General features: G+C 28.1%; 3 protein-coding genes across 4 annotated transcripts; 2 read left to right on the top strand and 1 right to left on the bottom strand.

Annotated features, from left to right (window-relative positions):
- The first annotated feature begins 22,385 nt into the window (after window positions 1–22,385).
- LOC113553100 (inhibin beta chain-like) lies at window positions 22,386–92,355 on the top strand. Of its 2 annotated transcripts, XM_026956251.1 has the most exons (5): window positions 22,386–23,071; window positions 23,135–23,383; window positions 45,071–45,556; window positions 83,809–84,038; window positions 86,925–92,355. In XM_026956251.1, exons 2-5 carry the CDS (start codon window positions 23,158–23,160, stop codon window positions 87,534–87,536), a joined length of 1,554 nt encoding a protein of 517 aa, XP_026812052.1. In that variant the 5' UTR covers window positions 22,386–23,071; window positions 23,135–23,157; the 3' UTR covers window positions 87,537–92,355. The 2 variants fall into 2 exon arrangements, with proteins under 2 accessions (XP_026812052.1, XP_026812051.1); XM_026956250.1 differs by having other exon boundaries at window positions 22,386–23,383.
- A 13,614-nt stretch (window positions 92,356–105,969) lies between these two features.
- LOC113551485 (tubulin gamma-1 chain-like) lies at window positions 105,970–108,974 on the top strand. The gene is made up of 9 exons (XM_026953751.1): window positions 105,970–106,160; window positions 106,251–106,456; window positions 106,521–106,804; window positions 106,882–107,076; window positions 107,152–107,263; window positions 107,364–107,498; window positions 107,571–107,753; window positions 107,832–108,017; window positions 108,663–108,974. Exons 1-9 carry the CDS (start codon window positions 106,112–106,114, stop codon window positions 108,681–108,683), a joined length of 1,371 nt encoding a protein of 456 aa, XP_026809552.1. The 5' UTR covers window positions 105,970–106,111; the 3' UTR covers window positions 108,684–108,974.
- Window positions 108,975–130,748: 21,774 nt separating this feature from the next.
- On the bottom strand, window positions 130,749–132,888 carry LOC113552251 (cytochrome P450 307a1-like). Its single transcript, XM_026955031.1, has 3 exons — window positions 132,419–132,888; window positions 131,506–132,303; window positions 130,749–131,439 (listed from the first exon to the last, which is right to left on the bottom strand). The coding sequence occupies exons 1-3, from the start codon at window positions 132,795–132,797 to the stop codon at window positions 131,102–131,104; spliced, it is 1,515 nt and encodes a 504-aa protein (XP_026810832.1). The 5' UTR covers window positions 132,798–132,888; the 3' UTR covers window positions 130,749–131,101.
- Window positions 132,889–142,561: the final 9,673 nt, after the last annotated feature.

Here is a 142,561-nt window from a genome sequence, read left to right as displayed (position 1 = left end):
ATTTATTATGAATTAAACAATTACGTATTAAATTTGTGAATAAATAATAATAATTACTTATAAAATATATTATATTATGATAATATAATGAAAAACTAATATAAGAAATGTAGCTGTAATTAATATACTTATATCATGTAATAATTTACCGAGAAAGGTGTTTATTTGAATTTTAAATTCATTTATTATTTTTATTATTATTTAATTAATTATTACTTTTAAGTATATAAGGTACTACCAACTTAAAATAATTTATCAAATTATAATTGACAATATTGTATGAATAATATTTAAATTTAGTATTAATATCGAATTGTTTTATGTTATGATCAATATTTTAATAAAATATCAGGACGAGCATCTTTAATTGTTACTAAATGTACGTTACTATAAAATTATAGCCATAATAATTAAATTTAAAACACATACATAATTTATTGTTTTGTGGTTTTGTACAACTATTGTAGTTAATTGTGTATGCAATTGATTTATGTCGTAAAATAAAACACTGCAAGATTGTATCAACTGCAAGTCTGCAACTAATTAAAATACATTGCGACATTGTAAATAACAATACCGAAATTAAACAATAAGGAAATAAATTATCGAAATTAAATTCCAAATTACATGGCTATATTTTTCAGTCTTTTACGATTTAAGTAAATTGGAATGAAAAAATAGTTTTAAATGTTGATTCTACTTTATACAATGGAATTTATTTATATTTAATTTTTTACATTTTGTTGTTTTCATACATAAATTTCTTTAGTTGTCAAGCAAATAATAATAATAATGAAAAAAAAATCAACTAAAATATTCTTTAATAAACGTAAGAGGTATACATGCGTGAGTTGAAAAAATACTTGTAACACTAATATTATAAAACAATTTTATTATTTTTTTATATGTAAAAAAAAAAATATAATCCGTGTATGTAGTCATTAAAATAAAATAAAACATAATACATATTTTTAGTAACGAATTTTTTAATACATAAAAAATTAAATATTTGAAAAATGCAATAGTTATGTATTGTATAATTTATTAATATGCTAGGTTGGTTAAAGCTTGAAATGTATTTCCAGAACATTTAAAACGACATATTATTTTATTGTGTCGTTAATCGTAAGTCTTCAAGTATTTTTCTCTCAACTTAATATCCTTGCGTGTATTTATGTCACCTATAGTAAACTCCTTGTATTTGAATACTGTATTAAACATAATATTATATACACTTTAATGACCAACATTTTTTTTATTTCCATTGGCTATAAATTTAAATATAAATTTAAAGACTTGAAGTAGATACTAACTATAGTATATTATAGGTTTACTTATTTAAAATATAATAATAATTGTTATTTTAAAATTTACATCTATGGTTTTATTAAAAAAATATGTATTGGTCAAGTGATAATTTACTATAGATTGAGTACAAAAATGATTCAAATAACTATTATTATAAATAAAATAATGATAAGTAGTACATATCGTTAGCATTTTTTTTAATAGTGTTACAATTTTTTCAAGATCTACAACACTTGTAGTTTGTAGGTTTTATTTTTTGTTGATAATTTATCTTATTTTTAAATTATTTTAATCATTTTTGCTAAGTAGTCTGCAACACTTTTTATTCAGCTTTATAAAAACACCAGATGTATTAAATGATGTACAACTTATTCTTTTATTAAATTTTCTAAATATCCAAAAATATGACTAATTACTTACAAAACAAGTATATTTTTACTTAAACTGTTTATAAATTATTTATTTTTATAATGTACATTAAAATGTGTCATAAAATTGTATAATAAAAATATTTTTAAATAATAGCTCGGCTTATTGGGATGTTGTACAATTTTGGATAATAATATACAAACATTGTAACGTTATAATTTAGATATCAACACACATTTTTTGTAAAGATGCTGTGTAAAAACGAAATTGGTGAGATTGTGCGAGAGTTTAGAAACTGTCTTTCAATTTCGAATTGACATAAATGCAGATTTATCTAAATTTCTAATTCAATACATAAATATTTCATATAAAGTTGTATGGTATCAACTACTGTTTAAATTATACTTATTGATTTGTAACAAAAGATTTATAAACAATAAAATTAAAAAAAAAAATTATTTCAAAAATCTGTCAAACTAATACAATTTTGTTTATCATAATATATTATGTGTAATTATACTTATTATTAATATTATTAAAATATGATTGAAGTTTGGTTATAGTATAATTATTTTATGAGATTATAAGTTTATAATGAAGTGAAAATATTAATTTCAAAAATAACGATATTATATTTTATGCATTTCAAAATAAGTCCCCTCGATGACAACTGCGTGTATAGTGTATGCTTGAAAATATTTCACCAATTAATTTCACTATCATAATAATAATCAATTTTTCATAAAGCTTTGATCAGTCATCCTTTTATAATCTTGATGAATTTATTAATGGTGATGCACTTAAAAATCACAATTAATATTTGAATGTTTATGTTTTCATATGGAGTGTCGTAGTGAATAGGTAGTTTTAAAGCTGGCAACCTTAGAGGTTTTTGGTTTGTTTTACAACTCAATGTAAATTGTCAATGTATAGTCGTTTTAAGGACGAGAGAGGTGATTTAGGGGAGTAATAACTGGTTATTGAATACAAATTTCACGACTCTGAAAATTGTTGAGTTCGGCACTTCATAGCATTTTTGAACTTCATGCTTATGAAGAAAAAGTAAGTACCTACCTAAATAAAATAATGTGTATGGAAATTTAAATTTTAAAATTATTGATAGTAGCTACTAACAATGTTTGGTATTTTATAAATTGTAATTATATTTTAATGTAACAATATTTTCAAGCTATAACACTATATCATAATATAATAGATAACGTTCACTAAGTATTCTATTTTTTATTGGCCATTGATAAATAATTTAATCATGTTCTTTTATTACTATCGAATACCATATTTAAATTATCACGATGATTTTGCTTTTACTTATTTCATATATACGCTCGCCCTATAGTACCTATGTTTTAGTATTTATCGTAATTATTACAGTTTAAATGTGTTGTTAATGGGAAAAGTTGCTTAATAATTGATAGTTTGAAGTCAAACCTTATATAGAATTTAAATTTTGACTGGTGGAGATAAATTAAGTTTAATTAGTTTGATTTTAATATCAAGAAAATATTATGTCTTAAAGGCAAATTGAAATTAAAAGTTTACACTCCTTATTAGTTGTCTTTAAAGTCATAATTAATCTGTAAATAATTCAAAAATTTAAATTCTGATAGGATATATATGCATAATAAGATTTAAGAACTAAATACAAACCTATCATACATAACTAAACGACAAACATAAAATGTACCTACATATATTTAATAACTTGTTGCCTAGTATAAGACTAGAGATCAAATTAAATTAATAAAGTTTATTTATTACATAGCATCTTAAATATTATTTTAATAATTGTATAAGATTATTCCAAGAGATGTTAACTATATAATATTAAAATATATGCCATAACTGGTACTAATAAACATGTATATCAAATCTCTGTTTACTAGTTTACTGTAAACTAAAATAAAATAGGGACAACATTAAAATATTTTTGTACTTGTTCATTATTTTTTTTTAAACAAATTAATCGATATTTATATGCGTGGGGTTATACTGTCTGTATCTAGTGCTTACATAGATAACAACAATTTATTTGGATTTATGATTATACATATACATTAAGAATCAACATTGCATTCGTATATACTAGGTTTCTATATTCAGATTTATTCAAGGTTCGCGTAATTTTGAACATTTAAAAAAAAATAACGGCCTCGAGTGTCTGGCAATTTTAAAAAAAAGAAAAATAATAATAATAAAAGGAAAAAATATAAATGATTTAAACGATTGCGGCATATATATGCGGCTATCCTTTAGTACGTATACACCTCAAAAGTGGTTCGCCCACGACTCAAAATGAGATCGGGTTGCCTTAAATACAATTCCATCGTAAATCAAACCACGGAGGCGCCAACATTCTGGTTCGCATAAATTAGAACCATAATACACCACAGGCGAGAGACACAACGTAAATAAATTCTTCTTTTCACTCTTATTATCCCATGTATTTTACATACATTTGGCCATATGGCAATAGTATCATAGGTTTTAAATAGAATAGACAAATGTCAAATGTTTAACTACTACAAAGGTCCATTTCAAATCAAAGAGGAATTACACGATTGTTTTAATTTTTTTTTTAATTTTGAGTTTTTTTAAATCTGTAAATAATAATACCTATTGTTTCCGCAGTATCTAAATTAAATTATAAAGATTCGTCATGTGCTGTTGTAATGTAAGCTCTAAGAATACAGTCAGAAGTCGTAATATTATATTGTCATAAAGAATTTTGTTTTGCGCTTTTTGTCAATTTTATAAATTAAAGGGCACATTAAGCCCTTAATTTCTTTTTCTTAAGGATTTTAGGATTAAAAATTAAAATTCAATAAAAATGTATTATAAAAAACCAGTTACAGTTATTATAGTTTAAAGTTATTAACATATTGGTATCTTAAAATAATACTATTTAAAAAAATATTTTATAAAATATTATAAACACGAAAAAGCAAAACAATAAAAATAATTCTGATTTTTGATTTTCAATCATAATTTAAAATAAAAATAAATACGATACAAGAATATCTCTCAATATTAATATATTTATTTTTTTATTTACAAACTTTCATAGTAAATTTTCATAAATCATAAAATATGCTTTAAAAAATTGTAAAATTAAGAAATATGCAAAAATATGCATTATAAACTTTTGATATGTTTTTCGTAGTGTCTTAAAACGAATTTTTAGCCCACTTAGCAATAAATATAACAGTTCAAAAAAAACATGCAAATGCAACAACTTCCGAGCCCTAATAATAACATACTGATTACTGAGAATTGAGGGATTTCAATACCTGCCTATGCCGCATTACAGAGTTAACAAATCTCACCACGTTATGACGTCGTAAGTCATGTCGCTTACGCAGTATAGTACAATACCCCGCACGTGAAAATATGTACTCTGCAGGTATATATTGAAATATTATCCAGAATAACTGGACATGTTTCGTACGATACGCTTACGCGGGATTCTTTTCCCGTCTGCAGGCTCGTTGAAGAATGTTCATTGGTAATATTATTGTCATAACAATAATTCATCGATTTCCACGTTTAGATAACCTTTTATTTTACTATTATTTTATGTTTATTCTCATTATTATTACATACTATAATATTATACGGTTCGCGTGATCGTCACGCTGTTTATTCTTTGGTAGAGGATATGTGCGGTACTGCGGTTCGAGTTCAAAAATAAACTGTGTACACCGATACTGATCAGGTGCCCGCCTGTTGGGATGTCCGACCGTACTATCATAATAATAATATTATTATAATTATACGCATAAAATATCGTACATGACATATGACATGTAGCGTGTAGACTATAATATACACGTTATACACACAAACACACACACACATATTATTACACAATTGTGCGTATTCAAATTTATCTCAATTTATTACATCAGAAATAGTGAAACTTGCGTCTGTCTGACTAAGCAGATGAATATATAGGTAAGACAGAAAACTATCTATCTATAATCATATAGGTAAGTATCATAATAAACTTCAAATTCATTACGTCAATTTAGTGCAAAAAAAAAACACTTTCAATGCCTTTTCAAATTTTTTTTTGTACACTGTACTGCAAGCCACGGTCGATTATATACTTATATATTATATGAGCTTTATATTGAGGTCACCAACCCCTTTCACAGTTTCAAGTTTTCAGTAGAAGACCATGTTTCGTATAATACCGGAAACAGCGCGTGAGGGATTTATAACACGTATGGCGGTAAATCTTTTTAGAAAAAAAAAATAAAAACAGTAGGCAAGTTTAGGTACAATGACCGGAATTTTTTTCCTACATAGATCAAATGTGAAATATATAGACATATATAGATATGTGAGATATATAGATGTGTAATAAAATTCGAATAAATAATTTATAGGTGCAAATAGATATACCGCAATGTAAATTTTATATCATAGTACAATAATAATTGGTACGCCGGTACACGTATAATATATAGGTGTATATTAGTTACGCGGTTAGAGTAGAATAATACATATAATTTTTTATTTTTTTTATTTCCTTATAAAAAATACCGGGTCTCATATATATATATATATATCAGAATATTAATTCAACAATTAATACGTAGGTATGTTTATATGTTTTTAGACGTTGATGCAGATATTATATAATATCCTGTATTTTCAAGCCATACGCGGAAACTACATTTTTAGTTCCTGGTGTCTATGGCATGAATGACTTTGCTTTGTATTACTGTTGTTTTTTTTTGTACAGGAGGTGCATCCTGTTTTTACTATATGCTGCTTGTTTCCAAGATATACTTCGCAAAGTGCTTTTTCCGATAAGCATCACATTGTGATGTTTACGTTTCCGTAGTTTATTCTGTGAAATGTAACAATTTATTCTTCCTACAATTGAAATGCATATAAAACTTATACATGAGCGCAATGAAGTAAATTCAATTTTAGTAAATTACTGATGTATTAATTGATGCGTGCATTTAAACGATACTAGTCACTGTGAATTAAACCATTTTTTATAAATACTTACGAATAAAATAAGTATTAAATATTTAAATATTACAAATGTATAGCTAAATAAAAATAATAGTGTTAAATAGTTAAATGATTAGTGGTATATATATTCCTATAAAAGCATATTAATTATCATAATAAAAATTGTTACTTGATAACCATAATAAATATTACGAAGATAGAAAATATTATTAAATATTAACATATATTTATACATTTTATTTCTAATAACATATTAACATAAAATTAATAGACAACTCATAAATTAACGTTTTAATTTTAAAATTTTGGGCTGTAATAATATTAAAGTGAGTTAATAATGTTCAATCTTACCTATGATAAACAGGAAGTAGCTATAACTCATCAAGACTATTATATTTTTGTAACTAACAAGGCCAAGGTAATGATTTCGAACACCTTGGATTACTCTAATCACCCACCTATTTTATTTGAAGAAAAAACACTAAAAATTTTAATAAGTAAACATGTTTATAATTAAATAATTTAACAGTTTTAAGAAAAAAAATCTTGAACGATGAACAGAATTTATTGATAATTGAATATTAAATTATTACTTATTTAATATTTTTTTTATAACTGTTGAAATTGTTCATGATTTTAAGTGTTTTTCTAACTAAAATATCAACACAATGTAATTATATTCATGTAAAAAAATATAAAAAATAATTAAAAAAAAATGTAGACTAATTGCTGCGGTGCTTGTATTTTCTACTGGCGACCGTTGCGTACCGTGTCATACTCCACCACCACACAGGGTGTACTTGTACCGGTGTCATGGCATTGCGAGGGGTAGGTCTGCTTGCACCACCGCTTGCGGTAGGCTCGCGTTCCTATTTCCCCGTTATGCCCTTGGGTGACGTGGCCGGAGTGAAAAACGGGTTGTCGACTATCATCTTCGATAGCACATCCAGCGACAGATCAGGCTCGAGTTTTACTCTCTTGAGCGCAGGTTGGTCAACCTCCATCGCCATCACCGGTGATGTTGGTTGAGACGGAGGTCCGCTGGCGGCTTCCAGATCCGAAGTCGCTGGCTTCGGGTGCTTCGTAAGCCGTGCTTGATGGCAAACCCCTTAGCCTTCCTCTTTTCTTTCAGTAGCTGAAACTTACGCTTGTTCCGCGCTCGCTGCGCCTCTGTTTTCAACCTCACCTCCGGCGTGGGGGCTTCCCGTGACGTTCCGGGTACCCTTGTCGGCTCGCTCGACGGGGGTGGCCACAATAGACCGGTTGCTGATTGACTCAACGTCCGCTGGATGTCAGCCGTCTTATCCTCCCATCTTCGGTAGTAGATTATGGCTGCTCTCACTGGGTCCTGGAGGATTTGGTTAGTGGACATCTTCGCCACTTGTGCGGCCGTTCGCAGGGCGTCGGTGTCCTCGGTCACCAGCCTGAGTTGAACAATCAGGTCCGCCACCATTTGCCATTTTCCGGCATCGCCCTGTCTGTTCATTTTATCTTTACGATGTTTTGACTTTTCCTCTGCGGGGAGTCAATCAAAAAATAAAACAGAAGCAATAACAAGAACAAAATTTCTACCAACAACTACAGTTTCTCAAAGTTTATGATTGAAGCTTTTTATTGTTTCTAAGGAGGTAACAAAAAAATTAATATTTTTTTTAAAACATACTTTATTGTTAAATCAATATTCATAACAATTACAGTATTGCACCGCTCATAGTCCAAAACATAAATTAAAATTTTTAGTAATAATTATAATTCTACGATTGAAATTCTAATTTATTTTTATATAAATGTTTACAGTGGTAAAATTAAAAAGGTGGGCAAGTAGCTCTGCTGTATTGAGATGGAGAGTAGGTCACTGGTCACTATAATGGATGTGTTAAATTTGAATGCAATGACAGGTAACATTGTATACGAAAAACGATTCTGAACGGAGATAATTTGTCAGTCAATGATAATTAGTAGGATATATTATATTATTACCTATATTTAAATTATAATATATTGTTATTTTACGCGATTTCGTAAAAAATTAAAAAATTTCATACGTTCGTAAAATTTTTTCTATATTGACGCTGGAATTTTTTTTTACACTTACTTGAAGGAAAACTAATGGATAACCTTGTATTGAGTTTTTTAACCTTAGATATAAATCACAAAAGTTTTAAGTGAAAATTGCAAGTATTTACAATGATTCGTTTTTGAGTAATAGCAAGATCAAAAAATCGATTTTGTCGAAAAGTGGTTATGTATAAAAATTTCCGTTTTTCTGTTAGATTAACCTTTTTTAGGGTTTTTCCTGACGCTTTTGAAAACTACTGGAAATTTTTTACTTTTGATCCTCCAAAGTATCAACTAAATGAATTTTCCTTTTCAAAGAGGGGCTGAAGTCAAAAATCAAAGCATTATTACTACTCCAAAACGTGATCACAGACACAAAAATAAAAAAACACACATCATTGTAGAATCAATACATTCATCACTCCGTTCAGAATCTAAAATAGTATTGAAATATTTGGAAAAATAAACAAAAATTAAACCAAATGCGTGTAACATGAAAAATACTATACGGGTACAAGGCAAATAAAATAGATGTTTAAGTCTAAACTCTAAATTATATCTATAATAGTTAAAAATATTAAAAATCCTTTTTATTTTACTTAAATGTTATATTATTGAAAGTTTAAAATTTTTTTTTTTTAAATGTATTAAATTATGTTGAGAAACAACTGATGCGTGCTGTAAAAAAAAACATGGTCTACAGATTAAAGAAACATCCCATTTAAGGAACTTTGATAAATTATTGAAATTTAATCATTGAATTTTGACATATGATTATACTGTTATAGTCGTATAATCTATATTTATTATCTGAGATAAAAATAAAATATATTTGCTACGATAATTTTTTAAATGTATTTAAAATTTAAATTAAATCTGAAAAAAATATATATTGGTATGTAGATGTAGTTTAATAATGTATCTTCTAATTTTTATTTTGTATAATTTGTACAGTAGGCATATTATTATCAGCCGTATGAGTTTTATCGATACTGCTGCAGATGTAGGTTGGTTACAGGTAAAGCTGTGTTTCCTAATACATTTTGAGTTAATTCTATATCGATAAACATTGGCAAACATTGTAAGCGCCATAATCTAGCGTTTTGTCAGTTCAGTACAAATAACCAATACCGTGGTAGCGGTTGAGTTGGTTCATACCTGGTTATTTCTATCATGATCGCTGTCATGGTTACTATATGGACTTATCGGGGAGTATGATTATTTATGAATTATACCACGGTTAGTTTACATACCGTACTAAGTGCTTACAGATTTCAACCTTGCAAACGTATCAAACGTTGGCGTTGGTATTGTAAAACGTTTCCGCTTTTTCTTGTCCGGTACTTTTTAAATCTATTTTTATTTTTGTGAAATTCAAATTATTTGAATTAAACAAACGTTCTAAGTTGGATGATCATGTGGCCGCGAATGGACTTAGATGTTAGGTGATGGTTTTAATGTACATCGTCGCCGGCTCGAAGACGCAGAGATTAGAAGAGACTTATCTCATTTTTTGATCAAGTAGCCAACTGTTCTGGGAAAAAGACTTCCCAAACAAAGCATTGAAGAAATGCACAGTGAACAGTACAATAAAAGGAGAGCAATCAATGTATTAACAAGTAGGTACTAGTTTTGTTTTCGACTATCTTGAGCGAGCTCGTAAACTGAGGCACTTAGTCTTTATGAATTATTTTTCATAAGAAACTATATAATTTCTTTTGAATCTAAAAACAGTAAAAACTACGTTGGATTTTTCTATACAAACTATCTGTTTGCAATTTTATATATGTACCTACTTAACTAATTTTTACATGGATTACATATTATTTATTTTTTATCTGATTTTACAATTTAAAAACATATACGATTGCCGATCACTGATTAATTAAATCTGTAATATGAAACATTAGATATTTTTATTGGTAATCAAAATATCTAAAAATTTATATTGAAATGAATATATTAACTACCTACTACAAATAAATAAAAGATAATCAAAGAGTATTATAGTTTAAGTTTTTTAGTTAACAAAATCAATTTAATACTCAAAAATACATAAATTAATAACAATGAGTATTAACAAAGATGACACAAACCACCTGATGTTGATTATAATATTATAATGTACCTGGTACATATAGGAGTCATGTTTATCAAAAGATTTATGATAGATAATCAAAGCGTTGCGTAGTTTAATTTTTATAGTTGAGAAAATAAATTTAATATTTGAAAATATACAAATTACTACCAATAACTAATAGGTATTAATATCGAAGACACAAACCACCTGCTGTTGATTATATTAATATAATGTACCTACAGGAGTCACATTTATTATCTACTTACAGTACATATACCAGCTATACCTTGAATGGGTACCTGTGTATCGCTATGGCACCCTACAGAAACAACTGTAGTATATTGTATATATATTGTGTGAATTAGATAAATTTACCAAAATATAAGTTTTAAATTTAATACCACATCTTAACAATTATTTATTCACGAGTGCTAACATTTCTCATACAGATCCTAATCATATTTTATACAGTTATTTGAATACGCAATCAATTTACTTGGTTGTCAAAAAATGTCTATGTAACATGATATATTAATGTTTTATTATTTTATTTTATCTATTGAATGATTGAAATGTTTAATTTGTCAATTACGATTGCATAACGTAAAATAAATATTATATTATATACGATATACCTTATCGTTGTTACATTACTTACATTCACTATATGGTTGAAGGCCCGTGTTTAAGAATATAACAGATAGTCTTCAACCAACTGCCACCAAGTCGTTATAGTTTATAAATTAACTTATTAACTATATTAACATCATAATATACAGTACTGAAATTAATTATTTATTTAAAAATTCATAACTTCATAAGTATGAATATACAATTTTATCATTTGTGTACTTTTATTTCTTAGAAAATCTCAGCTGTCATCTTCAGTCAACAACTATTATTAATTATTATGGTTTAGGATATTTCTTTCTCTGATTAATAAAAACACAGTAAATTGACAATATGTACCTTAAAGTAAGTTAAAAAGTACAACATTTAAAAGACAGGAGGTCCTTTAAAACTAGGGGGTTCGCGTGTAGTTCACATTTTACACACCGGGTAGTTGTAGCGGGGGTTTCTGTTTTCCTCTAAAATGACTTTCACCCGTTATCATTATGACCGTTTTCCGTCAAAGGTTATATTTCGATTTCCACTAAAAAAATTGATAAATTATTTAAGATATTTTTTGAGAACCTCTGAAGTAAATCCGTTAATAATAATAATTACGATGTATGCACCTCACCTTGTTTCACAGATATTGATCATAAACTATTATCTATATACTATATCTTATCTTATTCCTAATTATTTTTTGTATACATTTTAGCAACGCGCAGTTTATTGGAGCACCTCTACCGAGTAATGCCGTTTTTATATGTTTACGCGTGTATACATTTAAAACTGTTGTGATTAGCATATGTCCACGGTTATTTCTTGATATCACTTCAATATTTTCCGAGATTATAGAACATTTTTTTAAATTTTTCGTTTACGTTGTTACAGACCATGGTTTAAACTGATAAATCATGGTTCAGACTGATATAATATAGTGAACAATAACCCATCAATTATCTACGGGTAACGTTGCGATGAAATAATAATAACTACTTAGTAGTAATCAGAATAGTTAATAATTTTCTATTTCCACCACAAGAGCTGCATAAGATATACAGGAGGTAGGTTAATCAAATCTGTAACTAATCATAATATCTAATTTGTAATAATTATTAATTTATGTATGATTTTTTCAATAAAAAATAAATAAATAAAAGACGTGGGGTCGCGGAATATAATCAATAGAAGAAGTTCTCAAAAAATATCTTAAATAATTTATTAATTTTTTTGGTGGAAATCGGAATATAATCTTTGGCGGAGTACGGCCATGGTGACAACGCGCGAGATTCATTTTGGCGGAAAATGGTTACGCCTGGTGTAGAACCACTCCTATGACTACAAACAGTGATGTGGTGAATATTTATTATAAGCTATAATACTTATTCAGTACTTATCCAGTATCCACCTCACCTCTTTTACGAAAATATCATTCAAGAATTTCTTCATAAACACAAATTTAAGAAAACTAAAAATTGATTAGTTATAATAATTTCTTACATTATTGCTTACTATTATTTATCCACTCAAAAAATTTCACCAGCATGTCAAAGCGTCATTTTAAAAGTAAAAACCTTTTTACTATAACTCTGGTCGTACACCGTCGATCTACTTTCTATCACCCTACGGCTACAATTTAAAATGCCACTCACTCCTGTGTTAATAAATTAATAATTCCAAGAATTAAAAAATACCAAACATAAAATTGTTCACTCTTTAAATATGCTACCACAGGGAAATAAATAACTAAATTGTGCCATATAACATTAAATGTCCACCAACATAAAAGTGGTATTTGTGTATTGCGCGCATTATACTATTTTTAGTCTCAAATCGACAAATTAATGTGCATTTGGTTTTATAAAAAATACTCACTAATACCTGCAGTTAAATAACTGTGTACGCGCGCCGATTTATTAGGTATGTAGTTTCTTAGAACTTAGAACTATAGTAATTAGCTAGTAAGTACTCGTTTTTTATTATACTTATATTATTACAACAATATTACTTCAGTGAATATTGTTCCGAGCGTGCGAATCTTCGTATTGTAGTAGTCGAATTATATTTTATTAGTATTTACCGACTGTCAACAACGACAAGCGACAATAAAGATTATAATAATACGAGAAATTATGTGCTTACTTGAGATAGACTAAAAAGAAAAACACGTTGGCGGTCATGTGTAATGCCCGAGGTTTAGAGGCTTTCTCACTGGATCACTATACATTGTCTACGCTCTACACCATAATATTAATATTTAATATATTATATTATTATATTATATATCGCTTATTATGTTAGTAATAAAATTACACACGTCTATAATAATAATAATAATAAATGGAGAGACTCGTTCAGCAGGCGGCCGATTGGAAACCGTTAAAAAATAGACGATGCTGCACACGTAGTCTGTTAAGTGGTATTGACGAGCGCGGCGCGGCGTCCGTTGTTAAAATGTATCGTGTTATTACACACAGGTGTCTATATTTCAGGTAGGTTATAATATTGTACAATGAAATTGTAATTGTCTTCGGTGTTCGATTATAATTTTACGAACATCGCACATGTGCGGTGCGTGAGTGGTATACTCATATATTATTATTAATCTTTATAAGCGCTTGCAGTTCTCGGAAATACAGTACGTAGTCGTGACGGACTGCTAACGTTAGAAACACACGAAAACGGAATAATTAAAAAAAAACATTATAATAGATATATATATAGGTATTATTATAATAAGAATTCCTGCCGCCTTCGAGTGTATAACAATATCGTTATATAGGCATAATACCGTATACGTCTTGTACAAAGTTGTGTTAAGCAGTTTTTTTTTTGACCGGCACGCCAATCGGCAAAATAAATTTTAGCCAGTCGTATCCCAATCATTAATAAATAGGCGGATTTCGATTGTATATTACCTACTCGATAGTTTATGGGTTACAGGTATCACAACTATATAGATATTAATATATATATGGTCTTGATCGTCAGCTGTCTATCATAATATTATTGCTATAAGAGTATATGTAAATATATTTTAAAATTTTTTCTAGAGGTTAGGTTGAATCGTTTCTAGGAATTACTTTGTCGGGCATATTTATCATTTTATTATGACGCTTTTGTATCACTGTCACTCGCATATAATTAATTGTATGTAGCTGGTGCTGTATCGTATAAATATATATATAATCATTTAAAATGTTGGATCTCTATATCTGTGTATACCCAATGTTTAAATTAAAAAAATAAAAGTCTATATATTATTATGCATAGTGATATTAAGTGTAAAACATTTCAACTAATCAAATTTTGAAGAGCCTCTCTATCCTTATCATTTATGGCCGACGAAAAAATGCTCTACCCGTTTTTCGAGAATTTCGAGTCAGTAGTTCATAAAATTAGAATGCGCCATTAGTTAATTATAGTTAAGTTATATAATATGTATATGCCTATTTATATCTTCGAATTGTAAATAGTGAAAATTGCATACGACTATACGACTCATATTTAGAATTTATTTTATTTATTGTATAGGTATTGTATAAGTTTGGAAAAATTTAGTTCACAACAGAGTTTACCAACTGGTTTAAACGTGCTTTATTGTAATTTTTATTATCTATTATTAGTATTATTTTTATACAATTAAAAAGATTATGGTTCAAGATACATATTATAGGTGTTGATTGGTTCATTGTAACGGATGTGTTAATTTTTAATTTTATAATAAATCATTGAATACGAAAAAAGTTTTTGAGCTATATCACTAAGTATATTTCATGATATGTTTTTTGATATTGCTATTAAACTAATTAATTTAACTATTATTAGTATTATGGTTGATTATTTAATTTTTGTAGAGAAAGTTGTATTTAATTTATTAATATTTCATTTTTATAATAATATATATACTTATATTATTATATAAATAGGTAATAATACCTATAATAAATACATTTTTTTTTGAAAATGTCATTGCATATAATAATATACGTTAAGTTTTAAGTCCCCACGAGTAATGTAACAATCAGTGTCCAAATTTTAATTTCAAACTTCTATGAATATATCCATATATTATCTTTAATATTTTTAAATATTATTTATAATATTATTATTAAATATTTGTTACTTTTTTAAGCGTTTTAACTTAGCAAACATTTTTTATCAATAATAATAATTATTGTATTTTTAATTATTAAAAAAATAAAATTGAAAATTTCTTGTACCTATAAGACAGAAAATAGCTAAAAAAAAAATATTGTCGAAAAACTGATTATACGTAAATTTTCTTGGTCATATTTTTTTATTTTTATTTCAGATTATTTTAACAAATACAGGTTATTTTTAATTTTTAAAAGTACTTAATTTTCTATCAAAAATCACTCTAAAAGTTGTAGTTCGAAGCTTATTTTAACCTAATTATCGTCAATACAAGCACATATACAATTATATTTTTAAAAATCCAATGTATTCATCTTTCCGCTTAGAATAGCTAACAGAATATTATGGACAGAAATATAAATTATTATTATTAATAAAGCTCCCTTCATTATAAATGAACTCCCAATATTATTGTACCTTTGTTATATTATATGCTCAAACGTTTGACCACCAGATAATGTTTATCCTCTTTCGTTTCAGAACAAATTTTTCATGACGCTACTGCAATTATGGACGTCCATTAGGTTAGGTGTACAATACTATTTTAATACCCTATATAAGATATAACATTATTTGAACTTCGTTTGCATGTTAAAATATCGAACTATAGTCGTAATGTGTGGACTCGAACGTATATAATATGTTATATTTTAAACGATTCCTCGAGTCTATAATTTGTTATTGCATTTTTATTGAATTTTCTAATCGTTTCGTTATTTTCCGTGGATAATAAAAATGAGTATAACCCATGATTTATGGTTATACCAATCACGTTATTTTGGTCTGTGGTATATTACCTATATAATATAATATATAATAGAGTTTAAATATAGTATAAAAGTTTAAGTATGTGTATTTTGATTTAATTGCCATTAAAGTAGTAGGTACTTGATAATTGGAATGGTATTTTATTATATATATATATAATGTATTTATTGTGCAATTTATTGTCATTAAAAATACCACGCGTACGTGGGTACCAGCTATATTATTATTTTGGATTCAGGCTACATTATTTATATTGACGAAGTTTACTTTTAATTAATATTAAACTGCATGCTATGAAAAGTTATTTATCTGATTATAAATTATAAATAATAATAGTTCAAAAACTTTTACTATAAAACAATTAATTTATAAGTTAAATTAATCTTATATACTGAATGTAAATAATTTCTTCAACAAACTTCATATCGATAATTTAAATTAGTATTTACATAATCGTTTTTATGTTAATCTATTATGCCTAATATAATTTATAATATTATGTATCATAGTTCTTACTATTTTATATAACGCATAAGAAAAAACCTGTGATAAACTCAGGAATTATTCATTACTTGCATTTTTCCTAAAATATATTATATCTTGTTATATTTTAAAAATGTATATTGCCAGAAACTAATAAATCTTACCAGATACTAATTACTAATTATATATTTATATCGGCGAAAATAATATTATCGTAGTTCCTGTTTCAGTTGTGATACCATTTGAACAATTGAGTATTTTTATGTTTCAATGGGTGTTTTAAATAATTTGAAATATTACAATTCTTGCTTTTTATCTACACTTACGAATATTATAATGCTGAAGAGTTTGTATGTTTGAACACCTAATTTCAGAAATTATTGATTTCAATAAAAGCTATATCAATGGATTTCTTGAGACTAGGTTACTAGAATTATGCTTTACGGTGATTCTTTCAACCCTTATAAGTTAGAATAGATTTGCTCACATATGAATTTTGATTTAGGATACGAAAAACAAAAATCTTTTTGTTTATATTATTTATGAGTGGGGCATTGGTAATTGTATATGTGTTTATAGCTTATACATAAATTTAAAAATTACTTGACCAATATTGACGAAAATGTTAGATATTGTTCTTAAATAGGTATATCAGAAAAATTTAAAATTTAGTATGATTCGAGTACAAAAATATATAAAGTATTATATCCTTACGGCACAAGTGGATTTACTGGATTTCCCATTTCGGTCAAATTAGTTCACAGAGCGAGATAAGCTGACGCCGATTTTCTTGTGATCTGAAGTACACTAAAATGAATAAATACCGATAAAGCATTAAAACGTTGTATTTTCCCTGACAAAGTGGTTATACAGCTAATTATTTTATAAAATAATAAATACATATTATTGAATTTTGCTCAGTTATATTACTGATAGAATAACGACTAAAAACAAAAAGTTATATACTAAAATATGTACTGAAATCAGAAATCTTCTGTAGATAATCAAAAACTATAATACTAACATCACCAATAACCATTAACCATATGTATATTCAGTGGCGTAGACATGATTTCTGAAAGGGGGGGATCGAAAAAAAAGCTAAATGGGAGGGGGAAATTTAAAAATCCCCCGCCCTCCCAAAACATTTTACTTTGGTAGTAAAATATAAAAACAAATTATGAACAATGAAATTTGAATTGATTCAAAATTCACATTAAACACAATATGGAAAATTATTCACACCAATACTCCATAAAGCCAAAATTTCTGTATTATAAAATGCTACAACATTAAATGTATAAATAAAATAAATAATAATTAAATTAACAAATCTAGTTTTCTATTTTTTTTTTTTGCTAGTTAGTCTAAAACTTCTGCTGTAATTAAATATTTCTATAAACTGGCATAAGTTTAGGCCATTTAGCCGTCCCTGTAACAAATACATTTTCACACATTTTCAACAATCCCGTGAGTATCTTTTTTTAGATTTCAGATAAATAAATCGTAGGTACGTTGTACGTACTATGTACTAGTGTACTACGTATAGGCGGTGAACTAAATCCATAGCGATAATGATCTCATTAGTTATTTCTCATAATGTAATAACAACGATAATATCTGTTATTATATTATATATATATTGTTGTAGATATATATACACATATATATATATATATTTACTTATATATATATAGTTATATTTTGATAACACCATAAAAATAATATTTAAGATCATAATACTATTTTGTCATTGATACACAATTAGTTTTGAGTGTTTAAATAGTTATCACTTATCAATTAGTTGTATATGTACCTATTTTCTAATATTACTAAAAATTGAATTAAAAAAATTCGTGGATAAATTATTTAAAAGATGGAATACTGTATATAAAAAAAACCATTAGAATTATATTATCACATATTTAAAATTTTATATATTGATCTATGATAGAATATTTAGTATATTTATTTAATAAGAAAATTTTTCAAAAAGCAATTTAAACACAATACTCACTTTCACTTTGGTTTTATATTATTTTATATAAGTATTTTAATAGTTTTCAGCAATTTACAAAACATTTAAATATATTAAAAACGTGAAATAGACATCGTATCGTAGCTATTTATTTTTCATTTTTTTTCCAAAGTAATTTTAGCAATTTGTTTTGGTTTATTTTTTATGTTTTTGAGCTTTAGTTATAAAAAAAAAATTGTTTATTAAACTTGCCATGCAATCACTAATAATTAGTATTTCCATACAAATTTGTAATATTATACAAAACCCTGACTATTAAGTGCACACCAAATTTAAATTATCATAATAATATAAATTTTAATATGTACAATTATTGCGCATGAATGCTAATATTCACGTCCGCAAATTTTCGTCACCTAATATGTAATGTATCGACTTCTACATCTGATTAGAACTGGTCACTACCTTATAATAATATGTCACGAACGAATAACGATAAGATAACGAAAATAAAACCAGTAATGCAAAACTAGCCATTTTATTATAACCGTTGTACGGAGCGAAAGCGAATATATTAATCGACACACGTTTATCGTATACTGAAATCGAATATTATAATACCGAATGGTTAGCAATAAAAATTCGACAACGTTGATATGATGAAATGTCCTGTCGCACTTAACGGATCGAATCTAAAAGTCCTTCTGGCGATGGGCTATGTAGGTAGTAGATACGTAGTATACGTGTTTTTGCATACTTACGTATAATATTTTATTACAATTTTATTATTTATTAAAAAGTGCTTCTACTATTTATTTTATATGTCTATAGTTTAAATAAGATTTAAGAACTAATTGGATGACGATAATAGCCTACAATAACCTATGTACTATAAGGTACTTAAATATTTATATATGATACGTTATTAATTTATCGATTGCGCATATTATGCCAAAATAAGTGGAAATACTCGTGACATATACGTCTATAATAATGTATATCAATATATTGTAAATAATATTATATAATGTATTATAATATTATAATACATATATTATAGTATATACTTATACTAAATTAATATCGATTAAATTTATTTTTTCTATGCAAAAAATGTCTTAAAAAAAAAAAAAAAATGCTAATTGCTAGTTTGTGAAAATATTAATACGATTTATATAACATATAATATAAACTACACCGATTCAATAAGTTCAATTGTAATGTGAATGATGCTTATTGAAGTTGTTCAATAGTATCGACCGCGGAATGACATTTTATTATAGTATAGGTAGGTAATAGGTATATATATATATATTATATAAGCCTAATGAGTCAGAAATGTACTAATCAATATCCGGCATATTATAGTATTCAATATGCACTATGCTCGTATATTTGTAAGTTCTTATACTTATATCATACATTCATACACTTATATTATTATTATAGAATATGTATGTTAATAATGTCACCGAACTATTTTTCTAGGTTCTTTGGAAAATATTAAATATATTTTCTACATTGATATATAATATATGATATATGGGTTAAAGGTGCCCACTCATTATAAAAGTATTGTGTTCACTAGTCAGTGGGTTATACATATTATCGGTACCATAATTATAATACGTGTTTTTCTAAAACACACTCGCCCGCCTCATTTCTGGAGTCCTTACTTGATATGCGTAATTGGCGTTATTTATCGTTGGAACTTATATAAAATGCTTTGGAGATCAAAATTATAAGTATTTATAAATATATTATGATATTATTTACACTCATAAAGTAGCATATTTAACATGCCTAACTTAACCTAGTTATGGCTAAGGGGGCTAAGGGAGCTTTAGATCATTGACCATAATAAAATATGAACTATTTTGCACTCAAATAACACACAAAAAAAAAAATGTTAATTGTTTTAGAAATAATGATTATATAATAAGTAATTTTTTATATAATTTTTTTTTATTATAAATAGATTATTTCTCAAAAGTACCTAGAAAAAATAGACAAAAATTATATGATTGAACAAATTAATATAAAACGTTTTTATATAGTGGTATAAAAATTCAAAATTATTTATAAATATTTAACCCATTACATATTTATGTAGCACAATACGATAGGTACATATCAATTTATATATGTGATATTAAATATATCTATACTTAAATAGTATGTACTTACTATGGCAACTTATAATAAAAATAACTTTGTAACAGTTTCTAATTTTTATTTAGTATGTTTAGCCTACTTAAAAAAAAAACGGAATCATCCTGGGTACGACGTTATTACATACATATTAGATACTGGGGAATTGCAGACCTTTTAATTATTTGACATTACAATCAAATTTATAATCGTCCTTTTTTAAATAGTTTAAAGATTAAAGCATTTTTACTTTTTTGTTTTCATAGTTTAGATTACGGTTTTTTAACTAGATATATTTTGATGTGTAATGTGTATAGTATAGGTACTAATATTTTAGATGCTCGCTTTTTCGTAATAATGTCGATACCTTTTTCCTCTAAAAATTGATATCGCTTTCCTACATTGTCCATTTTCACCAACAACAAAAAAAGTAAGTTTCCATTTTCATGTGATAAAATTTGAGCGACAATGGTCAATGTTAAATACAAGATGATGTCTTTGTTTTGGAATTAAAAATCACCGCTATTGATAAGTATTCCAAAAGGTACATGTTCCTTCGGTTGCGTGTCAAAGTCAATGCGCCCAACTGATCAAGTACACCAACGAAATGCGTTAGTGCAGTAGGTTTTTTTTCGTGAGTTGAGAGTGGGATATTTAAGACGACATTTTAGGCTGTTTTATAGGTGTATACATATAAACGAGTTTATTTTGCAGTGACAATGACGGCGGTGGCGTTGATGAAACAAAAAACAAAAAAAAAACGACTTTTCTAACGCATAACGACTGTTATAGCAATGATGATGGTTGATAAACGTTATAATAATAATAATATTTTAATGACCGGTGCACAAGTACGTATAAAATACGACAAACGCGGCGGCGTTGGTGGCGTGTGCCGTCGACGAAGAAGTCGACGCCGCCGCCGCCGTCTTCGTCGCATACGAGAAACCCACGGGCCGGCTGGGGGACCACCGGCAGCGCTAAAAATTGAACCTTGTCTGCATAGGTGTCGGACACGTGGTGCGCGCCGGTTACGCATGCGCGGCACACCGGCCACACAACGGCGGCGGCGACGGCAGCGACCGGCCGGCACACTGGTGTGTTGCGGTGCGCGCGTGTGTTTTATACAGTGTCCGCCGACCGTCGGACGTCTTACACGCGTTCGCATACGATATCTGCCGGGCGTGTTCCCCCCCGACGACGCGGGCGACGTACACGATAATTAATAACAATATCATATTATTGTTGATCCGTTTTTTTTTACGGACGGAACGCGAATAGTTTTTGTTTCATCGAACGTAATTTTTTTTTTTTAATATTTATATAATTAATTTGTTTACCGGCAAAAGTTCTATAATATAGTAGTAATACCGCCAAGACTACTAATACTTAAACTATTTCTACTACTACTACTATTATTAATACTACTACTTCTACTTCTACTACTACTACCACTACTATTGCTACAGCTATTACTATACTTTTACTGTAAATTGTAATATTACGTTTGTACCACTATTAATATCATATTAACCGCGGCAAAAGTGTACCGAGGTAGTTTATCGAACGCGACGAGCGTGTAATAATAATATAAAGTCGTACGGCTATATTATATTATCGTAGTAATAGACAACCGCGACACCGGTGACGGGGAAAAAAAAAACGTCGCCGGTGGCGACGACGGCGGCGGCGGCGGCGGCAGTGGCGTCCGTGGCGATGTCGCGATCACTGTCCGCGGCAAACGACCCGTTTACCACCCGGCACATTAGCTGGACGATTAGCTGGTACGCCGTATAGTAGTATCATACGCGACAAAATAACAACAAAAATAATAAAAAATATTCAGCGTCACACTCGTACAAACGTCAAGCGTGCACCACCAGACGACTACGACAACGAAAACGACAATATTACCGTAAAGACAACTGCAACTGCAACTGCGGCGACACAATCGTCTGCTGCAGGCTTCCCGTATAATCTCGTATATGATGCCGGTGAAATTACCGCCGTTGACGCTATCGGCCGCCCGATGAGTTGTTGTTGGCCGCCAGTCGCGTGTGTAACGACGCCGCCGCCGACCTGAGCGTTTGTGGGAAGTATGTGGAAGACACGTAACCGATACAATTGGTCGTGGTCTATACGTATTGTCGTTGTTGTAGCCGCCGCAGCCGTAACGCTCGCGATGTCCGCCGCCGAACCACGCGAATCCGCCGTCTCCTCGTCCTCTTCCCTGCGTTCTTCTTCTTTGTCGTCACCATCGTCGTCATCGCAATTTTCTTCCTCCTCATCCTCCTCGTTCTCCTCTTCATCCTCGGCCGCCGCTACTAGTGCGGTAACCATCGTCACGTCACAACTGGAAAGAGCGCCGTTCGGCCGCGACGGAACCGAACAACAGACTAACACTCCAGGTAAGTTTGTTACCTAAGTCCTGTTAGAATTTAGTTATAATACATAATAATATTGTGTATAGTTACGCTGGGTACTGGGTAGGAAAAATATTGTTTTCTGTTCGGTAAATAGTTTCACGTGAATGTTACAGTAGGCTCGTTCGGATAGAAGAGACGGAGTAGCAAAGACTTTTTCCGCATTACAGATGATCATTTATAATTTATAAGTTTACTACTTTTACGACTGATAACGCGACATATCAATAGTGTTCAATGATTGCGGTTTATGATCCTATTCAAATACAACACCTGTTGACTGTATTGGTTTGTCATGTCTTCTTTCTTTTACAAAAAATGTATATATCACACATGACACATACATTCGTACGTGTTATACGCAACTTTTTTTTCCAATTTAAATAAAACCGGTATTTGTATTGAATCTTTAATAAATCGTAGGTAGGTACATATTTATAATAATAAAAAAATAATTTTATGAGTACTTATAATTCTAATGGATTTCCGATAAAAGCCGCGTATTTGATAATTCGACTTCTTATTATTTTATTGACAATCATTTACGTGATTATTTAAGTTGGATTATTTTACCTTCCCTATCAGGCACTTTCCCTTTTAGATGGTTTAAATATAAATTTATTTTATAATTCTAATAATGTAATATGCGCAGAAATGATTTATGATTAAAAACTCGTTTTATTTACGTTCTCTTTCTATTGGTTCCTTGATTTTTTTATAAGCTTATGTGGATAAAATTGTATATACTATACTCCCAATTTATAAGTTATAATTATAAAAAAATGTAATTCGGTATGTAAACGTATTGAAATTAATACGTGGGTTGTTGTATTATACTATGGTATAATAATATTGATATAATACCTATCGTTTATTCGTTTATGAACTGAAACTGTTCATAATATCTATCATTGAATGACCCATCTAATGAACGCACAAAATACAAGTGCACACCCAAATGTAAAGCTATATTAAATTATATATATATATATATAAATATATAATTAAATATTATACGTGATAGATTTTATATTTTGACGTCTGCGGGAATCAATTGGGTACCTATAAAATGTATATTTTGAGAATGTAATTCATAACTTCATAAGTAAGTGGACACTGAATTCTGAAAAAATATATGTATAATGAAATTGAAGAATACATTGAGTTGTATAAATCATTGGTATATTACCTATAATATAACAAAAAATTGATTGCGCTATGTATAATAAATAATATATTTTTGATTAAAAACAGGTTTGAATGTTTAATAAAATATAGATCTCCTCTATTACCCTTACCCGCATTAAAATTCTAAAAGATTTTGATACTTCGATTTATTAACTTACTATATATTATAAATTCTATATTGTGTAATAGTTTTAAGTCCATCAAAATTACGAGTGGGTCTGTTCCAAAAACAATTCTCTATCATCAGCATGACGTGTATTACACGTGAAATTGTTACCTTCTGCCACTATATTATATTATAGACTTCCATTTGAAGTAGGAATAAAACAAGTATATGTAATTCAATGATCTATATTAGATAAAACATTTTAATTACATGTGCAAATAAAGAGTTTCGTTCTAAAATATCCTATTCATCGTCTTTGTCTATCAACCATATGAGTATAGGTTGTCAATGCATGCAATAATATTAAAAATTATGTTCTATTAATTTTTCCTGCATTATCGAAATAAACATGATTATAATAATAATATGGATATATAGTATATATTATAAATTATAATTTTCCCATGATGAATTTTTCGCATATAATAATACATTATTTTGTGAATAAATTGATCGCCTTTAGATTATCATAAATCGTCTATCTATAGAATTAAGGCAACTTAAATTTCGTTTAATAATTCTACGTTTACTATTTTATATACGGTGCTAAGGATTTTTAATTGTTTGAATTTGAGCAAATAGTAAGATAATGCATTATTATCTTATGTTGAGCCAGTACCAAAACTATAAAATTAAACGAATTTGATTTTTTGTAGAAAATCATTTTTTTTATACATTGAAAGATTGAAGTATGTTTGATTTTTCTTTATTATCGAAAGAAATTGATGTTATATTTTTGTAATATGTTATGTTATTTTTTCAGTAAATCATTACTGAAATCACTACGTGCATAAATACAGTATAATACAGTGTGTGTTTTTTTATACAAGTATAGGTTTATATAGTATTCATAGAGTGAGTAAATAAAATATTATATTTGTCTGAGATGAAAATCGCATGTTCTAAATTATTATGCATGGTATACACATTATTATTAATTGTACGGGGAAGGTGAAAAAAAAATCATCAAAAAGCATTTTAGCCGTGACGGCTGTCAACGTGTTTTCGTCGGACAGCCCGTGGCGGCGGCGGCATTCGCTTATACAGTTATAATATTATAATAGTATACGGCGGAATGATTGTTAATTTCTTTCGTTTCGGCCCCATAAGGACGATATAACGACGCGAATGAATGCGCCTCGGCTGTCGGGAGAGGCGGGTATAACCCTCTCGGGCTCGCGGTGCACCATTATAATAATAATAATATTATAACAACGTCGGTACATTGGCCGCCGTATGCTGCAGGTTTAAATGTCACTTGTGAAAGGTGACCGTCCTAAAAGGACTTGAACGGGTAAACTGGTATGCGCCACACAATTAGCATGCATTCTCCGCGACGACGCGATGTGGAATGAAAAACATGTACGTCTGTTTATTTAGTATAGACATATATATATTAATATATTATAAGTACTCTGACACGCGTGTCCGTGACGTGACGGTCGGATTGAAACAGTCTTTTGAATCGATGGGATATGTGTGACTGTAATTTATTATACGATTTATTAGAATAATTAATAATAATATTTTTATAACTATCGTTAAATCTCAAAATTACTCATTATTTATTAAGGTTGCTGTGTCTAAAAACTAAAAATTGTTTAATTATTTAAAAATTTATATATTTTTAAATGTAAAATATTATATTTATTTAGATAAAAGAAATTACTGTTACCTAAGTGCTCATCATAATAAACAAGTAAATTAGAATTCTATATTTTTTTTATATGGTAAAAACATAATAATTTAGTGCTTCTACCAAAACCTTTTATTAAACTTGGTAAACATTTTCGACGTTTGGAATATATTTAGTCTGTAGAATAAAATTAGAGTTTGGTATTTGGCTATAAAAAGTGTAGTAACTTTGTTTTGTATCGAGCTTTTAGGAGTCTAAATCTGCACGTCATAAGATAATATTATTATTATTAACTATTTTTGTACATTTATAAATTATAATGCATTAGGTACATCTAAAGTGTTATATAATGTATACACAAATAATATTATATATATTAGGTTGTATATTGATTGAAAATTCAATTGTAAATAATTTATCATGTACATTTTAATGACGTGATTTTTATGAATAATAATTTTTTTTATCTGTGCAAATAATATAAATTTCTATAGGTATGTATAAAATATTTATTAAATATCAACGGATTATACATTACATAATCTGAGTAATCTAAGTACCTATATAGTATATAGGTATAATACATTTCTAGTGAGGATTAATATTTTTTTGTATTGCAATATATATTTGGCAATTGTATTGAAGAATCCAATTCCATCCTATTTGAAAATATTTAATGAGTATCTAAGCTTTTAGTTTATTGTACGTTTTTAAAAATTTAAGACAATTATTTAAATTGTGAAAATATATTTATGCTAATCATATTTTTTTTTAACTATTTAATCTTAGGCGATATGCGATTAAATATTATAGTTTTTATTTTACATAATATGATATATCTATTAAAAAATGTGACTGAAAAATATTTAATTTAGTGTTCAAAAATATCTATAATTTGTAGAATAAATCATAATTAAGAGATAGGGCAGAATTGTATTTTTAACTTTTAATTACAATTAACCTTTTAAATTTAAAAATATATTTTTTTTAATTTGATCATATTTGAAATATTTTAAGCTACCTTATTGTATATTATGCAAAAATAATTATCTTCTCTAAAACCTTATCATATGTTTTCTCAAATAAATTAGTACATTATAAGGGAAGTATTGATCTTAAAAAAATGTATTTTTTTGAACTTGTTGAAACTTGAAATTGATTGCTAAGAAAATATAATATTATGAAAACGTGTTAAAATTAGGAAACTAAAGAAGGCTTTGAATTGTTATATTTTAATTGAATTATTTGAAGTAAAACTATTTTATCATCATCTAATTAAATAATTATTTGAATTTTAAATTTACAAATCAACATTTCAAGAGAACAACATTATTATTGATCATGTCTGTATTATTTATACCTATATTAATTGATGACTGATGAGTGATGAGTGATGACCAATAAATCTATGGCTGAACGATATCGCATTATGTTGAGTACCATGATTTAGGTAACACTAGTTGAGTGTTGGTTCCTAGAATGCGTCGATGTAATTTGAGTACTTATCATGTTATCAACATATGAATTATTAGTAATTATTATTAAAACTGATTTAATTTTAGTTTTTGCAATTGTTAAATCAAATATTTTCTATAAGAAATAAATAATTATTACCAATTTAATATGCGAAATATAATGTTAATTTTTATAAATACATGAAGTGTATTAGTTCTACAAAAAACTAAGGGGGAAGTCGATAACTGATCTGCTGTGCAGTATATGTAAAATGTACCTCGTCATTGATGATAAGTAATTGTAAAGTATATGTGTAATATGTGTTAAATTTGAATTTGATAAATCATTTTATACAGAAAATAACTAAGAGAAGACAGTTTCTTATAATATAGGTTAACCCATATCAATTAATATAAAAGGAATATTAAATTTATTTATTCTATAATTGATATTACAGTCGGAGGTTGAATTAATTTTTGTCAAAAATATTGCATTTGAAAAAATAGACATTTTTTATTTTTGATCTCACAAAGTATCAATTAGATCTAATTTTCTACTAAAAAATCGAAGCTATTTTACTACTACCTTTTATTTAAAAGGCGATGAAAAATATACAAATAAAAATACTCATCATTTAATTATTATAGAATGAATATATTTATCGCTTCGTTTAGAATCCAAAATTAAAAAATATATTTTTAAAAGTTTGATTTTGTAATACAGTGAACTACTTAAAAGAAAATTCTTCTTTATATTCGAAATCAATGGTAAATATTTTTATTTTTAAAAGTTTGGAGTTTGATAATAGTAAACATTTTAGTAAAACCGTGTTTATTAAATACTATGTAATGGGCTTTATGTATATTTAGATAAGTATGTATGTCCGATAAATTTTGTTATAACTAAATATAATAACAGTTTTACATAAAATATTAAATTTATATTGCATTCATAATCATACATTTTAGTAATAGTGGTATTGGTTCTTAATAAGATCATTATTTTATTATATATTTATTGTTTACGAACAATTTTTATTTACGTTAAAGTATGGATAAAACGATTTTGTCTATTGGTTATCTATTCGCGTTACCGTGACTGATCCCGGACGGACAAGTGTGTGACGACTGTGACGACTATGGCCGACTGGTGGTGGTTGCGTGATTACGATGGACGTTTATAGCGACCTATACGATGTCGTACACTTGGATGGCAGCAACAACGGGCGATGGTGGAGACTCAGGCGAGTGCAAGTAATGCACTTTCAATAATTTTCAACGGTGGCGGCCGGCCGCTCGTGAATGCCAAAAATTGGTGAATCACCGCTGTGGGTCGTGTCCGATACGTCGTTTTTGCCCCGGTACCCCGCCAGTCAAGTTCGAACGCTAACGAGCCCGCGTAAACAAGACGCGCTTGCCACATGCCGCAACGTCATTGGTGCTATACGGTGTTGCGGACATTCTTTTTGTCGCCACTTACCGACTTACCCGAATCTGTGGCACTGCTGCCATCACCATAGTCGTTCATCCGCGGATATCTGAAGGTTGCGTCTATATTCAACGCCTGGTATCGGTGAAGGCCACTGTCCGAGTCTCGTGTCCGTCGCGTGACCGAAACCGACCAGTTGGTCGAACGATCTCGATAACTGTCGTCCTGCGCCACAATCGATGTCTCGTCACAACACGTTTGCTTAGAATATCTGCCGCATAAAACGTGGTATATAATATAACCGCCTTATACAATTGTGCAATCACGGTTTTCATTTCATTTTTTGTCTATTCGTATTTATCCGAACGTCCACCAAGTTTTGTTACTTTTGGGCTATTAGCTCCAATCTCTAGTTGCTTTTTCATGGCGTCGCTAACCGCAACGTATGATTCTGAAGATCACCCTCCCTAACCACGGAAACCACTCCGGAGAATCTATGGAAGCCGGGCGTCAGTTCTGTTGCAATTATGCATGCGTAGAGATACTTGGAGACGCAGAAACAAAAACGCGGACGATTCAGTGACGATATAATATTATATATGTTATGACTTTGAGATATCCTCGTTTATTATTTAAGTGAATTTCAAGGAGATGTTAAGGATAAAAACATATTGTGTGCGGTGAAAAAAACTTATAATACGATATGTTAATATGATCCATACACAAAACAAACCGATCGTGGTGATGTAGTAGCAAGGGTACGACCAAATATTTCTATGAAAGCGTTAATAAAAAGACAACACATTCAATAAGATATATAAACATTTTTGAAGAAAAGTGGGTAGGACTAAATCCACCACGCCTCTTGGTTGTATGTTACGGACTGGCAAGACGTATACAAAGATAACAAAGATCGTGAAAGTGAGGCCAATGTTCCTCATTTTGGAATTAGGTAGCTGTATTTGATTAATGTTGGTTGGTTATACCCCCTTAATCGTTGTGCCATACTGCCATTGGACATTCACAGATTCTGTGTTTAGACTTGGGTGCGTATTCACAGTATTTGCACTTAATTATTATAACAGTTCTGATTGTTCTGAAGTTATTATAAATCAAATTAATGATGGAATGTGCCAAATATTTATCATAATATCTATCATAGTTAATTTTATACTTCTTAGAATGTAAGCTATAACTTCATTATTAAGTTTGGACCTGATTAGTTGTATGCCGGGTTTCATAAATAATCATTATAACATTTTATATTTAATGAATCAATAGTTAACTGCTAATGGTATTTTTGACATGACTTAGTGGCTCATTATTGGTCCATTAAATTTTAGTAAACCATTAAATTAATACATTTTGGCATTCGTGCAATATGCGATTTACTACATAACTTAGAATGTAATATATTATGTTCTATAGTGTACCTACCTACAATTTAACACATTAAATAAACCGATATATGATTAATTTAAAAATTAAAATTTTGCAAAAATATATGGAACGTATTGTCAAGTGATACATAGTCATTTAATTTAAGCCTGATGCAGATAAATATATAAAAATTATAATGTTTTTATTGATTTAATACAGGATATTCGTATAGTATACGGTTAGATTAAAGTAAAAATAATTGCAATGCTATTTAAAAAATGTAATTAATAATATTATATTATACTTCTTTATTTTATAAACATTTTAATGATTTGCTGATAAGCTATATTTAAAAATAATGCATATTTGTGTTATGTAAAAACTGTTTTATATAGTTTGTAAAGTATAAAATATAATATTATATGATAGATCACAAGTCAATTGTGGTAAATGTTTATCGTATAGTAGATCGCATATTGCACGAAAACCTATATTTTTTATGTAACTTGTCATCAATGTTTAAGAATTGTGATAAATCATTCGAAAAATGATTCTGAGTTAAGCTAAGTTCTAGCTGTTAATACTTCATTTTACAAGTCATGTTTTAGAGATAATCACTTGGGCAATAGAATATATTTTGAAGTTTATATAATAAACATATGTGAATTCGAAATTCAAAATTTTAAATGTGCTCAAGTCAACAATTTAAATATATAGTTGTAAGGATAACCTATTATTAAAGATTTCGAAAATTATATAAATAATATTAATGATTTTAGAGAATTTACCAGGTGTTAATCTCATGTATAAGTTAGGAGTTAACTAGAACTATAATCAATAAGGAATAGTTTAAACGAAAAGAAAAAAAAGATTTAGTTGTAGTATAATAATCGAATTATTATTATTTATTGTAGAACTGCTATAATTAAGAGTAGCTGGACGAGAACAATGGCTCTTTCAGTTCTAGATAATGTCTAACGTGCAACTACCTCAATAACGTTTGGCATGAGGTTTATCTATTTCATCATTTTTTTTGATAGTATTTCCATGTTTAAGCAGGTTTGGCATCAAGCATCTGGCGACGTAAACAGTTTTATAGAGATAACTCTAGTGATTTTTGTCATCCGAGTGAAAGTTGCTACGACGTTCTCATTGTATCTATATAGGTTGGTGTATTATTTAAATTCATATTTTGGAAAATCATATTTAGACTGCAAAGTTATCGAATTGAAATAAAAAAAAATAAAAATAAAAAATAAAAGTATGTAACCGATCTGCAGTAGGTGCAGTAGGTAAGGAAGTGTCGAATATGCTCGCCATTGAGTAAGTCTATATTAGACTATCTGTAGACTTGATTATTAAGTATATTTTATGTAGTACCTATTGTTCAATTAGTTATGTTGTAAGTTGTTGAATTCAATTTAATAAAAACATTACATATTTTATTATATTGTTAATTCCTATTTAATTATTTATAATATATAGTATACTATAGTATACTCGTATATTTATTCATATCATATATTATTGTTATTAACTTTTGAGTCAATACCAAATTTTTGTAGAACGGTGTGTAAACTGTGAATTATACTTATATTGTATTATATAGCATAAAACTTTTAAATGTGTTGAAAATGTTATTGTGAAATTTTTTATGTAAAATATAATAATCTATATAAAAGCTCTAAGTTCCCACTAATAATATTTTTCGATTAAAAAAAAACAACTTAAATCATTAATCTTATTTGTTTAAATTTATAATTTCGTCAAAGTTTGAATTTCAGATGTAGTACGCATATATTGTTTTTATCGACAATAATTTAATTTTTTTTTTTTTAAATGATTATTTTGTATGCCTATAAATAGCTAAAAAAGAATTGCAATATTTTAAAATTTTATCGTGTATTTAGAGCGCATGGTTATTTGTTTAGTTTTTGAGTTAAGCCAAGTAAACAATATTGATTTTGTTAAAAACTTTTATTAATGAAAATTCCAGTTTTTTCCATTATTGCGTCCAGTTACATTTTACAATTACCGTCTCAGTAATGATAATATAAATATATTGATGGATGATGTGAATTTTTTTTGTCAGATTATCAGGAAATTGTTTAAATATCATGATTATTTTATTGTAGTGTGTAACTGGAGATTATAGGATGAGGATGTCAAAGGTGAAATTAGGGCCACATTTATGGATGGGAAGGATACTCATATTTTTGTTTTATTAATTTACATACGATTTCGTCCTACATTTCTGTACTAAGTTTGTAATTTGTAAATTATGGCTTATATTAAATATAAATTTACATTTAAGTCTTTTAGATTAAGATTTTATGATTCCAATGTATTGTTATTATATTTAATAATTAACAACATTATTTAATATTAATGATAACTGAATTTGAGAAAATCTTATTACAGCATTATCGTTCTTGGTTAATTTTTCCTCATAGACGAAAACATTTTTATGATATAGTGTTTAATATATATTTAATCAATTTTATAATTAAACTCGGCTCATTATAATATCGAGTAATAATTTTCTAAAAAACTTATTTAAAATCTATTATGCTGAAAATATATGTGTAAGTAAATAAATTTTGAATAAATATTATATTGTGTGTACCCACGGCCCTCACAAGGGGGGATTGATGGACCTCGAGTACAGGGGCCCGGCTATTTTAAAGGCCCATGGGCCCATTGTAATTTATTTGTAGAGTTGTATAAAGGGTTCGGGTAGACATTTAGTACAGGGGCCCGAGATTGTATGTGGAGACCCTGTGTGTGAACATTATTGTTTGCAATGACTAGTTATTATAAAAAATGTTAAATAGAATATAATTCATATAAAATTATCTTTAAACAAATCATAGATGAAATGTTAAATTTTTTTATTGATTTACTATGGCATTTGTTCAAATTGCATATTTGTGTTATGTGAAACTTTAAATTGTTTTTAGCTAAATTTTTTTTTTATTTCTATAAATCTATTCACTGAATAGTTTTGTTTTGTTCGTATCGTAGTTTTGGTTTATATTGTATAATATATTAATATATTATATATAATTTTTATGTGGTATTCGTTTATGTGTTTAGTATAAATTCTGAATAATTTTATTATATCACTGTTAAACTTTTAATTAAATTCTATTCTATACATCAATTTTGATATAGGTACATCTCTTTTCGTTTTGAAGTTTAAATCTAAACATATAAATTGGTTGTTTGACATATCTCGTTTGAATAACAGTGATATACCTAGTTATTTCTTTGATAACTGGCAATTAAATGTTTTGACATTCTATGAAATACCGAGAAAATAAATGTTAGTTTAATTAGATCGATTTTTTCTTATTTCACAGACAAAACTCTATGAAACAATGCTGGTTAAATTGCAATGATTATGACATAAAAGTGGTTTTATTAAAAAACGTTATACAAACTTAATTTGCCCTCGTCTAATAATTTTAACCAGAAATATTCAACTTTTTAATAAATTAAAATGTATTTTACCTCCACGTCTCTATTTTGCTTTAATAATATTCTCTTAAGGTTTTCCCTTGGGCATACACCTACACGTTATTAAATTAATTTAAAAAATCTAAATTTGGCTGATTCAAGTATAATAAATTTAACAATAAAAATTTATAGACAGAAGTATTGTGGTCTTCATTGAATATTTTAGCTTATTAACTAATAACATAAGATACATCATATAATATAGATAATTATTTTTTATTGTGTAACATGTTTAATACAAGTAGATGAATATATGACTATATAAAGGAATAATTTAAATGATTTGTTTATAATAATTAAATGTTATATCTACTTAAAAGATTAATTATACATTTTTATTTTTTTTGTGATACAATGACTCATTACATATAGTTTTAGATTATTAGCTATTTATTTTTGATTAATTACATGCAAATAAAAAATGTATTCGGTATTCCATATAACTTTTTGTCATTATTAACATTTGACTTCACTCATCGTATGTAGGTACATACACAAATATTTAATTTGGTCTTGAATGTAATTATTTTATTTAAAACATTTTTATTATATTTATTCACTGGAAGTTGATAAAAAAAATTCAGGAGTTGATCTGTTTAGTATTTTAATACGTAAAGTGTACAAAGAATTATAAATTTGTTTTATTCCTATACAAAATTGAATTATTTCTTTTAAACAATTATTATGCAGAAATGATTTTATTTTTTTTTATAAATATATACCTATATCATCTTATGCTGAATAGTAAAATATGTTTGAGCAATTCAGAACTTGGAATTATACTTTTTGGTGTACTGGCTCCGATTCAATTCTATATAATTATTATACCTTTTTTAACCGTGTAACTTTCAACTAATGAATAATACAAAAATGATTTACAAACTGCAATCTTTAAAATTAAAGTTATGTAGGTATTTTTAATTTTCAAACTTATTCAATGAAAACAGTAATTAGAAATTATATAGTAATATGAGAACGGATTATTTATTTAATAAAACATATGTACAATTAAAATATAATATTTCTACAAAAGTAAAAAAGACTATGTAAAGTGTACAATCATTATAAATTTGTTTCATTGTGTAATCATTATTTATTATGCAGAAATGTTTTTTTTTAAATATATATAAGTACCTATAATATCTTATGCTAAATAATAAAAATATATGCTATTAATTACTTTTGGTGGGAATATTTTTAACATATTACTTATAATATGTTATTAGGAAAATGTTTATAAATATAATTTGTATTTATATTTAATCAGTGTATTTTAACTTTGCTTAAAAATTTTTAATGATTGAAAATTTAAATAACTTAGTACTTAGCTTAGCTTCAGTAAAAAGAAAACTTTAGGTACAATATATAATTACGGAATATAGTTATGTTTTTTTTGTACTTCTTAGAGTTGTTAAACAATTATATTTTACATGAATGTGATTTTAGTAAAATAATATAAACGGTTGTTTATTGTATGCGGTATGCTTACTTACTTACTAATATAAGTATTTCTATGTTTTTATACTAAATTCTTAAAATTTTCTTCTAAATTATATTTAAATGTTAAATTTATCTTTGAATGTTAACTTCTTCAATTATTGAAAACATTCAAAGAAAAAACGCAATGAAAATTAATTTACGATGTTCTTATTTAAATTAAATAACTTTAAACTATTATACTGGGCTTATTGTATACTATATAATAGATACCTACACAAACATGATTTAATAGTGTAATATAAAGTGCTTTTTTCGTATAATGATAAGTTTATACTTGAAATAAAATGAAAAACAATATCCAAAAGTTATAAATATATTTTCTGGTTGTTATGTATAATTTCATATCAAATAGACGATGAACATACTCATGTTCAAACATATTCAAATTTAAATTTAAATTTGTCTACCAATCACTCTATCAAAAATGTTTAAATATCATCATTTTTAGTGTTAAAATTATGAATTATGACGAACTGTATTAATATGCATAGATTTTTACATCTTCATTTGATTAATACACAGAATAGATACACGCGTATATTATGTTATACCTATTAGAGAAGGCACAGTAGCCAAAAATATAATTTGAAATTGTATATGTATGACACCCTATAAGTGGCATGATGTAAATACTGTAAATTCACAATTCAGTTATTACGAAGTGCTAATAATGTCTTAGGTATTGGTATCCGACTATGTAACATTTCATATCGTGTACGATTTAACTTTTACTTCGTACGTAAAAAACCTTCCAATTATCCGAGTAATTATATAATATATTATCATATATATTACTTAGTTAATGAAAATGGCGTGCGCATAATATATGCACGTATAATATAATATCGTTGTTGTTTTTCATACGCGCGTATGCAGAATATTATAATAATGTATTGTATGTTATACGTCGAGCAAGACGCGCGTGTACACAACAGCAGCAATAATAACGTAATAAACAAAAGGAAAACGTAAAAGTCGTAAAATTTAAACGCGCCTTCAATAATTTACGCGCGCGCGTGTGTATACGACCATCGGGGAGCGGGTACGTCGGCGATGACTAAAGCATTTCGCTTTTTCTCTGTAAGGGTAGCTCTCCGGTTACGCAGGTCAGTGTCCGTCTGGGCCGACGATGGTCGTTACGCGAGGTCAGTCGTGTCACGCACCCACTTACGCATCGCAACTACCGCCTGCACCCGTCGCGTACAACCCTCGACCCCTCGCCGACAGACGGCAACACCACGCCACTACCGACCGACTGCTATCAGCGTTTATAACACTATATATCTACACCGAGTATACCGTAATGCACATAATATAATATGTATATGTATATTGTATATATATATATATATATATATATATTTAAATGTTAATAGTTTACATATATTTACTTTAATAGCCCCTCTACCGTCGTTCACGGCGTCCTCGTGGGGAATCGTTTTATTACCAGAACTGTATATAATATTATATTATACGCACAAACACGAGCACACGCAAATCCAAACGGGTTAATGTTGATGTGTATAGATATTATTATTATATTTGTGTGCAAGTGTATTGCGAACGTTATAATATAATATATAGTGCGATTACGTGTGAAATGTGCATACTTTGCATCGACCCTTCCATGGTATTTGTGTGTGTATAGATTGCATTTATACTATATATATTATATTTATAGCACAGGGTGCATAAAGCATTACCTAATAAGCGTAAGCGCGAACTAGTGGATTTATACATAAAATATATACATCACACACATAGGTAGTAGGTAGTAGGTATAAAACTCGACGAGTGCATTGTGCATGTGTTTTCGTGATAAGAATGTATAGTTGTATGAGTGTGTGCATAGTGCACACATGCGTTGTATATGCATTGATCGTTCTGTTATATACACGCAATAAAAATGCAATGACCTATTGATGTCAGAATCAATAACCAGCCGGCAGTTCCTATAATACTTAATACATATAGTATGCAAATTATATAGGTAATATGCCACGTATGTATGTGTTTATTATGTACCTGTAATATTATTATAGTAAACGTATCTCCGTGCGTGTATGGTTTTGTGCAACCACCGTGTTATTTGTAAGCTTCTGTATACAATATATGTAATGTATAGGTACATGTATAGATCGTCTGCAGTTATTTAGTGTGTAAACACATTGTTCGCAGATTTTAGATATCATCTAAATTACATTATCTAATAATAAAGCTGATGAGTATACTAGTATACACTACAACCATGGCCAATTTATAGTCACACAAAACCATACCACGGTTTGCACGGTACCATTTTCCCCCTATTATATACACATCCAATTATAATATTAGTCGTAATCAATTCAATATGCCATTTTCGATACATATTGTGTACGATTATGTTTGAATTTACAGAATTGTATCAGCTGTCGATTAGCGTGGTTCACACTTTCACAGCTGTAGATGTTTCTGTCGTATCTAAAAGTTTAACTCTACATAAATTAAAAAATTAGATAATCGCACTTTAAGTATCTTCTACCTATGCACCTACGCATGCATATTGTGAATATATATGTTATAAATCGACATAATATGATTAATATGTACATGACTGATTTGTTTTTTAGTTAAAGGACAGGATGATTATTTCATCGATCATCACTCATTATTTTAAAATCTATTAATGTTTTTAAAAATATTTTTTTAATTAAAATTTTTATAGTGGGATCCGATATAGCCATCGAAGACCGACGACAGGTATGTGCATAGACGTATATAGGTACTTTAAATGCAATTATCTAATTTCTTATATTATCTGGCAGAACTCAACTTTTGAAGGCGACATGACAAACAACATGTGAGCTTAGAGGTACTGTCTTGAGTTTTTTGAAAATTCTTTTACACTTTTGATGCAAAGGTTTAGGTATATTATTGTTGATTTCATAAAGATTTTTGTAAACATATTTTTATTCATACATAGAGTATAATATATAGTTGTTTTATTACCTATTTAATTTAATGAAGTACTATAATATATTTTTCCATGTGCAATTATTCGTTAGCATTTATCGTGTTTTGTTTCGTTGTATTTGTTTGATCATAAACCATCATCAGGTTAATATAGGTAACACCCGGTATAGACCACGTACGGACACATTACTCTAGATAATGCATCAACCCTCTCTCATCCACAAAACATTTAACTTAATATTCACAATGTTCACATAGACATTTTAATAATACACTTTCTAGGCACGTTGTTTTTGATTAGGAAATAAAAAGTTAATGTTGGTTATACTTTATTTTAAATTCATTTTATACGTACACGAACAAGAGGGGTAACATTCTTAAAAATTACAGACTTATCTTTAAATCTCGTTATAATAATACCTCTATACATGACATGCGATAGTTTTATTGATTTTATGAGTTTATTTGAAGAGTTGTTTTTAAACATACATTCGTATAGATAGATAGTTAGTAAATATAAAAATAAACTGAAAAGTTGAACATGATGCTTTATATGGTTATATTATAATATAATGTATTGATTTTATTTTCATGAAATGCCGAAAGTTTCTTTTAAACTAGATTTATATTTATATTTTATATGTTTAAAATAAATTATTATTAATGCTAACATTTTTACTTTTATTATAATTGTACAATCTATAAATCAATTTTCATAATAAGCATAAATTATATTTGTAAAGTTAATATATTAAAATATAAAAATATAATAAATATAGTAAAATAAATTAGCTGAATTTGAGCAGTGGGAATTAGACAATTAGCAAGTAACATACATAGACAAAGATAAAGTTTGATATAAAATAAGTTTTTACTAGATGAAATTTTTGATTTTTATGAAGCTTGAGAAAACAGTAGTGAGGAGAAATAGCTATAAGAGGATTTAAAATGAATTTAAATTTATCGAAGAAGTTAAGAAGTGTGACTTCATTCCTGTTAGGAGTAAAATTTAGTTTAGACGGTTAGTTACGTTTGCATACGAACGGTAGTTTTATCACATTTTCAGTGGTTCGTTGTTGATGATGATATTAATAATAAGTGGTAGAGTTTGATGGCGATTATTGTTGACATTTTTGGTATGAGATTTTTGTATTTGTGGCTTAGTTATTTGTAAATTGTACATCTTTTGAAGTTGGCAGTGTGCGCTTCTTACAGGGATTTTGAAGAAAAATTTGGTGTTTTTGAGTGGAAAAATAATAGATGATTTTTCTCTCATTTGATACTCATGAGTCATAGAAGGATATTATATAGAATAGGTTTGAGTATAGCTATAGATTTGGACATTTTGACAATATGGTTATTTTCGATTATTACGACAATAATAATTTTTTTAAATAGATACACTGTTGACTGTTGTTGTTTAACAAATAATTAAATTTTCTTGTACATAAATTGATCATTGTTTAAATTGTTTTTAGAACATTAGTTTTGAATATGATACAAATTTAATTCATGAACACAAATCAGAAAATATAAATTCGAAATTAATGTGATAACATTCGCATAATCGTATACATATCAAATTTTTAAAATAGGATGTATAATATTATTTTGATTATATGATTTAAAATGAGACTATAAGTATATATATATATATAATTATTTTATAAGCAATTTTCAGTAATTACATACTAATGTATGTAATATATGTAGATAAAAATAGAATGCGTAATAAAACCAAAGTTATAAATTTTGTGATAGGAGTTTAATGACACATCTTACCAATGAAGTACCTTATAATATATAGTAATACTAATCATGTAATAATAACGATTCGTCTAAAGCCGGTTTACCGAAAATACGATGTGACTCACTAGCAACAATAGGTATCACATCAATAAAAAAAAATATCACCGTGAGAAATATATATACTAGTTGATTGAATTAGTCACCATATTATGCATGTACGTTTTTCTTTAGAAATGTTACTTAATGACAAAATTTCTCAAAGTGTGTTAACTATAAGTCATAAACAAATGGATTTTGTTTGTTTATGACCAAAATACACACTCGTACACACATATATAATGCTAGTGCGTCGTATGTAAATAATATATTATCCATTACATTTTATTATGATTTTGCTATATCACTGTTAAATTTTAAATTCATTATATAATGTTAAAGGACACAACATACAACGGTTATATTATTACTTACGCAAAGCTCTATCAATACTTCATATTTTGAACAAAATATTAATATTATATCAGGATTCACAGTGTTTAATATATACTATAGTCTATATTATGTAGGACGTAGGTATAAGGTATTATATTATATACCTTCATTCCAAACATAGATAAATACAATATTTTAGTGCAGGGAATTAAACCGTTGATGTAATGCACAAAATAAAGTTATAAACTTGCAGTTAAATTATAATTTAAACCTGAAAATGCATACACTTTACTAGTACCTCTATCTAAATGTATTTGTTTTTATAATTATATTAAAAATTGAACCTTTAAAAATATTTTACTTCATTAATCTTTTATTCTTATTTTTTATGGTTATAGAAAATAACAACTTGATTAAAAAATTGTTCGAGTGGTTGAATTTAATTAATGTATGATTAACTGATTTGCAATTACTTTATCTTCGTGTATAGAAGATGTATATTATATAATATATTATGTGTAAACCAAAACTTAATTTAACAACTTATTATGGATCATACAAACTTTCTTCTTATAATTACTTATATTTTAATGATATTCAAAGTTCATATTTCATAACATCAAGCCTCATTTTAATAATTAATAATTATTTTAGATGTATAAAAAGTTTTTATTTATATCGAAAGTTTATTTATTGGCTAAAATAAATTATCAATTATAGTTTTAATTTAAAGTACTTAACAGTTGAAAAATATTATCTTATATGATATGATAGTTATAATAAGTATAAGCACAATAAGATTAAGAATAGGTTTTTATATTTTTAATTAAATATTATTATCATTTAAGTGTATTAATTGAGTACGTCACTTTCATATGATTTCTTCACATTTTGTATACTTATACGTACATTAAAATAAATTCAAAAATATTTTCTACGATTTTTGTCTTATAAAGGTTGATTACAGATAGATACCCATATCCCGTTGTTCAACAAAAATATCGAATAAAAAAACTCTCTGTTTTAAAAAAATTAATAAATAATAAAATAGACCATCCAGAAATAATAGAAAAACTTAACTTTAAAATTAAACAAAAATATATAGAAGAAATGACGATATTTTTAGAATTATAAGCTATTGTAGTTCTTAATCTGATTGTATTCTACATTCATCAACTAATGCTTTAAACGGTAAGTACTAGGTAATCCTATTAATATCGATATATTTAATTGTAACGCTAATGATATTAATATTGTATGTATTCTTTATTATAATTATATATTATATTATTTGATTTTGAATGTTTTATATTATTATGTATTAAAATATATACGTATATACGTAATATATCTTATATACCATTTTTTAATGCTATTGCGTTATTTGCGTAAATGGTTTTTATATCATGACTAAAAAAATTGTGTATTAAACAAAGATTAAATAAAATTGATTAAATTATTGTTATTTTAATTCTAAATATTTACAATTATTATTAAATTAAGAAATGCACTATATTAAATAAAAAGGTATATAATATTTATATGATTAAACAATAACCAAGTAGAGCATAATTAAATTCTCATTTGCTAGAATTTCTTATATTTTTGATAATTGTTCATAATTTATAAAATGTTTTGAATTTTATTGAGAAAATCGATCTTCAAAGTATCAGTTAAACTCGATTTATTTAAGTATTACACAAAATTCACCCTTCACAAAAAAATATTTAAAGTTTAAAAAATAAATATATAATTGTAAATTTAGAAAGGTTGTACCTGCTGTTAATTTATTATTTTTTTGCTCGAAGGAAGTGTAGGACTGTAGGAGTATATATATATTTATTTAATACGTTTTAACAGTTATTAAAAAATAAAAATAAATTGCTCAAAGATACTATCTTTAAATGTTTTTGTGATGTTTTAATATTTAACTTTTGGAATAACCAATTTTCCATGTTCAAAGTTTTGGACTCAGTAAATGTCTTTAATACTTACAAAACTTAATTGGTATAGTATTATAAGTATTATGTTCATTAGTAATATCAAATATAATTTTTGAAATAGAAACATCTAATTTTGATTGCATGTTAAAATAAAGCATATAGATTATTTGTATAAACCATTTAAAATATCCCAATTGGTATACAGCTAACAAACAATATCAATACAAAGTTTCCGAGTGGAGGATATTAAGATGTAAAACTAAAAATTAATGTCCAGACAAACGAATAGTTTTACTTTCCTACCCTATAAGATCACTTTCCATCTTATACGAATATATATTTTACAAGACATTTATTAAAAACTGAGTTTAATTTTAAATTTTTTCATCAGTTGTTATGGTACTTTTTTTTATGATTATTTTATATATTAAGTATGATTACAATTTAAAATAACTTAATAAACTTTGTTAAAACGGTTATAACATTTTAATTAAATTACAGCTTGTATTATTGTTAACGGGTTTAATAGATTTTTTAAGCAGGTATTTAATTTTAAATTAAGCTATAGCAGTTTTTTAATTATCATCTGTTAATAATTTTCAATGATTTGCCCAATCTGACTTCAAAGTTTTAAGTTCATTATTATTTGTACATGAGTGGTTCACTAAAACGTCTAAAACACAATATCATCTAAACAATCTGAATAGTAGTAAGTATTTAATCTATTATACATTTGACTTTCATAAATGGATGATCATTTTTAGTTTGTGTGTATTCATATTTCATATTCATAGGTATTCTTGATATGTTGTACTAATTTTACCATTTTAGAAATAGATTGCGTTTGTTTGTGAATTTATGGACGATGGTCTGATCTACAGTAAATAAAACTTTATAGTTTTAAAATAATTTATAGCTTATGATTTTTACAGAGTTACTACTTTGGTCTTTTTCAGTGTTTCAAAGCTATATTTTTGCTATAATATACAGAGATTGAGTATTTTTTTTAGAATGTCTAATTCAATTTTTTATATATTTCAATTGATTTAGTTACTCTTTAAATTAAAATTATTTTGTATACATTTATTATACACTATATTTATATTACGTATATTTACGTACATTTTGCTGTTTTAGATTTTTAAAAATAATTTTTATTAATTTTTATCTAATAAAATCTAATACATTATTATAAATCTTCTCTATACTCATGTATTCTAGTCATTTAACTTAACAAACGGATCGTGTTTCATAAATTGACAATTAAGTAGTATTGAAATGACTATGCTTTTATTTATTTTTGATTCCTTTTGTTAGTATAGTTTAAAGTTACAAGTATTACTATTAAGTTTTAAGATATTTAATGACCAAATAATTAAGTGGGTATAGGGTTTTTGTAACGCAGTTTATAATATTAATTTTCCAGAATAATTCTTGAAATCATGGTCTGTATATAACTAGTATGTTAGTGTGTTTACTCACACTTTACAGCATTACATTACATTTATGATTTTAAAATTACTAGTTATATATTATTTATTATATATTGAATTAAATCTAATTTAAATTATTATAATACATTTTGCATTAGCTATTAATTTTAAGTTTTTTTTTCAAAATCTTAATGTTACAATAAGTTATGTAGTAGCCTGTATTCTATAATGTATATTTACTTTTATGAGTTCTATGATAAATATAATTATATGTATAATAATAGCTAATAAACAATAGAGAATATTGTGTGTTCATTAGATTATCTAAAATTAATAATATAAAGCTATTTAGTCAACGAATTAATAAAAAAAAGCATTGCATTATTCCACAAAACTTATCTAAATAAATAATTAAAAAAAAAAAACTAATTATTATAAATAAATGATTAGAACATTTCTACAAGAAATAATTTGTCATAATAATAAAATAAATTATAAAACATTATTTATAATAAAAACCGAAAATTTGTTTAATACATTTTCATTTCATAAGATATCTTATCAGTTATCATATATTTCTTATTTTAATACTTAATTATATATATGTTTTTCTATTTATTTTTCATTCCTCACTACTAGTCACCATTTAGCGAACCGCGAAGATAGAGGTCTAAATACATTTTGGCCAAGTATTCAAGTACCTATATACTTGGTAGGATTTGGATATGAAAATAGTAATTCATTTTATTTAATGGCGATCATTATCGCAAAAAGTATTTCATTTAAGAATATATTAGGCGCACCGTTTAAAAAATATTACAGGAACGTTTTTTATTATGATTATTGTCATATACGTATATAATAATATAATACTGGATTTTATTTTAGGTACATCAGGTGGCAGACGACAACATTGTCCATGGTGCAAACGAGTGTCTGGCGCACTCCCGTTACCGTCGTCTTCGTCATCGTCAGCCTCGTCTTCGTCGTCGTCATCGTCGTCGTCGGCAACTTCCGGTATCAACCGGCACCACCATCGGCGAAAGCACCGTCCACGCGGCCGACGACATTACGACAGCGCCACTAGGTCTAGTCTGGACAAACAGCGGATAGAGGCGATCAAAGAACAGATACTCTCCAAGCTGGGCATGACCGCAAAACCGAACATCACCAAGGCGCGGTCAACGAGGTTCCTGGTAGAGGCGCTGGCCGTCGAACCGTTGTCCGGACTCACCGCCGCCGACCCGGATGCCGCCGCCGTAGCTGGCAATACACTGCCGCCGAGTACACGGTTACCGACCACTAGAGACGCCGATTCGGAGCCAGACGATTTTTACGGCCGCACCAGAGAGATCATAGGATTCGCAGAACCAGGTGAGTGTCTCGAAACGTGTGCGCACAATATTATAATATTATATTACATATATCATTATTGGGCATTTATCATTCCTGTGCCTTTATACGGCCTGCACATAAAATATTATTAACGTCAAACCTAATCTCATCGCATAATAATGTGGCCCACCCGAGTCGTGCAAGCATAGTGTTGCAGCACATTTCTTCTGAACTACTATATTTAAGAGATGTGGCTATGATGGCTCCACTATACTAAGTATACGTCATTATACATTATACGCGTGTAATAGTTGCATGTATATAGTTAACATCTACTCGTTCTTAAATCACGTCGTTTAGATGTCTTCGAACTCGTTAATATGTCAGTAGACGCATAAAAATTGTAAATATTTTCTTAATAAAAAAATAATAATAATAAAACAACAATATCAAATAAAAAGATAATTACACGTTCAGCTAGTTCACACGGTAAATGTATATGCACACCGTTTTCTGTTTGTCGCGCTTGTATATAATAATAATTACACCATGTTTTACATTATAAGCGCCTGCTTAGTAGCGTAATAATAATAATAGTTTATTTTTATTGTATTTTCTTAAATTTGATTTATTTGAAACACCGTGTAATAGCATAGCCCCCCGGCTATACAAGTCATTGGCTTCTGGCCTGCGACCTGTCTATAGTAATATTATAATGTATAGGTAGCAGGTACGTATGTCGAAGAGTAAAAAATTACCTAATCGAAAAAAAATATGAAAATAAATGAACACCTATTAGGTGCAACGCATTAGCTAGATATCACGAACCAATGACTTTAGGGAAAATATAACAATTGTTTCAATAGCATTTTGAAATATCACTATTTTACGTCAAGAGGATAACTCATATAATTCCACTATGCATTCTGTGTATTAACTAATATTCATTTAACTTTGACTTTAGTAAAAATATTTCTAAGCGAGTTTTGATTTTATTTAAAAATGGGTCAGGTTTGTCGAAACAAGTTTGAGAAGAATAACAGTATTTTATGTTTAATAGTGTTACACATTGTTATAGACAAATTACTCAACACATGTCTTTCGTTTCATTTAATTCTCAATTTCATATATTTATAAAATTATAACAAAGGATAGTATAGTACTTTTCACTTACATTATATATTTAATCTATAAATATTATAATATGTACAATATTTGTCTAACAATACGCTCTGTAAAATGTATAGTTTATATAACTAATCAATATTTACTTTACAAGCATTTTTTGTTTAGAGCACTATTTAAAGAAAAATTATGGAAATAATCAATTCATTTATTATGCAAATAATGTATCTAAACTATGTATGTTAAAATAAAGCATATCTCTATATCAGTCACATTAATAAATTATAGACTTGAGAATTTTATTGAAAAAGTCAAATACTAACAATAACGCATATATTATGGTTTTATTCTATATTTATGCATTTATTCGTTTATAAACATAAATCACAATAAATGGGTACGCTGTGAAGAAGACAATTTGAGAATTCCTGGGTGAAAGTCAAAATTGGCCTCAACTTTTACGACGTTATAAATTATACAATTGTTAACACTTTTGGATTAAATTTAAAAAAAGGAGAACTTTTTTGTATAATTTTACATTTTGTAGACATAGTAGTTGTTTAAACTTTTTAAATAAAAATCAATTTTTAAATTGAAACGTTGAAGTTCTCAGAACTTTTTGTATAAAAATTGAATTTGTGATTTTTTTCATATTTGTAGAAAATAAAAAACAAACATTGAAGGATATTAAATAGATAACAATATTATTTGCAAATGTCACGAATAACGTCATCTTGCATATTATTATATTGACGAAAAAATATTATATAGAAATGCGTGTTTAGGCATTTTTCCATCTACACAAAATGATTCTGAGAATATTATCATGACTCGTGAGTCGCGAGCATTCTAAAGATGTTTATGGTACGTAATAAACATCAAAATGGAAAAGTTTTCATTGAATAAATAGTAAAAACAATCGGAGCGTATATATATATATATATGTGTGTATGTATAAATTATATTTTGCCTTTCTGTACGATTTGCGTTTTATCGTTAACTCGTGCGAGTTGTACGGCCTGCCCAAGGTACGTGATAAAACAATGTATATAATATAATATAGAGTAATGATGGATCGATGTGCGGCTGCTTGCAGTACACAATGACACGATGAATAGGGAACAATTATTGTTTAGTACATAATATAATGAATCTATACAATTTAAACGAACACAGTTTGCTTAGCAATTTTTTACAAACGACTTATGCAAATATTCAGCTTATAATAATTTGTCTGCAATCACTAATTTAAATTTGATGATATATGATTATAATTATTATAATATAATATATATATATATAGGTATCTTGTTATGATATTAATATATGGTCGGCTTGCTGATAATATTATGTAAAATTAATAATGATTTATATGCACTATAATGACGGTTTTAAAAATAATATATAATTGCAATCTGTTTACAAGATAATTATTAACAAGGATTGAAATGGAGTGGGTATTTTAATTTGAAATTTATCGCGTGAATAATTTTACACATACATATCCAATTACCATCCTGCTATCACCGCGATCGGTAAATACAATATAATCCACTTATATAATTGATTGAAAACTAATAAACACACTAGTGTAAATTGATTATTATCATAAAAAACACTTTTGTAAAATGACATTAAAGCACTAATGTATAAATATTTATGTTTTAGTCGTAATATACAATACCTATTTCTATTAATCAAAAAATACAACAGGCACTATATTAAGTCTTATATACAGTCAGCGAGATTACATGTATATTTTACACGGCGTATAGAATATACCTAAACCAGTGAACTTGAGCTATTTTTGAAACAAAAATATACCTTTTTTTAATTAACGTTTCAGTGAGTATCCATAATCGTCCATCGCGTGCTGTGTAATATATCTACCTCTATTTACCGACGGTTTAAACTCCGTTAGTTGTTAGACGCGTGATATAAATTTATGTGATAAAACAAACAGACGTATTATGCAAGATTAAAGTGTGGATAAATCGTTTTTCTAAACTAACAAAAAAATTTAACGGTGAGGAGTAAAAATGTATAGGAAAAACGTGACATAGGCATTTATAACATAATATTTGCACATATAAATAGGTAAGTAATTATGGATATAGTACATTAACAGTTATCGTGAAATGTATAGTACTCTCGTATCTAAATATTTAATATTTTGCATTGATCATTATTTATTATGTACGTTGTAACAACAATAATATCAGGAATATTATACATTTAAATTGATAAACGCTTTTCAAATTTTAAATACAAATAATATTATGATAGTCTTAGACATTTTCAATGATAAAAGTGATTGTTTTTGAATTATCTGAGCTTTCTGTATAATAATATGTATTATTGTGTTATATATATACATATATATTATGTATCGAAGATTTTATAAGTATCAGATATAATATTCAATACCTATCTTAAATTGTCTTCCACATTTTATGATGCTTAGTTATTTTTAATTAAAAAAATACCTATCCATTTTCATTTGTATTCAAAAAGCGATTAATTATTACAATTATTTCGTGATGTTTAATAAAGGTTATTAAATCTGAAAATTCTTATTTTTAAAGCGACTCAGAACTGTTTAAGAGTTTGATTGTGATCTGATTATTGGTAAATTTGTTTGCATTCCATGTGTAAGATTCTAAAATGATGTTACCAAATTATAAGTAAATGCACATAGGAATAAAATAGATTGTATAGGTGATAAGTATATTATAGGAATATTACAGATATTAATTCAACATGTTGTAGTTGTATACTTTACTTTCAAATATAGTTTTGGATACATAAACTAAAATTTTTGTTTCGATATTTTATCTAACAACAACAATTTAATTTTGAAGTCAAAAATAAATTAACAGAGAATCATGTACTTGATTTTTTTCCTATTCTGAAATGTAGGCATTCATTTATTGTTTATTTGTACAACAGACCGAAGCAGCCCAAAGTATAAGTGATAATTATAAATAGATAATTTAATCTATCACTTCAATAACATTTATACGACTCATAAGTCATAATAATAACAATGAGTATTTAATTAGAGCACTGATGTATCTTGTTGAAACTACTATTTAATTTTAATTATCAAAAATATTTATTGTTTCAAATTTATTTATTTATTTTTTTAATGTAAATATGTTTTTTTTACTAACTTAATTTACTTAACTTTAATTATTTCTTCTTCTTATTATTATTATTTTAAGCACAATATACTTCAAAATATATTTTTACATATAATTTATCTGAGCCTATCATATTCACAACTTCAAGCTCAAGCTAAACTCTTATTTTTGTATCTTTAAATACTTTCTTAACGCAAAATCAAAACTTCTACTTCGCGACTAAGTATTTACACTTTTTAAAAATAAATTTGGGGCTTCGCATAAAAACTCAAACCAAAACAAAATACAAATAACATAATACTTTATAAAGTTGTAGTAGATTGTGAGATATTACTAACTACCATGGTGGTATGGATAAAATATCGAACCCAGCAATAAACAGTGATAGATATAATGCATTTACGCATGTATATAACTACCAATCAAAATATTATGAAGTTTATACGAGTATGAAACGAATGAACTATGTACAACGTTATAAAAGTTATACAATATTACTGTATACTTATCGACAGCCAATATTATGAGATTTTATATAGCATTGCAATTAATATACGATATATTCGACGCGCGTGAATAATTTCGACACAGCTTCGTCCAAAATCATATTGTAAGAGTCAAATTTTTTTTTCTTTAAAATTTCCTAAAATATATTTAATTAAAAACAATTTTCCTTTGGTAGCCGCTAGTTGAATTTAACGTTGGCAAACGATATACGTTGCGTTTTGCCAGGTGCGCGAGTGAAGTGAAAACGTCGCCGTCACCGCGCCACCGGGTTCGAACAAGCATCTAAATAATAAAATGTTAGTATGAAATATTATTCTTGCAAACGATATTTATATTCTTTATTGCTTAGGGGCCCGTGATTGTCGGCAGCTTTTGGTACACGTATACCTGGTATGTATCAACTAACTAGTCTCTATATCGTAGGTATTTACCTATACTATAATGGTCAGTCAGCGAAATTATTTACAAATTGGTTTCTAGTCGCGGCGTCGTCAATGATAATAAATATCTACACACGAATAGTATATTAATCATTTGTTTATTTTTCATCTTATATTGATTGATTTCATCTCAGCTATAACTTTATTTTTATCTATGAACTATGAATAAAAGTTAATTTATCTAAGTTTGTAAGTAATAGTAAATATAAAATTGATCAATGCCTATCTAGGTATATTAAGACGCGTTCTTATAGTTTAAAAAAAAAAAAAACTATGGAAAGTGTAATAATTTGAAATGTTGCAATTTAAAAAAAAAATGTTAAACGATTTTTAAGTTATGACCAGTTTAGTTCTGCATATTATGTCATGACTCATGAGTGTCAAGTGTGAATTATCTTTTATAATATCAGGTTCATTTTGTTTTACGTTTTATTTACAAGAGAAATTTTTTCAACCTGGTTGATTTCTTTCTTTTTTAATTGGGGGAGGTAATTTCTTTGCAATATTCCAGTGATAATATTATGCGCTGTTACAAATTATTTATTAGGAACATCGCGACGGCACGCAGGAACGGTGGCGCGCGACTGCCGCAGCCGCCGAGAATATTATAATATTAATATCTATTAATAATAATACAGTACTATCTTGTCAGTCTGTTGATTTAAAATGATTTTATTTAAATGTATTCGCGTCACAAGGTCCACGGTCCGGTACGCGTAGTAGCGGTGACGGCACGCGCGGAGGGGGCAACTGCTTGGGGGCAAAAATACCTATATTATGCCGCTGCAGCCTCCTTTGAACTCGTTTATATTATATATTTTATTATATTAGTAGAGAAACCCTAGATCCAGATCGTTATGTCGGTAATTTATAGATACTGGTTCACGCCCATGTATTTATTATTGCATAATATTATCTATAACGCCGCCTCATAAATGTGGTTATTATTATTATTATTATTATTTTTTAGTCTTCTTTTCAATATAATATTATATCTAAGTATGTAACTAATTGGTACATTATATTGTAAATATATTTGCTAATGCAAGTATATATTCGTTGTGTATAGTGTTTGTACATCTAAATATGTATATGTGTGGTATAGCCATGTAGGTATATATAATATTATGACCGTCTATCTATTTATGGTGACCGTGAGAGTTTTCAACGCGCACCACTCACGCCAAAGAGGTATAGGTATATTAATGTCGTTATAAAAACCGCGGTCCCCAGCGCTCAGCAGTGCACCGGCACTTGGCAGCCAAACCAACACATATTATAATAAATAATATTATGGTATACTTCATTATCATAATAATATATATTAATATCCACCGGCGCCCTATAATGTATAATACGGAATTTCGATACGGCTATTACACACGTGTAGCAGTTCTACGATACACAGTACGGACGCCAGACCTAGTGGGAGAGAAAAATAGACATACACACATACCACTGACCAGACCATATGTTGGAAATTATTATGTATCCGTGTATATTTAAAATGTATATGTATTAATTTTTAATATTAGATAATTAAGGTAATAAAGTCACTAATTTTCTCAGCCGGCTGATGCGTTTGCGAAAACAATGTTTTTATATAGGTTATTTTAAAATACGAGTATAAAATATGTATAATAATAAAATATAAAATAAAATAAATAATTAATAATTATTAATAGTTGTTATTTTGATTTTATATATTAAAATAATTCAACTATATAATATATTAATATATATTTTATATGATATGATTTTAATCATGTAAAGCAGAACACTCGACTGGAACGTCTATGCATTGAGTATAACTATAATCTATAGTTTATAATTTATACGCATTTATAGAGAGTTAATATTAAGGTGAGTGGGATTTCTCTAGAGATTTTTTCGACACTTTTCCATTCATAAAACTTAAAATGTTCGTATAGTTTTATATATTTTTTATAATAATAAAAAGGGTCCGATGCAATAACCAGGTATCTCCACTTTTTAGAATTTTCAAGGAGACATAAAAAACTGTTTTACTAACCACTCTTTGATGAAATTACTGTTTCAAAAATAGATTTTTATGCTTTAGATGTATACTGTACTGTAACAGTACATGAACTCTTATTACTTTTGAATAAATTTTAATAATTTTAATTAATTAATATAAGTATAATTTAGTGGAGATATATGAGCTTTTGCCTAAAATTAAAATCCATATTTTATATTTCAAAAATACTTGAAATATTGCATAAAATAATCTCAAAAAACATTAATCCTGTGTGATCATATCTATGATACTAATAAAGCCTAAACTATTCATTGAAAATGTAATATTAATATCTAACCTAACATCCATACAAATTACATTATGTTTCAGAATAATATTATATTACTTTAAAAATTATGAATGATCGTTAAAGACAATCTAAACTTAAGATATTTTTATGTCAATCAAGTAATGCCAGTAATGGTATACATATAACTATATTAAAACTGTTAAGTATATAGTGGTTCAAAATTATTTAAAAAAAAAAAAAAAAATCGAAAATTAGTTTTTTGTATATTATATTAAAGATTATGTTTAAGTATGTGCACTGTGCACTGTATAGTATACGTAAATTATGTTTTGAGCTTAGTGAAAATATTTAATCAGTTTGATATTTATAATGTACTTAACATCTTACACAGATTTACGAAAGTCGTTAATTATTCACGGTGAGTGTTGCAGGTGCGCATTATTAATAATATCATATAGGTGAACTCGAGACATAAAGCCGTAAAGGTGTATATAAAATTTACGTCTCAAGATGTCGTATTGTTATAATAGTATAATAACGATATTATTACCCGCTGTCGGTTTTTTCACCGTTTATAATCATCATCCCGTAGTTCTTGATAATAATAATAAAGTATAATAACAATATGCAGGCACAGTTGTTCGACAGACGGAGAAGTTTTCGTCACGATGATGAAGATTCTTATGAGTATAATGTATACACGTAGAAAGCGTGGGTTGACTGCCGCCACGCGTCGTTTTCGTTATTACTTATTATTATAATATAATATATATTATATTATGTAACCCGTGCACGGAGCACAGTATGTTATTCCATAGTGTACTAAATAATATGGTAGCTTTTGTCGAATCGACCGCAACGGATACATATTTTATTATATGTATTTTATTTTATGTTCTAATAATAATATTTTGATTGCATATGCTATACGGTTTTGAAATAATTATGTATATTAGGTGGCTGAATAAAACACGCCGGGTTTTTGATATGATTTTTATGCTGTGACATACAAATCTACAATTCATGTAAAGGTTATTCCTTTATCCTCGTTGGGTAAATTCTAAAAAGTCACTATATTATCTGTAAATCAAGGACGCGCATATATATAATATATTATTATATCATATACATGTATTTTATGTATAAAAATAACTGCAACTGAGAAATACGATTTTTTAGAGTTTTGTTCCCGAAAACTGAAATCAGAAATTCGTACAAATAGTAATGTTTGTATAACTTTACGAACATGACGAGTTCGATAATCAATCAATATTTAAACATGTAAATATGTATGATTATATTAAATTATTTTTATCTATTTTGAGCTTTAACATTATTTTTGAACAAACAGTATTTTTCTTTCGATCTTATTAAATTATTAAATGCATAATGTAAATTATTTTTTATATAGGTACTTACAACAAAATAAAAGGTATATGTAACAATCACAGTCCTCAATTCGGCAAGGTATTCATTACATTATACTAGACAAGTTTTCAGATCTATTATCATAATAATAAATTATGATTTTTTATCGTCATTTAAATTTAAATTAAATTAAATTTTTTTTAGTAATAAATTCAAACTTTAAATGAAATATTACGACCTATATTCTTATATTATATATTTTTGCATAACGCCCAATAGCTTTAAATAGTTTTAAAACGGTTGTGTTTTCTCATAAATGTAAATCATATATATATAGGAAAAAGTAGATACTCAAAATCATATATTTGTACAAAATGGTTTTACGTACATTTAATATTCATTTCATTGCGATGGGTGTATTGATTTTACAATGATGCGTGTTTTTTGCATATTTCATCACCTTTTGGGGTAGTAAAAAATGCTTTAGAGGTAGTTGCAAATCGAATCTAGTTAGCACTTTTTTGGGTTAAGAGGGGTGTGGAGGGGTCAAAAATAAAAATGCCCAGTACTTTTCTTAATCATCTTAATAATTATATATAGATTACGAAAAAAAAAACGATATTTTAAACAAAAATTAATGGAACTATCGTTATACTAATTGTAAAATAAATTACTTTAATAGCAACATCACAAAATGTATTATCATAAAATATACTTTAGTGATATAGGTTAACAGACTATCTCTGCTTAGAACCGTTTTTTGTATACAATAATATATCATTAAATTCAAATTTAACACATCCTTTACAGTGATCCACTCAACACTTACTGTATTTTCTTGTACTGTAGAACGGTACACACTTACCCACATTTTTATAAAATTAAAATATGATTCATATTTTATAAATCTTGTACTCACAATTTATTCTATTACTTTAGTAAAGGGTTTTTTTCTGACCCGTTAAATTATAAAAGTTCGTTTCCTTGAGATTTTCCAGTTATGTTTAAATACTTAATGTATGGAAATATACAACATACGCGACGATATAGATTTAGAACAAATATAAGTAATGTTACTATAGTATACTTGATAATCTTGTACCTTTAATAATATAGAAAATATATAGAAAACTAATTCCAATCATGTTAATGCTACGATACGAATGCTTACGATTAAAAAAAAATAAATTTAGAATACTGGTAAATAAATGATTGTATTTATAACGGGATATGAATAGAGTGGAGGGGATAATCGGAAATTGCAATAAAAATTGTAATTATTTTGTATTTTCGTCGCAGTTTCCTAACTGTTAACAATTCTTGGCTATTTTGTTCTCCATCAATTTCTTACACCATGTAAAATAATAAGTCGAATTGTACACATTTCAGATTTTAATGTTATTTAAAAACTTTTATGTATTATAATATATCATATATATGTTTTCATCTATACATTATATTAAAGCATCAATCTAATGTTTCTCTTCCTACAATTGGCCCAGGTTCTTACTATTTTTATCTGTTCATATTTAATGTATAAAATAAATTTCGTTCTTTTTTAATATTATTAAAATATATTAAAATAATAAAATGTATAAACTTATATTACCCAAATTATAATATTTTATGTCCTTACATGAGTTGATGAAGTATAGAATAAGTATACAAGAAATGCTAATTAATTTGATTTTCCTTCAAAAAGGGTTCAATTTTGAAAAATAAACAAAATATCTCAAAATTATTTTTAGTGCCATAATCATATTTAACTAGATAAATGCACTTAAATAGTTTATTCTTGTGAAACATATATAATATTATTTTAAGCAATAAATAATGTGCTATATTGTTCACTGTGCTGTTTTATTACGTACAGCACTTAGGCATATATATATTCTATAAACAATATTACATATCATACTGTTAATTCAACTCAAAAAGTTGAATCTCGGATCGTTTATTATTATGGAACTTTGTTATTATTATTGTTTATTATTATGAAACTATTTTTTTTTTGTTAAATATTCACCGCATAAATTATTATTAGTTTTTGTAAGTATAGAAATGTTTTAACTTCTGAATTTTTCTTATTTTATTTGTAAGTAGTTACTTTTTTTTTTTTAAAAGATAAATCAAACAATGATATAATTGTTATAATAAAACAATGTACTTACTTATGTATTCTCATGTTATAATAATATATAACAATGATTTATATAAAGTATATTATAATTCTATAATATAAATACAATAGTAAAAAATAAAGACATTAATTGAATATTAATTTTATTTAAATGTAATTCTAATAACAAGTTAATAAAATTCATAATTTTAAAATAATGATATACAAGCATATTACAACTTACAATATATAAAAGCACTATTTGTAAAATATATTTAACGGTTGGTCCCATTTTATTGTAACACCTTTTGTGTTAATCCATATAGTTGGCATAAATACATCAGTTTATTAGTCGTAACGAAGTATAGCTTTAATTCTTAAGGTTAGTTATTTGTATAATTTAATTATAAAGATTGTATTAAGTTTAAAAATTTGAATACAATTTAAGTGAACAATAAACATTGTATTCTTAAAACCTTCCACTGCCTGCATAGCTATCTATAATAAGTTAACAATTTAATATAAAAGATTAACTAATTTACATAATTTTATCATTATCCTAAGTGATGTTACGCTTTGCTGTCTCAGTTATGTTTTAGTAAGACAAAACGTAAGCATATTTACATTTTAAAAATAACAAAATCTTAAATTTGTATTACATATACATTCAAAAACATTTCATAATGAGTAATGTCAAATACTATTAAGCTTAGATACAAATTGTTAATCTAATTTAATATTTATTCGTAGCTATTAAATTGTTGTATTAATATAATTTTTAAAAAATCATAAGTATTTATCGATATAGTTTTATTTTATCTTGGACATGAATGTACACTTTTATAAATGTTTCATTGTTTCTTTTTTTTTTCATACAGTGGAGTTACTTCATCTTGAATCGATTTTTCTTACAGCGTTCAAGAATACATTTTAATTTCATAGTAATCGCATCTCGTTCTTTTCTATTAAAATTTAACTACATAATTAAGGTTATTGTCTTAAACAAAAACTCCCAACTTACTAAAATCAATTTTAATTTAGTTCTATTCAATCTCACATTTTTGATAATTTTTATTAATTATTAGCGTAGAAGATATTGTATTGATGATATATTATATATTTTAATTACACATTTTTAAGACTAAAAACGTTCTCAAATATTGTATGATATCTTAAATAGACCTATGATATATTTATTGTTGAAAAACATTTCATTGTTCTTAATTAGTTGTTTTTCAGTATTATTAAAAATAATGATAAAGCTAAATTTTATGTGTAATGTTTGACTAAAAAAATACTTTAAATTTATCTCCCATTTATAATTACTACGAATTCAACTATTATAGTTTAAAACGTACAACGTAGTTATGTAATTAGTAGTTTCCGCCAAAAATTTTGATTTTTGTTTCCGCTATGTATCTTCACCAAATCTATTGCTTCCTACTTTGTACCTAATTATATTTTCAGAACTATTTAGATTTAGTCAGGGGCAACCACGAGGAAACTGTTATCATTGACCCAAAAAATTGTTTAACTTAATTTTCTGATTGAAGCTCAAAAATTTGAATTAAATTTTAACCCATCAATTAGAATCATTTTTTATACTTCCTACACGAGATATAAGTCAGTTCAATTTATATTTATTTATAATACGTAGGAATAACTACGCATAAAATCATTTATCTCCTATATATTTTTATATTCCTATAAAAATCGATAGCACTGCAGATTGACTAGGGGTTCTCAAACTCTATATCTCAATAATATAGATAGAAATAGATTTGGCGGAAACGATGACTGTCTAACGTTATAATTACATATATTATACATATAATATATAGTTTATTTGTTAAAACGAATACTTTTAAGTCTCAATTAATATAAAATTATATAAAATTAAATTACCCATATACTCGTAATAGTGAAATAGTTTCCTTGTTATACAAATTAAACGCATTTCAGGTTATAAAAAATTAATAATTAATATCATTTTTTTATTTTGGTTACTATGATTACTGATAAGTAATCACCTACTATACCACTGTCGTTGTTGTGCCAAAACTACTGAAATTCACTACACACATGGATGACCAGTTGTATCTATGCTCAACGATATTTAGTGCACAAATCATTAAACGAGTACAGACCCATGTGCAGACATATTACGATGTTTTATTAAAATACGCGTTGTCATCTCATGTATTATATTATTATATATAAATACAAATATATATTTGTGTCAAGCATTATATTATAGTGCATATTGCATATAAACGGCATATTTAAAAAAAAAAAAGAAACGTCAAGCATAGACATGTGCGTACCTACATACATGTAAATATATATATAATATACATATAATGAGTCATTCTCCATAAAGTCCGTCTAGCCTCTCATGCAATATGAACGGTATTATAGAACCTGTTTTCGTTTTATATATTACAATTTATTATTATTATTTTTTTTCCATATTTTTATTGTACATAAAATGACGCCACTGTAGTGTATAAGTATATTGTTTGTCTGCAAGCGACTTAAAAGGTATACCATCTACTCACACACAAATACATATAATATAACATACAGTAAGACGCGTGTGTATAGTACTCCTCTTTCGACGGCGCGCGGCGGCGCCCACGCAGCCATAATGCAGTATACTGTAGTATACTATAGTATGACACGAGGAATTTTAACGGCCGTGTATGAAGCTAAAGATTTTTTTCGTCTCGCACGCGCACACCACGCGGTTTGCGGTTTCCATTGGGCTGTTCACGCTGAACGCATTCTGTCGAGTCCATTATGTTTTATTATTTCATTTTTAACACAAATGCTGCAGTCGGCAACAGCAATAACAATAATAATAATAATAATAATAATAATAATCGTCACACGTCGGCTGATTGTTGTTATAACCACACTCATATTTTGAAGGGCACTTAGATTTAACTATACTAAAACTTACTTAGATTTTGATGAAACGTTGTGGACAAGAGCAATGATATAGGTTTTTACTATCAGAGTAAATTGTTAATTTGACTTTATTGAGCTCATGCACACAACTGTAGACTTAAAAGTTAAAGTTATACCGATTTCGTAACTATTGTACCCAACTCTTTAAAATCAATTCAAAAATTTTGCAAGATTGAAATTAGATTTTTAAATAAGTTGATGATTATAATTTGTGGAAATTGTGGAAATAAATAATAAGCTTCCAGGTTACACAGTAAATTCTTTATAATCAGTTAATAATTATTATTAAGTAATGTAAGTTAATAATGTTTACTGACCAATCAATAGTCTTAACTAATATTATATGTATCAGTATTTTATCAATTGTCTATATAATTACACAAATAATATTGCTGTAAGCTTGTAAAATATTTAAAATATTAAATTTATTGAATTTAATATAGATAATTTATAAGTATGATTTTAAATTTCCCCGATATTGTTTAGCCTAAAATTATTTATACGTATTGATAAATAATCATGAATGTATAATAATAATTACGATAATAATTATTTCGTATATTATATTTTATATAAAAGTACACACTTTTTGTTGTTTAACGTTTAGTTGTAATACATATACGAGATTATAAGATCTAAAATACTCACTAACATATCGCTATCAATTTCCACTAACGAATCAAATTAATTTTCTCAATCATACATGATAATTATTTAGTACATAATTTAAAATTCCTTGAAAACTTAACACATTTGTATCATATTTTATAAGATACCTTACGCAGTTACGCTTTAAACTAAAAAATAAATTATTTACTTTGTTTTTATTATATATTATAAGCGAAAGATTCATTTCTTTACTCACTCATTTACTAAAAACGAAATCTCGCCAACTGCTTTGAAGCCGACGTTTCTCAGATATGTAGTTTATAGGCAAGATACGTCAGTTATAAGAACGGATTTTGCGACAGAGTCGAATTAAGGGTGGGTGGGTCTAAACGTTATTGTAAAATTATATTTAAGTCCTATATTTTTTCTGCTAGAGACATAAGGATGAGTTATTCTGGTTAATATTATTAAGGTACCTTTAATCGATTTTTATCAAAAAACTAATGATAGCTTATAAACCACATAATTAGAATACAAAATTAATAATATTTTATCAATTTACTTAATTAACGATCTGCGCCTCTGCGCACCATCGTGTGTTTTAATTCAAGACACATTTCATTTTTAGTCACTGAGTAAATGAATGACGATTTTTTCATCACGGAAAATGTCGGGCAATTCAGCTAGTAATAATGTAAGTGAGTATTTGATTGATTCCAATTTTTTTCTGGATCTAATTATCTTTATGTCTTTTAAATTATAATTTACAATATGATATTGCATATGTATGAATATTTTTCTTATTATCTATTCAACAAAAGTTGTCATAAATTATTTACAAAAATTATAATAATAGTACATTTTTTATTGAAAATAATTTATTTTACATTTCACAACAGATATGTATTATCGTATCAAAAATATCTTATATTTATAATAAAGTTCCCATTATACTATTATTGTATTATTTTGTTTAATGGTCGTCGAAAAAAAAAGAAGTGAAGTAGACCAACTATATATAGATAATTGATAAATTAAGTATAAAACATCATTTTTTCAGGATGCGAATAATATTATTTTTTTAATGTTTCGTGCGAAAAAAATATTGTTTATTTATGCCAACCACGACTAGCCACGTGGCGTCACAGTTGTGTTGTGAATATTATTTTATTACGTATATAGTATAAGTATGTTTAGCGACACTGCCGTTGACGTCTCATTTAAAACGCGTAATGTGTGCTGGACCGGTCTTCGCGCCGCTGACTGAACAGCTGTCTCACCCGCCGTCGCGGCAGCCGTAGTGCGTAGCTCATTTGAATATAATAATATAGTCTGCCACGCATCTATATAAATTTATATATATTAAAGTACACTTATAGTGTCGTAGTCTACTGCAAGCACCGCCGCAATGACGTCGTAATGTCGTATGTAATCGAATAGAACCGTCCTCCCGACATATAAATAATGTGTGATGTTCCTATTGTATTTATAATACGGGGTTATTCAAAGTATTTTATCGGATTTCAAATTCAAATGCTTATAATTTTTAGTTTTAAGGTTAGGTAGGCTTAAGTAGGCATTTACCTATAAGTGTTCTATGTGACTTTCACGAACAAATCAAATTCATTCTATACATATCCGTTGTATCTAATCAACTCTGCTAATTTTTTAACTCCTCTGTGATTAATAATAATGATGGTACGAATACAGTGCCTTTGGACTTTGATACAACCAGATAATCCAAAAAGAATAATAGTTTCATGATGTAAGTTCAGGTTATCTATGAAGCTAGGTGAAAAGTATGGGATAATTCATATTACATTTTTAATAACATGGTATTTATATATATGATCTTATACCTATAATATATTCTATATAAATAATTCGTTATATGATATACATATATATATATATATATATACTAAAATATGGCAAAGGACAGCAGATTGATGTGAATACATAGGTATTATAAAAATAATTTTATCATATTGTTTGAATGTGTAGTATGCGTGATATTGCATTAACTACTTATGTAATTTTACAATAATTTTCTAGTTATTATTATTCGTATAACGTTATAATAATATCGTGTTGTCCAAGTATGTCTGCAAAAATTGTTCGCAATCACTGCATTCCTAAATGGACTACGAAAATGTCGCGACTAAACATTTATGTTAGTGTTAGACGTTAGAATAATAGTATTAAGAAAGTTGTATAGAAAATATAGACATTATGCTACAATATTACTAGCGAAAGAGAGAGAGGGACATACACAACGGTGGCGATAATGAAGACGAGTCTGACGATGTGGTCCCCACACATGCACAACTGAACTGCGTACACGATATAAGTATATATTTATGTAATAACATGTATACGGTATATATTGATTAACTCGAAGAACACATAAAATACGCGAATCCAAACGATTTAATGGATTCACATTAGTTTTATACGGCAAACCTATATTTATATATGTTTCACTCGCGCCCTCGACATAGTCACCGCCGTTGATGCCTCCTCTCGTCGTTCGCAGTACAATTAATGGCCTATATAATATATTTTTCACGTTTTCTAGTGTGCATAAAATAATACATCCAAAACATAATCGATGATTATTAGTTTTATGATAAATCCAGACACGTTTTTCAACGCACAACGTCGAGTCGTCAAATGTCATATTAATAACAACAACGATAATGATTTATACATGACTATGTCATTAAAATATTATGTGTGATATTACATTTAGAAATTGTCATCGTCCATATCGCTGCAGTCATAATTACTATGAAAATTAAATTTAATACCAACATAATAATATAATATGACTTTATAGCCTAAGTCAATATACAACAAATACTGCAGAAGAACCGTAGCCAAGCTACATTGTCAAAGGGGAAGCAATAAGCATTTTAAAGGTGAAGACATTATAGAAATTGAAAAAAAAATTTGAAGAACCTAATATTTTAGATATATTTATTATTGTTGATAATATTATATAAAATGTGCTTTAATCATGGGTGCAATTAGGGGGAGCTTGGAAGTGCTTAGCACTCCCAATGTCAAAATTAGCTCTCCCAAATTTTCTATACTCATTTTTTACAATGTTTGTAAAATTTTTGTTTTGATAATTAATAATTTACGAGTATTGACCAGTAAAATTGATAATTTATCAAAATATTATAAATGGAATCAGGGGGTTTTAATTTTAAGAGGACGTAGTACCCGTATGTGATGTCCCCGGCTAACACACGTACGACATGGCAAATTATCGTTCATCAGTTTCAGTATTGTACTGTTAGTTTTGATATTAGAGTGAATTGACCTTATTATAAAATTTAAAGGTAAGATTATTATACAAGGCCTGACGTAATCTTTTAATGATATTATTATTTTTAAGTAAGTTATGATCTTTTTGAAACTGTACATTTTAAAATGATTATAACTGTTAGATCCTTGCAGTTAACGATTACTTGTGAAAGATCTTTTGTGTATAATAATTTTGCTTATCATAAATAATGGGAGGTGGGCTCTCATGTTGTACTACCTATAGGTTTCAGCACTCCCATACATTTTATCTTAGTTGCGCCCATGGCTTTGATGATACTTGGTGTTATAATTATCTATGGATTTTTTTTTAAATCTATTAAAGCAGGTAAAATTATGAAAATTAGGTAATTATAGATAATAATATCATAATATATAAGCTTAATACAGTTGTAATTTCCTACTTGGACCTTACAAAAATTTTTTAATATTAACATTTGTCTCCGTTTTGAATCAAATACCAATATTGTTAGGCTAAATCGATCATTAATTGACTTTGTAGATGTTTGATTCGTGTTAAGCAGGAAAATGTCGATTTACAAACCGCTGAGCTGCATTCAAATACTTCAAACGATGCTATCATTATGTAGGTAAATGTATAATTTACGTTGTTTATAAAGTTCTATCAAAATATCGTTAATGAAAATTCCATCGAATAATTTTGGTGTATAGGGAATCTGTACTTGGGCTATTATGTGGGAATAGGACGAATAGGTGTAATACTTATAGCCCCTTGGTTATACGGTCCTGTAGTGCTGCAAGAGCACTTATCATCTCGTGTTTTTCGAAAATAAACAAACACGCGTGGTGACCTTCGGTTTGGAATTGGTGAGGGTATATCACTCAGTGCTGTACTCGTCAAGTTAACGTGACAAAAAAAAAAAAATCTTTTTATGTGTATGTTATAATAAGTTTTTTTTCGACAGTGCGATGATATAGGGAAGAACGAGGATGTATCCGCGAACGAAGGATGAAACGATATAATATGAGCACACGAGACGGGAGAGACGCGCGTATAGGGATGGTAGTATATAATATGTATATTGCATATATATTTATATATGTGTGTGTGTGTGTGTATGTAGGAGCAGCGTATAATGTAGTAGTGACGGCGGTGGACGAAGTCGGCCGTCGTTGAGCACAGAAAGGCGGGAAAGATAAGCGATTGGAATGAAAATGTTTTGCGTGCCTTGGCGGGGTGTTACGGTGTTGTAGTGGAGGGTGAGTGACGGGGAACGGGACGTCGGCGGCTACGGTGGCGGCGCGGCCAAGCAGATGGGTCGCGGGAGGGTGGCGGGGCCGCGATGACTGGGAAAGTGGGGCACTCGGCGGAAAGGGATTTTCACTGGAGCCACTTGCCATCGATCGTGTCTGAGACCTCGCAGACGCACGCACACTGCAGACACACTCGCACGACTTAGGCCACTTGTCCGACGTCCTTTTTATAGCGCTCTCACATACACACGCACATATACCCACACACCCACACTGCACATACACTCGCACACACTGCGCAATGCATATTATGTATATTGTATATACATATACACGCGCGTCGTGTATAACGATATCCGTGTAGGGTGGCCGTGGGGTGTTCGGTCTGAAAATGTTCTCCATAGGGCTGTAAACGGTCACAGCGGTGTAATGTGACGTGTCTGCGCAGTGACGGAAGTATCGCGAAAAAGTAACCTAAACCGATAAGCCTGCCTGTAATATCGTATTATGTGTATGCACACCATTATACTATGCAGTGTTCTTGTGTACATTGTACATGTAATGTTATATATTATTATACTTTGTGCTGAGACGTCGTGTCGACGTACCTATTATACGCGTCTCCACACGTACTCGCGAAGTCGCAACTATTGATAAAACAATATTAAAAGCAGTCTAATAATAATCATTGCCATCCGATTAAATTATTACACGATCATTACGACCTTATATAAACTATGAGGTACGATTTCTTTCTTTCTCTCTCACTCTCTTTTTTTATTCAATTCCCGCTAATATCGTGTTACATTTTCGATTGCCACACACACACACACACACACACACACATATATATATATATGTTCTCTTGGTATATTTATTTTACCTTTCACGTGACTTTCCAGAAGAATAATTGTCAAACGAATATATAGTAAAATAACAACCGTCACACATATTTAATTTTAATAAACACAAAATATTACATTATAACATTAGATGCTTGCAGCAAATTCCGAAGTATAATTAAATGGCGTTTTTATATTTTACATAGGTACAATATTATATTTATGTATTGTAATATATTATATACATAGTATATTTGTTGGACATTTTGAACAGAATGTAACGTTTGGACCACTTTATTAAATCAGAAATTTAATGAAATGAAATCGATTTGTTTAAATATGATTTTCCTTTTCGCTTCGATATCCATTTAAGTTTATTTTCTTACATTTTAGACTTAAGAATTCAGTTAATTTTGATGTTAAATATGTTTTTTACTTTTCATCTATGTAATTTTTTATTTCATCAGATATAATAAAATATTAATTAGCTAATAACAAACAAAAATATTTTATTGAACTATATAATTACAACGGTATGATTCAATATTAGTTTAAAAGTGAAATTATTTATATTGCGCATTAGAATATTTAGACTATTCTTATCGATCAATTTTGTAAAAAAAATTAAATTTTTATTTAAATAAATTTCTATTTATTTTATAATTTGTAAATGCTTTTAATAATGTTTTTAATTAACTTCAGTTTTATTGTAATTTAAGTTTTATTCTTTATAATGTTGAATTCGTTTTCTTTTTTTCAATTTTAGTTTTAACTTTTAAATACACGATTTTAAATTTGTCATAAATTATTATATTGTTAAAATATAAATGCCTATAAATACCTATAAATGAAAAAATAATTGTAATTTTAATATTGAGCTTATTATTTGTTTTTCTCTAGATGAATACAATGTATACTATAAATCACAGTATTGTATTACTTTCATAATGATGGAATTGTTTAATACATTAAAATATTCAAGTTAATATTGTATCAAATCGTTTCAATTTATTTTTAAAGGAAAGTAATTGAAATGCAATAATACAATAATGTATTTTATACATTCCTTAAATGTGGACATTTCTATGTACAATAGAAAATCTGAGAAAATAAAATTGAATTTTACACGCAAGACTTCTTGATAATTTATTAACATTGTATAAATTGTTTAAATTGTATAATATGCACTGCCCACATATTTTAATTAAAAGTACAAATCTTACCTTGTATATATAACTATCATTTTAATCTTAAAAATAATATTATTCTCGCATATTATATTATAATCGTATTTTACACATTTAAAAGTAAAAAAAAAATATCACAGCTACGTTGTATTACCTACTTTATAAAAGTTGTTTGCACAAAAAAATATAAATGCGTGTGCGTAAAATCAATATAATGAGTATTATTACAGTACAGTTTGTTAAACAATATATAAAAATCAAAATAGTCTTGCATGTTAGCGATTTATGTTCATTTTTTTGTTTTTATGTAAATTAAATAATGATATATTATGATGGTCATTTTTGAAAATAATTGGTGCCTTTAAAAAAACATTATTTTTAAAGTTCTTTTAAGTCTTGATATTTAAATATTTTTTAATTAATATTTGAAATTTTTAGACATTAGAAAATATTTTTCTAGAATTTTATTTTATTCTAACATAATAAATACAATGCACACATTTATTTCATTGTAATATGATATTACTGTGGGAATAATATCGGACACGGTGACGTCAAAGATGGCCAAATAATTTTTCATCCTACTTACTTATTTTCTGTATACTATTCGAGGGATTGGATTTACAAAATTAATATTTAATACGTAAACTTATATATGTATTTGGAGTAAAAATTTAAAGGCTACATTGTCCAATGTCGATGCACTGTTTATACATGTACATCTCGCGTTGAATTTAAAATACTGATTTATTATAAAGCTCAACAACTTTTCTTTGTGGTAGGTATTATAATATGTTTAAAGTGTAAAGAGACGTGAAAATTTTAATTTATTAGATAATTTATTTTCTTAAATTTATTTGTATACAACCAACACCTATTTGTTGTCTATTATATATTTAAATATACATACATATTAATAGGTATGGTTATACAATTGTGTTTAATTTATAAAATGGAAGATGAATGGTCATAAACTACCTCTATACACTATACAGTTTGTACAAATGTTAAAAGTTATTCAATTAATTTCGATATTTCCCTTATACATACATGCTGAGTTCGATTTTGCCTGAACAAGACTTAATAATAAGAACAAAAGTTTTTTGAAAACTAAAACAATTGGTGTCCTAAAGGTTTTATTCACAAATTCTATGTTTCATGTTAACTAGAATGACATTTTTTTAAATCCTGAAGTTTCAATTCACAATATTTTAACATAAACCATGGTTGCTATTTTTCTGCGATAATGACATAACTATATTTTTCAGATTTTATTTGAAATCGTATGAAAAAAAAGATAATGTTGAAAATGCTCGATTTAAAAATTGTAATTATTGGTACTTTAGATTTTTAGATTACACATTCTGTAATAAATATTATCCTAGAAAACAATACAATAATTTAAGACTAATAAAAAATATCGATTTTAAATTATTTTACGTTTTAATATCCAATTCTGTTAAAATAGAATTTAATAAGAAAAATTAATTTTTAATATTTTTAAATTTCTATAAAACTAGTATTTTGAAAAATAATGAATTAATTTTTCAAGCATTTTGATTGAAAATTAATATTTTATCAACATGAGGTCCGTTAAAAAATATAAAAGTAGGACATTTAAATATTTATATATAGCTCTTAAAAACATAAATAATTTTAAAATTATATCATATCTAGAAAATGTTAACAGAGATAAATTTTAAAAATGTTAAGTCTCTATACTTATTTCTTTCTGAATTATAATAAAAAAAACAAAATCGATTTTGTCGAAATTTGTGTTCCCGTTTGCCTGCTATTTTTCGTTAGAAAATTCATATCAATTAAACAAACTCTAAGGTTTTCCTATTTATTAAAATTAAAGTTGAGTGTTGGAGCAAATTTATAAATCGTAATGAAAGATAAATAAAAACACACATCATTGCAAAACCAATACGCATATTTACTTTGCTCAGAATCTAAAATAAAATGTAATAACTTTAAAATCATATTTATATTTTATCAAAATTCAAAACTATTAAACCGTTGTGCCTTTTTAATTTTAGCAAAAGTATTATTTATCGTGTTTAAAAAAAAATATTATATAAATATTAAATGGATTTGTAAAAGTTCAAAATGCTGTATTTTCATATTTTGCAAACTGAAGATAAATTCTAAAATATCATCAAATAGTTTCCAATGAAATCGCTATAAACTAAACAAATAAATATAAATATAAAAAGTAAGCAATCATTCGTTTGCAACCTTGAACTTTTTGACTTACCTAAGATCTCAGCTCAGAATCGTTTTTATTGAATGCTCTTATGTATGATAAAATTTAGTTATTAAAACAACCGATTTAGTTCTTCATCCAAATCGTGTATCCCACTGGTTTTTCTTATGTGGTATTTCGTCTAAACTAAAAATTATAAGTATCAAAAAATTCGTTAGGACAAGATTCAATATTAAAATAGAAAATTAATAAGCTCTAAAATACACAACTTTTAAAATTTAAACTGATTTTATCGTAATCTCATAATACTCGGATACCCAAATACCTCAGTTGTGTTGATAAATTAAAAAACATTACCTAAAAATATGGGACAAAATGTATTACGCCCGAAAAACAACAGCAGGATAGCGCATCGCAATTTTCAAAAGTTTTAGCCAGGCAAAAATAATAAATATGAAATATCACCGAAACATTTATGGGTAGATTCTTTCCAAGCTAAAATTACTTCTAAACCACACTTAAGCTTATTTTACAAAAACTAGATTCTAATCACTAAAAAAGTACATATATGGCTAGTTAAAATTGAAATCATCTGTAGTTTAATGAATTAACACGGCTGCCTAGCTATCGATTTACTCGTATAACACATTATAATATAATTTTGTCACCGATTGTCGAGAAAATTTTTCAAGTTAGATGTGTGCGTTCGTATACATATATTATATCCAAAAATATACATATATATCGTTTTGTTTTTCCGAATATTAAGTTTAGGTTTTTTTTTCATTCATCGCTATTCACTGACTGTAACCATGACTACTATAACGTATCAGCGGAACTTATAAAATAAAAGTTATCCTTTTTGAGTTTGCAAAAAAAAAAAAAATATCAAATAAAATAACCGAAAAATAAAAGGAAACTATTTGATGTACAGCATAGTCAGATAACGGTAGTGGCGGTCCCGGCGTACACAGAGGAGGACCTTATAAACTTTTTCGGAAAGCAGCTTTCAATGTCATTTTTCCCAGCCACTACGATTCTCTCATCGATTGCCCGGCGTCGTCGTCGTCGTCGGAGGCGGCGACGACGACGACGCCGCCGCCGCCGCCGCAGATTTTTACAGCGAGACACGTAAACTGCCCTCGGGTCGCATAAACGTTGCTTATTATATACGTCGTTGACGACCGCAATGCGTGTGTGTACGTGTATTTATAAAACCAGAGAATGACTGTGAAGATGATGATAATAATAATAATAATAATAATAATATACTCGAGGGAGAGGTGCGAGGGAGATGCTCGCAGTGAGGACTGTTATGTGTCGTGTGTATCGCGGCGTCCGAGAGTATAAGGGTAACCCCTACTCCCGACACTTATGGTCCGTAGTAAAATGTATATATGATGTATAAGAGTTATCGAACGTTTGTCTGGCTAGGCGCGTCTGCCGGAGACCGAAATATCTGGCTCACATAATAATGTACGTAAACCACAGCTGATAATAAATAAACACCGTTTCCAAAAAAGTGGGTCAACTCTTGGACCGCGAAACAGAAATGTTTTTTTTTTTTAATATTTATGAGAAATTTGTTAGTAAAAAAAAAAAGAATAAAACAATCGATTTTCTCTAGGAGATCGTATTATAATGTTCTTTTGCGCAGTGAAAACGGGAAGCCCGAAGATTTCGCGCAAACGGATACCGGAAGGATTTGTTTGCGACTCCCTGCCGCCGCATCAGTAAATTTTCTAACGATCCTCGCGTCGACCACGAATACTGTTATTAGCGTGGTATTCACGTGCCACGTGCGTATTATTATTATACACGCGGTATCCATCTTTAAACGCCACGCTTTAATTAAAAAAAATAAAAACCAAACCAAAGCCATTTACTATTTTGATTTATCGTTTTTACCTCGGGCTTTTCACGATAATATATATAAATTGTATATAATATGTATAGTGTAAACTCTTATACACAGCATATGTTTTGTATGTTTATGTAAAAGTACCTGCGTGGTATGTACACGATATATGTAGAACACACACACTAGCTGCTTACACGTCGATAATGGTCTAGTAAAATCATACACGACCATGCATTAATAATCGTGGCTCTAAGCATTTTTGGACTAAATTAAAAATATAAACTTTGAACGCAATTTAAATATAATCTACGATGTGAATTAAAAAAGTTTTTGTCCTTGAAATATGTTGTTTAATCTCCATTTACATGAAAAGGGTTTAAACACTTGGTTTGTGTACTATGTCTTGAAAAGCTTAAGTATAACACATTAGTGAAAGTTCATAACTTGCAGTGGTTTTCAAAAAAACATGAGATGGTTATGCGCCTGTGTATAGATAACATTTACAATAGCGATATAGCATAATATATTTATTACACTATAAATTACGTTTTTCCGTTCGTAAAAATATTAATACTATTTTAACTTTGACATAAAACTATGATTTATTAATGTATGAAACAATACGGTGTAAATAAATTACATACTTTTGAAATTTAATTATTCAGATAGTACGAGAATATTAATAAGCAAAAATATCCATTTGTATATGAATATTAACAAACATGCCTTGCCTATGTGTACCTTTGTATAATTTATGCATATATAGTGATAATAAGTAATAACGATATTGGATTTATTTACGGAATTATAAAATGATTTGTATCAAATAAGAAATATGGAAACAAAATATTCAATATTCTATTAAGAACATAATTATAATATATAATAGTATTTTTCAAGGATTAGTATTTATATAATTTCTTATAAAAATTAATTTTACCATCATATAGGCGTAAATTAGGCAGCTTACGAAGGCTCAGTCCTTCTAAATATTTTCCACCTTAATCTCGTTAGTATAAATTATGTTAATATCAATTAATAATTTAATATTGATATTTCTAGTCCAACAGTTTTGTAGTATTATATTTATACATTATTATCCATTTAATTTTAATAGGGGTATTTTTAAGATGTCGATAAAAAATATACGTATTTTAATATTGAGGTTGGCTCAAAGGTTTAAAAAAGTAACAAACATTTGACCGTTTAAACATAAATCATAAGCTAAAGATTTCAGTTTAGAAATAAAATGCATCAAACATGTCGGTGGGCTAAAGATAAATCAGAAAAATTGTTGAAATTGCTTACGATAAATTAATATAACGTTTAAATGACAAGAATAACACAACAGTTAAAATTTCCCCGGAAAATTAAAAGTATAAACAAAAGTAGATCATTCCCTTTTAAATGATTTATTACGATTTCCCTTTAATACTGATAATTTATTATTAGTAGGAAGGAGATGTTGCATTCCATTATTATAATAGTTCACAAGTCAACAGCTCGCTCATGTTATTTGTTCTTTGGCTACGGTTTATACATAGTATAATATATATTAAATTGTCATATTAAAGCATCTAAATGTAGTAGCTGCTAACGAATAAAATGTAATTCGTTTAATTTAAGTCTTCGCACAAGGATGACAAACGGATGGTTACGGCCGTTGGTCGCGCGTACCTACTTTCCCAGTTCTCGATACTTACCGTACTACAGGCAAGAAAAATGTTAGTCTGTATAGTATTACGATAAAAATGACATAAACTATATAGAATAATTTCGGATGAAAATCGTTTGATATTTAATACCGGGTAAGGTAAAATTGCTCTATTTTTATCATTGTCATGTTTAAATTGCAATAGTCTGTATTGTTATACATAATAGATAAACCCGATTTATTAACGAATATCGGTCGACGTGATCTGACTAATAATCTGTACTTGTATTTATAATATTTAAAATTTATCATTTTTATTTAATAATTACATTAAACTAAAACTGACATTAAAAAAAAAATAATACGAAAATATATATTGAACGTATATTATTAAATCAATTAAGTCGTTGTAATGTGCTAAATCAACATACATACGCATACCATCGTAAACTTAAATTGATAAAAATTCTATTCTCTATAGAATGATTTGACAGAGTACAATTATTATTCAAATATTTACACTTTTTAGCCCGATTGCAATTCGAAAATTTTGGTTTAAGTAAGGAGTATACTCCGACAATCCCCATAAGACGTGCGGTATGATAAATAAGTAAAATTCGATTTCAAAAAGTGTTTCTCATCAATATACTGACCGACTCTGATTGGTGATACCTATTATAAATATATGTGTATATGTAATGTATTATAATTTTATACGTTAAAGAGATTGGTGTATACGGTGGTGGGTTACAGTGAAAAAATAGTAAACTTCGTAATTGTGCAAACGTACATTTTTCCGTCTGTCCACACATTCAATATTAATAATTATTGGCATATTATTTTTAACCGTTCATTGAATGTTAATTCACAATGAGTAAACGTGATACTAGATAATGACGCTGCAGATATGGTTTGATGGCCGCGAGTAGAGAAACAGTTCATCAACAGCACCTTCTATTATTTAAATATGTTTTTATTTATTTATAATAAAAATATATGTTATACTTTTTTTATGGGAATTTTTTATCGTTATTTTTAGGATATTTTTTTTTCTTTTTGGCAGTTGCGCCACACGTTCTGGTAGGGAAAGAGGCGTATATATACAAGTATCGGTTGGGTTCAATACAGGATCAATTAAAAAGCTCTTCGTCAAAGGTCGCGTATATTTATATATACACGTGTATATATTATGTGTATGTAATGAATACATATATACGTCATATTACATAATAAACGGTCCCCCAAAGGAAGAGGTATAGTGATGGGACGACGAAGGGGTGGCGTCATACGGCTCACGGCGTGTCCGTAATAAAACGCGTATACATAACGTCCGCGACGACCGGCGCTGACCGCCGCCGCCGCGGCCGATATTATACGACTATACGGACTAACGTACACATATATTATTATGAGCGTAAGTCACAATACGTGTACCGCGCGCTAACCGTCCGCCACCGCCTTTGCTAGCGCGCTCGTTATATAATATATACACACGCAAACACACACACACACACGCACACAATATAATAATATTATAGTCCCGCGTGGGGCTTTTTTTTTTTTTTTTTTTTTTTGTCTCTATTCGGTATCCTTTTTTTTGTTTTTATTGCCGGCGTGAGGACATCGTTACCGCACCGTCGCGCGCCGCCGTCGAACGTATTTTATTATCGCCGCGCAAGACCCCAACGCATCGGTGCTGGTCCGTCGTCCGGTCGCCGCAGCACGGACAGTCGCATAATAATATTATATTACATACATATGTTATGCACATGTATGTATGTATGTTTGTTATGTATATGAAACCACCAAAAATCCAGCACAAGAAATCCATAGATAATAATAATATTACATACATTTGGATTGAATAACATAATATTATGATGATGTATCAGTGTGTGTGATCGAAGAGTGATCGCGCATTACACTGTACTATAGTTACCAAAGTGGTTACACACAAATTCAAGGTTGCAGTGGTATCTCCATCACTTATAATTAAAATTATATAGAATAATAATTTTAAAATACTGCTATATATGACGAATATTTTTATTATTGTTATTTCAATAATAGGTATCTAACAAAAAAATAAATAATATTGAAATAAGTAGAATTAAAATTTATTGAAAAACCACACTCATAACATCGCAATATAGCCTCAATGTGGTAACAACTAACAAGTATGTACGCTCTTCGATTTAAGTATATTGTAGGTATATAATATTAAGTATAAGGGTGTCTTAACCTTTTATATTATATGAAATATGAGTAAACATGACACAACAAAGTCGTTGATTATACTTTGATAAATTTTCGTCAGCAGTGTCCCACGTCATATTTCATATAGTACCCGTACCCGTTAAATTTATCTGGGCCTACACGATGTTATATGATACAGTTTTTGTATGTATATAATAAACAGGGCGCAGTGCGAAAGAAAAAAGTTCTTTTTAGTTGTATTAGGTACCTATCTAAAATCCGGTTATGTTTACGATTTAGCATAGGTATGAAATTACAATTTAAAATTTACGAAGATTTAAATTATTAAAATAATTAGATAGCTGAACTGAACTTCGTTGTATCGATTCTTACTACGCTTGTACCTTAAAAAAATATCGAAAATTTTAGATTAATCGGCAGTACCCATTTAACATTATTCGTTATCGTGATAACATGATAAGATAGTAATAATTTTTTTTCGTTTTATTGTCGACTATCATCATACTCATACATATACCGCGTTTAAATGGAGTACATATTGAAACTAGGTAGGTACTTAGTTATTAAGGATTAAGATCTAATAGACTGGCATTACCAATATCTTAATCTAGAATAATTATGTTTATTTAGTATTCATTGATCCTGATAGAGTAATGTGAATATGTGATTTATAAAAACTTGAAATACCTATTTTTTTTTTATTAATGTACAATTTGTAATTTGTACATATATTACCTTATTAACTATGTACCTTTATTATAATAAATTACGAGTATAACATTCATATACTATATACCTATATAGGTATATAAGTATAATTTAAAAATAAAAATACGAAATTAAACATTTTTCACGCATAATATGTTGATTGTTCAAAAACGCGACAAATGTTGCAGCAAGAAAATTATAACATATGGAAATTTATTTCATTAATATAAATATTATTGTATTAAAAAAATGATTTATCGGTGGAATACTTCTGCAGTTTCTACTACGAATTTTTTTTCATTTTAACCGCGGGATAACACGGTTATGCGTGTACATAAAGTAAAACGATTTTTCAGAACGAAACAACTATACATGCAATAATTATTATGCATTCAGGTACGTGCGATCCATATAGCATCTGTACGATGTAGTCGAAAGAGAAAACGACGACGGTTCCGAAACATGTAAAATATAATATTTATGTCGCGTCGCGGGCGCGCAGATTCCCGTTAAAATCTCCGTTTTTATTGCCCGGTCCGGATCGCATAAAATATATATTATTATATGTCGCGAGTTACACAACATTACAACAACAGCCGTACACCACCCCTAACCGTGTACGGGGTATACAAGGACCGTAACGGTCGTGGGGACATGAGTTTACTGCACCGATGATGTGTGTATATAGGCCGCGTGCCCGCGTATATATTATATCGTTTTTATTATCGTGATTGCACACACCGCGTAGTCGTGTACGTATATTACGTATATTATATTATGTTCGTATAATAATAATAATATTATATAAAGGGTGCAGCGACGCGCGAGTTTTTGACCAAAGTGCGTTTCTGAGAAGTCGCCGCCGCCAGTCGGTAAACAGCCGTTAGCGTCGATGGCGCAGACGGGTCGGCGGAGCTGGGGCAGGGGGAGGGTGCAATAACCCGGGAAACGCGACGCAATAACCGCGGGCGCGAGAAACCGTCACGATGTATGTACATATACATACAGAGTGTTTCCTTTTATTGTGTCCCGACTGTGTTTTCTACCGAAATAGGCCTATATATTATGCCAATTATATAATACTATTCAAGCGATTGAATACGATTTCTGAAAACACGCCTGGATTCGTTATGAAGTTCGTTTTTTAAGTAAACTTCATAGACTTCATTTTTCCTCTCATTTAAAATAGGACTTGCTCATAGGTTTTTAAATTTTGAGTGTTGAGAATTTTTAAATATGTTAATAATATTTAATTAAACAATATTAGAAAGTTGATTTTAAGTAAATTTCAAATATATTTTTAGAAATTAGATTGGTTATCTATGAGAAAGTTTACACTTAGCAAGATATTGATAATCTTACATAAAAAAAATAAATACAATATAACAACTAATTTCCAAGTAGCGTGTTAATATTAACATGTGCGGGAGCTCTCCGCTCTTCTTGAATATAATCATAAACAATTATTTTCAATTTTTCTGAAACTGTTTTTATTTTTTAAGCATGACTAAACCCAAAATTGACTGATTTACAATGAACTTAAGTTTCGATTTAAATAAGCAAATTATTGAATTTTTTTATTATCATCCTTCGACGATTTTTCAAATCCAAATGTCCACGTGATTTCACGTATTAAAAACCTGACTTAAACTCATCAGATTAATTTTGGTTTTATAGCCATGGCTTAAAGATCAATATTACTTTCAAAAATTAAGTCTATCCAAATCTGATGTTTGAAATACCTATTTTTATCAAAAAATTTCAAATTGCATATGCACACAATGAAAAGCCTAAACAATTCAATTTTGTCAAAAAATGTATACTTCTGTATTCCACGTAGATTTCTCCCAAAAAATCCTTTTCAATTCAATGTCATTGGACAGAAATATTTCGTATGACTTATAGAAAACACACTGTATACCTACGGTACGCATTCACGGATCATATAATATATCCTGTAATCATTTATACATATATAACAACATAAAGTTTAGAAATATATTATTATACGGTAGCGATTGACTCAAACGCGCGCGGTTGTCCTATTTCATGCAGGTTTTTTAGGGGGGGAGGAGAAGACTTTATCGGCATAATAACGACGCGACCGTAAAGCTGTTTTTATTATGTATAATATTCGCTTTGACAGCCATTCCTGGAAAACCCGTCGCAACGCCGCTGTTCGTGTTGGTCGTGGCCGTCGGGTTGCACCCGATTAACCTGCAACTTTACGATGACGGTTGCATGTTATGTAGGTAATAATATGATATTTTATATTTTGCATTATTATTTATTATTATAGGTATCCATCTAGCACACGTCTCTCGTTATTGGTATATTTAATTTAATTTTTCTTTTTTTTTTTTACTTTAAGAATTTTAACAATCTGTAGTACAAGATAATAAAAAGAAAAATATATTTACATTTTATTTATTTTGTAATTCGTTTAAATTTAGGTATTCTCTAATCTCTTACCAGTTTTCTTGGGTGGATTATAATGTATACAATTATATCTATAAATGGCATAAATGTAAGGCAAAATAGTTGGACAAGTTTGATGATTATTTTCATTTTTATATCTCTATATAGGCTGTAAACAAATGTTTTAATCTCATTTAAAGTACTTAAATTGTTCGTAAATTGTCTGGTTTAATTACACTTTTGTCATGTATGGTTATATCCATATAAAATTAGACATCAGATCTATAAATCAATAAGAATTTGTACGTAACGTTAATTTGAAATTTTTAATAATGTTATATTATTAGTATTATCGATATACCGCGCAGTTATTACATAGTAGAACCTAGATAGCTTAATATAATATTTATATTTTGCAAACGAGAACCCCACTTTTCTATAGTAAATCATTTAGCAAATTAATTTTTTTTAAGTTTTGATATACCTGATTCAAAATCCGAACGAGTAGTCAGTTATGAAAATATTTATAATACAGATAACAGTCCTTAAAAATAATTTTATAAGAATATAAGTTAGATCTTAGATGAATATAATATTTATTATCATTATTAAAAATAATTTATAGTTTTTGAATAAACGCGTGCTTAGTGAATCACCTTGTATACTGGACCCGAGATACACTTTAGATCCAATCAGATCCGATTGAATTAAAATAGAGACGTTACCCGGTAATGGGTTTGTAGTATTTATAGTTTCGCCATCGACGCCGTATTGCGTGGGACGACGAGAATTATTATTATTGTGATTATACATGTTTGGGGCTTCTACGCGAATGCGATGCGCGTTTGCATACTCGTAACGCCGTGTAACTAACATATGAAACTGGATATTTTTATTTAACATCTATATTTACTAGTATTTCGTTGGGCATTGAAGTAATAATCAGCTAACTATAAGAAAAGTCTTTCAATTTTTTTATCGTTCTTTGATCATACAATAATAAAATTATTGCTATTTTTATCGGTCGAACAAATCCTAACCTGCCGTTTACATTGTCGGCTTTAAAGTAGTTGTAATGCGATTTAGTTTTTTGTACCTACCTATGGTTTTATTTTTTTTTAATTTAGTACAATATAACAGATACGTATGTATGTGTATTTTAGTGTAATTCGCATTGAATTTTTATTTAAAATATAAAGTAAATACATTTATTAATTTTTTACTCACATGATATTGCGATATAGGTAAACAATTTCTGATTTTATCACAATAAAATGTCAAATTGTATCAATATTTATTCAAAAATTTTTACTTACAACCAATGTATTGAATATTGATTTTATATTAGCCATATAGCTAGTAATTGTTATATTTAATTTACAATCATTAACTCGACATAGAACATCACTAAGCTTGTAGTAGTCCAACTCTGCTGTGATTATTTAGCTATAAAAATATAATATATCAAATTTAAAAACTAAATGGAGTAATATATAATATCAATGTTAACATATTTTATTTTAATTATTGTTGTAATATTGTAACACTACATTAACAAGTTTGATGATAGAATTAAATGAATGAAGTTAATAATAAAAAAAAATGTATTTTAGTTAAAATTATAAAATATATTATTCAACATTATGGATGTGTTGTACACGTTTTTCGTAATTTCCGTTGATGTCAGATGATGAAAATCGTGGAGTTTTATAACAAATTATTTGCCTCTATACAGACGGGACCATCATGTTTAAGACGCTATCATAAAAAATTCACGGCCGCACGGTGTTATGTTTTAAGAAAATGTTATCCTTCAGGTTTTTTTTTCGTAGGGCATTCCCCGTGATCTATAAGTAAATATTTTTCATTGGTCTACATTATTGTTACATAAACTAGTAAAAGATACAATTCACTAATAGAGATACTGCAGTATTGGTATTTTGAATACGTATTTGTTAAAATTAAAACACGTATAATTGAAGGTCAATAGTAACCGTACGTCTGGTCTTTCAATTTGGCAATTAGGTCAATAAACTCTGTTGTATTGACCCAAAGCCTAAACGGTGTCGGTCGTAAGAAAAATAAATTTTTTATATTGCGTGCATATGATACCTACGTATTATAAATAATTGACACGTGTCGTTGTCATCTTACAATAATAATAATAATAATACTAATTACTATTAATACTATTTCTAACTGCCGTATGCACGAATAAATAAATAAAATAATTTGTAATTAATATCATGAAAATTATGATATTAACCCAATATTCTATAATTATGTAATGATATGATAACGCATAATAAATATATGAAGACGAGTGACCCGTTTTTGACGAAACAATTTTTTATACAACGTATAAATATGTAATATTGTATATTATACGATACGTTCGCAGCATTCGATTTTCTTCTCGCAAACGTGAAGTAGAAACCGTTTCCGACTCGTTGAATTATTTGCGTTCGATTTAAATAGACGTCGACAGTTTTATCTGTGTAATGTGTATATTATCTGGCGTAACGAAAAATATTCCAAATGTCCCCATATCGAAGACGGCAAAATAATTGCGCAGCGTAGTATTTACGACGAATATTCATAAAGGTCGCGTTGTGTTATACAGTTTAGTTTAAATGTCCCTCGGACCTCTTTATAGGACGAACATTAAAACCAACATTGCCAAGCCATTAGTTAGACAATGTCTAGACGCGCGTGGACAAAGATGGTGCTTCTAAAAGTAAACCGTTGAAACAGGACAATCGACGCTATTTCGTTTGTTCGAATTACGATATCGGACTTAAATAATATTGGTTAGGTTTATCTAGGGCTGCTATAGAAAATAAAACGTCCCTGTACAGACGCGGTCAGCGGTATAGACAATATTTGCGCAGTCGTCTCGATGAGTGTGCCACATAATATATTATTATGTGTTTATCATATACTGAAATACATATTAGTGCATTACGCGTTTATGTCTGTTATTGCATACCGGATGTCCTATATCAGCTATTTCGTGCACATCTATTTGACCAATTTTAAATTAAGTTTGTATCTCTATAAGGCAAAGTGATAAATTAAAAAAAAAATACTTTAATAATTTGAAAATTTGGTCTTTAGGTATATTTAATATTTGTAAATTTTTCTAGCACTTTCAGATGTGTTAAATTGTTATAGCATTAATTAAGTATGTCGTTAATTGCAGATCACTTACTGTTAATTGTCTTATTGTCTAAAACAACGAAGTAAAATTATGTAATCTGATAAAAAAAAAATGGTGATGCTTATTTATTTTTATGATAAAAATTAAACGTTCTGGCGGCTCACGTGTCATTAAGTATTGTTTACCTCGCATTTGCCTCTGACAAGACATCGATCCGGCTAGTGTTAGTTGTTGTTGATTATGCTGTTTCTCTCTCAATATAATAATATATAAATGCAGATGTATTCGATGTTGTTTTAATATTTAAGGCCCTATTTTATGAAATATATACAATATTCTACCCTTACGACAAAAGTTTAAAGTTTAATTAAGTTTAGAACTATGTATATGGATAACAATTTACAACAGAACATTTAGAATTACACATTTACACATAAAATCCCCAACCCTTTTTTGCAAATATTTTTTTTTTGTAAAACACTCTATCACGAAGGTTTTAACCTTCTCTCAAAGAATTTATAACCGGTTAGAGGACATCTGCAGAGAGCAATAGGTAGTTGTTGTTTTAACAAAACTTGAAGTTGAAGCTAGGCGTAAAAACGAACGTAAAATTATTACTGTCGTATTCTGGGTTTCATTTCCAAAAACTGAATTTTATATTTATTTTCGTGTTGCACCGTGTCAAAACCATTTTGACTTTCTGGATTAAAGTGTGGACGGTATAGTGTATTATTAAACATCCGCCCAACACACTCCGCGAACGTTGGCAATCGCTGGGTTACAGCGGACGGCGGTTAACATTTACACAATATCTACGTGAATATTCGCCTGCGAACACTTCGACGTTCCGCCACGTCTGTGACGTTTACAGTGTACGAAATTTCGAAATCTCAGCAACGCGGCGCTACGACTATAGTCGCGGTATTTAAATCTGTGCGCCTGCATAACACTAACGCAGCAGCTATATAAATAATAATGATAACAATATAATCGTATGCAACCGCGATTGCGGGCCGCTTGTTATAGTGCCCATATAATGTGCCGCACGTGTCTGCCGAGTAATACAATCATATAATAATATAAATATATAATATATATATATATATAGATGTATGGTCTCGTGCGTATTTTATTGTATGCGGTCCGTAACACCGTCAGGCGGGGCCGCAGCGGGAGCGAATTTCATTTCGTTTGTGTACCGTCGTCATCGTCATCATAATGTTATTAATATTATTACTGCACTTTGTATATTATTGTATTAATAATGGCACGCGTGTCTGAGTAACGACCGTCGCCACATGCACACACGCGCGCGTCGTCTTAATACAACGCGATAAACATTTTATCGACGCGACGCATTTAAAACCGCCACACGATACATGATGAAGATGGTATGGCGTGGAATACAATCGTTGTAATACAATCAGTAGTGTACACTTGAAACGACGGCGACGTCGACGGGAAAGGCGACGGTATTCATATAATAATAACAATGATAATAATAATAATAAACACGAAACGACGTTTATGTTATCCGGAAAACAAACGTTGCAGGGTAGTCGCGACTTTCCGAGAACCTAACGCGAGCATTGCGACACCGCGAATAAAAATGATTCTTCGAAACGCCGTGAATTCTCAGCGATGATACGCTCTAATGTCTGCACCGAACATCGTCGTCAAATCAAGTTTCGGATAATGCAATGGAACTGTATACTGTGTTCCTGTAAGACAAAACGGAATTTCGTTTATTGCAATCGTAGAGAACGACGAACGCGCTGTGTGTGTGTGTGTGTGTGTGATTTTTTTTCTTCTCCGAAGTCATGACGATATTATTGTTATATTATGAAATCCTACGCGGCCGACGACAAAGTCGGGCTGTACAGTATCACATAATATTTTACACTTTTATTGCCGTGCATAACGTTTGAACGATCTAACCTAAATGATTGTAATACACTTTGAGTTTCGAGACTAATAATTATATTGCACCGTACTGAACAAGATGAAATCAAAACGGCCGGTACTGTAAATAATACGTGCGCACGAAACGCGTAAAAACAACGGAGACGAATAATACGGATTCCAAAATATAATATACTGCACGGTCCGTTGTAATGGAAACCGTGCGCGATAATACACGCGAAGTCAAAACCGTAGAATATAGTTTCCATTACTTATTTGAACAAGTGACACGTTTTGACAGAATCGAGAACAAATTCATTTCGGACTAACTCGACTCTTTTTTTATTATACATAAGCCATAATGATTGGCACGGTGTCTGCAGTTCGTTCAGACACTGATACGACTCTCGTTAAATCATATGGTATAATTAGTATGGGTAACCCTATGGCGTCAACGGTAGTAACGATTTTCCTTAACTAAGAATTATTGTTATAAAAATAATTATTTCGTTATGAAATTTCGTTTCTCGCGTACCTGAAGACTTAATTGTTTAGCGTTTAAAATTCAATTTTTAATTTTTTTAAATATTATAAATCTGAATATATATATATATATATATAATAAAAGCCACGAATATTCGACTCGAGCGTCGTTAACAGCTGTTAGATCACGATTTACGGATTGGGTACAACGCACAACTGAACAAACCGTGTTCTTTCCTAACCCTTTTGGTTTGTACATGTTTAGAATGTCATCGCTATTACAAAGCAGATATTAATGTTTCGACATTTCTCCAACAATCTTGTTGTTATAACGTTAATCAATATGAACTATAGCGCAACGGGCTGTGATTGATATGCCGTTCGAAACGGTTGCAAATAATACCGTCTATTTTGGATTGCATAAAGCTTTTTCGGATATGAAAGACGAAAATTTGTTTGTAAAGATGATTTTTCGACATTATTTCACTATTATTTAACATGATAAATAATTTACGTTTTAATTTGTATTGTTCCAGGATCGACGTTAAACGGACAAACGTTGTTAGAATTTCCGTGGTCACAGGATATGGGAAGCACTGATTCTGTAAAAGTCAAGTCTGCAAAGCTGTGGTTTAGGTTAGAATACAGGCCGGACGTTCCCCCGGCCGCGCGTAGGACCCATCACAGTCACAATGTAACTCTGTGGCTGTTCAAAATAAACTTCCGTACGAACCCAATGCGGAATACCACGTTCCTAAGTGGTAAGGTATGTTTCACAAAAAATACACAACATTTATTACAATTAGAGTAGTCGTAGTATTTTAATAAACATATTAAGTATATTATTCTACCATTTAGGTTTGTATTTTATTTCATATCAAACAATTTGATAAAGAATTATGTTCATATTTTTATAAAATATTATAAACTATTCATATGTTTTTATTATTATTATTATCATTTTTTTGAATGTTGGAAACTTAAAGCAAGATTATATGGGTCTTAAGATTCCTTTTACTTAAAAACCATTTCAAGTTTTGAAATTATTTTTTATTTCATCTCGTAATTTTATTGTATAATCAGTTCTAGTTTAGAAAAATATATTATTCTAAATCAAATATACAATATTATTTTTATATTCTATGTTAAATGATGGCACCCCGAGAATAAATGCTATTGCATTTTTCAAATACATTTTATAAAACTTTTTAATATTATAATAATTATACTTAAACAATGATCGATTGCGGATGTACGTAATAATCAATTATTTGACTTACATATTATTAATATAAATAATATCATATCGTTCAATGCATATTATATAATTCACAATAGTTGGAAATGGTTCAAATAGGTCACTAAAATCTAGTCTAACCCCAAACAAACGTATAGTGTATATAATATAATAACTATTAATAAATCTTTTGCCATACAATTTAATGCGATCGCTAAAATAATGCTATAATGTTTCCTAAAACAATAAAATGTGTACGCAATTACACAGTACTTCTACGGGTGTTCAGAGTGCGTATGGTAACGTTGAGTTCGGAATGATATATCGGGGATAACATATTATTATGATTATATTATGTATTTGAGCGCAAGATTTTAGTACCGCAAACATAATATTGTATGGTTGAAAATGACTTACAAGTTACAATTGAAAATATGTGTACTTATATTTTATACCAGAGGTTTGATAATCAAAATTAATTTTTTTTTTATCAATCACAAAAACGCCTCATGGCTCATTATATACATTGTCATCCGAATATAGCATAGAACATAATATTGAATTGTACTCGTAATTTACACATGTCTTGGTTTTTTTCTCTTCCACTCTAGCTAGCTGTAATAATGCAACGGACCAAGTCCTTAGACTCTTACGGGCCAGACAGCCTCCACGCACGTCTACTGTGTAATGCATAAGCTCGCACGTTCCCTTATTACTACGTGATTTCTCAACGGGCGCGTTCCTCGCATCATTCTCGTCTATAATATAATTTTTCTTGGTCGTCGCGTCTAATCCCCGCCTAACATCCCTATACTAACACGTCGCATTGCGTAAACGCACAGTCACACTACATACGACTTACAAAAGGTTGTGATGATGGGGTTATGGGTGCCAGTATACTTTAGGCTTAACATATTTTCAAAAGTCTTAATCCAATATAAAACGAGAAGGTGGAGCAAAGACAATGTTGCGTCGTCACTCATCGTATAACGATATGTGACATATAATTTAATGATACATCTGTTACCGGGCAAGACATTATTTGCAATCGCAGAAGAAATTAGATTCTAACAAAAGGGCTTTGGTTCTTTGGTTCTCGTGGGTGAGTTTGAATACAATTTAGAGGTACTGGTTAAACATATCCACAAAATCTATTGTAATTATTACTGTTGGCGTCAACTTCCAAGCTCATTGCAAGTTCGATTATACGATATGATACGTAACGGAAACTCATTTGTGATTCTGTTTGTTTTTGTAAATTCGATTTTAAATTCACGACTTTCAAATGTTTTGTGATAGAGACGGTAAAATATATAATCCATAATCCAAATACATGATATTTGGTATGATTACTTGGTTATAACGTATTAAGTATAATATAACCATAATTATCACGCAGTCGTAGGGGATTTAATTTTTGGCGAAGATTTTTAAATTTTGAACATAGTATAATGGCTCATTTATCAGAATAGACTTATCGTGTGTGTATAACGTACAGATTCGTTTTTTTTTTTAGTCTCCTAATCCAGCCCGATTACCCTTAAGTCTGTCCGTGTGTACGCACTGCAGTATATACTGCAGCGGTGGCCGGTTGGTACGCGTACACAATTGTTTGTATTTCAGCCTGCAGTAGTGTGAGGTGGAGCATATACAGCATATGACGAAATAAAAATATTAATACATCATAACGTGATATTACTATGGTGCTCTGACTCCGGTTTTCTTCGTTTGAAAACTTCGTTGAGGAGGGGAATAAAGATCCTCGTAGGTTTGTCTCGAACCTCCGGGGGACTTAACTTTCGCGACTTAGTATTCGCACCTTGAACTTTAATATCTGTAATTTTAAATATTTAACATTAAGTATGTGAAAGATAAAATGTACAAAACTTTTTGATGTGTAAACATCTATACTACTAGAAAATGTATCACTGTAATAATTTCGTGCAAACGATCGTGAACGCTTTACCGTAATGAACGCAAGTTGCCAATGGCGGTCAATCTCAGAAACCACTCGATCTATTTCAATAAAAGTTTTATCAATAGATTCCTTGAAACTCGGAGGGTGCATTTAATTCGTTTTCAACCTATATAATATTATGCTGCCGTTGGTTATAGGTTTTATATTATGATGCTATTAAAAATTATCAAAAATACGATACATTTTTAATTATTTTTTTTATACACTAACCCGTACCTGTTTCAACCAAAATTAATTTTGATGGTCATAAATAAAAACAAATAACACGAGGTAATTATACTCGCTAGCCCACAAGTTAACATTTAAAAAACATAGAGAGATCATAATATTATGATTTATATTATATAATATTATACAATATACTAATATACATTATGTTATACATTTATACATTTTTATCGCATATTCATTGTATTGTATATTGTATACACAAACAGGAATTCGACGAACATGCCACGCTGGCGTCATCGCTGTCGCTGTCTCTGAACAACCTGGGTTGGATATCGGTGGACGTAACGAACACCGTGCGCGAGTGGTACGGGTCCAGTGGCAAGCACCGGTTGCGGTTCCACATCGACTGTTCCGGATGCGGTGGCCTGGTGTCGCCGGTACTGTTCCACGACACCAGGCAGGCCAACGAGTGGGAGAACCCTTTCCTGATGGTGTACACTGACCCGACGGTGGCGAGGCGCGTGCGCCGCCGGGCGCTGGACTGTTCGCTGGCGGTGCGCGGCCAGTGCTGCAAGCAGCGGTTCTACATCAAGTTCCAGGACATCGGCTGGGACTCGTGGATAATCGCGCCCGGTGGCTACTACGCAAACTACTGCCGCGGCGATTGTGGTGGCGTGCACAGGACACCGGACACGTACCTCAACTTCTACACGCAGGCCATCGAGGACTACCGGAAGGCCAAACACTCGTCCATATTCCAGCCGTGCTGCGCGCCCGTCAAATTCTCGTCCATGTCGCTCATCTACTTCACCGACGACGGTAACATCATCAAGCGGGACCTGCCCAAAATGGTCATCGACGAGTGCGGTTGTCCCTAATGACCACGACGGTGATCAGACAAGTGTGCGCAGTAGTGCTACTATAATATTATTATAGTAGACGCGCCCAATTATTATTATTATTATTATTATTATTATTATTATTATTATTATTATTGACGACATATTACGCGTATAATACCATTATCGTCTTAATATTTATATTTGAATCGCGCACGCACTACGTATACAAATTATATTATTATTATTATTATTATTATTATTTACTTGTAAATTGTAATGCGATTACGTCGCATGATATGTCACATCGACGTAAGACGTATAAACGTATCATATAATCATATGTCCCTCGCTCGACGGTTTTTTCTATCACTATTACTCTTGTCCTTCCTCTCGTTCTTCTTGTTCTTCGTATTCTTCTTCTCTCATTATTATTACTATTCTCATACTTCTTGTTAAATTATCGTTTACGCGTCTTTTCCACCGCTCTCCCGGACGTCGTTATCGTATTTATTCACGCTCCTCGTCCACCCACAAATCATCGAGTCGCGCGACCCTCGCCTGTCACCGAACGATTTAAAATGATACCTACTCGGAAAACGTTCCGAGGGTTCATAGGAAAATCACTTGATTTTTACTCTTCCCAAACCAAAAATTATTTTTATAATACAAAACCCGTGTACATTACAAAGAGGTGAACCGGATTACACACCCCAACAATTTGCTTTAACCATTTTTTATATCAAATGGTATTATTTTCAATATTGTTGAAAATGTAACATGATGTTAATAATATTCTTCTTTTTTTTTTTTATCGATCATCGTTATTACATCGTACATTTTTATTTAATTGGTTATTAAAAACCATTTTTTTCGCGAAATCTAAATCTAATGTAATTTACTATTTTTCGAATTTTCTGATATTATCTTCAATACTTTAGGGATTTTTTTTTACAAAATCAAAATTAAATAGAAATTTTCTATAATTTTAAACGTTTTTTCAATGTATCTAAAAATGAGTTTAATACGTCTGCGGTCGAGGTTAATGAAATGACGAATTACAATAAATTAACGATATAATAACGGAAACAATCGGGTTCTACCAGAAATATTAGCGATGACACACGTGAACGCACTCGATCTATTAAAAAGGTACAATTTTTAAAACTGAACACATTCGGGTAATTACCGTTTTGTTCACGCATTATTTTATTTTCATAATTCATTAATGTGACTGTTATATCCTATAAGACATTGCATATTTGTGTAACGGGCAACGATGCCGGTGATGGACGAACGTGGGTCGACAACGATTACACGCTTATACACGCGAGGTTCACGTCGGATTAGTTTTCAAATTGTGATTAAGAGAAAAAAAATACCGAATTTTAACTACCCCGCGGGGACTCGGCCACGCCATAGTATGACTATATGATGTAATATTTTCACAAAAGCGTTCGTCGTAAACGGTGCAGACGTATGTGGCGGATCGGTAAGACCTAAAATAACGCTAGTCGACGGTTCTCTCGAGTTTTTCGTCAAACATTTTATACTCCACAGCGATTTACCAAAGAAACTCAACGGCTTTACGAGTTCCGTAGACCTGCAAGACGTGCATTTCCGTGTGTATTCATAATATTATGTACGTGCGAGGTTTAATACATTATACTAAACGGTAATAGTAGCCACCGCTGCCGATCTGCCGTTCGAGTATAATAATATCATGGTGTCAAGTCAGTTCAGTTGTTTTTACGACACGATTTTTATAATAATATTATTATTACAATAGAATACAAAATATGTACGTCCCGTGGTGTGGTCTGAAATAAAATAATAAGCGATATCGCATTACAGTTCCTTGACTTCGTAACTATTTTGTACTACTGCATAAAAATATAATTATAATATATATTATCAATTATAATTTATGTATACATAATATATGTGATGTACTTCGGTGGTAAATAAAACTATATTTATTGATATTGCATCGCACAGCTCTATACAGGTAATTTATATAATAACTATATAAATGTATATACTAAGAACAACAAACACGACCGACTAGTGATTAGCGACACAGTGGTCAGCAACATAATGACCATAGTTGCCGCTGGTTTCTTTTCGGATTTTCGCCGGTGAATAATAATTTAAACTCTGTACCGCTACAATAATAATAATAATAATAATAATAATAATAATATTAAATTGTAACTTTAGCACGTCCGTTGAATTCGTAACTACAGCAACGGCGACACGTCTTTAGTATTTTTCATTCTCATTTTCGCAGCTACCTAAGTAACGAATTTCGTTCGATTTCCGCGTCAAAACGACGTATGAATAATAAGCAATATTATATTGAAAATAAGCCCAGGATTACTGTAGAAATGATCGTATGAATCGCGAAAACTGTGTAATAATATGTATGACGATCGACCACTGATGCGGGGAAAATATTCAAACGTCCGGCGTGCGCCAACGACGAACGCATAACACGCTCTGCTGTTATAGGCAATGGCCGTTAGATAAATAATATTATTATTCATCTCGTCGAGAAAGATATAGGGTAAACGGGTGTGACGTTATATTGCCCGATTATATGCATTATATAATTCGTGGTGAACCGAAAACATTTCGGGGCGGGAGGGGCTCCGTAATCCTTGTAACGTTGTAAGTTAATGCAATTTTAATTTTGGTTTTCCTGATATTTCGGGCGGAGAGGGACGAGAAGGCGGCAAGGAGTTTGAACCCCCCCAAACCCCGCTGCATTCACCTCTGACATTCGTAATTGAACGCACTATCGCCACTAAACTATAATATTAAACTATATATACACATAATAGTATGAACCCAATATATAATACCTATCGCTATTAGCTCGTAGCTAATTTTATATTTCGTGTGCACATACTTATAAGTACGTATGTTTTATTACATAGCGTGTGCATGCGTATATATTGTATACTGTCGCGTATAACCTAATTTTATCCCGTAAATAAATAATAAATATATACATATTATGTATATTTTAATATTTATCGTTGTAATTGTGTAGGAAAGTGTTATAATATTCTCATTTGAACGCTTCGGAAATAATAATAATAATATTAATTAATACATAGTAAAATTGAATTAGTAGCAATTCGTCTTACGAAAAATATATAATTTAATATATATAGATACATTATGTACCCACTCCATTAGCACATTCCATTTTATTGTTGGTTTTAAATTAATGTTTATGACGCGAAAAACTTAACTTACGATACTTTAATATTCCATATTATATACATATAGTTACATATTAAGTAATGATAGAGTATATAGATTCTAAATTATTATAATAACAATAAATTGTAATTATTATTATTTTAGAAAAATGTTCTGTGATCTCTTATAAAACGTTTGTATGTAATAATTGTTATCGGACAGAAATCGTTTATTATAAATTAAACTCCCAATCACCGAAGTGTTATTATATGTACAGTGCACGCACATAGAAAAATATATAATGCATTTCCTCGGTTATCAACAAAATTAATTATTTGAATAAAAAATGATTAGGGCATTTTTTTTTTAAGTTTTTGAAAAACCTACCACCGCATATTATAACCGATCTCAATTGAATAAGGGAGGTCCCACGTCGTCGAATTTATTAAAAACTACGACGGTGGAGTCAACTCCGAAAAATAAGATAGTGTAAAGGTTTCAATTAATCAACAATCTTTTGCAGCGTTTTGACGTTTCAATGGATTAATGTGCTTCACCGAAGTGAAAACCCAAGGCCTAATCTCCCCCTGTTTTCTACCAGCATTGTATTATATTTTAAAGTGTAGTAAAAACGCTTACTGATTAAACAGACTATACGGTAATTTTTCATTTTTAGCAAAAACCGACAAATGCGTTTCATCAGCCACTGGCAGCTCTTTAACCAACTTTACTCCATAATACCTATGTGAAAAAAACCAATTTTGGAGTTTCACTTTTAATTGTGTTCTTCTGAATTATACCATAGAAGTTGCAAGTCGTAATTATGATTTATTATATTAATACTAAATAATATGTTCCATTGGCCCAAACTATAATAATATTTAATGATATTATTAAATAATTTTGTAAAAGCCCCCCCCCCAAAAAAAAAAAAAAATAATGTATAGGAAATCTATCAATAGCGTTTAAGAAGAAATATTTAAATTAAATTTATATAAACAATTATTATCATACGTATCGAAATAATTAATTTAATGAAATCGAATATTTAGATAACATTTTTTTATATAATAGTATAATATTGAATAGCAAAAACCAACAAACCATAGTATTTTATTACGATTTTAGATCTATATATATTGACAAAATATCTAATGGACTAGAATATCCAATTAATAATTATAGGAAAAGTTTCGTTCGATGAACGTGACACTCGTTCTACATAATTTTTTCGAGTAGGTATATGTAACAGCTGGACGTATTCTTTTTGAAAATTACCTACACCATCAGACTGAATTAGTAAGAATCAGTACGAAACACCGACCACGACGCTATAAGTTTATTTGACATTGTAGTATCGTACTATCGTTAAATATATTATGTACGGACATCATTGTAATAATGAATTAATATTAATTACCCGCATTAATAGAAATGTCCCCGTGACCTTTACGCGCAGCTCGCATTTTATGTCATTTAGATTAATTTGAAATGCCTTAGATGAGTTTGTTCAGAGACTGATTCCGAACATTAGAATTGTGTTAGAAACGTTTTTTTTGTTTATTCTCATTCTTATTTTTATCCGTCGATTGGACTAATAATAATATGATTGATAAATCAAATGAATAGAAACACTAAACAAATTTTAAAAAAGATCATAAATTAATTATTAAAAAAAATATGTAAAATTAAATAATAATAACTAGATAAATGTCGATGAATAAACTTTTCATTTCCCTTTATGTATTTATTTATTTATTTATTAATTTTTTTTTTTTTTTGTACAATAAATATGTTTATAATAAACGATATTTCTATATACATATATATATTACTATAGCCTGATGTATTGTGTACATTTTGTTTTCTAAAAAATATTTTGCCCACATTGTGATACTACAAGCTTTGGTTACTTGTATTTCTTGTAACTACTATTTTTAACTACTATGTAATATAATATATATTATATTATATAGAATACTAAATTATTATATTTGCACGACGTATAAGAATTAATGATACAATTTTAGTTTTTAGTTTTTTAGTGTTGTTACCTTGCTATAATACGTGCTTTTATAAATATTGTAGAATTTATATTGTTGTATGATAAATAATTACTGATCTTATTATTATTATTATGTATAGGGAAAAAAACATCTGTTAGCAATAAATTTGAAATACGATTATTGTAAAATATTATTTATTGACCTTTTATCATTTTTGTTTACTTATTTTTCTGCATTACTCACCTAATAAAATTATCCAATTCTTCGACTTCCTATATAATACAACTTGTTATTAATGACAGTAATATCATTGTTATGATTTAAAAAGGAAGTACTCAATTTAAATTGAAGGGGTTTAAAAACATTGCTCCGCAGAATATTGAACTATTGTTGATAAAAAAGACAACATATATTGGAACTTTGGAAGTTCTAAAATTTCATAAGCCTTGCATACTCCGTTGTCTAATCGATTATGCTGACGCAACTATGGCAAAAACCTTCTATTTTATTATACATAAAATATTATCATCTTTCAAATTAATGATTATGAATGCTAATAAAAATATATTGCACAGATGAATAATATTATTACAAAACCAATATACATTTTGCTTCAACTCGCAATTTAAAATTTGTATAATCAAAAAATATTCAAAATTGTATTTATATAAGAGTTGATTCATAATATCTACTATATTTAATCACAAAAAAATACTTTTACAATGTACATGTAGGTACAAAGTATGCAGTCACTTTGAAATACATCGTATAAATGTATAAGCATTAAGTACCTAAAAAGGTATCTATTATTATATTATTCTATAGTCAATGGTAAAACTGTTTATAATTGATTTCAATTCGTTTTAATTATATATTATAGAAATAAACTTATGAATTACAATCAACTAAAATAGTAAAATATAAATATGAAATATTTTCTATTTAAATAAATACAATTGGCTGGGAATTAATATAGTAATGAATACACGTATATTGGTGAATTTATGCGTTATTGTTTAAAAATTCATTTTGGTATTATAGAAAACTTATTGTTTAAAATGCATTTTTTTTGAGTTAAATACAGGTAATTAAAGGTATTATTAATAAATAATTTAGATTTAAAAAAAGTTAAGACAACCTCACGATTTCGTGATTTTTATTCAAATATTCAGGGCCGGCGTTAAAAGAAGGCGAAGCGTGGCATTTTTCCAGGGCCTCGCGTATTCAAGAGCCTCGCGCTTTTAATTACACCTATGGCTAGAAGTGACTATATGGTTATTGGTTGAATAAGTTTTAACCAGAGCCTCGCAAAAGGTAGCGCCAGCTCTGCAAATACCTTAACTTATTTACTACTTTAAATAATTTAAAGCTAGAATTACGTAAGTATTCTTTTCGTTTTTTTTATTTATAACCCACCGTATGTAATAACTGAAAAAATCCATTTGAAACTGATTATTTTATTCGATAAACAGGAATATTGTTTGAAACTTACCAGATAAATGAAGAATAATATAAAGTAGAATTTATTTAGAATTTAACCACGATCGTGTGATTATTTTAACAAAAAACTTGAAGTAAGTTCGAATATTGAAAGAATATGTAAATAATATGTAATAAATGTATATATATATATATTTAGATACCTATATAATTTTTAATATCATATGATATTTTATCCATGATCATCGCCGAGTTTATAAATGTTTATAATTTTATTGGCTATTAATTATTACTTAATACTCATTACATTTTTAAATATTTTATTTTAAAGTATCAATAATTAAAAAAAATAGGAAATAGCGTTCTCAAAGAACACTCGAGAAGAGATGATCACATAAAATGTTTTAATTTGAAATAGATTTAATAAAAATAAGGCAAAGTACAAAAGTAAAGGGTTTTTAAAATAAATGTTTACTCAATATATATATTATTTTATAAATTATTAAATACTTTATTAATGTTTGCATTTGGTAAACTGTATTGATTTGAGCATCGGCATCGCATAAGTACTTCAAGTAATTAAAGTTAGTTGAAATAATGGATTCCACCGACTCATTTCTTAGTCCTTAATGACAAATAGAACACTGCGTGCAACGTAAATTAGATTAATGTTTAATTAAAGGTTGGTAAAGATCTATAAATATATAATAAACCTTCTAACACTTTTTGTATTCAAATGGTCCATTGTTTTCAAATTTAAAGATTCAGAGGAAATAGCTGAATGAGTACTAAATAAATTATAAATGCAATGTTACTGAACACAATAAGAAAATATTCTCCTTTATTTTTCTAATGCTTTATAAAAATATAATTTCTTTTTTGATAAATTAATTATCAGTTATACTATATTATAGATATAAAAACATTATTCGCATTTTTAAATCTTATTATCCTAAACTATATAGATGTCCGACTCGGTTTAACGACTGTAACAATAATTATCACCTATAGGCCATAACCATTATTTTATTTGTTTGTTTTATACACCTATATATACATATATAATATATATTCATAAAATTAAATTTATGTTTGCAATTTTACCGAAAATATAGGCAATACATAATGTGAGACGTGAGTACCATCATTACATGTATATTATATATATTACACATAACCGGGTAATGGAGTCCAAGTGAAATATAACAATGGCTTTGGCAGACGCGCAAACGATTCCTAGGACGATAATTTTATTTTTTTTTTTATTTTTTTTTCTTAATTTATATCTTCTAAGAACATTAAATAAATGTTCAAAGTACTCAGAGTTCCGATACATTATTGTTGAGAAAATCCCATCTGTATATTATTTTGTAACACAATCGCACTCAATATAAGCACTAATTTTTATATACATTAAAAATGGTGTTTATTATAATTATAAATTTAGCCACGACACATCGACTTACAAAATAAAACATGGTATATTATTACAATATTTTAACATCAAACTCAAACACGCGTTGTCATGAACTTATTGCATTTATCTATATTATTATATTTAGGGTTATGAAAAAAAGGGAAATGAATAAAATGCAAGTAAAAAAAGCCAAGTCCGTAGTTATATTGACTTCAAAAAATCAGCTATAAATGTAGTAACACCTATATTCGTTGAATATCCAAGTATAAAAGATTGTTTTTTTATTTAACGCAAAGGTTAAGTTATATGTAGGTACCTAAAAAAAAATGTATTTATATGAAACGTATATTATGATAAGCTACTGCATTTAAGACATTTTGATATTTACGATATTATTATTATCGGTATTATATTATATCTTGTACACAGTAAAAATCAATTTTTATTGCATATTATCTTGATATATATATATGTATATATATTTATTTTTTTTTGGTTATAAATTGTCTAAAATAAATTGAGCTATTTTACTGTTATCAGAGTCTATCTCTAATCTATTTTTTTTATCAGTGTCCAAATAGAAGGATGATTATAGATTATTATGAGTTTAGAAAATCGATAATTAAATTCTTCTGTTCGATTGTTAATACGTTCTACATTTTTAAGAGTTGTTTTGTATACATTCTCATAAAAAACAACCTTTTATATTTATATGTTTGATTAATAGATGTGACTGCATTTATAGCTGCTCTTGCTTTTTTTTTGCTTACATTTTAGTCATTTGTTTTTTTTTCCACTGACTTTTTTATACTTGCCTTTTTTCACTTGCTTTATTTTCCAAAAAATCAATATATTTACTTATTAATAATAACAACGCATTTGATTTCACCTATTATTTTTAATCATTAAAAATACACTGTTTATATTATTTGAGATAAAATCGTATAACATCGTTATTATTTCAAAAAATTTGAAATATGTTAAAACAATGCAGCGTAATATAATTAAATACAAGAAAAGTTAACAATTTTTAAACAAAAACCCCAAGCTAGAGATCATTATGAGTTATAATTAGAGCGCGGATTTTTATGCACTTAAAAGTATCGAAATATGCCATATAATATGCAGTAAAAATCATGAAAATATACAGTTAAAATTATGAAATTATATAAAAAATATGCAAGAATATTTTATTTATTTAAAATTTACAATAAAACTTATAATAATTAATTACTTTAATACTTAATAAAAAAAAATTTAGAGAATTTTCTGAACTTAATTTATTTTTAAAATTTTATTTGTTATTAAAATGAATAATCATATGCATTTCTATTTTTTCTTTTGTGAAGCTGTGTCGTTTATCGATTAACATATTTTTAAAGATTGAGAACGAACGTTCGACGTCAACCGAAGTTATTTGGGCATATTTGAAGTTTACGTCGTAATCGATTATTTATCTTATAACTAAATATATAATTATATAAATTATTATTTAGTGACTATGAAATTTAGTTTTAATTTTTCTACTTGACATAATATTATTTTATACTTTTTTTTTTAAATTTTCGCTTCAATATATGCAAATTCAAAATATGCAAAAATATACAATAACCTTTAAGTATGCAGAAATATGCAAAAAAAAATTTCACCATTAGCTTCAAATTATGATGATTCGTGGAGTTAACTGACAAAAATCCAAAAATATTAAAAGGAAAAAAATATGCAATTGCATAGAAATCCGCGTTCTACTTATAATAAATTATTGTTAAAAGAATATAATCAAAATATTATAATTATTGTATTGTATACTTATCTTATATAATACATACTATACAGTGTATACCAGGGGTTTCCAATTAATATTTTTGAAGGACAACATTAGGGATCTAAAAGTTTTTAACCTAGTAGTCCTAAAAATATAGTAGTTACCGCTTATTATTGAAACCAAACACACTGTTTTTAATTTTCACGTAGTATACTAACACATAAAAGAAAATTTATCTACTAGACTTGCTTCACTGACTAATAGGGTAATTCATAATTATGTATATTATGGGTGTATTTACAACATTTTTTGGTTCGTTTCTTTTTAATTTTAGTTAAGTAGTTTTTAAATAAGTGAAATTATTTTTTTACGTGATTTATAGTTATTGACAAACAACTTGTAACATATATTTTCTATTCTTAACGTTATAAATGATCATGTTTATTTTTTCTTTATCAATGACAACATATACATATTTGTAATAAATATTTAACATTGCAGTAAAAAAATTGTATGATTACAATGTATAGGTTTCTTATTTTTGGATCTTTTAACTTATTGATTCATTCGATTTATGTACTAAAATACAATACTTAAGTCTCAAAACGAGTTTAATAAGCAGAAAATGTAATATGTAACTGCAGCAGTGGTATTGGCATAGGTAAGTAGATAATATTTTGTATATAATAGTGCAAGGGCATGTATATAATTTTCACAAGAGAATATAGAAAATTAAATTCTTGGTCTCTCACATTACTTAATAATAAAAAGACAATACTAGTGTAATTGCAATTTTTTTTTAATGAATATGTAAAACCTGATATTTTTTATAAAATGCATAATAATTGTTCAATAATCTAATCTGTACTTATTTCTACTACTGTCTAACATGATAACAAGACCCATCTAGTAATTACTGACATTATGCGAATTATGATAGTACACTTAATATTAGTTAATATATTATTAAATTTATAAATTCTAGTTACAAAAAAAAAAGGTCAAGTGTGTATATGTAAATATGTTCCGCATATCACCCCGTAAATACGCCCCTGGTTTATTGACGTCAATCGTGTAATTTAATACTCTTATTAGAACACCAGCTTGAGCTTATTGATACAACTATAATAAAGTTCGATTAAAATGTTAACTCTGATTATTCTATTGAAATAATTACAGATGGATATCGTATTTTCGCAATAGTCGCATAAACAGTTAAATCATAATCCGAATAATTTTCTTTTTTACCTTATTTGATCTGTTATTGTACACATCTGAACTAGCATAAATAGTATATAAACATTATATAAGCTGAATCAAATTAAACTACCTACATATATATATATATATATATTACCAGTTTACAATATTATGATATATATATTCTTAATCGTTTGGTATTTTATGTTTATTGTTTAACGACTTAGGATATAAAATATCGTATGTGAAAACACATATATTTTTTTCTACATACGCGTGTGTGTGCGAATGCGTGTCTGAAGACTGGAGCGGAAACAATGCGAAATGCATATCCGAAATAAATAATCGGGAATAATAAATAGAAAGAACAACGGCCGGTCCAAGTTAGCACTTCCGACCGGGCTCATAAAATAGACTGGCCAAAAAAAAAAAAAAAAATTCCGATGGCACTACTAGCCAACCTCTCTTTTGCCGCTATATCTGCTTCAATATATACATAATACATTACATGCACCAGATGAGCGAAAAAAGAAACAAATATATTTATATACCTAAATGTATAATATAAATGTGTGCTGTGTGCGTATATGAAAAAAACTGAAATAATAATAACGCTATTTATGATCTTTCATGAAATATAAAATAATGTAATCATTTGTTCGGTTTTAAATATGCAAATATTTATATTATATCTGGTCTCCTCATTAAAGTTCCATCTCCACTCAAAAAAATGTGTTACCCGCTATTATGTTTTTGCTTTTTATACATGTGAATAAATATCGATTGACAAATAAACCTACAGCAGTGTATAATGGTTTTTAACTGGTGTTCCGTGAGTATTATCTAGGTATTCCGTGAGTTTTCTTAAAATAGTTATATTTAATAAAAATATAATTTAATAACATGCAAATTAATTAATATATGAAAGTAAAACAAAGTACAATTTTGTTTATTTAGTTTTGTCTAAAAATTAAAAAAATATCCTAAAAATTTACCATTAAATTTTGGTAAAGAGCATAGTGTGCTGTGTTGTAAAAAAACCAAAAGGTTAGATAACTACTGACTTATAGGTATGCGCAACTGTGAAAGTTTCTTTCAATTTTAAAATTCCATCAAAAACTTTTTACATTAGAAATATTCAGTTTAAATCATACAATAGCAATGTAATATAAATTTACCATATTAAACAATACTTAGTGTATATGTGTATAGCACTATCATAGCTTTATATAATTATATCTCTGTCTAGTATACGATGTAATATACTGCATTGTGGCTAAACAATAATAATTAATAAAGTAATTTTGATAAAGAAGATTCAAAAACCCAACGGTCATTGTATAAGCTTAATTAATTACGTTTTAACTTTTAATTTAATATTATAAATTACTATAGCTCGTGTGATCTTACCTTTAACTTTATAACTATAATTAATAATATAATGTATCTTAGGCGTTCAATTTGTAATATATCCCCCTCGAAAATAATATTTTGTACAATATTGTCAATATTATAAAATAATTTGTTTAAGAAAAAGTGTTTATAATCTAAGTTTTTATCGTGATTTGTTTTATTGTATTATTATTCTATCTTTTAGTACTCTCGATTTATACGTGTAATATTAATAACAATTCTTACGATTACCAAGTTTTAATTTAATTTTTTATAATTTTCCAAGATTTAATAATATTTAACATATACGTATCATTGCGGTGAGCGATTTCTGTACTTTAAATGATTCACATATAATATAAATATATATATATAGGGCGATTTTTTATCAAACAGTAATTGTTATCTTAAAATATATTAAGGTTTTTAAAACATATTTTCACTTAATTTCCAGCCAAAATGAAACATTTTCTTAATGTTTTTTATTGTTATATTTTTTTTAATGAAAACATACATTTTTAATTTCATATTCTGAAATAGAATATTTCTAGAAGTATTTTGATACATAAAAATCGAAATTTGGACAAATATTTTATAAGTTATAATATCATTTGAAGTTCTTATGTGCAATGATACACTGTAAAATGTTGGTCACTACTTCGCTTACCAAATTTTTAAATGATTACAATTGGGAAATTACTTTTTCGAATTTAGATTTTATGTATCAAAATACCTTTAAAAATATTCTGCTTCAGAAGATAAAAATAAAAATGTACGTTTTCATTCAAAAAAGTAAAATTAAAAAAAATAATATTTAAAAAAATGTTACTTTATTTTGACTGGAAATTAAGTAAAACATTTTTTTTTCAAATACGTCAATAGATTTTGAAATAATGTCTAATGAGTGTTGTTTGATTATTTATCAACGACGCAGTATATATTATAATAATTATCACATACGTATATAATATTATGTAGCATGATATGAGCATTGATTATAAATACTATACTGATTGTAGACAAAAATAACTTTATCGCGCTCTATTGGAAATAATTTTTGCGCAGCGTATTTTGTATTGCAGTGAGCATGAGTATAGTATCTATAATCAATGGTAATAGCCAATAGGTAAACTTATAGCAGTTTTATAAAAAATAAAGCATTCCACACTCTACAGATTTTATACTAATATTTTTTTAATTAATGTTTTATATTATCAGTATGTATATATTTATAATATATCTATGGGTATAATTACTTAGTGTTTTGAAATGAAAACCAAGTTGTCTAAATAATAATTAATAACTACAAATATCGTCCTAACTATATTATATAATATTATATAATATGTACAATACGGGCGTAAGAATACCAAAAACCAACGTAGAAATGATGAAAAAAAAAACACCAGAGCCCTTATTCTCGAAACAATATTAATGTTTAATATAAAGATAGTATAGTACTTCCCACGCGGTCCACACTTTGAAACAAATATTATATAATGAACTATATGGAAATATAATATTTAATTTAATTTTGTGTTCTTATTCTGACGTAACGTATTTCCAGTAAATAAAACTTGCGAAACACATACACCCACACACCCACTGTATAAATTTTGATATTGTGCAAACAAAAATAGTGTATACAACTTATACGATTTCGGATTTTTCACCCACGCGCCAGCTGGAATTAAATTGTATATAGGGGGGTAAATTTTGGTCATTTTCCCATTATTAAACAACACCTCAGAACCAGATTAAATGGGTAACCAAAAAATAGTTCCGTTTATAGACTATATTATACATCACATAATTACGGTTTAAATAAGCGAATAAAAACATATTATATAGTATAAATAAAATGCGAAAGTATTATAAATATATATAACATTTTACCAAAATTATCTAAGAATTACGTAAGAACTAAGAATATATCTACTTTTAATATATAACTAAAATGATCGAAGTAGGAAATTCAAAGGTTTATATTTTGGGTGAATATCTTACGCATTACAGACTACAGACGTGTTACTTATAAAAAAGTACAACAACTAACATACCTATTGTTATAATATTGTATAATGCATACTTTACATTCATATACCATTTATACTGATTAGTGATTATACTTTTGTTTCTTATAACCTAAGTACCCGTATATTTTTTAAATATTCATTTAGTTCAGGAAATGTTTAAATTTTGTGCTGGTAAAATATGTTAATTATGATTTCGTAACAATTCTTAAAACATTTTATAAAACTATAACTAATTTTTTTTGTATTCATCTCTAAATATAAAATGTAGATAGGTACAAAAGAATAGTTACTAAATAGCTACTATACTATAGAACTTATACTATAAAGTGTAATTATTAGTTTATATTTTACATTACTAATTAGTTATTAATCAAAAAATATAAATTAATAAATTATGAATTTATACACTATAATATTATTACAACGATATCGTGATCCATGTATGGCTATAATATAGTATAATATACTATATATAACAATATAATAAAGATTATTAATCAATAGCTTACGGTGGTGGCTTGCGGGATTTATAAATCTACAATTCTATATGGGTTCTAATGTTTGTTTAAAGCAAATACATTTATCACAGATTATCGTATAATACAACTACTTACAACTGTGGAAACTGATTTAAAAACATTTATGTTATTTAGGAGTTTGAACTGTAAAATGTTTCAACATAATAAATGTTTCATTTATTCATAAAACATAATAATAATAATATGTAATAACATAAAATATAATTGTAACTATAACTATTATGATACCATCTTTAAATTTAAACTTTTAACAAAATAAAAAGAAGCATTTATAAAGAAAATATATTAGCTATATAGCTTTAACTAACCTAACCTATAGCTATATTCGTATACCACAAACTTTGATGTAGAAGTCAATAGAGAATATATTATATATTAGTTTTATAATTTGTAATCCTATAATCATCACTACAGCAGTTGTTGCAAAAAGGTTATAAAGGTTCCATTAGGTATTCGAAATTGTGCGTTTGGGCCATAATTAACGAATCTATATAGTTATTATTCACTATTTGTGTGTCATAATGTGCACGCAGTACCTATTATTATCGATTTAAATTTTGGTTAAGAATGACTATAACTATTTGGGGAAAAAGCACCCTTCATATGCGTATTGATCTATTTAATTTATAATTTCACTATTTCAGTACCCGCTGACTGATATAATACAGCTATAATATGTATAGCTAATATTACTATAAGTAATATACCTACATTGTCACATTAGTTATAGTAATCATGCACACAATAAATGTCGTGTTAGTAATGTCATTAATTTATATTAACGTTTTGTTTTAGGTGGGTGTTTATTAAACACTGCGTATATAATATTTATAATGTTCGCTGTACAGCATTTTGAGATACTCAAGACTTGTTTAATATTAGTTTATTATAAACATCTGTATCATAATTAAAAAAAATATATCATATGCATTGTTATAGATATGTTAAATACAAAGTGTGTAAAATATATAGTTGAAAGAATTAAGTATAGATATAGTGTACCGTATAGTATACTCCGAATAAACTATCTTAACTTTAACTATATCAAAAAATATATATGAACCAAATTGTGTGCAGATACAGGTTAATGTGTTGATTCATCTAATCTAATCCTAAGTTTAAGGACATTTTGTATTATACTACATCATATTATTTTTTATTTTATACAATTTTGTAAAATTTCCCAAACCCTCCGAAATTTTTTTTTTAATTGGACATAGTGATAACGGTACTCGAGAAGTTGTGACCGGGCACAGGAATTAATTTCGTATCACTCACCTCGGGGTAAACCAATAGTAGACACTTTAGGTATACTTAGTAGGTACTTAAGTACTTGCTAATAAAGTAATATTTATAATAATATAATGCATTAACTTTTAACTATTAATTAAAAGTATCAATTAAATGAAGACTTGTTAACTCATTACATTCCAAAAAGTGATAATGATCGAAACACATTTTAGTATTTTACTATGTAAATTACAGACTATAATATATAATATAGACTATAGAGTAAACATTACATATTATAGGTATCTAATATAATATAACTCAGTCACGTGTACAGGGGGGTTGAGGTTCAACTATACAGGCAATAAATTACAAATAATAGGCTTAAACTTAAGTTTGATAATAGGTCAACTCACATTTATATTGAAGCTAACATCACAAGATTGGTATTTGGTTCATGTACGTAGGTACATTTAATTTTTAATATATTTCATTTTTTTTTGGTCATAGTATATAATATAATAGTTTATTCTTAGTATATAATTATAATATTGTGTTTCAATTCGGAGTTTCATCCATTAGTGGTTATTTTATTTTCGTTACTTATTTGGTATTGTAATTTATACTGTTGTAAATGGGTGGCGCGTTAACAACCACCCTAATGCCCACCCTCATTGGAACAGGCCTGAATAATAATGACAATGTATTAATAAAACGCGTCGTAAAAATCTTGTAAGATGTAAAAAATGTATTAAAGCCGTTAATGGTAAGCTAACGTGGTGGGTCTGTTTGACCGTTGGTCATAAATTTGTTTAGCTTTCCCGAAAAAAAAAAAACGCTAGTCAAATCAGAGATCGACATGTAAATTTTCTTGATTTTCAATTTTTAGAAATGTATTAATTTTATGCAATATGTATGTATAATGTATTTTATTTTCATTTTCAATTAGTGAGATAGATCTCTGAAATCGGAGAGCGGATTTTGTTGTTTGGAGTCTTGTTAGATTCACATTGGCTAGAAGAAGCGCAATGAAGATTTTCAGGACTTTATATTTTATAGTTAATTCACTAAAGAGCTTCAAAAAAAATTAAAACATATTTTATTGGGCGTTTTTTTTTTTATGTTTTCAGCTTTATAGCTTTGTAGTGAGTTAATGATTGAAGATAAAGTTCTGAAAATTTTCATAGCACTTATACAAGACAATGTGAATTTAACAAGACCCCAAATAACAAAATCCGTTCTCCAGTTTCGGTAATCTACCACGCTAAATGAAAATCTAGCAAAAAATAACTATTTTTCAACTGTGAATAATTAAATAATTTTTTTTGAAAATTTTGTATCTGCTTGATAATCACTTTTCAATGAGCTATCAACCAACTTTTTAGGTATAATAGTTTTGCAGAAAAGTTAAAAAATATAAATTTTGGGACTGTTCACGCCGACGTTTTGGTGGATTCAAATCGTTATACCGCTTGAGTGTGATATCGGATCTCTCTCATTAATATTTTGTGTTGAAGCTAGCTTAATTATCCACCTACTTATTACAACTGAGTTACATTTTTATCATTTTCCTATTTAACAATAATTCTTTAATAGTTTTAAAAATTCAGACTTTTTTTTATTTCAATTACTATACTTACTTGATTAAAAATTAAGAAAGTAAAACTTTAGTTGCTCCTATGCTATTTTACACATACAATCGTTACTTTTTATTATACCGGTTTATTGGTTTATGTCTGTACAAGGCCGTACCTTGTACGGTTAACCCCCCCAGAAATTTTTTCGTGTTATATTATGTGGTAGTAAATAACTATTTCAATCTCTGTTTTAATCAAAACACAATTTTTTTAGCTTAAAACTTCCCCCGAAATTAATTTCCAGTTACGGCCTTGTGTCTGTATATATATATTTATAAATAATAAATCGGTTATCCGGGTTAAGAACAATAAAAGGTAATACTAACTTACATGTTTTCATTCCAACATTACCTAAATTCTTACAAAACATTTTAGTATGACCTTGGTCCTTTGATCATTTACTATATTATTATGATCTAAGTCTTAGATTCTAAGAGTATGCTAACGATATTATTTTTGAAATATTTTAAATTATCGTCACGTGTACAACACTGTATATTGATCATTATCAATATTTAGAACTTCGCGCCATTTCTTTAGTTTAGGTTTTCTTATCACTAAATACAATTTAATATTGATTATAAATTTCGCTTATTTTTTTTATTATTTTTGTTGAAATTTGAAACTTTCATTATTCAATATTTGTTTAAATAAATTATACTTTTTTTTTGTTTTTTTTTCGAACTGTTATTTAAGTTGTTGAATTTGATGTATTAAAATAATAAATAATCTTAGTTTTAAAATGCCGTGTGAAATGATAACGGTCCAATTAGGCCAATGTGGAAATCAAAGTAAGTAATTTTTAGATTAAGGTAATCGACAAATGTAATTTAGGTTTATTTTGACATACGATGATTTAATACCTTTTACTTTGTTTTAAGTTGGATTTGAATTTTGGAAAAAACTATGCGCCGAACATGGTATCAATCCAGAAGGAGTACTGGAGCCGTTTGCTACAGAAGGTGTTGGCGACCGAAAAGATGTATTTTTTTATCAAGCTGATGACAACCATTATGTGCCAAGAGCTGTTTTGTTAGATTTGGAACCACGTGTCATACATTCAATCATGTCATCCAATTACTCAAAAGTAAGCTTGAAAAAGATATATAAATAAGATTTTCATTGATATAATAATGATTTATTGGTTTTAGCTATACAACCCTGAAAATGTATATCTATCTAAACATGGTGGTGGTGCTGGAAACAATTGGGCATCAGGTTTTAGTCAAGGTGAAAGACTACAAGAAGAAGTGTTTGACATATTAGATCGTGAAGCAGAAGGAGGTGATAGTCTTCAAGGATTTGTATTGTGCCATTCAATTGCTGGGGGTACAGGTTCAGGAATGGGTTCGTTTATACTTGAACACTTAACTGATCGTTATCCAAAAAAAATAATCGAAACATATAGTGTATTTCCAAATCAAGATGAAATTAGGTAAGGGTTTAACTATTTCATATTTATGTTCAAATCAAAATAATGAAACTGTTGTTTCTATCAAATTATATTCACAGTGATGTAGTCGTACAACCTTACAATTCGTTATTGACTTTAAAACGACTTGCACAGAGTGCAGATTGCGTTGTAGTCTTAGATAATACAGCATTAAATCGAATTGCAACCGATCGATTACACATAGAAAATCCGTCATTTGCTCAAATAAATTCATTAGTATCTACAATTATGTCTGTTTCAACTGCTACTCTAAGGTAATGTTTTAAGTTTTATTTATTTTTATTACTTGTATATAGTTAAACTTATTCTATAGTTTTGATCTTATTTAGATACCCATCATACATGAACAATGATTTAGTTGGTCTCATTGGACCTTTGATACCGTCACCACGTTTACACTTTCTTATGACAGGTTACACACCATTAACTACTGATCATGAGGTACTTCAATATTTTGTTATATATATATATATATATTTAGCATCTATAGATATTATATAGTAATATTTAGTTTACATTAACATAATCATTTTGTAAATAGGATGCTAATATTCGTAAAACTACAGTTTTTGATGTAATGAGACGGTTATTGCAGCCAAAAAACATGATGGTGTCCACAGCACAAGAAAGATCTACCATACCACATTGCTACTTATCTATATTAAATATAATACAAGTATTTTTTTTATATATTTGGTTAATAAAAGTACGTAAATGAAAATAATCAATGATAATAATTAAATTAAAGGGTGATGTTGATCCTACACAAGTATACAAATCACTCCAAAGAATTAGAGAAAGAAAAACTGTAAATTTCATTAATTGGGGTCCATCCAGTATTCAAGTTGCTCTTTCAAAAAAGTCACCCTATGTTCCCACTGCGCACCGTGTATCTGGTCTTATGTTAGCCAACCATACAAGCATATCTCAAGTATATTATATTTTATATCTGAATAATTAAAATATAATAATTCAAGAAGGAATAATTATTATTAATTTTTTTTTTCAGCTTTTCCAAAGAGTTCTGGATCAGTACGATAAACTGCGACACAGAGAAGCGTTTTTAGATCAATTTCGTAAACAAAATATGTTCAAAGATGATCTATGTGAGATGGATGATTCTAGAGCTGTAGTTCAAAATCTTGTAGATGAGTATTTGGAAGCCACTAAGGACACATATCTTCAATGGCAACCTGTATGTATAAAAAGTAAAAATGTTTTAATTGTAGTGTTGTGTATAATTTATAGCAATAAGATTATTGGCATTATTTATTCCTTTAATACAATAAAATGATTGTTAACAATCATATTAGCTAAGTATGATATAGTTAAATGAAGTTTAAGAAAACTAAAAACAGATATTGAATGAAAATTTTTGGATCTTTATTTAGTTAGCATTTTACTATGAATACATTTCTGCTTTACTAAATCTATTTTGTATAATAACCTAGTCTATTTTTCTTATAAACATATTTAACATAACGCAATGTTAATTTTTGATTTTTTTTTACAAAATCTTTAAATTAAATTTTTTAAATTGATTTTAACATTTCAACTTTGATTAAATACTAATATTAAAAACTAAGTTTGGTTTATAACTTTTTTTTTTAATTTTTTTTAATACTTTACTGAAAAATAGATGCATGTTAACAACTAGATAATATATGTTAACCACATCAACATGAATAACTTATTTTTTTTAAACATTTTATTATGTTTTTGATATTGGCCAGCTAAATTCCATTAGAATATTAGGTGTTAATTGCTATTTACATATTATGTACTATGTTACAATTTATATTTAAAAATTATTTTGAAAGATTATTTTTTTTATTTTCAGAAAAATGTTGTCAATAATTAAGGAAGTCGGAAAGTTCATTATTTTCACCTACTAACATTCATCACAATTTTGTTAAATTATATAATTTACTATAATTATATCTATTTAACTATTTTTACATTTTGTTAAAAAATAACTTATTATTTATAGTTACTAACATCTAACATACTGATCTGAATTCTCTGTTTATTGATTATTTTTTTGTGTTTGTTACTAAATAATGTAAAGATTCAGTAATTACCACATTATTATAGTAAAAATTATTATATTTCATAAAACAAGTTTAAATTCCCATTTTTATATTTTTTCTCATACTTTTTCAATGAACTAGATTAAATTGCAATTGAGTTTAATGATATGTATAAAAATGTATTTAGGGTAACTAAAATACAGAAAAAAATAAGAGTTAAAAAAAATTCTTTTATAGTGTCATTTTATGCACAATATTGACTGATTGTTTTTTTAAATTTTTTTTTACTTTTGTCTTGTAAACAAATTATTTAATAAAAATATTCTATAGTTTTATTTATAATTTAAATAATATATATTTGTCATAAAAAAATAGTTGTTTTATTTTTTTAAAACTAAAATAATTGACAATACAGTAGAACCTCGATTAACCGTCAGTCTCGGGAACAGAGATTTGATGGATAATCAAAAAAACAGTTAAGCGAGCAACAACATTTTTTCTAAACATACATACATATTATTTATTATTATTTTTTAGTAATTATGATACACTTAAAATATTTGCACACAAAGAGACTAAAAATGCGAACGGTCAAGTGAACAAACACACGTGTAATATATAACTAACTGACTTTTCAAAAACAAAATGCAATCATTATCACAATTAACTGTTTTTATCTCACCCATAATGTATATATATATATATATCCATATGTACCTATCGAGTATCTAGTAAATATTGTCGGAAAGTTTCGGATTATATATATATTATTATTATTATTTATTGCAACGTATAAGTAGTCTGTGCAAGTGTGGCCTGACAGTTAACTGAGAAAACCGGTTAATCAGAGGACGAATAATCAAGGTTCTACTGTACTTTATTAAATTTATAATATTATAAGTTATGAAAATTTCATATTATAAGCTCCAAATTTCAATCATTTATAATAATTAATTGTTAATAATGAGGTTTTTAAAAAATAAAATAAATTTTAAATGTTGTTTTACCAAATTTTCCAATTATTGAATTATAGTTTATAAATAACAATATAATTTTAAAGTTATGGTTATCGTAGCTAAAGGTTATAACTATAGTTTTATTAATATACAAATAAAAATATCAACTATGATAAAAACGTTATGTATTATTTATTTAGTTGTTTGTTTAAATTTAAAAACAAAATCATACGTTTAAGAGTACTATGAAAATGTTAAACATTTAAATAATGTCAGATACTTTTTATAGATAGATTATCTTTCTGACATATTATTGTTATTTTATTAATTAATATTATAAAATATATAATATGGGTTTATTTTCATTATGACAAATTACATTAAATTAAAAGTTAATTTTACTTTATTAAATAAGCCATGCTAAAATTTGAGTTCAACCTAATTGTGTTCACTGTTTAAGCCGAGTTAAATTAAAACCAAAATTAAAAGAGCAGTGAGGATTGTGACTAATCTGCTGTCAACGGATTGACTTTATCCAATTTGGAGGGTGGCTGATAATTAATAACTAAACACTCAAATTAGCTTTAAATAGTTTTTCTATAAACTAATCAGGTTGCCAAATCATTTGGAATCTGTCAACATTAAAAATCCTATTTAATCCTTAGAAGAATTTTAACTGGGTGCTCTCAAATTAAATAACAACCTAGGTAGACATATTCATGACTTCGATTATTCCCAACATAGCCAGTTTCACTTATGCCGAGATACACCAGTAACTAGCTAACTTATAAAATAATTTTTTATTTAACACATTAAAAGATTTAAGTATATTAAAATTAATAATAATAAATCATTGTATTTGTAATTGATGAATGTATTATGTATTGATTTTACAATGATACAAATATGTGTGTTTTTATTTTTAGTTTTGTTTCTATTATCATTTTTTTTTTTTTTTTTTTGGGCACATGACGTATCAAATTGCACACTTCAAAATAACTTAAATAACTTCAACCTAACCTAACGCTGATATGCTCGACAACACCGTCTTAATTACCTTCTTTCCTCTCCATACTCCACTCCGTCCTTATAATCATGTAACTATTATAATATGATTGTTATCTATTCTCTTTGTACATATATATATATAATTTTCTGTCGAATAATTATTGGTCGGTCTTTTGCCGTGTATGTTTATTATCATTTCGCTTTTTCATATCACTTGTTAATTATTTTATTATTTATTATTATTTTGCGGCCAACGCCCTTTTTTTATATTATTATATTCAATGCTCGATTTTTTTTGGGGGGGACGCAGGGGGCGGAGTACCCCAACTAATTTTTCAGAAATGTTAGCGTACCCCTACTTTTATTTTTAAGGGTAACGCAGGGGACACTGCATTGTCTGCATCATTCTTAATTTTTATCAAAATGCACGTGATAACATCAAAATAATTTTTCTTACCATAGATTTAATAATTATTAAGATATTTATTATTATTATTTAACTAATTATCTTAAATCATCACTATAAATTGTGCCACAAAATATTTGTTCCACATTATATTTGTTCTAACTACTATTGCATCCTAGAATATACGTCTAATGATAAATTATGGGACTATTTAAATAAATAGTTAAAATGAATTGTTTTTTATTTAGTTAGTTTTGATTTTGTTAATATTAGTTATTACTAAAATATACAATATAATATTTACAGTAAATTTTTTTTAGTTTAATTATTTATAAATATTTTTCATATTATTTAAAGAAAGGTGTGGGGGATGGCCCCCATGGCTTAGTAACGTTTAACAAGTGATGGGGACGTTCTTTTATTAAAAGTTAACAGAGTCCCCCTACTTTAATTTTGCTAAGTCGAGCACTGATTATATTATATCTATTTTTCATGCGGTCGCTCTCATAGCACTCCTTTTTTTCTTCTTATCGTAAAACTTTACGTAAATAACGCTCATCGTTACACATCTTTATATATGATTGCTATATCATATTATTATTCCCAATCTGTTTGTTGTGTCTCGACGTTATTGCGACGCGAACACGTCCCTAGTCTATTTGTAATACGATATTAAATAAAACAACGATGTCTGCAACAGTTGAGTGAGTTTTTATTTCTTTTTATTATTATTCTGGTCACAAATGTGTGACTGAGAGCCGTGTATTCGCTGCTCATCAACTCACTTGACCGTAATTGACCATCCCGAGACACCGTCGATTTTGGGTCTACACGCTGATGGGGAACTCACTAGTCACTCCTAGTCCATGGTCGCTGGTCTATTCCGCGTAAGTCCGCCAGCACTCATCGTGGGTTGTGTGAGAGGCCGCCCCGGTCGTCCAGTCGTGCCAGTCACCAGCAAGCTGATCACCTGCCTAAGTTATTAAGGTAAAATATTTAGAATTAATCTTAAGTACAGCCCCATCTATTATATTTGTACCATGTGGTTATTACACCAAACTGGATCGATCACAGCGCCCCCGTCCCCATAAATAACTTGTATTATCCTGCTTTCCTCATAGATCTCAATATCTCATATACGCTCCCGCTCCTCTGTGTCGTCGTAATGCATGACAGGTCCATTTTTAATCACCAAAATAAAACTAAAATATTGGTCGGTGACCGCTGCAATGCTACTGGTCGCAGTCGTATACTCTCATAATATTTATTAGATAAAAATATTATTGTTCAATTATTTAAATTACATATTGTAAAATAAACTTTAATATTTAATGCTTATACAATTAAAGTACTTTTGAATAATGCTGTTACAATAATTATTACGACATATTGCATAAGATGTATCTCATTACTGCTTTATGCTTAAATTATTATTAAATCTTAAATAATCAAAACAAAATGGGAGAGAGCTAAAATACATTTTGAGGGGGCTAATTCTCCCCTAATTGCGCCAATGAAAAAGTCTGTAAATAAATAGCTCAAAAAAATTTTGAAAATTATTACAAGTATAATGTATATGGAAAATACTAATATTAAAATTTGGTAAAAAATCCAATTATCTATCTACGATCGTTTTTAGGTATCAACAAGAAACTGATTTTATGTAATATTCCCGTAATATTAATTTCCAAATATTAAAGAAGAAAGTACTGGGAATTTTTGATTTTAACCTCTCTCCGCAAAATACCATCTAAATTCACTTCCTACAAGAAAATTTTAAAAATGTTCTCTTTTTCTAGATTCTGAACGGAGCGATATATTGATTTTATAATGATGAGTGTTTTTTTTCTATCTGTTACTGTTATCACCTTTTGGGACAGCAAAATATTTTCATAATTTTTGGGTTGGTTTCTGGTAACAAATTGGATCTAGTAAGTACTATGGAGGTAAAAAACAACGGATTCTAGAAGTTACTTTAAAAAAAAAACTAAGAAACCAAAAAATTAAAGAGGAACGGGAATTTTTACGCACAACTACCAATATCCGAAAAAACCAATTATATTTTTTGGGTGTAACTACTGTAAGTCAAACACGAATAACGTTATACACTTAAAATGTTCACAAATTGTTTATATTATCATATCTTACTAATAATATTCTTTTTTAATATTTTTACATTGTGTAGTAATAAGTAGAAAGTATTTCATATTGTAACTAAATAAATCTAAAAATATATTATTACTTTTATTTTTATTTTTATTTTTTAGACGTTTTTAGTTTAGATGTTCAAAAACGTACAAAATTAGATAAATAAACAAAGAATATTGATTTTAGTTATTTTGCTGTAATTTAAAATTGTTGAGTACTCAAATCTTTATTATTTATTTTATCATTAAAATTTTATGAAAAATAAGAAACTAAAAAATTGTCATATGTTTTTGTTTTATTTTGAGACTGAAGTCATGACTATTATGTAAAGAGTAAAGTTCTTTGTAAACAATAAAGATAAACATTATGAGTTATTTGCTATAAATATTTATTCTGTTCGTGAATTTTATGGTAAAGACGATGGTTTTTCTTTTTTGCTGTTTATATTATACCTTACAGTCTACATAGAATATTATGCCACATTATGCTGAGCATTTGAAATCATTTCTACACGCCACACCACCGCGAGGATGCCGGAAACGAAGTTATACGAGAGGAGCAGGACAACGTCGCATATATCGTTACGTTCAAATCACTGTAGCATCTGATTTGGAAGTAATCAATTATTTAACTATACAATACAATATCTGTATATTTTATATGGTAATTAGGCATTTTGTTTTTGTTGCTAAAAATTCATAAAAGTTTTAGTATTTATTTTTATGGTTTAAAAATATGTTAACGACATAGGATATTCAAACGAAAAAAATTATTTGTCCACAAAGATTTTTGATACTTTTGTTATAATTCAATAAGGACAAAAAACATTAATAGTAAATCTTGAAAAATTGTCCTGTCACTTGGATTATAATTTCCTATACTTAATTAAATTTTCAAAATATTTAGACAAATTTAAAGCTATTTATATTTTCAATTTTCAATTTTTCGAAGTGTTAATAAAATTATGACATAGCAATGACCCTTTTATCTTAATTAAATTATAACTAAATCAATATTAACATGTACCAGTTAAGTATTAATGAATAATTTTTGAAAAAAATCTATCGTATAATATAAATAATATAATATAAAATTATAAATTTATAATATACAGTATATATCATGTCACGACTCGCGAACAGCGTGACATTTTCATGAACGGCGAACGACATTCACGGTTAACGTATATGTGAACAGTAAACACAATGCTTCGTGTAGGTACATTCAAATACTATAAATGATTAAAATGTATAGTATTTGGTACATAAAATAATATTAGTTTTAATTTTATTTTCGACAATATTAATATACTATAAAAATCGATTTTATAAAATACGATATTATATTATTATATTTTAACTTATTACTAACAGTAGACTGTAGACACTTGCATCGTCGGGCGTGCTGTGGAATACTGACAAATTGACGACGAATTGCTATTGTCAATCTGTATCTGTTCCGCCTGCTGTTCGATTGTTTGAACTGTTTCCGCTTCATTGTCTGGGCCCACGGAAACCATTAATGGCTTATCCGCCGTTTCCTTGGATCTAACAACCATACATATTATCAATGCGTTACTTAACAATTCGTGGTTAGAAGTGTTAGAACACGTAAAGAGGGCGCGTTTATATTATATATTATGTATTTATGTTACAAATATTGAAAAATATACTAACGAGAACATCTGTTACTCATATGTGTTTGTACTTCCATTAGTTCTATATTTGACTTCTGCTTCAGTTATACCGTGTCCATCTTCGTTGTCAGGACTAGCATGACAATCTAATATAGCCACCACTGAATAGAGTAATACTGTTTTTCTTCAGCTGTGACTGGTCTACAGATTTCTTCGTCTTTGGTGATGAATGTTCATCTCCAATTATTATACACTATACAGTGATATTTTTTCTATATAGGCATATTACAGTGACTATGTTTAATTAAATCAACGATTACGAGGTCTATATCATCCATGCCCGTTGGCTATGAATATTTCTATGAATATTATTGGATTGGTTATAACCTAAAGGTATTAAAGATAAAGATACATTATTTCTCAAAAACGTGTCTATATTGATTGATTAAAAATATAATAAATACTAGATTTAATATAGCAGAATATAATATTTATTATATAAAATTTAATAAATAATTTCAAATTTTGAGTTAGATATATTAACATTTTCAATTAAATCATCCAGCTAATAATAATTTACACTTCATATTAATAAAATGAGTTCTAATTTGGTATTTCTACCAAATACAAAAATTTTCAAGATTTTAAAAATATGTTCATTAATTATATTTTGAAATTTAAAAAATCAGAATTTGAATAAATTATTATAGTTATTAAATTAAAAATTGTTGTTGGGCGTGCTTAGTGAGTCATTCTGTATAATGGCAGTAAAATTAGACCATATTAACCTTTTGATATTATTATGGATTTGTCACTTTGTTATTTTGAGTGCAGAATATGCTATATTGAATTTTTTTAGGAATGGGAGGAGATGAGAAAGTACAAAATACTATAGTTATATACTTTCAACACAGATTTAATAATATTATCAAATAGCCAAAGAAAATTTGATCTAAAAAAAGGGTTGAAAAACGATCATTTGTAACCTTGTGCATTTTTAATTAAACTTGAAAGTTGTACTCTCAGACAATAACCTAACCTAACCTTGTTTTCCAAATGCACTTATGGATAACCCAAATCGTATCATAGGTAACCTTAACTTTTTTTTTTTTAATGCAATACTTTGATTACATCAATATTATCATTTACGATTATTTACGTCTTACGGTTATCGAAAATATGCGAAAATGTTGCAATTTAATATAAATAATAATTATAAAATCTATTATTTTATAATTAATACATTTCTAGTCCGTTCAGAATCTAAAATATTCGTGATTCCTCTAAAGCGGGATAGTCAAATTGTACTTATTACCTACAAAGAAATGATCGAATTGCATTTGGATTGAAAAAAGGCAATGGTCAAACTGCACTCGGGTAAAAAACAGGTAGTGGTTGAACTGCACTCGTTCAAAAAAAGAGTTAAAATGGAAAAAAACGTGAAAACTTGTTACAAGTCGAATGTGTATAGTGAAAACCCGTCAAAAGTATTACGAATCTTATGCTTACGAACGCTATGGTCTACCTATTTAATAAAATTATATATTAGTTCGTTAACGCCATTTAGATAACGCAGTTAATTATTGTCCCCAAGAATTCTAACCTAACTGGATAATAAATAGTTATCAATAAAAATATAAGATTAATATACTTATATTTTATACCGTATGCTATTGAGACCTATGTAATGACTAGAGTGCGGATTTCTATGCAATTGCATATCTTTTTCCTTTTAATATTTTTGGATTTTTGTCAGTTATCTCCACGAATCATCATAATTTGAAGCTAATGGTGAATTTTTTTTGCATATTTCTGCATATTATTTAAAATTTATTGCATATTTTTGCATATTTTGGCAAAATTCAAAATTTATTGCATATTGAAGCGAAAATTTAAAACAATGTATAAAATAATATTTTGTGAACTAGAAAAGTTAAAACTAAATTTCATAGTCACCAAATAATAATTTATACATAAATTTAGTTATAAGATAAATAATCGATTATGACATAAGATAATCGCTCTTGCTGTGTCAGTCGGTTATCGACATATCACTCCGCACAATACTAAGTTGCTTCAAATATGTCTCAATAACTTCGGTTAACTGATAAACGACATAGCTTCACAGAAAAAAAAACTTGAAACGCATATGATTATTCATTTTAATAATAAATACAATTTTAAGAATAAATTAAGTTCAGAAAATTCCCTAATTTTTTTTTTATCAAGTATTTATGTAATTAATTATTATATTAAGTTTTATTGTACATTTTAAATAAATAAAAATTCTTGCATATTTTCATGATTTTTACTGCATATTATATGGCATATTTCGATACTTTTAAGTGCATAAAAATCCGCGCTCTAAACTTATGACCTATGTACATACTTTTACGTCGATGAGTAAATATGAATAATTTAAAAATTATTATAAGCGAATGACTTAGTTGTGTATCAAAGTTATACATTTTACAAAAAAAAAAAAAATGTAAATGATAGTGTTAAATGATGTTGTAACCATCGTGGTTGTCTTTCAAAACTATATCTAAATGAATGTTCTACAGTTATTTTTCGGTGTGTTAATACATAACCACGAAGAGCCACTTAATTTACCCTTTCAAATGCATGATAATTTTATTGAAATACTTTTTTTGAGCCCGAGTGCAGTTTGACTATTACATTTTTTAAATCCGAATGCAATTCGACCATACCCCTCTAAAGAACAGCCGCATCGTTTCCGACATTCGACAGGGATAGCGGTTTAGGTAACGCAAGGACGAGGAGTGTATGATAAAACAATCAAACAAGTTTTATAAAAAAATAAAAAGTAAAAAAAGATAAAACATATACTCTCATCGAAGTTAGATTACTATTCGTTTTATTTTACATTCAAGAATTTTCAATTTTTTCTTTTTTTTCTATTTTCATAATATTATAGAGCTCGTGTGTAAATAACTCCTAGACTTTTAGTCCCACGTGCCTCGCCTGTAGGTACCTATGAGCTGTGACCTATCCGTCTATTCAGCTGGTAATCCGGGTGCGTGTGCGTGCCAAATGACAAGAGTGGAAAAATCGAAATGTTTATTAATCCATCATAATGGGTACACTGCGTACGCCGGTGTTTAAATGACCGCTAATATAATACGGCTGGACGGGGAGGGAATAAAAAATGGCATTACGCGTACATACAGGAAGCCGAAAACAGATTCACTGCAGTCTATTATGGACGGACGGGGTCTAATATGATAATATACATACATAATACACAGGTAGAAGTACATATTATTATATATTTACACGTATTATATTTAGGTATTGTATATACACATATACTTATGTTAGTATAGGGCGGGGAATTGGTTAACATTGAATTTTTACAACGGAGTCGTATAATAATAATAATGCAATACATCTGCCACGCCGGTGATATAAACGTAAACGTATGTAAATCGCATTCAGAAAAAAAATATATTCGTATGTACATATATAGATATACATATATAAATATATATATATACGTATATATATATATTTTTACGTATATAGGTAAATAATACGTCTGTATTATACAGGGTGTAAGGCGTTTTTCCGCACTCATCGTCGTCAATGACTGTTTTGTTTTTGCTTAATAGGTATTTTTGAAATTCTATATCTACTTTAGACGCGTCCAAAACTGTTAAAATTTAAAATTGTTTAGTTCATTGTATAATATTCAAATATTTGTGCTGTAAGAGGTGTGTGGGAGGTGTGTATAACAACCTATTAGACGGCCGTGTGCTTGGCAACGGCAAGACACCCTGTACATAATAGGTGGTGCGTGTATACATACCCACACGGGTTATATATATAATATACCATACAGATATAGAAGACTGTTGCTACAGACATCAGCGCGTTCGGTTTCGACCGAGTATACATAATAATAATAATAATAATAATAATAACAATGAGTATATGACGGTATAATTCGATTATTTGAATATTTTTTTTAAATCCTCCATCACTCGCACATATCGTATTGTTATAACACGCCGCGTGCTTCCTATTATTATTATTATTATTATTATTATTACTACTACTACTATTTTTACCCGCATCAAGTTCAGTTTTTTTCTTCCGCACGAGCATAGTACATTATTATATAGGTATACGTATGTTCTCGCTATATATACATATAAATATATAATACGTCATCATGCGTATACGCCGGTATATTATGATGGTATGATACAACTGTAAAATATTATCTTGTTCGCCGGAGTTTTTTCCCCGGCGCGGTACACCTATAAATACACACGGTACTATCGTATATTATAATCATAATTTACAACGCGCAATATACAGCGTGTATCCGCAGGGGGTGGACCCGACGGATTGCTCATTTAAATTGTTATGATATTTGAGCAGCCAAATCGTCAAAATTCACATACCGCACTAGTACATACGCGGACTTATTGTTGTTATTGTAATTCACGTTTCACGGTGGTTACCACGGGTCGTGTACAAATTAAATGGCGGAAGACAGTTTCCGCCTAAAAGGCGCGCGTGTCCGATACAAAAAAAGAAACCGCGCGGAAGTTGTTGTTATTGAATGTTTGAATGCCGTGTGTTTAATGAATACCTACCGCAGACAACGGCGATATGACTTTCTTCATACGCTGATTTGAGGGTCCAACACTTTTCCGTCAAATATTAAATAAAATACATTAACTTAAAGTGTTAAATTCGAATTAAAAATTTCGAATTCAGGGCTTAAGGTCTACACGGGCCTGTATAAATTGTCACCCGAAGAATGGGACAATTGCTATTTGGTAGTATGTATACAAGACATTTTCTATGGCCTGCATGTTTGAATTACACTTAAAGGGATTTCTACAGACTACTCTTTCGAGCCTTCACGGTGAAGATACCTGTTTTCATTCCAGCGTACTGAATATCAATCGATCCAATTAGTAATTACACTTACACGCCGTTATAGATTTTGAAAACAAAGTTGGACTCCTTATTATCTTATTTAGATAGAACTCTTGAACTGATTTAAATATTAATTTATCAAAATTTGACTTCAAAAATGTAAACATTTTTGTACATTCAACAACTGATTACCTTTATTTAGATAATTGAAATAAGTGGTATATAGAATTTGAAATAAACCTTTAAATCTGTTTCAACATCAAAATACATAACATTTTTAATTTTAATACTCATAGAGCTTGGAAAATTAATTATAATGTTACTCATAAATTGACTTAACTGTGATTAAAAAAACGAGTTATATAAAGACACAACTTATCATAATAATTTATTTGCGAGGATTTTTCACTATCCCTAATTTATTTAGACTCCGATTGTAGTGTTACGGCGTGGCATAGCGTATCCCATAATCGGTTCGAAGTGATCTTAGATGGAGACGGATGCAAAGTGACATTTTTCACTGGACGCCGTTCTTAAATTCGTTTATTTTAAATTGATTAAAATTGATCAAGTTACATGACTTAGCAAGTTAAATTTTTGATATTTATGATTTTTGAAAATAATAATATTATAGTTATATGTTGGCAGAAAACTAAAACAGATCGCATTTGTATAAATCAAGCTTCATCGTAAGAGGACGTTTTGATGTGATAATCCATACCATTTCCAGTACAATAGTATTTTTTCATTTATTAAGTTTTATAATACTACAACTTTCTGGGACAATAAAATATTGTCAATTTAACTTAGAGAGGTTCCTATAAATATTGATCCTATAGAACAGGGGTGGCCTCAACGAGGCTCGCGAGCCGAGCCTTAAATCAATTTAATGCGGCTCTTGAACCAAACTTAGACTAACATTAAATGAAAGAAATGTTCCTTCATTTGATTTAAAATGAAAAATGTATCTCAATTTTATAAACATTGCTCTACAATGCGGCTCACCTCGAATCAACTTTATAAATTTGTGGCTCCCAAAGTTAAGGTTAGTGGCCACCCCTGCTATAGAAGATAAAATACGTATGAGCAAAAATCATTTTCCTACTATGTATGACATATTGACCTATATATAATAATTCAATTAGTAGCAAGTTAGTAAATGAGGTAAGATCATGCGATTATACATAACAATAATTATTAATTTATGTTGTTCGTAAATAATAGATTTTGATTAGTACAATTATTAAACACTAAATTTAAATAATTAATAGTAGTATAATATATATTTTATAATATTTTATAACTTTTTTAGAACATAAATTAATTAAAGCTTACTTATTGTTAGAAATAAGAAAAATTTATTCAAACATGATAAATTTGAATTTTTTTTTAAATTTTAAATCATATACCTAATCTGTTTAGAGAGACATAAATACTGTTCAAATACAATACTCGTATATCATAAACTAAATCATAACTTTAATTAAAGTAAAATTTGTGGTACATTGATGACAACAACAAACGATTATTGTATAGTGTCCTTTTTGTTCAATAAATATTAATATTCTGTGTAGTGAATTGTTTCCATATAAATACGACTGTAAATAATAATACACTCATATAGTAGATACCTATGTCGTATGTTTAATAGTAATAGTAAAATAATTTTTTATCACTTGTGTTGTGTCAACACGATCGCAAACACTTGTAAATTATAATACATTGTTATTTACAAGAAACCATCACTTAATGATGCCTTGGATCTAATATTGCCTATTCATTACTCCTCAAAGCTACAATACCTTTATATTATTATTTATTCATATTTCATGTATTATATTAAAAACATTTTCTATCTAATATTATAATTATTAATACATTTTGCTTTCATTTAAAACATTTTATTTTGTAAAGACTTTATATTTTACATTTAAGTTCATTTATACATTATATTATATTGTGTATTGCAGTGTTCTTTTTTCTTCATTACTTATATTTATAATCATTTTTTTTTTTTTGTAATGAATTTTATAAAACTTATGAAAACTATATTATTACAATACCAAAATAAAGGTATGAAAATGACGAGATATTCTTTATTGTAATTACATCGCATTCATTTTTACGGAAAGATGCATCCTTTCGATATCAAAAATAATGGTAGCGAAAATATAAAATTGATGTCTCATTATACATCATATTATGAGACACAAGAAGTTCAATATGCATAATGGTGGATATTTATAATTAAATATGTTGTTTCCTATGTATAATGTATATATTTTTCTTTTAGTGAAATTTAGTATAATGATTATTGAATACATTTTTAAAGTTGTGAAACGAAATACTGATAAATGTCACTGTAAATTTCATAATTTTAATTTAAAAAAATAATACGACTTTATTTATTTGTATTTGCTAAATATCAGGTACAATATACTTAAAATAGCATATTTTGAATTGAATGCATATATTATATTAAACTTGTAAAATTTTGATATTTTCATAGGTTTTTTTGAATAAAGCATTTAAACTATAATTGATATATATTATAATTAAAAAGCAAGTATCTCATAGTAGCTGTTATTGTTAGACTAAAATAAATTCACATATTATTGTCTCGTGTCTGTATTCCATTAGGTTTACTATTCATTTTTTGTTATAAATTATAATTTTTAATTCAAGTGAGTGCGATTCACTCAAAAAGTCACGTGTAAAGCGTATACTTAAATAAAAAAAAAAAATCCTTGAATATTCTGCAACGTCTATACTGAGTTTTCAGCATGTGTAACAGCTACCTATATCTATGTTTATTATAAATCGAAACACAAGTATGAAAACATTATTATTTATTATAATGATGTTTGTGGTACAATTTATCAACTCTCCATCCTTATGCAAAACAATGTTAATCATGTGTCAAACATGTTATCGGATATTAAATATTAATATTTAATATCCGATGTTGACGTTTTATAATATGTAATATCATGTATGTAATATACAACTTGTACGCTATTACGCTATTGTTTATGTATAGTATGTTGTTAATAACTTTGACGACTATTGCCTATGGCACACATTATAATAAACGTAGTATAATAATGTTATAGTAAAAAGTAAAACTATAATAAATACTGGAAACTAGTATAATAATATTATTTATACGATTTACATTTTACACATTGCGAATTTGTCACTTTTATGAAAAACGTATTATTTACTACGGAGACATGACTGATGTGACTTACGAGTTACTAATAAGTCCATAATAAACAGTTTAATTCTATAATATATTATTATCTATATTATGTAATACAAAGACAATAATTTATTATTTAGATCATCTGCTTCGGAAAGATTTACGTGGCCTTGAATATGTATTAATAAAATATAAAAACATTCGATTCTAAAATCTTCTTTTTTTAAACTTAAATTTTTTATTTTCATAATTTGTCACATTTTATTTTCTTTTAACAATAAATGGAAATAACGTGTTTTCATATATTATGTCAAATCGTCAAGGATGACAGAATAGAAAAATCACTTTGAAAAAATGCACTTTAATAGTTAAACATGAATAATATTATAAGCTTAACAAAATTCTTAAGATTCGGTGATACTTACTGTGAGATATGATTGTGTGTATAATATACTACTACTTGATATTCTGATTGGAATTTTAAACAGTAAACTATTTCCATACAGCAGTTTTATACTTTATAATTAATATATATATATATAATATGATAATTTTAATGTAAAGTTTATTTTATCAATTAATTTTTATAAAAATGTTTTTAAAAAGTGCCAGAAAACACCACAAAAAACTAAAAATAATTAACTATTTATTCAATACTTACTTAATAGACACGCAAAAAAATTCGAGAAAAATATATTGTTCAAAGTATAAAATATCAGTAACTTGTTTCTACTGTATAATAAATCACAAATTTTAATTTATATAGTACAACTGGAAAAAAATGATAAATTTTAAATTTATTAAATTTGATATTAAGTAAATATTTCTGTTTTCTTTTGTATTTTGTTAGTTTTTCACAATTATTAATAAAACTAATGTGAATTTCTTACTGTTGACCTCAAAAATTACAAACTAGATCAAATTTTCACATTGTTGAAGATTGAAACAAATTGTATATTCCAAAATGTGATAAAATAATAAATAATACACACACTTTATTGTAGTACTTACCATTTACCAATAAACAGTGGTGCATTTAGAAAATACGAGTTCTGAGTCGAAATAAATTCGATTCTACCTCCCTCCCCTAATCAATAACAAATAACATTAACAATATACAAAAATTAAACAAATATTTTGAATAATGTTTTTATATTTTAATTACACATTTAATTTATAAGTATAATATAGTGTAAATAGTGAATTTATAATTTTTTATATGACTTTTGTGAGACGACAACTTCAATAATTTTATTGAAATCTAGATATAAATTTAAAAAAATATATTAATTTAGTGTTAAATTATGATTATTGTTACAGCAGAAACTGCAATGTATTCATGGATACATAATTTTATTACTAATAAACATTATTATTTTGTTAGAACCTTTTTTTGATTTTTAAATTTATTGGGTATTGCCAATAAAACAACTCTCGCTTCACCGAGAAAAATTAGAATTATCATAATAATAATCAGTTGCATTTATATAAATAATCTAATGAGAGGTTCTAAGTTCTAACCAAACGGTGCCACACAAAATTAAAGAAAACCACTATAAAATAATATTTGAGAAAATGATCACCCTGTATGTGAAAACTGAGATATATTTCGTATTCAAAATAAATTGACCTCGATCACATCATATCATGCACATTCATGAATGGAATGTCGACTGTATTTTTCCCTTTTTTTTACTGCCCTAAAGACTTGGTCATTGTCAAGGTTAAGTGTTGATAATTCGTTATGAAGATTTGAATTTTTTTATATATAATATTCCATAGATTATGCTCATAAATATTGTTATGTTTTACATATAATTTCTATTTTATATACCCAATGATGTAAGGTTGACATGAAACAATATTATGACGAAAACCATCATTTGGATAGTTTAGTCGCTACTCGCTCGTTATTGCGGATAAAACTATTTTACTTTCTAACTAAGAATATATTATTGTATAAAATAATACGCACAGAAATGTGATATATACCTACAGATCTGTATTTTACTTGATATTATAAAATTATTGTTATTAAAAATTACTAAATTTATTATATTCTGTAGCATAAAAGTGTATACATTTTGTACTCCCAAATCGTAAATAATACTTATATCATGTTCGCAAAATTTAAAATTATAGATGAAAAGAAATTGTAAGTCTCATAATAAAGAAATTATAAATGTAAAACAAATTTGAAATATTTTAAATATTTAAAGCATTAAAGAATGCTTTATGAGAGATAAAATACAATTTAAACCTTGGAAAAATTAATGCGAAATATTAAATTTAAATAATTTTAAACAAAATGAATCCCATTGGGTTACATGGCATAAAAATGGAAATTTAAATATTCGAATGTTATGGAAATTCAAATCATCTTAAAGAACTTATAAATTATTTAGAAAATGATAATAGATGCATTATTATGATATAATTATTAATATAAAAATTGTACGATGGATGATGATACGCTATTATTTGGCAATTTATTTTTTAAATCAATATAATATTTTTCAGACATTTTTCAGGTATTTACTCACATACATAATAGCTGAAAATACTCTTATGTGTAAAAAAAATCATTAATAATTGATTTTTTTAATTAGTGATTAGCTGATATCTAATTTATTTAATTTACAATTACAATTAAATCTGAGCTGAATTGAAAAAAATAAAAAAATACATGGTTAAACTAATACAATTAAAATAAGGCACATGTCAGAACAAAATAAATTATTTATTGCAATTCAATGTATTAATTAAAAACGCTAAATAAAGAGCATACTTTGAATGACTATTTTATGTATATATATTTGTATAACTGTTTTTTGTATGTTGAAAATACTTTTTATATTATAATCATTTTATATAAATTTCTATTTTCACATGTAAGTTGATTAAATGTATTCAACATATTATTAATCTATGAATTAAAACTTGCACTATTAGCAGCACATAATGTTATCACAACTTTTATAATTAACTTATAAAACTAACTGTAATAATTATATAATAATAGGTAGGTAAGTTTGTGAATTGCGCTAATTATGTTAAGTACCTAACCAAAGCATTCTCATTTATTTTATTTCGATAAGCTTCATTTTCGTAAAATGAAAAATAAGTAGGGCAATTTAAATATTTGAATTATTAGTTTTATACAACTATTCTATTTGCAGACCTATTAAACATTCTTTATTTAAAATAAGCGGTAATTATTACAATGTAAATATTTTATAAATTCGTTTAGCTGTGTATTGATTATACGATTTACAATGTATACACACGCCACACAGATAATAACAAGTATATATGTATAAATATACATATATTTATTATTTTGTAAATTTAGAAACAAAGATTATCCGATGCCGTGTCCAAAATAGTTCTGTACATTTCGTGTCATCGAGTGCTGTCCAGTTTTCACTTTGTAACACTTATCTATTTTTCGAGCATCGGATTATATTGTAATCAGGGGCAATTCAAATGAGGAAGAGATATAAAAACCGCATAATATGGTATTACATAAGAATGAGGTTGAGAATTCATGAATATGTTCAAAAATGATGGAATCAAAGTTAAAATTACAAAATAGAAGGTTAGATACGCATTACCTATAAATTTAAGTGAAATTATGTATAAAAAAAAATGTATCTTAAGCTCACTAATTTACTGTCATTAAACATGTTTGGTAGATGAGAAATTGTACTTAAATACATTGCTTAGACCAAATGTAAAACAAAATCATTTATGCTTTATTTGTTGTAAATATATACAAATGTATTAAGATTTATCGACCAATACGTGTGATTGCAATGTTTGACATTACAACATTTACAAAACAAGCCTATTGTTAAACAGGGTCAACAATTACGAATCCTAGCTGACCCAAAGTAGTGTTTTAAAATTCAAAATAAATGCATTATAAATGTGACACTGACTCTGAGCATTTTAAAAAACATTTACAGTTATTAAAATGTATATGCTGCATATACACGAACGAAATGCTAATAATATTAACATTTCATTCGCTGTTCGTTAAATCATTATACATATTTCACTGATGTGCTGTACAGAGATTTTATACCTAATAATAAACATTATAAAAACTAGAAACCTTATTCAAATATATTTTGGGTGAAGTAGTGAATTTAGCTAATGATTGGATATTGTTAGATGAAAATGGTTTTTTTAGCGCTTTGTATGTTGGTATTATAGTTATTACAGTTACTGATTGAAGATATTTTTTTTTTAAAAATATATCAACTATCTATTGGGTATTAAATTTTAAATTTTTATTTTGGGCGGAAAAAATTACTAAAGAACATTCAATAATATTATCCATCTTTCATCTGTAAATATTATGTATTAGTGTGATTTTACATGATTTTTAAATCAAATCGATATAAGATTATCAAAAAAAAAAAAAAAAAAGAAAGTCAATTGATGTGTTCTATACTTAACATATTTAGGTGAATAACTTAACGAATATTACTTTAAACAAAAAGTTATTTATGGTCGTAAATAAATAAATATATTAAATAATAATATAAATGATTATATTATATGATAATATAACGTTATATATCCCTTATAGTTTGATTCGTAAAAATAATAATGTTGTAATAAATTATTGTTATAAGTAACGTTCTATAATATTAAAAAAAAAAAATTAATTTACGTAAATTAACTCTTGTAAAAGTACTAATTTTATAATATCAAAATGTGCTTAGTTTTTTTTTAAGTATAACTTATCTGAGTCCAATAGTAAGTTTCCTTTTATTATAATATAAAGTTTTACATAACATATTTGTTTTGATAATGAAATCGCAATATTTCATTACAGTTATAGTTGTCAAACAAAATAGAGTAAACTAAGAAATGATTATAATTATTATAGAGAGATAAGAAAAGTTACGGTGTATAAAAATATAGCCGTAATAATTCATTTATAATATACTTTTTATATGTTTTACATTTTACTTGGTACTTTATACTTCCAGATGTATATTGAAATATTGAAACAATTTTTGTAATGCATTAATCTGTCCCTAGTCTATTGTATGGTTTTAATGATAATTTTTCTTTAAATTATACGATTCATTCGGAATAGAACAACGACTATACTTTTGCTATTGAATACTTTCAATTATTGAGTGATTGTGTTTGAAATGAATTTCTAATATGAAAAAAAAAACGATGGTGATTTGTTGCGCAATAGAAAATTAAACAGCGTATAACAGAGAGTAATCATTGATATGCTTAAAACAAATCTAGGCGACTAGCAATGTAAGCGTTAGCGTCTAAAGTAATATATTCAGAAACGACTATCGTGGATTACATTTTATATACCATTTTTTTTTATGTACAAACGAAGATCGAAGATGGACGATCGATCTTAAACATTAAATTATGTATAATTTATTCAGTCCTTGGTCATTTCGGTTGCAAAAATAATGTGATCTGAGCGTTGCAATGTGCTGTCCTTTTGTGTGCGAGCAGAAGACTACATCATTATTTTCCGAAAATATAATTTAAAATTCGATTTATTTTGAATAGCTTTTGCAAACTTATATTTTGCAGACAGACGTTCATTATGTAACAATACAATATTTGAATAAAAATAATTATAATAATAAAAAACTTTCCTTAATATAATATGGATTTAATGTATATATTTGCAGCATTTTGCACAAATGCACAACCTATATAAATATAATATAATTATGGTAAAATATAATTTATTGGTATGGTTGTGAAATAAGTAAATAATAATAATTTTTATGCTTAACATTTTCACACAATTAAATTGTCAGAGTAATTTGTAATATTAAGTTTTTGATGCATCTTTTTTTTTTTTTAAATTCCTTTATAAGTAAGTACATATTTAGTAAGTATATTAGTATATTGAGACCTCACGGGTTGTAAAGTATAAAACAACAAATTATAAATTTATGAAAACTGATTGCCTAATTGTACGCGACTAATTATTGTTGAGAAAATGTTTTTCTGTATCATCACATGTTTTATAATAATGTATAATACATTAAATGACTCTATCGTTGAAAATTCCGTATATATTGTCTGAAATATGATATACAATTTCAAATTCAACACAAATATGAAATATTTATATTAAACTGTATACATGGCGTATACATTGTAATAATATATTTATAGTTTGAGATGTTTATCATTTTTTGACAACAGAACTCATTTATTATAATTATTTTATATGGGAACAGTATTAGGTATTATTTTTATTTACGTGGTCAGATTTTCACCAGCGACGAATTAAAAAATTACAGATATCAAGGTTTTACTCAAACTGTGTGTATTTATTCAAATCAAAATTTTCAAGGATGAACATGATTTACATATTTTTAATAAGTACACTTTTATTGAAATAATTATTATAGTATATTATTATGAATAGTAAACACTATACTTAAATTAAAAACAATATACATATAGAAGAAAATTATATGATTTCAAAAACTTATAACTTTACAAAATTGTAATAAAATAATGTTGTACAATTGTTAAATAACTGATTTTAACTTTTTATAAGTTAATAACCAGTAAAATATTTATCATTTTATGTAAATTTTACGGTAGCTAGACTTACGTATAAAACGTAAAAATGAAATCATAACAGATCTTTTAAGCCATTAAAGAATGTCAAACATTTTTAGAGATCATAAATATATTTATTTCAGACATAAAAAAAGCATAAACATGTTTGATATTAGTACATTTATAAACAATTTTTCTTTTACATTTTAACACACAAAAATTCTATAGTATAGGATGTATACTATATATGTTTTTAATTATATAAATTATTTGATAATCAAGTTTTAAACTGTTCTTAGTATAATATTGATTAATACAATTAATAACAAAATAATATAAAAGTATGTTTACAAGTATACACATAGACTACAACTTACAAGTCAATAAATATTTACAAGATTAACAGAAATAACAATAAATTATCTTTGGCTTATATTTTAAAACAGGGATCGACGGCAGGTAAACTCTTTTTACACAGAAATAAAAATAGAGACAGACTATTTTAATTTCAACAAACTGCATTATTTTTATTCTAAAAATTAGCTTCTATAAACTGCCGATATAAAACTTTAAAATATTACTATAAATTATGATACACGCCGACCGACTGCATTGGTAGTGGCCAAAGTGTACGTGGGTATATATAATTGCCAAACCCTGTCCTAAAATATATTATTACTATACCCTCACTATGTTTTTTATGCATTAATATTAAAACTAATATCAATAAAAAAATTTATTAAGTTTTACATAACCTAGCTAAATTCCTATAGATTTTTTTTTAAACATATTTTTTCAAATTATAATGCATTTTCAACTATCCGAACTTTATATATTTTAAAGACTAGAAAGGTAGTTCACAAATCGCACTATGAAACAATCGATATATATCTATATCTATATTTATATCTATATATATATATATATATATTTACTATATTTACTAAATCGTACACTGACGTAAAAACAAATAATAAATAAATAAAATAATCAACATAAATAATTTATTTTGAAATTATCTTGGTAACATTTTTCGGTATATAAATTAATCAGTAATCGCTATTACTATATACGGATGGACGAGCTATAGCTATTACACGTTATCGTCTCACGTAACTGCAAAACCTCACACTCCTAACACATTAATAGGAGCGGGCCTAAAGTTACGCAGGACTCATCAAATAATTGCCATACACACACACATTATCACACATAATATAAACGTACACGAACGCGCGTGCACACACACACACACATACACACATACACACACTCACACACACACACACATACACACACACACACACACACACACACACACACAAAAGCGTAACCTGTGCCGCTGGACGCGTGTCATCTTCGTATCCACTGTAGGATCACCTGCATTTCAAACAGATTTTGACTCACTGTTTCCTGGGTCTGAGGCGGAAGGGAAAAGTAACGAACGGCAATGCTAGGTTCCCTTTTGGTACGGCGTACGATACGTCTTCGACCGGAAGCAGCGTGTACTTGTTCAACAGCGTTCCAATAGTGCAGAACGACAATAGCTGCACCAACTTGTATCCCATGCATGACCGTTTTCCACCACTGAACGGTATGAAGTATTCCGGTTTTTCTAACCTCCCTTCCGCGTTTATGAACCTCTCCGGGCTGAAGTGTTCGGGGCTGTCCCACAGTTCCGGGCTCATGTGTAGACTGTAATTGTTTAAGAACACAGTCGTGCCTTTCGGGATTCGTACACCTATAAAAATAAAACGGTGAGTAAATATGTTCGCACGATCGCGGTATGTTGATCGCGGACACTTACCATCGACCGACGTGTCTCTGTTGGCCAAATGCGGTACGATGGGCGAGGCGATCAGCCGTAGAGATTCGTAAATAACGGCCTCGGTGTACGGCATCTGAGATCGGTCGGAAAGCCCAATTGACCCGGAGGCCTGGATCACGGCATCCGCTTCCTCTTGTATGCGCCGCTGTACATCCGGTCTGTCCACTAGAAATCCTAATGTCTTGACGATGAAATTCGTGATGGCTGAATGACCACCGATAATATCCTCTAGCGAAAAGAGCCCGATGTTTATGTCGAATCCGTCGTCCCGGTCAGGTTGCGTGACAGCGTCAAGCAAATTGTCCACGAAATCCACAGGCTTGGTGCCTGGAACCCATGCAGCTCTCCTTTTGTTGAATATTTCGGTTTCCATGAAATTGCGTATTTTTGAACTCCAGGCTCTAATTTTTTTGAAATGCCAATGGTACAGCGGCATCAAACTGGGTAGAAAGTCACAAGGTGCTCCTTGGTTTACCTCGTAAAACACGTCATCAAAATTTCGTATAAACTCCCTGAACTTGTCGTATGATCTGGAGAATCGGGTGGAACAAAAGTACGACATGAACACGTTGGCACAAGTATGAAGCAACATGTTTTTGATGTCTACACACCCGGTGTCGGTCATAGTGTCTATGGTATCTGTGAAATCGGCCAATTCGGTTTTCAAACACTTGTCCAGTCGGGTATACATGTTGGACGTAGTGTTGGGAAAAGTATGAGCTCTAAGTAGCTCTCGTCGGGTTTTTTGTAGTTGAGACCAGTCGCAGAATGCCAGAGCTATTAAAATAATATTAATAATTAATTACTATTTAATTTTAATTAAAATTGAAATTACGAATTATTATCGTTTTTATTATTATGATTTTTGTATATTCCAATAAATTATACTTACAATTGTTTTTATCGCCTTTGAACAACTGGTTGAATCGACGAAATGAAGGACGGCTGTCGAAATGGTCGCCTTTTATCATTAACACCTCGCGAATATTGTTTAATCCATTGATGACAACACAAGGTACCGATCCCAAGTCCAAACGGAAAACGGATCCCAAGTCGGCCATAATCTCGTCGAACACTCGATACGGAACCTTATAACGTGCCATCAAGTATAAATGGCCAATTATCGGCCACGCTTTGGGTGCGGGTGGATCGACGAAACCCGCGTTGTGGTCCACTTGTTTTGTTTTCAATTCATCTCGAATCAGGAACAACAATACCGCAGTTAACACGAAAAGCAACAAGTAAGTTAAAGAACTGAATACAAACTCCATTATAACTATTATTATTATTATTTATATTTAAATGTTATTAGAATTTATTCGGTTTGTTTAGTTAAAATTATTTTATTTTTTTTTAATCGTCGGTAATCGCACAGCTCAAGCCTCAAATGTGTGTGTATGTGTTGTTGGTGTGGCTGTTAGATGTGTGTGCGGAGCTCTTGCGCTCGACAATTGGTGTTTCACGTTTAGATTTTCCTTTTATACCAAACAGCCACACTACCTGGATCAGATCAGCTGACTGAGAGCATTCAATAAGACAGATCGTGGTAATTTCCATTGCAAATCAGAATTTTTCCCTTTCATCCTGTTGCCTACCTTCGTGTTCACCTACAATATGTAAAACCCGTCGCTTCGGCTAGACGTACATATTAAACAGCCATCTTTGATCGGGCATGACGTAATCTATACACGGATGTTGCTCGTTTGGACTTAATTTTAATATGTTTAAAACTACCTTAGTAAAAACAAAAAATATACAAAACATCGCACAAATTATCTACTATAGTAGTCTAACCTTACCTATGATGTATTACAAAAGTTTCACGTTTAACATTTGATTTAATCCAATAGTTGCTATAGATTATTATTGTCTTGTCATTATACTGTTATTGATAAATGCTATATGTATACACATCCTACTATATTATGTTTATTAATTATTATATTATAATATTGTGCGTAATTATCACTTGCCAGTAATATAAATTACACATAAAAATAAACGGACAGTATTAAGAGAAAAACTTTAATAACAATTTGACTCAAGAATCAAGATAATATAGATTATAAAATAAATACGTAATGACGCATAAGTTAATATTTGTGCAATATATTATGTTCAGCAGTCTTCTTTTTAAAATGTTTGTAGGTAAATTGAGTCACATAACTAAGGTTATTATTAATAACTAATAATAACTATGTTATTTAATATTTGAATACCAATAACATATTAATCATCTCTAAAATGATATTGCCCATTTAGGTAAAAATAAATTGGAAACATTTTTAATACATTTAAATAGTAAGATGTATTTTAATTTTAATATTGTATTATTTATTGTGGTAAATCGTAAATAAAACGTCTGTATGTATATATATATATTTAATCATAAATGAAATAAGATTTTCTAATGTAATTAATTTAATTTAAATTTAGTGCTTAGACAATATTTTGTATTTAAGATTCAGTTTACCAGTTTTCGTATTAAAATCGCACAGACTAAAATTACCATTTAATAAAATTAACCTAATAATTTGAGACATGATATATTATCTCCATTCTCCATTAAACTAAGCACAGTTACTGAGTTATAATATTATAAATATAAATATTATTTAATATAGTTGTTTAATATGTACATGTTAAAAAAATTATATTTATAATTTTTAATTTAAAATATTTAAGTGTCATCAAATAAATAGTTAATATAACAAATTATCTATTGTTTCTATTAAAAACAACATACAATATTATAATAGATAAAAATAGTAATGCGTTTTGATTTGAATATCAATGGTATTTATTTAAGTTCAAGAATATTATTCACAAAAACTTTTACTTTTAAAAATATTGAATATGTATTATCTTTACATCTATGTTACTACTAATTTTTGGAATTGTTATTTACTAGAATTAAAATTATGATTAGTTTGGTTAGGTATAAACATTATAATTAAATATAATGTAACATGTAAGAAAAATAAGTAAAAAATTTAATTTTTATATTTAAATTCATTCTAAATTTATATAAATATTAAATTTACATGAAATAAGTTGTGCACAGTGTAAAATCCAAAATACTTATTAATGATTTTTTTTTCATTTAAATTCATTCTAGAGAAGCAATTTAGAGGTTAAATTAGGTTATAGCTTATCAAAATAAATGAATATGTAATCCAAATAAAAATTTGATTCAGTGGCGAATGAGAGAATTGATTAACAAAAAATATACAAACAATTAGAACAATGTAGTGAAAATATTGATAATGATAATAGCTATAGTAAAATGTGTACTGAATTGTTAACTACGTTTGAATTTCAAACAAAAAAGCCTAAGAAAATTGCAAATGCAGATTATTAATAAAAACTTAAGTACTGAAAAAAGGAAAACGTCAATAAGTATACGAGTAATCAATTAAAAATTTTAAAATACTTAATACTTAATTAATGTGATAATTAATCACAGTCAGAGTTAACAGACTCCAAAAAGTATTTTAAAATATGTCTAGAATAAATTGTATACAACTAAGGTAAATTAATGTAAATTATTTAAATTTTATTTAATGAATAAATTTAATTAATAAATATAAATAAGTATACAAATAATACAATATTATATTATAATGTAATTAATATAAAAATTACAAATATTGAATATCATAACAGTTATTCGTAGTAATTCATAATAATGTTGTGTCATAACATTTTCAAAAAAATAATAAAATTGAGAAAGGCTAGTGTAAAAAATCACTTAAAATAAAAATTGAATTTGTTCAATGAAAGTGAATTATTATACTGCTCAAAGAAAAAAGCCAATGAATTGAAGCAAGAAAATTATTGTAAATGTATGGAAGTAAATACATTTAAAAATGAATTCTATGAGAAAGATTGTCAACTACAAAAAAATATGTGTTTATTATTAGAAAGAATAAGTAAATCGAAAAAAATTGTCGTCCAAAAAAGAAAATCAAAACTATAATTTTGTTGAACGGAAAATTTCAAGATAGATAAATTTCGTAGTGCGCCCAACAATATGAAACGCTATGATAAAAAAATATGCTACATAATCTAATGCACCTAATAACAATATTGATAAAATTTATCTGAAAAATGTTATGTGAACTAAAAGACTTACTACAAGGTCTTTTCTGAAATAACCAATTTTAAATTATTCAAGTTTTACAATTATGCGTGCAACTAAAATCGATTTAATATAATATAGTTTGAAGTTTTTTTTTATATTCATGATATTGACTTCAAGTTCAAATTTAAAATGTTTAGTTCTATTTTATAAATATTGTTATTACCGCAGATGCAATTGTAATATTTTATGAGAGATTTGTAGATAACAACTTGAGTTATTGAAGAAACCATAATATGTATTTTTAATGACATTATTATTCTTCAATAAGTTCAATAAGTGTCTACAAGTCTATAAGTTTTGAATAACTACAAATATTGAATATTTTTATTGATTTACTCAATTGTTTTTGATTATAAACAATATCGTTTTGATAGATTCTCTTGATTAATCATTTCTCCCACTGAATTAAGTGTATTTATATTTTATTTCTATAGATAGACTCTTATTCCATATACTCTAATTTCCATTATTTAATTATGCTAGCTATTTTATAGTATTGCATTGCATATATCGTAGATTAATTCATATAGCTACATATATATTTGCTTTATCGTGTCGTACAGAAAAAAGAAAGGTATGTTTGTGATATTTCTTTTAACGTTTATAATGAACATACCTATTTATCAGAAAAATCACGTAATTAAATATATCACATACATACCTAACTTTAATCTTTACTATATTTAAGTACAAATACTTTCGAACTATTATTTTTTTTGAAATTTCTTTTTTTTTGTATGTTAAAATTTCTCATATAGCATAACACTAGAATCTGCAGTTACTAAAAGGTTTAAAAATTAAAATTGTTCAAAAATTGGATTTCGATTCTATCTGTTTTAACAGCCGAAAATCCAGTTTCAATCCAAGGTTTTTAAAACGAGTCTTACAATTTAACGACAAAATTATCCGTTAAATAATTTATTGTATAAAAAAGGTATTGTTATTTAAAAAACAAAAGCTTTAGGTAATTCTTTAAGGAACAAAATATCTCAAGAATTTAAAAATAATTTATTTTTAAGTATATTAAAAAAATTCTAAAAATCAGATTTTGAATAACTGAATTTTATTATTGAAGAAAGGGGAATGAGCGTGCTCGGCGAATCATTCTATATTTTATTTGCATAAAAACAGTAGTTACGAAAATAGAGGTACATTCTACCACCTGACGTCCTGACATGATATAAGCTTATAAATTTATTATATAAATTAATAAATTTACAATATGTGTATCCACAACATTTTGCGATCATACATTTCGTATATCCTCATCGTATCTTCCCTACTTCGACTACTGCTGTACGCGCCCTGTTATGTCAATAACAATAACAATACTAATAATAATAATAATAATAATAGTAATATATTTCTACGCGTTATACATTCGATAGAAGTAGGCCGTCCTCTATGCGACAACTCGACATTGGCCGATTATCGAGGATTAAACGGTAGATATACATATTACGATTATTTGTTGTAAATTTGTATGATATTTGCACACGCACCGGACGCGGCGAAACTGGCGCGCTCGCGTAAACCGTACGCAAAAATGCGAAATTGACCGCAGCCGACGGTACCGCGCAAAAATACAAGTAGATCAGGGCAACACCTGAATAATATATTATTATTGTTGTTTGGTTTCGATATACACGCGTATAGACAGTGTCGGCGGTATAGTATATAATATAGTAGTAGTTAGTAGTAGTAGTTAATAGTAGTAGTAGTAGTAGTAGTAGTAGTAGTAGTAGTATACAGTAGTAGACAGTAGTAGTAGTAGTGGTAGTAGTAGTAGTAGTAGTAGTAGTATTAGTATAGTGGTGTAGAGTATATACGGTATAGGTACACCTATATATTATTATGTATATGAGGTATTCGCGAGCGCGTTCCAGAAATAACGGTACAAGTCCGTTGTCCGCGATCGTGATTTATTCATCGGCGGTGTCGCATAGTATAATAATATAACACACCTGTGCAGCACGCACCGAACGCAGCAGCACACGATTTTTATTATTATCGTTATTGTAATACGCGACGACCGACCGTAATAAAAAATAATAATATTATATTAAATGACAGCGCCGCCGCCGTGTCGTCAATCTACCCTGCTGGCTGCTCTACACGCGTATAGTGCATGACGTGTACAAGACGTCTACGCGGTGATGGCGTACAAGGCACCACTCGGTAAGAGCAGCGACATTAGTAGAAGTAGTAGTAGTAGTAGTAGTAGTAGTAGTAACGGTAGCTGTGTGTGTACATAATATTTATCGTTATTGGCCGTTAATCGTATACACTATCGTCGGTGCCTTATTATTATATGACATTATATATTATGGACAATTTATTGTACGTTATATATTATTATAGGTCAGTACGACATGACACACACACGGCCGGCGACGGCGACGGTCCGGGGTATTGCGTTACGATATGGATAGATAAGCCGCCAAAATTATCCACCCCATGGTTAATTCATATGGATATTTTTTTATACCATTTATTATAACGAAGCTCGCGTGTAATACGACCGATGGCTGATCGAAAATCAAAACACGAGTCGGAGAAAATTACGATGAGGACCGCGTGGGGAGAGGAGAAAACTACGAGAGAGTGCGATCGACAGGCGTAGAGAGAGAGAGAGAGAGAGAGAGAGAGAGAAAATAAAAAATTCAAAATCCCGAGCTGTTCGTTCCGAGAAAGGGTAGTCGCACCGTGACCGATTTAAAGCGCGCGCTAATTTTGCATAATGCATCGTATTATGATTGCGTGAGCATTATTGTATACGAGCAACAGTCGTGTACCACATTATTTTAAAATGTCTATTTAAATGTCGACCGTTACGACGAGTTACAAAAGACGTTCTGGGAAAATAATTTATTATTGCCCACAGAAATGTATAGCAAGTTGCAGGTAACAAATAAACTCGATTGCTGTCTTGTCCGGATGTAGAGATTATAGAATTGTGATCGAATTGTTAATTTCAGTTTTAAGGATGCACGACCGAAATAATTGTAGGTCACGTAAATATACTTTACGAAGCGTTCACATAAGAGAGTGGAACCTGATGTTATAATACCATTACAGTATTACAACAGTTAAAAATAGTTTAAATACCTCTACAGAAACGTATATATACTTACACGATGAGTAGATGCTGGTCGGAAATCGGACCACATTTTGTTTGTCTACAGACGGCTCTGTTGTTATAAAATATTTTTGTTTAGGTACGAAAGTATTTTCATAAAGTATCTATTATAAAAGAAAGGCTATACAATCATTACAAAAATTATCCCTTTTATCGTTGTCTTAATAGTAGCGATAATGAATTACTCTACTCTTTTACCTGCGTATCTTTTTATTATTTCAATTATAATAGCCAATAGACAAACAAGTATATTTGGTAAGTTTTTATTTTTTATTCCGATAATTTATCGCGGTGAATTTTCACAATAGTTATGTGTTACATTTGTAGACACACTAAACGCGTGTTGAGATTTAAAAAAACAATATATTACCATAAAGACATCGATTTTAAATTTACCGTTTACTATTTCTTCGTAACAATAAATGATCTTATCAATGAATTTCAGTTAACATGCTTCAAGGAAATTCCCAGTGACTTTCGTTCAACGCGTCACGACTACGGTCGGCAATACCTACTCGTACGTTTAAAATTGTGCTATTTCATTCAAGTACGTGGAAATTAAATTCATTAAAATATATTTTGTAATCATTTTCGAGGATAGAAAATAGCGAAAAAAATATTTTATTCAGACCCATAATATTCTTGGTGTTTTTATGTTCCAAATAGCTATAACATGTGTGCCAAATAAAAACTTTTTTAATGAGATTGAAATGCATAAATTATTTGATTCCATCATACCGTTGAAAACTGTTAATAATAATAAAAATATATCACAGCTGTGGCCTATACTGGAATGGTTTCAGTTCAAGCTCATAGTTGTTAATAATTTAAGACAATTATTATGCGATACTAATATTATTGTTATTATTATTTCGTATTGCGATATTATTAAGGATATAAGTATTATATAGGGCTATATATCGTGTGATTCAAAATAGCGATGCTGACGATGCTGTGGTATTTAAATTAAAATAAAAAAATACTTATGTTTCTGCGACGAATTGTCGACGTAATTTTTTTAAAAAACGAAGGTAGATTCTAGTTACTTCTCATAGTTTATATTATACCCAGATTTGTTAATATTGTTTTTCGCACAGGTGTTTTAAATCTGGATTCATTATCATTATTTAAATACATAATATCGTAACCATATATTACGAAGAGTACATAACTATTAAGTAGACAATAATAAAAAAATCTTGAGCGGATAACCATCGTATGTATTATTGTCAGTTTGTCGTAATGTTTGATGGTAGATCTGTATTCCGTTATTTATGTACGGTCGACGGGAAATTATATAAAATATAGGCGTATAGCCGGTATATGAGATGTTCATCGACCGTTTAGGCGCGTTTGGAGGTTTGGATCTAGTGATCTACTGCCGCAGTAATAAATCGTTACAATATAATAATATGACCATTAATGTTTGTTATATTTCGTGTATTTGTGATTTTAATGTGAGAATGTTTACGAAAAAATGACCTAAAAAAAAATTGTAAATAACACTGGCTGTTGTGGTGTTGTCATGTTGTCTCCGTATCATTGTGACTATACGATAAACGTATTATACAATAATGTAGATACATTACTATTTTATACGTATTAGGCTCATTAAGGTGTACATAATATATTATATCGGTAGAATTACCGAAAAAGAAAACATGTTGACGGACGACGACGGAATATTTTGCGTGTCGTACGACGTAACGATATAACTGGTAAATCGTATTGTATTATTCACCTACATTTCTATGTCCTTGGAACTAGAAAACCAAAACAAACCTAAATAATAATAATAATAATAATAAAAAAAAATCGAGAGAGAAATGAAAAACAACTCACGCGAGATCGCGCGCATTTGGTGTGCGGCGACGGCGGTGACTACAACGCCCGACACAAGTATTACACGCAATAACAAAAACGGATGTAAGATAAATGACATTAATATTATGTACGTAAATAGGCGGCGGGGCACAGGAGGCATTATAATATTACCATCACGTGTTTGGGGCGTACCTATGCGAAAATAGCGGTAAATAGAAAACAACGACGGCCTCGTAAAACAATAACACGCGGGCAATATTCGATGGACAATTTCGCGCGAACGGCATTTAAATAACACCGATAATAGCAAAAAAAAAAAAAAAAACCCACGTCAAATCAATAAAATGACAACAGAACATATTTTTGTACGCGTCTAGCGCGGTGGTTCACACAACGAATGTGCTCTAGTAAAACGATCGTGGCATAATATTATTATACATTTCACCGTCATGATATATTATTGTATTAATACTAATATGTTCATAATAATATTATACGCCACCGAAGACGTATTTAGAGTGGCGGGGGATGGCAAGGGCGCACCCAAGGGGGTGGCTAACGGGCTTAGGCCCCCCTCCAAAATGGCTAGCCCCAAACATTTTGATAATTTGATTAGGTATATTGACTTTAAATTATTATATAAAAAAATTATCAACTGACGAAATTGAAACATTTGGTATAACATAATATTATATATTTATACCTGTCATTCCGGACCCTCTGTTTATATTATTATAAATACTATTAATATTTAAAAATGATTTGAATTTAGCCACCCCAAAAAAAATTACCTGGGTGCGCACGTGGGGGACGGGAGTAGGCTTATAGGAGCGGGGTGATAAAATTTTTAAGAGATTAATTTATACATTGCAGAGTGATTCACCCAGCGCGCTCACCTGTATTTTATACGGTATATAATAAAATACGACTCCGTACACCGTATATTCGTATACCACCTCACAGTCCATAATATTTATAATACAAGCAGAATTGTCACTGCGTTCGGTAAACCAATGCATTTATGCGATTATAATGCAGTCGAGTCGCGATAATTCGAAAAACTTGACAACTCGAATTTATTTTATCCCCTTGGAAATATTAATTATATATAAATTAATATAATTTCGAGTTAGATAAATCGAAACGAATTTTTATCTCCCTTCAACTTCGAGTTATCGTGACTCGACTGTATTACCGGCGTTAAGCATGGAGTAATTGTTTCTATACAATGTATAGAACGATATGTATAATCTCATCGTGTTTGGCGTATTACAATATTGTCCGTAAACACCCGCGGTGGCAAATTGCGCAGAAGACCGAAAAAAAATCCGAAAAACATACCGTTTGAAAACAAAACACATAGTAATATAATATAATCGTGAATTACAATATGTTATACGACTTCTACGTTGCCGAATATAATCATGCGTAATGCTGCAGTCAACAATCTGGATCATGCGCATTATTTAATAACTATTACGAATTTTCGGCGTCTCGTACGAAATTATATAATCTAGATCGGAGGCGTGGATAGTATTAATATGGATGTGTTGATGTGTTTACCAGCGCCCGTTAAAATATATTGTTTTTTAGACTGTGAAACGCACGGTCGCGAAGGGCCCATACGGCCTAGTTGTAGTAGATACATACCATAGAAATATCGAGATCTGCGCGGACCCACATATATAACGGAATAGGCCAATATAGTACAAAGCACCCGCAAGCAAAAATTGCCCGTAACATATTATAAAATAATACTTAATAAACATCACACAAATAAGTGTGGTAAACAATAGGAAAACACGTTAAGAAATCGATTGTATTACATTTATAACGGGTCATTTATTCAATGAGACCATCATAACAGTGGGGAATTAAGGAATTTTCCATGTGGGTTATGGTTTAGAAATAATTTGCCGTGAACGACT

This window comes from Rhopalosiphum maidis, chromosome 2, assembly GCF_003676215.2.
Source record: "Rhopalosiphum maidis isolate BTI-1 chromosome 2, ASM367621v3, whole genome shotgun sequence".
In the NCBI taxonomy this organism is placed as follows: domain Eukaryota; kingdom Metazoa; phylum Arthropoda; class Insecta; order Hemiptera; family Aphididae; genus Rhopalosiphum; species Rhopalosiphum maidis.
Note: the sequence above shows the minus strand (reverse complement) of the source record. Positions and strands in the feature narration are given on the sequence as shown.

Coding starts and splice junctions, on each gene's coding strand:
- LOC113553100 (XM_026956250.1), top strand. CDS start 23,074: ATGTGGAAGACACGTAACCGATACAATTGGTCGTGGTCTATACGTATT. Junction 23,384..45,070: donor ACAACAGACTAACACTCCAG/GTAAGTTTGTTA, acceptor ATTTTATTTTAG/GTACATCAGGTGGCAGACGA. Junction 84,039..86,924: donor CCACGTTCCTAAGTGGTAAG/GTATGTTTCACA, acceptor ATACACAAACAG/GAATTCGACGAACATGCCAC.
- LOC113551485 (XM_026953751.1), top strand. CDS start 106,112: ATGCCGTGTGAAATGATAACGGTCCAATTAGGCCAATGTGGAAATCAA. Junction 106,161..106,250: donor AGGCCAATGTGGAAATCAAA/GTAAGTAATTTT, acceptor CTTTGTTTTAAG/TTGGATTTGAATTTTGGAAA. Junction 107,264..107,363: donor CATTAACTACTGATCATGAG/GTACTTCAATAT, acceptor TTTTGTAAATAG/GATGCTAATATTCGTAAAAC.
- LOC113552251 (XM_026955031.1), bottom strand. CDS start 132,797: ATGGAGTTTGTATTCAGTTCTTTAACTTACTTGTTGCTTTTCGTGTTA. Junction 132,304..132,418: donor CAAAGGCGATAAAAACAATT/GTAAGTATAATT, acceptor TTATTTTAATAG/CTCTGGCATTCTGCGACTGG. Junction 131,440..131,505: donor CAGAGACACGTCGGTCGATG/GTAAGTGTCCGC, acceptor TTATTTTTATAG/GTGTACGAATCCCGAAAGGC.